Consider the following 106,211-nt stretch of genomic DNA (forward strand, 5'->3'; position numbering starts at 1 on the left):
CACTTTCTTGTCTCCCATTGATTCGCACGAAGTCGTCATCTTCCCATATCGAGACACACCACTAACACAGATGAAAAATGCTACCAAGATGGGGTTGCAATCGCTTGCCAATCTTTGCGGTATAGGTTAAGTAAGATTGCAAAGTATGAGCTGGCCATTGCCACTCCCTTCTATTCCATTTAATCCCACGAAATGGTCGTTCTCCAAATCTGTTGATACCAAGACTCGGGTCGATTGCTTGGCTTACCTTGCCTATCCACTCGTCTACTTGATCAACGTGCTGGATGAGTTGGGATTTCTTCTAGCCTTTTCCCATCAATGACAAAAGCTAGAACTCGTCTAAGAGAATTACTCATGCCATCTCATTGGGGCTCCTCCCCATTGGGTTGGAATGGTTCTCGAGAGTTTGAGATATTATGTGCCCTTTACTTTGGATTCATCTATGCCCTCTTGTTGCAAGAAATTGATCGATCCATCCTGCTACTACACCTACCGAATGTATTCGCAGTTGCAAGCTCAAGACCTTGGTCAAGATCTTGTGTGTTGTGTCTAGTAATGTGATCAAGCACCACTAGCAAATGTCAACACGGTCCCTTGAGAGAAGCTTTGAGTTCAAGATCTTTTGGATGGCCAAATGCAAGGGAGTGCCAATGTGCTCTCAAAAACATCGAAAAAATGGTGAGGACAAGCCATTCTCACCTATGCATTTCTACACCAAGAGAGCCTTGAGGGATTCCAAAAGCTCCTCATTGGCTATCATAAACGTGGGATGATTTAAAGAAAAAGTTTGAATAAGTGGGTGAAATCCTACTAATGTTTTAAAAAGTTAACAAAAGTTGGACATTTTTGTCAAAAAAAATTTGCATAATTGTCAAAAAAAGTAGAGCTTAGATAAGTCTAGCAAGCGTCCCTTTGATTGAAGACCATCCAACAAGAAAAACGGTAAGAACGAGCTTCAACCTAGGAAGTGTCCTCCCTGTATATTGTAGGCCCATGTTAGAGATCCTCTCCTGCTACTTTCCCCAATGAAATAGATGTAAAATTATGAGTGCAAAGTAGATTGGAGTATCAAGTTGATTGGGGGAAGAGTGAAGGAGAAGGGAAATTCTCTTTAGTTTAATGAGTTTATTTGAAATTAACATTCTAGGAATTGTTAAAGGGTAGATTCAATGGAAAAAGGAGAACCATAATCATGAGCAATTCCAAGCAATAAGATAAAGGAGAATAAGTTTAATGGAAGAAAAATTCAATTTTAGTCATAAGGGCATAGGGGAGGGTATATAAGTTCTAGAAAAATAGAGTTAATAGATAAAAGTTTAGAGAGGATGGGAAAAAATGAAGATTAGAGTTTATTGAAGAGCGCAATATAGAGGTATTGTGGGAAAAAATGATTAGGGTAAGGTAACTAATGAAACATAGATGTAAAAAGAATTATTTTAATATTATGACAAAAAATTAGGCTTTATAAATAAATAAAAGGCTTAGTGAGAGGAGGAGAGAGAAAAAGGGGGGGGTAGAGTAGTGAAAATGTGGTTAGAAAGGTGAGAAGTTTACTTAGTAAAGAAAGAAAAAATTGGGTTAGAGTGGAAAGGTTTTAAGTAAACAGAGGTAGGTAGAGAAAGGAATGTAAGGGGTAGAAAGTAAGAGAGAGGAGGTTGGAGTAGAGAATTTAATTATAGTTATAAGTAAATACTGGTGAGGAGAGGGGATTGTAAGGGAGGGGTGTAATGAGAATCAATAGAGGGTATCTAAGAGTTCATGTGGCCGTCTGGGGCATGGACGAAGGAGAGGTTACAGGAGCGATAATTATCCGACGAGCACGAGTAGGGGGTGGTAGAGGCGGCGATCTGGAGATGTAAGGGAAATCGAAGGAGATTACAAAGAAATCTATCAAGAGCACGCATTTGAATTATTGGCAAGTGCAACACAATGACCTTGTACAAGAAAGCAAATAAGATTGGGATCACGTTGTATTGAAGGAGGGTAGTATTGTTTCTTACGGTTCTTGCCATGGTGAAAAGAGTAGGTGAGCAGTGAAGCGGATTGAGAACACACAAGAGAAGAGAGAGAAATACACTCATGAAAATACTTCATCTATTACGGGGAGTCACTAATAGATTACACCTTTCATACTTTATCTCTTTCCATGTGTAAGAATCACCTAAAGCTTCTTCACACTCCTACTTTAAAGAAACACCTCATCATCTATATACTCCTCTCTACATCCATGCATGTAACATCTATACATCAACAATCTCCCCCTGAAGCTCAGCATGAGCTTGTACATCACATAAACCCAAAGCATCCCTAAAAAAGACAAAACTTATTGATACCCAAAGACTTGGTAAAGATATCTGCAATATGGGCACCTATCGTCACATATCTCAAGTCGATTTCACCACTTATCACTTTCTTCCTGATATAGTGATAGTGGACTTCTATATGTTTTGTCCTTGCATCAGCTCTAGCTTCAAGCACTGCCTCTCCAAGCCTCATCTTTTGGCTCCTTCACACCCACTGATGTCTACGGGCTAACTGTAGCTAGCATTCTGTATAAGCGTCCTTCCTTGACACCTTCTGCTACTAGCTCACATCTTTTGGATTTATCTCTGATAGTGCATTCATCATCGTCAAAGATGACTTTGTAATTGTGTTCCGTCATTTGACCTAGTGACAAAAGGTTCTTGTTGAGCTTCGGAACGTAGAGCACATCTTTCACTAATCCTTTCGTACCAGTGAAACTATTCATAAGGATAACACCTGTCCCTTAAACTGGATTCGGTGTATTGTCTACTGTGTAGATGACATTTTTCTGTCCTTCTAATGGCTTCATTTCTGTGAACCATTCCTGATGATTTGTCATGTGAGATGATGCATTGCTATCGATGTACCAAGGATCCTGTTCCACTTGGTCGACTTGATAGCTGAAATCCTCTTTGGGATTGAAATCAGTGTGTCTAGGTACACTGTATCAGTCTGATGCAATTTCTCGCTTGCAAGAAACATATTTCCATGTTCATTTGCAAAATGACTGTGACTAGAATGTCCACCACGATGATTTCCTCTGCCTCGGGAATTCCCTTGATTGGATTGACCGCTGTTATGGATAAATTTGTCCCATCAGCTTCTCTTCATGTCTTTAGCCTATCATTTTTTACTTCCCACCATTTTGTGCTCCCCACCCGCTTTCTTTCATTTTCTAAGCCTGCCTTTGCATTGAGTTGAGTACATAGTCCTTACTAGCACTAAACCCAAAATTTTGGAATTTGACACTACCTCCGAAGTTTGGTATGGAGAAAGCGCATGCCTAATCCATGGATCACCCCCTTTTGACATCAAACATCCCAATTACTCACCACCATGCATGTAAGAGAAAGCACGCACATTATTATGAGAAGATGGTGGGGTTGAGAGCACCAATGCTCATATTCGTACATCAAAATTCCCATATATCCAAATCTGCCAGCCACAGGCCAATCCTCCCTCCAGGAAGCATTATGGCCCCTTTGATAGCGGTGCACCTCCAAGTATCTATTCGTGATTGTTTTCATGGTTGGCAATTTTATTTTGGGAGCTTTTTAAATGCAATTCTGCTGATCGTAGTAGCATGCCTCTATTGGTGGCATTGTACTGCTCTTCACTTCGAACACCTATGTTGGAAAAAGGGGCCGTCACTAGATTTGTTTCCAGTTATCCGGCATCCAACAGTGGTCTTAGTTTGCATAACAGGGGTGCCGTGTTTGTATCTGTCCTTCTCTCCAATGGGATCCAATGTGAGTCTACAGCAGTTAGTTCAAATCCAATGCATTATGTGATGGCATTGACACCACCAATCACAGCTAAAGCAAGGGCACTATTCAAAGCTCTGCTTTGTGAGGCTCACAAGTTCACTTGGGCCAGACCACCACGGTGGACTTCACTCTACTTAAGCCTCCACTATTCCATTTCTTTCATCACCATTTCTGACTCCTTTCACTATTTCATCTTCATTGTTTCGTCTAATTACTCCATCATTTTCAACTCCCTTCACTGTTACCTCTCGGCCTTTCTCTCTTGCACTCTTCTTGCAACTTCTATCCCCTCTAACAATGGATCCCTTTCCAAATGTGTCATCTTGCTCCTCGATCTTTGCACAGGTCCGAGAGCATCTCATACAATTTGTCCTCCCCCTCTGCATAGTGTGAGAGCTTCTCACACAATCTTTCCTCCCCCAATCTTGAAATCATGACATGCAAGAGCTCCTCACACAATCGTTCCTCCCTTAATCTTGAAATCGTGACATACAAGAGATCCTTACATAGCCTTTGAAAGCCCGATTTGGTTTCTCTCTTTGACTTCACCAAGTTGATAGATGAAGGTAACATGAAGGATGGATACATTGTCTGTCAAAGTCATAAGAGTAACATAAGTGAAAGCATGATTGAAAAGGTGCTAGGCATTCGTGGAGGCAATTTGCAAGCACGATTCTTGGAGAAGTCGTGGAAGAGAAATGATACTTTAGTGTTTGTCCCAGTCGATGGAGAAGTGTGAGGTATCATCATTCTCAGGTGCCTTTCCTCTAGGAGCTGAATTGGCAAAGGAGTCTGGTTGGGAATCTTTTACATGAGAGGTAAGCGAGGGATTATTGGAAGGGGCTGAGGCGAAAGTTTTTTGGAGTTTGGGGGAATATTTCCAGGTGAGTTGTGTCTTCTTTTAGGAGGGGGGTTAGGTTTGGATGTAGAGGAGAGAGAGAGAGAGAATGTTGAGGGCTAAAGCGGGTCTAGGGAGCTTGAGAAAGGAAGAAGGAAAGGAGAAGTCAATAGATGGGGAGAGGGATTTGGCTATTTCAAGGAGCAGATTTTAAAGTGGTAAAAAATGACGAGGGAGAAAATGACCTCTTTGGACAATTGTGAGATCCATAATGGGAAAGAAGATGTAAAGGTGGTTGAGTATGTATCAAATGACGTGACTTATAGGACATATTTGTCTTTTTAATTAGGCAAGTACACTTGATATAGGGTTTAAAGACATTCCAATGGTTCTTAACATAATATTTGTCATTCTTGTTTGAGGTGGCAGGGTCGTATCGGTTGGCACCTTTTGATTGGAAGAAGATTTCTTTGGTGAGGTTGCATTTGGAGTGGTCGATAGAATTCATGAAGAAATGGATGTTGAAGGAGTAGTTAGAGTTTAGATGCTGGCAGCCATGATAGGCATCTTTCTTGCATTGTTTAACTTCTTTAGATGAGAGGTTGCAAATGAAAGCAAGAGATTGGATGGAGAAAGGTGCCAAAGAAGCTGAGGTTTGAGCATTCATTTCAATATGTCTGGGGGAGGGAAGAGGCACACAAGAGGCAAAGTGTTTGAGTTCTATCTAGGGGTTTGAGAGGTGGTGAGAGAGACTAGGAGAGGGTTTCAAAGGAGGCTTTAACTTCAAGGGACGGGAGATCAAGATTGATGAAGCAATGAAAGTTGATCTTGGACGGTGCTAGACCAACGGACCATTGAGGACAAGGATGTCATTAGCAAGGCCGGGGATAATAGAATGGCACTCATTCAGAGTATTAGTATCATTGAGATCTATGGCAACAAGATTGGACGTAACTCTCTAAAGTCTAGCAAGGGCATCATCACTTTCCTTATGAGAGAACTTTAGAAGTCTAATCTAGTCGTTAAGAGAGACCATTTTGATAATTAATGGAGTATTTTTAGAAAGAGCTTCAAAATCATGAAAACAAGTAAGTACCACTTGGGAGGCAAGAGAGGGAGTCAGGAGTGGGTTGTTGAGAAATCTGATTGTAGCGTGACTTCCCATGAATATTTCTAAAAAGAGGAGAAAAAGGTTTAGAAAAAAAGTAACAAATAAGTTAGAGAAAGGAGTCAAGAAGCCAAGAAGGCCTGAATGACTTAAGTGTATCATATGCAACGGTCCAAAGTTGCAGGGGAAAGGACGTGTGTGTGGAAGAGTTGACAACACCTCTTTTCATAGTAAAAAGACAACAAGTGAAGTTAAACAATGGAAAATATAGAAACTCATTGAAAATTTTGAATAAGTGGGTGAAACTCTACTAATGTTTAGAAGAGTTCACAAAAGTTGGGCGTTTTTGCCAAAAATTTAATTGTATAAATGCAAAAAATTTGGAGCTTGGATAAGTCATAGCAAGCGTCACTTTTATTAAAGAGGGGAGTCTGCATACCTGCTACTATTCAACAAGAACAACGGTAAGAACCATCTTTGACCTTAGTTGGAAAAACCAGTGTTATAAACACCTCTCCCTTGTTATCCGAGTCATAATAAAAATAAAAGCTTAACCACAAACTTATCAAGCTAGATGTAAAAATTATGAGTGCAAAGTAGATTGGAGTATTGGTAAATTTGGGGGAAGAATGTATGAGAAGGGGAATTCTCTTTAGTTTAATGAGTTTATTTGAAATTAATATGCTAGGGATTTTAAAGTGTAGGTACAATATTAAAAGGAGAACAATAATCATGAGCAATTCGAAGCTGACATAGTCATAAGGACATAGGGGAGGGTATATAAGTTCTAGAAAAATAGAATTAATAAATAAAAGGTTTGAGAGGATGGAAAAGTGCAATTTTGAGTGAATTTAACTTAATTATTAAATTTCATGAGATTGAAGCACTACTCATCTTGCAACAAACCCATGCATAAAAATTCCCTGTTGGTCAAACTAATCTTCACAATTCTACGTCAAAAGGACTTGCATATCTACTAAGAAGAAGACATGTAAATACTTTTCAAACATGAAGCCATCATCCAACCCCTTTTGTGCTCGAGATGAAGGCATGCAAGTAATTTTTACAAACATGAAGGAATCAACCAACCTTTTTTGTGCTTGAGATGAATTCAAAGAAAGCATGTGAGTCAAACTTGATTCTTTTCCCAAACCATGGGCTACTCTACAAAGCAACATCAACTAAAAACCATATATCACACCCTTTGGTTTCTACCCAAGTTTTTTAAGGTTTTCCTAGTTATGTGTATTATTTTATTGCCCAAGTGAGAAAATGAAGGTTACCTTGCTATCAATGTTGCCAAAGAACTCTACCTGAAAAGAGCAAGTCTCTTCAAACCACTCTACGCATACAATGTCATCTCGCAAAGCAATGATGATGAAAATTTGTTTATTTGCAACACTTTGAAAACAACATTGTATCGTGCCACTCGACACTTGTTCAATAGTGAAGCTAAAGCTTAGTCACCCATGCAACAACATTGTGACGGATACAAGCTCGATCTCATCAATATACAAAAGCTAGGATGTCCCTTCAAACACACTTACTCTCTATGTGATCCAAGTCTATATCTATATCTATATCTATATCTATCTATTCATCTATCTATTCATCTATCCATCTATCTATCTATATGTATATGTATATGTATATGTATCTGTCTATGTATATGCATATGCATATGCATGTGCATATGCATATGTATATGTATATGTATATCTATACATACATATATGTATGTATGTATGTAGGTATGTATGTAGGTGAGATCTCTTTGCTTCATGGTGATCTTTTACATGTGTGTGTGTGTGTGTGTGTGTGTTGTTGGAATTCCAATGAACAAAGTAGACAAAACCTCTCTTATATTATAAAGCAAGTCGCCACATAAAATGGTGATATTAGATGAGCGAAACACACAACTAAATCCAAGTATAGGTAGATGAGAAGACACTGGGACTTGTCATGCATCCTAACGAGGTCTGTTGTGACTTAAAGAGACACTATGACTAGCTCACGATGATCACATGAAATGATAGAGATTAAGAGCCAACACACAGCTCAGCTCAAGCTATTGCTACACAAGCTATTATCAAGATGAGCCACACAGGCTCTCCAATATGTATTCTGACACACACATTGGATGCTTTGGTGAACACACGAGCTCGCATGGGTTTTGTCAACCATAGAGAGGGAACCGACTTCAGAGCTAACCACAACATACCTCCAATAACGAGAGCCAATCATTGGCTCTCATCCAACATGCTAGGCTATTGCCAAAGGCCATGAGCTCTCAGACTCTCACGGAGCTCCAAAGATCACAAGGGGAGAGAGAGAGAGAGAGAGAGAGAGAACTAGAAACCACAAATATGCAAAACCTAAGTGTCCACGTCCAAAGATGTATGCTCAAGTGATAAGTGGCTCACTATTGCCACCCTTCCTATAACCTTAGAAGCTACCACACCCCTACAAAGCTCAATTCCACCTCTAATGCTGAGATTCCAAGGTCCTATCTCAATGATACATGGCCTTATAATCAAGGTCACTAACCTTACCCACACAGCCTTGGGCTTGGTTCCTAGGTCACCACATGGCAACCCTATCCCAAACTGCAACATCACTAAGGTTATCTACCATGTTAACAGAGCTCCTATCCCACCACATCATGATTGACCTCATATGCCATGTCAAAACACTTGGCCCCAATTGCATGTCATTAGCTGCATTATCAAGCCACATCATCAATTGCCATGTCACTGTGCTGGTTGAACTACCACATCAGCACACCATGCATCTGCCTTGTCACCCTACCACATGGCACCTCCCCCTCCACAGGCACACTTACCTCTCCACAAGCACTGCATGTGCACCCACTTGCAACCTCATCAGTGTTCCACACTCACACCCCTTGCCAGGCACATCATTCTCATGTGAACATAGCTACCACATCATCATTTTGACCTTTGTTGGCCCCTCCACTTAGATCAAGTCGTATCTCTTGATCCAGGAAGAATTTGAGGGTGCTCCAAAAAGGAAAAAAACTCAGTTTTTTGTGCTCTAAGTGCTCGTTACATCATGTGCACATTTTGGTGCTTGTATCACACTTTTTAGCCTCGACATCAAATTCCCTTCTTGCACACATTTGAGCCTCTACATCGACGCATTCGACCCAACACCTAAAAGAAACAAAAGGAAAAGAAATTATATGATGCTTTTCATCGTTCGATGTTTGGTCTAGCTCGAGATCAGAGTAGATTAGTTTATCCATAGAAGAGACAAATCCAACAACCAATTGAAGCCATGCCCAAAAATTCACGATGATTAAGTTCTACTTAGACTCAGTCCATATGCTCACATGCGATTCCACATCATCACATGTCCTAAAACTTGACCATCTGCACATCAACGAGCAGATTTCAAAGTGTATGTATTGGTCGAAAAAATTTCCCTACATGTGCAATCTTGAGTGAATTTAACTCAATTATTATATTTCATGACATTGAAGCACTACTCATCTTGCAACAAACCCATGCATAAAAATTCCCATTAACCATTTCCATTTGGTCAAACTAATTCTACATCAAAAGGACTTTCATATCTACTCAGAAGAAAACATGTAAATACTTTTTACAAACATGAAGCCATCAACCAACCCTTTTTGTGCTCGAGATGAAGGCATGTAAGTAATTTTCACAAACATGAAGCAATCAACCAACCCTTTTGTGCTTGAGATGAATTCAAAGAAAGCATGCAATTCAAACTTGATTCTTTCCCCAAACCGTGGGCTACTCTACAAAGCAACATCGATCAACAACCATATAACATACCCTTTGCTACCTACCCAAATTTTAAAGGTTTTCCTAGTTATGTGTATTATTTTCTTATCCAAATAATACAATTGGAAACGCATGACATAGCATACATACCTCATTTAATAGTAAAATATTCAAATTGTTAACAAACTAGGGGATAAACAAATTCATTTTAAATCCCTTTACAAAACAAGAGTCTTGATTCATTGTATCCTGTCTAAACAAGAGTTCCTTAAACTTATTAGCTTCACCTTGTATTACATCATGATATGTGTATTTGTGATAAGAAGCAACAATGCAAGATAATTCTCCCACCACAGTACAAATCCTTAAAGAACTACGGTCACCTTGAGATCACAAACATTTATTGTAGCACAACTCTCTCAGGTTTTTTTTTCATTGCCAAGATGCCACATAGCCAACTTGATTGCTTAAATGTTACAAGCTCGACAATGAAATTTATAAGCTTGTTTCTCACAAACTCTTTGTGCTTTTCCCATGGATTCAATTAAGCCCTCATAACCTGGAGCCTTCTTTCCCCCCCAAAGGCACAATTTTAAAAGCCAGTTTCAAAATTGCACAAGTATTTATGGGTCTCAGTGTGGATAGATACCCAAATGTATGGTTTTGTTGCTAAAGTACTCTACTTGAAAAGATCAAGTCCCTTCAAACCACTCTACGCCTACAATGTCGTCTTGCAAAGCAATGACGACGGAAATTTGTTTATTTGCAACACTTTGACAACAACATTGTATCGTCCCACTCGAAGCTTCTTCAATAGTGAAGCTAAAGCTTAGTCGCTCGTGCAACAGCATTGTGATGGATACAAGCTCAATCTCATGAGTATAGGGAAGCTAGGATGTCCCCCCAAACGTACTAGCTCTCGATGTGATCTCTACCTCTAAGTGGCCACTCAGCCACTAATGTGTTTTAAACTGGGGTTACATTAAATGACTTTGACTTTAATCGTTGACGGTCTACCTTACACTTTATCAGAACACTCGACCTTCCAGTGCAGCTGCTGTTTGCTCCAAAACGCTTTAGTCATCAAAAACACCCCATTTTGCTGCGAATTTCAGGTAAAGCCTCTCAAGCTCCTTGGTGTCTCCTCCTCTCCTTGCCCCAGCTTCCCCTTCATCCAATCTGCTCGCACATCTATTATCTCTGCCACTCGGCGCTCCAGTTTTGATATTGTCGCAGCTTGCATACACCACCACGTAGTTTCGAAGACATTGACGATGTTTCTGTGCAGCATGCCCTTCGTTTCCTCATCAATAGCGTGTTTGGCACTTGGATTCTTTATGATGGAGGCATGCACTGCACAAGACCTTCGCGTTGATATTAATGGTGGTAAAGCAAACGTTGCGGTGGTGGGGAATTTGACTACTTAAATCTGGTCCAGGTAGCGATCGACTTGTACTGTCAGGAGCCTCGATACCTTCCAAGAGAATATGCGATAGCGGAAAAGATGCAGGTATGGGTAGGATGATAGAGATGAAAAACGATGCCCAGATAGCATGTTAAACATGAACTGCATGACGAAGAGGAAAATGATGCTAGTCACACCCCAATTACTCGATACAGATCGGGGCCAGCCTAAAGAAGTGCAAACCGGGCTCAACTGTTGGGTAGGATGATAAAGATGAAAAATGATGCCCAGATAGCATGATAAACATTTGAACTGCTTGACAAAGAGGAAAAAGTAATGCAAGTCACAACCCAATTACTCGGTACAGATCGAGGCTAGCCTAAAGAAGTGCAAACCGGGCCTCTCAGTTGAGCATTTGGCACCTGACTTGCATAGAGGAAGTCTTTTGTACCTCCCCCGGACAGTTCTGGTCATATTGCCTCCGTCTTTGGAGTTTCACCGTAGCCTTTTGTGTTGCATTTTGTTCTATATCACTTTTTGGGCATCAGCCGTGTTGTGAACAGTTTGTAGGAAGGTTAGTAATCAATTGCAGCGTTACTTTTGTTTTGTAATGTAAAGTGTGTAAAAGTAGCTTGCTCTCATGAGTGTTGATTATATCGACTCTTTTCTCGTAACAAATTAATCCATTTATCAGCTCATTTCATTGCATTTTACTTTTATTCGTATACTGACATTTTGTGCGAATTAGTACTTATCATACTGGCCGGCTGCACATGATGACAGAGCTCGACGTGTTTATTGGCTTTTACCATCTTCTTTGTGGTGACTAGCGCTCACCATCTATGGTGCTTGACTACTTTTGACATCCTTATGCTTTGGTGTTCAAAGCAGTCAGCATCGTGGTGACAAGGTGTTGGAAGCAAGTACATGTGGTGGATCCCATGAGCGATGAGCTTGATTAGATGTTCCTAGTTCAATATCATTGGATCCATAGAGCAACATGTTGTACAAGACTGCGATAGCTCCACACACCTACAGGGACTTACATTTCCACTTGATAGTTCTATGATTTCAATGGCTAGGATGCCCATGTCAGGTCCAGTGACTTGACCTTTGGGACATGTTAATGTTGAGTGTTGCATGGTTTCTAGGGTTTACCCAGCCCCTTACTAGGCCTTTCACATGAGCAGGGTAGTGATAGATTCATGGTCCCAAGTGATATCTTGTTCTGGTGAACTCCAAAGTTTGGCTTTTAAGAAGGGATAATTAGATGTAGGGTCATAGGGAAGTTTCTAAGTTTAAGTCAACCTTGACCATGTGGAAAATTTTATATCATTCTATAACTTAAACCGAGTTAATCTGGGTGACACATGCCATTAACCTTGGTTGAATGACTATTGCTATTCTTGCATTTTCCTCCTTGCTTTGACTGGATTAAGGAATCCATTGTTGTATAGCCCTTCTCCCTAGTTACCGGCACCTACTTCTGGGATACCGTGGGCAGGTAGTTGGGGTCCTGAGAGGCAGGCTGCATAACAGCCAGCATTTTCTTTTGGTTAGTGCCTCTTTGATAGCCTATATTGATTTGTTCAGGTTTCTAAGAGACGGTTCTTTTCTACGTGTCTCGATTCCATGGGAAACAACCAGAAGAACTCTTCCACACCACGAAGAAAATGGATAGATCCTAAGAGACTTCAAAGGAAGGATTGTGCATTTAGTGTGAGGAGCTCAACATTCTTTGAGAGCCGACGGTGGTGTTATATGGGAATTAGATTGGCCAAGAAGGTGTTTGGAAAAGAGACAACAAAGGTTGGAATTGTTAATGATGAAGATAACAAGGGGATTCAGCAGCCCATGTGCTCCTGAAGTCGTGAGGACACGTGGGGACACAGCTGGCTTTGTTCTTTTATGATGAAGGAGCTGCCATCTCCATCGAAACATGGTGAGAACATAAGTGTAACGTTGCTTACTAATTTATTTTTATCGCATGTGAGGACCTTGATGCAAAAATTACCTTCTGGAGTGGTGAGCAAAAAAACTTTTGGGGGTTGCTGAAATTTTGTTCACAAACACAAACAGATCTATCTAATTAATCAGTCTAGAAAGCCTTGCGCCTTTCACGACATCGTAAATCTCCGTGCAGTACTCGCCTCTTTGCAAGAGCTTGTCATCACACATTCACAGCTTCCTCATTATCATCTCATATACCAGCAGGGGTTTTTTGGCTCCTGGTCTCCCCCTCACCTAGTAGCCCTTCCCTCTACTATCCCTGCCTTGAGCCACATCCAGCAGATCTTGCACTCCCTTTGGATGGTCTTATTGTGCTCAATGGTTGCTGAGTCCCGCCTCAGGGGAGCCACATCCAGCAGATCTTGCACTCCCTTTGGATGGTTTTATTGTGCTCTATGGTTGCTGAGTCCCGCCTCAGGGTAGCATTCTTCTTTTACAATTTGTTTTCTCATTCATTCCATGATCCAAACACAATATGCCCTAGAATGGCACTACGCCTCTTCTAGAAGCTGCTTTTGGTCATTGTACCCTGACTTTCTGTGGTGTCCGATAGATAATTACATGGCTCTAGCAGACATTAAAGTATGTTTTATTTCATGGTTGGCTTCTTGCACTGTCTATTACAGTCTGGTCTGAAATATCCACAAATATCTCACATCGAAGTTGAAATTCAGCTGGATCAATCATGCATTGTATAAGTCTACAGCATACTTGTGCCTCATTTCATACAATAAGACTTCATTGCAAATGCCATACTGATGAGTGAAATTTATTTTTCATGTCGAGACCTTCAACAGGCTTATCAAATGGATGAAAAAATGGAACGTGTGCTGCTTCTGGCAATAGCAGTGGGTATTGCAGCTGGGACAGCAGCGGCAATGACTTCTTTTGTCTTCCCTTATGCTGTCAATGCTGCGTTCACTGCTTTGCAAGCCAAGAGAAAGAAAGAACATAGAGAGCATCGGCATCGCTCAAAGATTGACAAATCCAAAAAGTCATCCACCAAACCAAAAGAACATCAGACTTACAGAGATGTACTGCAACAGTCCTTGATGGATTGGAAGGACATCAATGTTTCATTTGATGATTTTCCTTACTTTTTGTCGTAAGCATTTTCCTCTCCTTGTAAATAACAAATAAAAGTGTTTTTTCCTTTGGATGTTGTATTGATGCTTGTCTGTATAATAAAATCTCTGATTTCTATCACATCATTAGTTCTTGAAAATGTGGATCATGAATTTTTGCACACTATTGTTTACCAAGGCCAGAGATGTGTGCCTTACAATTCTTTTTTAGTTGGCTATTTTTTCCAAGGAGCTTAAGTTATCTGAGCCAAAGGGATGATAGTGTAGTGGTTCAAGGCCCTCACCATAACTGTGGAGTTGTAGGTTCAAGTCTTGCAGCTGCTGAGGTGGTAGCAATTGCCCACATTTTGAAGCATTTATTGTGGGATTATGAGCTGTTTGCGCTTCTTGAGGTGCAACATGGTCCCCACTGGAGAAATTCTGGAGGTACCCGCGCTTGCAGGGGAAGCGGGCTCCTTAATTCCTCTGCTAATTGGGGGAGTCTGTTTTGATTAAAAAATTCAAAATAATGAGGAGGAAAACATTCACACATTTAGAATGCCAGCTCAAGTGTGCTACATGGCAATGCAACTTAAAGTGATCACTGGCCATCATAATCCATTGCATGAAGTATGAATGACCAGTATACTAACAGCACCATGCCAGCTAGAATGATTCGTCATAGCAGCAAGTAAACCTATATTACCTATTTCAGCCTTACCTGATCTGCTCACTTTACATCTGGGTTGTTGAGATGTTTTGGTAAAACTAATGTGATGTATGTATATATGTGTTTTTGTTATCGCTTCAGTTTTTCTCATCAAGTTTTCACCTTATCTTGTGAAAAACAGTGAGAATACAAAAACAGCCCTCTTAGACTCTATGTATATCTATTTGAAGCGTCCTGAATACATCAAGTACACGGCAAATCTGGCATCTGTCAGCCCCCGCATACTTCTCACAGGACCTCCGGGTGTGTAAGAAATATGTTTTGTATATGTTTTGGGTGTAATCTACTTTTGTTGGAACTAATTGTCATTGTTCTGATGGCTGCATTAGTCCATTTTAATCAGTACTTGTTGCACATCTCTAAGAGTGAGTAGGTTGCAACTTGCAGGCTCTGAAATTTGTCAGGAACTCTTAGTGAAGGCTTTGGCTCGGCAGCTACAGGTCAACTTGTTAGTGCTGGATAGCACAAAAATGCTTCTTGATGTATGCCACTCCAGTCATCTTGTCTTAGTATAATACTTTCATTTCTTTCTAGATATGGAGGATCTCTAGTGCTGCTGAAATGCAAAATACAGTTCTTTTGAAGTGAATGGATATATGGATAATTCATGTGTATGAATTGGACTCTCTTGTTACGTCAGTTAAAACTATTTTTTCACTCGTAAATGAGAATAGGTTTATTCTTGGTCATGGGCAAGTCTGACAGTATGGCTTCGATACAGTGGTCTGAGATACAACATATCATAATTATATTTGTTGATATCTACATGCGAGAGTGCCAATTGTGAACACATAATCACCTGATGCATTTTCCAAAATGGCTGCTGCTTTGTGAGAACGCTCCCTGATGATGTGCTGGATTCTTCTACATTTTTCAGTAAGTTGTAGGTTACACTTTGCAAGGAAAAAAGTGTATGTTATATCATGTTCAAGAGGGCAGTCCCTGCTCAAAGGAGTTCTTTAGATGCCCCACAGATTGTAGCCATCCTCTATTTTTTCAATCCCATGCATTGTAATCCTTCATTGCTGTAATGAATGTACCAAGTCAATGGTTAGCACTAGGGCTTATCTTAGCAAGAGAGGGCTAAAAAGGAGGATATGGGCTCTTTTGTACCTATCATTGGATTTAACTGCTTATCCCTCTTAGTCCCGTCTCTCTCTCTCTCTCTCTCTCTCTCTCTCTCTCTCTCTCTCTTCCAATGAGGAACACGGGCCTCTCTCTCTCTCTCTCTTCCAATGAGGAACACGGGCCCCCCAACGTAATTCAAGGAGTGAATTACGCAGATGGAAGAGCACTATCCCAAGGATAATGAGGATATGATACTGGGATGTATGTTGCAGGACTATGCCCACACTTGGCTATGTGAGAGACTCATCATATAGACCAACCATGTGGGATCAGTTTAAAAGCTGATGGTGACCACATTTGTGTCCCTATGCATCCTGTGCACAAATAAGAGGTTGTCGATCGTCAATTTGTCAATTGAATGCATCACCTAAATTTCAGTTCTCCAAGCTATCGCACAATTACTAATTGCTGGCCTCTTATCTCTTTTGCTGGATCGTCACAGCCTGAGGAGGCTATGAGCCTCAGCTCTGATACCAATGCAACAAATCAGAGGTCGTCAGTCGTCAATTTGTCAATTCAATGCATCGCAAAGATTGTCAATTCTTGCTGGTTGTCAATCTCAGAAACTCTCTCTCTCTGCTCCCCAAATGAGGAGAGCGTGGGGGAGGGAGACACAGGGCTGGATATGGCTAGAGAAGAAAGAGAGAGGGGGCTGCCGCATGGGCAGCACCTCATACCTGGCGGTATGGAGCCACAATGGAGGACAGCAGCGTGGATCAAACCCGGGTGTCATTATACGGCCCAGTATGAAGATGCACACGTGGCTGGAAGGCCAGACAGGAGGCACCTTGAATGGACAGGGGCTGCAGCCGGTTGGGGCAGCAATGGTGGCCTTGGATGGCCAGCCATCTGACCATAGGAGTGCCCGAGGTTGGGGCCCAATGAGGGCTAACCTTAGGGCGTGGCAACAGCACCACAAGGGCAGGTAGTAAGCCCTTATATAGGGCAGGAGAGCCAGCCAACCAGGCCGACCAGCAGGTCAGCTGGTTAGGGCTGTTCAAGCCTGCAAAAGGGCCTGCAAGAAGCGCCTCAAAAGGAGAGCCCCCCAGTTGGTTTCGGGGGGCAGCAAAGCCGGCCATAGGGCCTTTCTGATCGGTCAGTTTTGAGGGGGTTTCCCCCCTATAAAAGGACCCCCTTGGGGGGCATAACAACATCCAGCAGATCAGCAAATAGTGCAGCAGAAGGAGCAGCAAGAGCCTCACCTTTGGGCCTACATCCAGGAGGCAAAGCAGAGTTGTTGCAGATTGAGCTCACTTGGGGCTGAAGCCTAGGCTGTCTACTAGGGCAGCAAGATGCTGAGCTTTGTGGACGGACAGTCTACATATGCTCGAGGTGGAGCACGCGGGCTCAGAGATCTAGAGGTACCAGCAAACCTTTTGGTAAGATCAAATGATCACATCCTGGTGGGACTTTTGGATTGTGTCCATAGCTTTGGAGGGAAATATATTCTTTTGGTGGATTTAATATCTGGCTTGGTTCACTGTCTATTTGCTAGTCTGCACAACACATCTATGTGAAGTACATTAAGGAAGGAAATTTGTGATTCCACCCACCCACCCAGCCACACACACACACACACACACACACACACACACAGAGTGAGCTCCTGGGTTATTCTATCAGTCTTCCGCGGTGCGTACCCTCTGTTGGTCGATTTCTAACATGATTTGCCCCTTCGTGTGCTCCTGGAATAACCACACACCTGTGGTATTGTCTTGCTCCATTCAGTCATTCTTGTGCATCCACAAGACGGTTGCTGGTCTACTCCTTGAAGTAGACTGGAATGCCCAAAGTTTGATCTCACTGAATGGAATGAATGTCCAAGTGAATGGGCCCTTTTATAGGCTGGAACCCCAACCTACTGCCCGACTTGGTCCATGAATTGGCTGACCAGTTCACAGATTGGACTGGCCTGCTCCAGCAGCCATTTGCTGCCCAACCTGGCTATGTGATAGCCTGCCAGTGGCCTGTTTCAGATCACACCTGTTCCAGGCCATTTCTAGACCCTTTACCTCGCCCAATCTGTCCTAGAATTTCCATGTGGCAGTCCAGCTTCTGCACACATGGTTCTGCTCTTTTCTGACTTCGACCAGGTCCATACAGCCTCTTCCGGAAGCTCCTGACTGATGCGCCACTTGCTAGCTCAATCGCCACTGTTAGATGTCGCTCTGATCTGCTCTTGATCCCAACAAGTGCATATAGCATTCCTACTACTTGATTTGCTCTAGACGCCTGATCTGATCACCAGACCTGCTCTGACTAGCTCCTGCTGTCTGCACACCAAGCATCAAATGGGTGTTTCCAAAGCCATAAGCATGACTTACAGAGTTACCTCTAGTCAATTAAAGAAGTCAAAGCCAAGAATTCTGATTGATAACAGGTGTTTATTGGTTTCTGACAGGATCAACAATGCATGCAAGATCCTCCTTAGTTGAGGGCAAATGATTAGAAGCTGAGGGGATGTCACGAGATGGTTTTTGTTGATTTATTTGTTCATGTGCCACCTAGAAATGCTCACAGAGGACCAGGATGGGTCAAGGGCACGAGTATGCATGCACTTGCTAACAATCAACGGGTAATTGTTTTGTTTGTGTTTTGTTTCAGGGAACTCGAGTTGTAAATTGCCCTTGTTTTAAGGGGAAAAGCCTTAAAAAGAATCAGCTTTTATAAGACTCCAGCTTTCCAAAAGCTAGCCAGATAAAGCTACGTGCCAGATTTTGGAGGGAAAAAGCATAGCTTTGCCCAAAAACCCCCAGCTTTGGGGGAAAAGCTCCAGTTTTAGGAAAAAGCCCCATTCTTAGGCCTTCTCTGTCTATTTAATGAAGGGCTTGCATGCTCTATGGCTCATTAGAGCTTGTATAGAGTCCTTTCTGCCAGTCAGAGCTCTCTTGTATCAAACCCTTGTTTGAAAGTAATAAAGCCTTTGGGGGGTCCAATCCTTATTTCTGGGCCCTAGTGTTGCACGTGGTGCTTCTCTCTCTCTCCGTCTTCCTCTTCCTATCGCAAATTCATGAGATGAATGGTGGACTTTTCAGTTGTCCGTTGCGATCGTTCTTGTGTTCATGCGAGGATTGCTTTGGTATATGCATATTTGCTGCGTGGAAGTATCTCTGGTTTCTTACATGGCTCATGATGAGTGGACATTTGTTGGTCAATTTTAGATTGCAAATTCTGAATTTGTACGATTGGATATATTCTAGTCTTACAAAGGTATCCATATTTAGAATGCAAGTCAGCCTGGTATTTTGACAATGGTGCTTCTAAGCACATTACCTCATGCAAATCTCTATTTCAGTCCTTGAATCATGCTCCACATAGGGGCATTGTCACTTGTGCAAATAATGCATATCTTGTTGCATATGACAAACAGGCTGTTTCAGAAGCACATGCAGTTGCTGAATCTGTCATTTTAGATACACATTTGTGGCGTAGGAGATCGGGACATCTCAATTATGGTAGTTTGGTGAAAATGCATTCCAAGGACATGGTAGTAGATCTCTCACCCATGCATGCACTTAAAAAAAAAGTCTGTGAGGGCTCTACTTATTGGGTAAAATGCATTGGTTTTCATTTCCCAAAGATGAGACTATTGTATCTCGTGCATAGTGATGTATGCAGGCTGATGTGCGGGCAATATCACTTGGAGGCTATTTATACATTGTCACCTTTGTGGATGATTTCACCAAACATACTTGGATTTTTCCTTTGAAGTTCAAGTCTGATGTTGTCTCTGGTTTCAAGCACTTTCTTGCCAGGGCTGAGAACGAGCGTGGAAACAAGTCTTGATCCTCTGCACTGAGAGGGAGGGCGAGTATATGTCCTGTGAATTATCAGATTTCTTCGCAGCCCGGGGCATAAGACATCAGTTATAGTGCCATACACTCTCCAACAAAATGGAGTCGTAGAGCAGAAGAATAGGACATTGATGGAAATGGCCAGTTGCATGTTTAAGGGGAAGCCTTTGCCCAACACTTTTTGGTTGGACGCAATTATGTGTACGAATTATGTGCTCAATAGAGCACCCACACGGGCATGGAAGAGAGCATTACTCCTTATAAAGCATGGGACGGGCCGGAAGCCAGTGATTTTACACATGTGAGTGTTTGGGTCCTTGGCATGTGCACATGTTTCCTCTCAGCTGAGCCATAAGCTGGAAGTTAAGGTCGTCAAATGCATCTCATTGTCTATAGCTTTTAGAGCAAAGGATACATGTTGTATCAGCCTAGCACACGTGGTTTTTGCTGAGAATGCCGCTTTCCCTTGGCTGGACTGGAAAAAACAGCTATCAGTAGCAAGCTCTGATGTGTTTGATTCCTTGCTGCCCCTCTTTCAGTCAACAGCAATTTACAAGCTCGTCACGATGCCAATGTTCAGCTTTATTTGCAGCCACTTGATGATCATGCTATTGAACAGGCAGTACCATGATGGTCTTGCCAATGTTCAGCCTTATTTGGAGCCACTTGCTGATCATGCTATTGAACAGGCAATTGCAGAGGAGAGGGCCTCATTAGACAACAGAAAACAGTCCCAAGGTGGCTCTTGGAGACTTGTAGGGACAAGAAGCAATCTGAGCCCTTGGCTGCCCGCAACAGAGGTTGTTAGAAACTGATGCATGGCAATTTGCTTGATGTTGCATTGATTGCCATTGCTTGCAATGAAGAACTCGTGTCATAAGGATGCATTTGATCGCAAGGAATGGATGGATGCCATAAAAGCTGAACTTGATTCCATTCATGCAAATGGCACATGGGAGTTATGTGACTTGCTAGCAGGCAAGCGTGCCCTAGGCACTAAATGGGTGTCATGTGCATGTTAGGGCAAAGCAGGCAGATACGGGCTCGAGTGCTATTCGTGGGAACAAGGGTCAGCAGGATTGTTTTTCGCTTTCTTGCTTTCAGCTTTTCTTGGTGCTGTGCGCGCTTTTCTTGGTAGGCACTCTTCCTTGAGGCTATATAGGGAGGGCTAGAGCCATAGTTGCACACACCAGGAGTAGAGCATGGATCTACCAGCGCAAGATTTCACCAGGCGGTATGGGACGGGGTGAGGTATGGCTTGCAGGGCTGGCAATTCCCATGAGGCCGTCTAGCTTGTGGCTTGGGGGGATGTTCGGATTCTATGGATTCAAGACCCGTGAGCATCTTGGTTGGGTGGCGAGTTGTCTGCAAAGGATTCTGGTGTGGTAGACTAGGGTTTCGATAGGGTTAGAACTTGCGGGGCCGTGTCATTTGGTATCAAAGTTGCCCTATCGTGGATGTTCTTGATTATGGTTGAAGGGTTGCGAGGTAAGCATGAGTGGAGAATTCTAGGTATGGAGACACTCTATCACAAATGCAAGATTCCCAAGTATGCTGCTAGCACTTGCTCTGCTCCTCTGCCAAGCCCTGAATGATGTGATGATCTGCTACAAGATGCTCAAACAAGGAGTGAAGGGGGGCCTATATATAGCTCCTCACCCTCCTCTAGTCGGCTGCAGCATGCAAGCCGACTCACTGCCCTATGAGGGCCGACTCAGGTCCCGGGGGACCAAGCCCCCTCTGCCCTCTATAGAGGGCTGCCCGAAGGGCCGACCACTGCTCGTAGCAAGCCTCCAAAAGATTCGACTGGCTTGCCTACTCTCCACGCCCTATTAGGGCTGCCCACAGAACCATAGGGGCTGACCTCCTGTTCCACCTGAGCCAACAGCAGCGCCTAGGGCCCACTTGCCTACACATAGGCTCATGGGGGTGCTGGACTACTGCATATATGCTGCCCCACAGATGGTCACACAAGCACACCACATAGGTGTCTCTATGAGAGCTCGAAGGAACCTCTACCCTACTCTACCCTCACAGGGGCGGGCACATCCACAACAAAGGCCCTCACTTAATCTACCCTAGCCTCACATTGGGCCGGTACACCCACAAGCAAGGTCCTCTCTCTCTATGGTGACATCAGGAGATGCTGACTTCCAACAAGATTATGGCTTCCCATGCCACCATAATACACCATGCACTCACGTGGTATGATTACAACACTAGTATGTGGATCTGTCGCGACTATAAATAGTAAATACAAATGGCCAACCAAAAAACCACAAAGTGGGAAAAAAAACTTTCGAAAAGTATAACTCAATTGGAAATTAGGGAATACACAACATTTGTGCACTTATAAACTTGCCTAACTAGCATCCTAGTCGAAGCATCTATCTATGCCCATCAAATCTTTGGACCCTTAACATTAGACCCTTTCAATCACATCCACAAGCAAGTAGGAGGTAATAAGAGTCCAAGAGCGATTGAGTACAAATAAAGGCCGAGATGCCTAGAGATCAAGTCCGAAATCTCTTATGCTTATAAACATGGTGTTGACGCAATGATTCTAAAACACAAGCACAACACTTGGTATAGTGGGATCCTTCAGCCACATACTTTTGTTTTTGAGGAGTCTTATAATATTGAAGAGATTTCCAAAGCTCGTCTCCCAAATTCTCCATCTCCTGAAGGACAGCTTTCGGTCGTCGTGGAATGAGTTTTGTCATTTCATCCTCCAAACCACAAGACAATAATCCAACGAAGGAGTCTTGTTATTTTGGTGGCTTTCCATGATACCTTTCCAACGAAGGAGACTTTTTCATTTGACAGGGATGTTACTTTTTGACCAGGACTTACTTCTCATCGGATGTTTCTGAGCAGCTGGATTTCTTTGTAGGATTTTCCTTGAATCTATTGGTTTCGACCAATAGTGAATCGTTTCTAGTAAGCTGACTACTTCTTCTAAGTTTTTATGAGCTCAGGAGTGAGCTCTTTGAGGAAGGGAAGTATGTCATGTGCACGCTAGGGATAGGCAGGCAGATACGGGCTAGAGTGCTATCCGTGGGAACAAGGGTGAGCATGATTGTTTTTCGCTTTCTTGCTTTTTTATTTTCTTGGCGTGTTTGGACACTCTTCCTCGAGGCTAAATAGGGAGGGCCAAGGCCATAGTTGCACACACCCATCCAGGGAGGAGCAGAGCGTGGATCTACCAGCGCAAGTTTTCACCAGGCGGTATGGGAGGCCAAGGGTGAGGTATGACTTGTAGGGTTGGTAGTTCCCATGAGGCTCTCTAGCCTGTGGCTCGGGGGGATGCTCGGATTCTATAGGTTCAAGACCCATGAGCATCATGATTGGGTGGCGAGTTGCCTGCATAGGATTTTGGTGTGGTGGACCAGGGTTTCGATAGGGTTAGATCTTGCAGGGTTGTGTCAATGGGTTTACAAGGTAAGGTGGAAGCAGTGTAGACCGCTACAAGCCCGTCTTGTTGCAAAGGGCTATGCACATCAACATGGCATTGACTTTGAGGAGACACTTCACATCATTTGATGTATCATTGCCATTCCATCACATAGGCACTGGGAGGTTCACCAACTTGACATCAAGAGAACTTTCATTCACGGTGATCTACTTGAAGAAGTCTATGTCAACCAACCTCTAGGCTTCGAGGTTGAAGGTTGTGCACATCAGGCTTGCTGGCTGAAAAAGCCCCTCTATGGTTTGAAGCAGGCACATCCCGGGCATGGTATGCCAAAATATGTTATGCCTTGGATTTGAGAACAGCTCACAGAGGCCACTCTTTATGTCCAGAAGAGTGAATTAGATTTTTTGATTTTAATACTTTATGTGGATAACATGCTTATTACTAGGCCAGATACATAGCAAACCTCAGCTTTGTTTGCGATGTCAAATATGGGCAGGTTGCATTACTATGTTTGCATCCAATTTGCCAGGTTTGGGGGGATATACTGATGAGCGAATCCAAGTACATTGGACAGCTCTTACAATGCTTCTAGTTTGAGGATTGTAAGCTGGTCTCCACACCATTGGGGTGAGGCTCCGTTTGTCCTCTAAGGATGGAAGTGACCCATTTGATGCTACCCTTTACCAGCAATCTGTGGGCTGCCGTATCTACTTATGTCACACCAGGCCTGATCTGCAGTATGCCGTTCTCAGTTAAGGAGATTCATGCACAAGCCTAATACACAACATTGGTAGCTTTCACGACTAGTGACTGGGTTGGTTGTAATGACACTCGTGTGTACTTGACTTCTTTTTATCACATCGGATTCATTAGATGCATGGAAACAACATGCATGGGACCTCGAGCAAGGACTTGAGTAAATGTGCAACATGTGCGACACGCACAAAGCCAAAGAAGAATGCGCAACTCAAAGTGCTAATAGAGATGAAGTCACAAAAAAGCATATGGACATAGATGATGATGAAAGCGGAAGTAGCAAGCCATCAAACACCACCGGTAGCGAGTGTGGAGAAGCAAAAGAGACATCAAAGAAAGAAGAAGTGTCATGTGAAGACTTCACTATGGCGACACCATGACACTACTCCTTGGCATGAGTCCAGTGACGAAGGCAACGTGGGAAAGACTGTCATGAAAGTTGATGTCGCTTGATGTAATGCATCTTCAATCTCTTGACATTGTAACTTCTCATGCTGATAGCATGCTCGCCACTCTTCCTCGGTAAGTGTCGTTGTGTTGGACTTCTTGATGGTTGATAGTGATAATTTCCCACGTCCTTGTCATGATGCGGATCTTTAGTATGACCTATTTTTGATAGAACACACTTTCAAGACAGTTAAATATTTGCACGGTGTAAGCAAGAAATCACTATGAAAGGAAATACACGGAGATACAAGACTTATCTCGATTCGGTTCCCATAAAGCGGCTATTTATGAGTAAGGAAATACACGGAGACACAAGACTTATCTCGATTCGGTTCCCATAAAGCGGCTATTTATGAGTATAGTATCTTTGTGGCCTCTTAGACTCACATGATTCCAACGAGTGCGTCCGCGTCGCAAAGTATTAAGCAAAGCTCGTGTCCGGAGTTTGTCTCTGGCTCTCATGAACACTTGCTTAAGCCTTTAATATTTTTGCTTCCAAAATTATTGCTTCCTTGCTTGCACTTTTCCCCTTGAAAGATATCTTTATCACGAAAAATTACAGAGTATAGAGCAACAAAGTGACTTGATCTACTGGATAGTCACAATTGTGAAGCGTGCTTGGGCTAGAACAGTCCCGGGATGGGTGAACTCCCTGGAAGTTTTGAAAGCATAGGCTTAGCCTAGTTCATCCCCGCATCACTGGAGTTTTGTCTACTATGGCGAATCATGCTCGCCAACTTTTGCCTGATCAATTATTTCTCTCTGAATTCACAAAAAAACAATAATAATGAAATATTTCAAGCACAGAATAACCTTGGAATAAAATCGCCACAATTAATCAACCTTTCGGTATTTCAGTGACACAAAATCAATAAATCACAGATGGATGGTGTACACATGCGACACATGCCATGAAATGGTGAACCTCATGCCACACTTGCATACAATCGCACAGATGGTGCACACATGCCACACATACCATCATCGTGTAAGTGGTGTGCGCAATGCCACACACTCATACAGCCGTAGCTGTATATCCGGCCAAGTAGGAGCACACATGCATCACCATGAACAGCGAGCACACATGCATCAGTTGCGCTGCAAAACACAACAAAATGCTGGATCTCACTCAACTGAGTGCTGAAGGATTAAAGTAATGGGATAATTCCAATTCTCGTAACAACAAGTGATCTCAAAGAGGAGGGTTGGATTTGAAAATAGAGAACACAATGGCGCAAGAGGGTGAATATATTTTATGTCAGCACAGGTGAAGAAATAGTTTGCAATGTGTGATATGTGAAGTTCATGTGCTGCTGGTTAGCTTGTGATTGGCAGAATACTCTAGAAGGCTTTGTGCAGCCTATACACATTTGAAGTGAACCTTAATGGGTTTAACAAGATAAGTACGCATGCTGTACATTTTCTGCTTGCACTGCAAGGCCAGGTAATCTGGCCATCTCTTCCAAAACTAACCTGTCCACTGCTCTGCATGAATTGTGACATTTAAGACTGATCCATTGTGGAGGCTGCCCCAAACATGTCAAAGGTGCTTGAGCAAAGAGAAAATAGGATTAGTTAAAAATCGAAAGAGCAGGTGGCCTTCTTGTTTGTTGGTGCTTGGCAAGGTACTATAATTTTTGTCCCGTTCACCCTTCAAAGATTCAAGTTTGATTGCTCTTTAAACATGTTGCACAGATCAAAGATTTACAATCTGGAGGTGCCGAAAAGGTTGCCGAGCTATCTAAACCTTCTGGCGAGCAGAATGCAGAGACCAAAAGTAAAGTTGTGTCAAGTGATGTGGTGAGGTCACGTGAATGCCTAAAATCTTTTGGTTGATTGTCAGTTGCTTTCTGTCCTTGCAACATTTTCATTATTTTCAAAGATTATTTGTGAAGTTTAAATATAGCTAATAAATGCGTGAAGTTTGGTTGTTCTTTTTGCGAATATGAGATGACAACTTAACAGAGCTTGCCATGTGTTATTTGTATTTGTAAGCTCTTGTAAGCAATGCCTTGAACAATTTTTTTCATTTTTTGAACTGCTGTAACTGCTTGTTTATCTATTAGGCTGGGTCTGAGGATCATCAATCTGGACAAAGGTTGGAAGAGAAAGATGCTGATTACCCGAATGCCGCTAGCAGCTCCTGTGAACAAAAGGCTATTAATAAAAAGGGCCTAGATTGTGGAGGTAGTTCGCAGCATTCCACAGATGCTCAACCCGAAAGCTTGAATGCAAGAACCTTGTCAAGTGGTGGCACAAGTGCGTCGGTATCTGGAACCATTGTAGAGTCCTCAAAGCGCCATTTTAAGAGAGGTATACAGTGGGTCCTCTGCAGTTGATTTGTGCCAATTCAGAGCAAAAGAGGCTTGCCCAGTCTTTTGTTGTTTTAAAGGTGACTGCTCCATTATGTAATTATTTGTGCTATACCGATAGATCAGAGAGGTATTCCACAAAAAATTCCACAGAGATGACATACACGTTTTTTTGGGCTTGAAGGAGATAGGGTCAAATATGTGGGTTCAAGCAGCTCTGCAAATCTTTCTGTTTCAGGTCACCGAGGCTCTTCAGGGTATGTTCTTGCTCTTCAAGACTTTTTTCAAAGAGTGCTCTTGGTAGGAATGCTGCTCCCCTGTTGCATGCGTGAGAAAATGACAAGACCAAAGGACATGAATATAGTTAGGTTCAGTGCATGGCACGTACTCAAACCATTTGTTTAGAGCAATATGTCTTCTTGTGGCCTTTATGCTAAGTCTGTGAAGCAGTTTTGGTGTAACATAAAACTGCAGCATAGGGATCTATTTTCCATTCTGTGCTCTTACGTGGAAAAGCGTTATCGCACTGCTATCCTCAGACCAGTCAGGAGCTACAATTTTTACAGTTCCATAGTGATAACGGCTTGAGCTTTCACATCTGGCTTAACTAAAGAATGAATGAAATATTGTTAGTTGTAAAAAAATAGTTTGTTGACAGGCAATAATGGTGGAGAAAGAGAAAGTGAAGGTAGGACAAGAGAGATGGAGCCATTGGCTTCATGGTTGACTGGTTGGCGATAGTTCTTGGCTTCTTTTGGATTTATCGCTTTTGTCATCGATACTTTGATGCCAAATTCATTACCTCATCAACGTTTTTTGCTTTCACGCTTCATACTTCTTTGATGGTCATCACTAACCTAGACGATAAACCCCTTCAAGACAGCCCTCCTAGTGAAGGCACCCTGTCTTATCAGTGTATTCTTGTATTGATGAGGGTCTCTTCCTCGTGGTGTCTTTCCACAGTTTCCATGCAATTTTAATTTCCATATTTTCCTTCAAATTTTTTGCCAATTGAATTTTCTGGCTGCCTCTGAAGGGCTGGTTGCATCCTTCTTAATCCCAACCAGTTGAAGTTTTAAGGGCCTTATTGCATCTTGTTTCCTTTTTGAAGGTCTCTTGCATTGCCTTTTGAGGTTTGTGCCTGCTGACCATCTCTGACCATGCTTTTCCCTCTTTTGAATGTGCTTCCAACTCGGCATCCACTGGCTTCCATCTGCTTGGAGCTGTCTATCCCTTTGGTCGAGAGTTTTTAGACTTTTTCTAAGGCTTGTTTTCAGGTCTGCATTTTCTTTCGTCAAGGCATCTACTGTGGTTGCATCTGGGGCTCCATCCTCTCCCTTCTTGAGCCCTTCCCTAGCTTTATTCCATCTCCAATTTGATGGCTTTGATGTCAGAGGCCTGCCCATCTTGCTTTTTCTTCGATGCCTCTTTTCCTCTTTTAGGACATCAACCACATCCAAACATGACAAGCATATTTCCAATGCATCCTTGAACATAGTGAAACCTTCCTTCAATGCTGCGATAAAAGGGGAGGTGTTATCTGTGTCCATGATCTTCTTTAAAGCGCTCAAGCACCCCTGGCATCCTGGACTTGGTAGGCATTTTGCATGTACCCAAGAAAAGGAAAGAAATGACCGAAAGAAGGGGTTAAAATAGCATACTGTTTTATTAAACACAATAAAAACATCCCACTAGTTCTTATACCATGTGGGAGATCTCAACACGTATAGCTCTGAAGTTCAGACGACTTGTAAGAACAACAATGACCTTGCATCAATCACCAACGTCGAACACAAGTCATCTAATTTGGAATTTTAAACTGCTAGGATACTAGACACCACCAGAAACATTTCAGATCCGGAAAGAAAATCCAACACACACAATAGTACAGTCAAAATCCCATGTATAGATGCATAGAATCAAGTACAAAACTGTCCCAATAGTCTTGCTGCAAACAGCAGCCAGGTCCGTATGCTGCACCTACGTCCGTAGAGCTTTCCCTACTGTCACGTGTGGCTTCGTAGGCTTTAGTAGCGGATCTCGTTACTGGTCAATATGCTTACTGTCTATGCATGTTTGCTTTCCAAACAGGGTGTTGGTATGCATGCTAAATCAGGTTAGATTGCTGCCTCACATATACATTCTTTGTTGCTCTGCAACATCTATGCCTTCCATTGGAGGGATCTTATAGGGTTGTATGCCCCCCAAAATAGTCGACCAGGCCTTGGGTTTTATTGACCTGGAACAGGCTGACTCGCCCTCAAACTGACTTGATTGGGCCCTTGCTGTGCAGGGTTCTGCCAAATCCCATCTGTAGGCCACCCAACATGCATCCAGGTCTGTCAACGTGCTACCCTGACCCTCCTATGTAAGGCACCTATGCAGATTCCTTTCGCTGGGCTGAGCCCTACCCCCTTTGCCAGCCCTATGTGCTGGCCTGTGCAGCTGACATGGGTGACATGGCAGCCCCTCAATCCCTCCCCCCTACTTGGAAGACTTCCCCCTTGTCCTCCTCATATGGGGGGCTCAACAGGTGGGGAGAGTTGACCTCTACTTTCGAGTATCCACTCCCAATGAGCCACCGTGGGACACTACCCATTCTCCTGAAGAGATGCTTTATCAGCTCCAGTCAGAATCTCGAGGAACAAGTCGAAGAGGTTTGTCAGCTTCAGGTCCAAGTTCCTGCACTTCTGTACCTTCAGGTCGTGCTCCGCATCATACACAAACAACCGGAAAGAAGCTGGAACGTCGGTTTATTCACAGCATCAACCGTTGTGGCATTGTCAATCCAGGTCACGGATATGCTAGAGCTCTGGGATCACTCCTAGCTGCCTCTGGAACCAAGCTCTCATGGAGCTCCACTCATATCTAAATCCTGAACCTGCTACAGGGGCTTGTAATCCCTTGTGTTCCACGATGGGTAGGGTGTAATCCAGATTCTACTCCTGCAAAACCACGATTCGTTTGAAAGACGATGTTGGGGAGCTGGCAAGCTCACCAACCAAATAATTACCCTCCAAGCCACAAGTTAGCTGAGCACAGTGCCGTGCCCATGGCCACAACCCTCGTTCCCGTACCACATGAGTCCACAAGGCCAGGTGTAAATCCAGCTTGGCATAGATCTGCTCTATTGTCACTTGTTTCCCATCCCAAAGATCCCCACTATATAGACTCACCTAGGGCATTCCTATTCCAAGCGCACACATATATCCTCTCCACTTGGTGCACCTTTTTACCCTCTCTTGGGGCACATTAAAAACCACTTGCCCCTTGGCATTATTGCACATTTAGGTGCACCTAGGCCTTAGCACTCAGAACTATCTAGTCAATGCCATTCCGCCCTCACCTAGGACCTTGGCAGTTACTTCTCTTGACCATTTCAATTACGCACATTAACTATTACAAAAGTTGGTCATCTAAGAGAAAATGCCCACCGATCTATCCGAGGTCATGCTATCCCGGCCAGAGCATAACATTCCTTCCCTCTTCAAGCATCAGTGTCCTCGATGATGAAATCTGGGAACGCTCTCCGTAACTGGTATACGGATTCCCAGGTAGCTTCCGATAGAGGCTGACCATGCCATGCAACCAACACCATGGGTATCTTCCGATTTCGTATTTGCATTGTTCCTTGGTCCAGGATTCTTGTTGGCTGGCGCCTTGCAATATCCTCTATCTCTTGAAACAAAACCACACCTTCGATTAGTGAGTCACCTGTATGCAAAAATTTCTTTAAGCGCGAAACATGAAAAACCGGGTGCACCTTACACCCGTGTGGCAATTCTAATTTATAGGCTACATTGCCTATTCTCTTTAGAATTAACCACGGCCCACAGTATCGAGGTGATAACTTAGCACATTCTCCTGAAGTCAACGACTTCGAGTGCGAAGGAACTCTGAGAAAAACTTTTTCTCCTTTCTTAAATACTCTTATAGACCGATTTTCATCCGCATATATCTTGGCTCTATCCATAGCCTGGCGGATATTAGCTCTCGCAAGTGCTAGCATCTCCCGCATCTGAACTACAAAGTTCGCGGCACTAGGCACTTTCTGAGGTACTCCAACTATAGTTGGATTGGCTGGTCTATAACCATAGTTCAGTTCAAACGGACTGAACCCGGTAGAGGAATGTTTCCTATCATTGTAGGCAAACTCCAACAATGGCAACCACTTGTCCCATGTATGTTGCCTCAATGACACATATGCCCTCAGCATATCCTCTAAAGTCTGGTTGACTCTCTCCGTCTGACCATCCGTCTCAGGATGATCCCTACTACTCATTCCCAACTCAGTCCTTAGTGTCTCAAATACCGCTGTCCAAAAATGACCGGTAAATCTGACATCTCTGTCTGACACTATGGATCTAGGCAATCCATGCAGACGAAATATATGTCTAATGAACAAATCCGCCACTTGCGGGGCACTAACAGACTCTTTAGTCGGAATGAAGTGAGCCATCTTGGTTAGACGATCAACCACCACAAGGATAGAATTATACCCTCCTTGTGTTGCAGGTAGCCCTACAATAAAGTCCATGGAAATGCTCTCCCACTTACTTAGTGGTATCTCCAAGGGCTGTAAAAGTCCGGGTGGCTTCACCCGCTCGGCCTTACTTACCTGACACGAGAAACACCGTGTCACATACTCATTAATATGCTTTTTCATCTTTGGCCAAAAGAAATCTCGCTTCACGAGATCATAGGTCTTCTCGACACCTGGATGTCCCGCACACGGGCTATCATGGCACTGTCGAATGACTCTCAGCCTGAGATTATTCTGATCAGGTACTACAACCTTGCCATTTCTAACTAGCATACCATCCCTTATGGTATATCTTGCATAAGTTTGGCCTTTTCTGGATGCCAGGTCATCCTTTTCACTTTCCCCGGGTTTTAACACATGAGCCTTAGGCCATAAGCTCTGGACAAACTCGTCCACCTTTTGAGTTTCTCTGATCTCGGTCATTAGAGCACTCTCTAATACCGTGAAACTCAGGTTGTGCATAATGCGAGACAACGCATCAGCCACCTTATTGTCTTTTCCTCTTCGGTACCGAATCGTCAAATTAAACTCCTGCATGAGCTCTGCCCACCTAGCTTGGCGGCCCCTCAAGTCAGGTTGTTTACAAAAATGTTTCAGAGTATCATGATCTAAATCCACATAAAACTCTGAACCATACAAATAATGTCTCCATGTTTTCAAAGCATGGATAACAACATACAACTCCAATTCATGAGTTGGCGAATTCCTTTGAGAGGGAGAAAGCTTCTTGCTTTCAAAGGCTACTGGCCTTCCCTCTTGAAGGAGGACTGCTCCTACCGCAATGCCACTTGCATCGGTTTCCAGGAACAACGGTTTCTGGGGATCAACTATTTTTAACACCGGTCCTGTGACCACAGCTTGTTTTATGGTGTTAAAACTTTCCTATTGATTCTGTCCCCAAATAAAAGGTACTTTATTTGAGGTCAGATCAGTCAATGGCGATACTATTCCGGAATATCCTTTGATATGCCTTTATTCCGGAATATCCTTTGATATGCCTTCTATAAAACTGGACAAATCCCAAGAATGATCGCAACGCGGTCAGACTCTGAGGGATTGGCCAAGTTAGTATCGCAGCCACTTTCTTCGGATCCATTTCTACCCCCTGTGGAGTAATTATGAACCCTAAGTATTCAAGCCTAACCATACACAGTATAGTTTTCTTTTTATTCACATAAAGACTGGCTTTCCTCAAAGTACTGAACACTACTCTTAAGTGTTCATGATGTTCAGTAATACTTTTACTGAATATCAGGATATCGTCAATGAAATGTACTACGAACTTTCCGATATACGGACGTAGTAAATCGTTCATAAGCATGACGAAGGTCGCTGGAGCATTAGTAAGTCCGAAGGGCATTACCAAAAACTCAATGACCAAACCTGCTTCTAAAAGCGGTTTTATGCACATCCTCGGCTCTAATCCGGATTTGATGGTAGCCACACTTAAGATCTATCTTACTGAAAATCACGGCTCCATGTAATGCATCTAGCAAATCATCAATCCGAGCCATCGGATACCTATGCTTAACAGTGATATTATTCAATGCTCTGTAATCTATACAGAGGCGAAACGTATCATCCTTTTTCTTCTTTAATATCACTGGCGAAGCAAAAGGTGAGAAACTTGGTTGAATCTGCCCCAACTTGAGGTATTCTTCCAATTGTCTACGCACCTCCACTTCTTCAGTAAAACTCATTCGATAGGGAGGTCTATTTACAGGTTCTGCCCCCGGGATCAGTTCAATCTTATGTTGAACTTTCCGCTCTGGAGGTAACCCATAAGGTAGTTCATCCCTAAAACATTCAGAGAACTCCTCTGTTATAAGATTAGCCAGCTTGGCCATCTCACCACTTTGCGTAACATCAGTGCTAGCCGAAGACTCATCCACCTGCTCTACCGATGCTGTGCAAAGGAATAAAAGCTCTACTTGAGCCTTTCTGATTTCCATCACGGAAACCAACGGTCCTTGAGGTATATCTTTTTCACCTCGCAATACATAAAGCACATCATTCATCTTGAACTGATATACGTGCTTTTTCCAATCAATGGCTGGATTCTTCTTAGAATGCCATGCCATACCCAGGGCTATATCTGCATGAGCAAGCTTGATCATTTGAAAATCAAGCTTCTCAGCATAGTCCTGAATCTGGGTAACCCTTTGGTCCCATACTTCAGTTGAACTTCCATCGGCCATCCTGACTGTATACGCATAGTCAGATGGACTTGTCTTTAACTTCAGCCTCTTCACGAGCTTGGAGTTAATCACATTGTGACTTGACGCCGAGTCAAACAACACAATGACATCATGACTGGCCACTTGCCCTTTCATTTTAATTAACTCCGTATCATTAAAGGCCGTATACCCCGTTGCTGCGGGCTGAGATAGAATGTTATCAGGTGCACTCGTCACTAACTTAGCAACAGATACACATAACAAACAAGGTACTAACCTTTGAGAAGGTCCTGCCAGTTGCATCTGCATATGTTCCGCATTGGGACTCTCCTGCATTTCTACGTCGCATTCATATATTATCATATTAGCCGTGCGACGGTCTTTATTTAGTGGACAATCCTTCCACTGATGTCGCTGAAGGCAGCCGAAGCACAATCCTTCTTTTCTAGCTTTCTCTTTTTGTTCAGGGGTCAACGAGGACTTTGACCAAGCCCGGGCTGCCATTGGAGTTATTTTCCTTTTCACCCCAACGGTGGTACTTGTTTTTACTGGTCCCTCAACCGGCTTCACCTGCTTGGTTTGGCCACTTGGCTGCGAGACACTTGTCTTTGAAATCCATTTCCTCTGAAATCCCCCTTTTCTCGGGTGCTCATACTGAGTCCTTGCCTGCACAAATCCACCAGATCTGCCTCTGGCATCCTCATAGTTCAGGGCTACTGCTATAGATTCATCTAGTGTAGTCACATATTTAGCCCGAACTTCCATTTTGATCTTGTCGTTCAGTCCATAGATATAGTCTTTTAACTGAACCGACATAGGGAGAGGGTCTGTTATTTTCATGACACATTCCCTGAATTTGTCAGTGTACTCTGCCACTGACAGACTCCTCCGACGAAGATTTCTATAAGCATCCCAAGCTCGGGATTCTTCATCAGGTGGAAGAAAGTGTTTCTTAAATTCAGCTTTAAACCCTTCCCAGGTGGTTGGAGCAACTTGATCCTTCTGTTGCTTTATCCACCATCTGTCCGCTGCCTCAATAAACAGGTGTGTGGCCTCGCGGATTTTCTTTAGATCGGATCTAATTTCACAAATGGCGAAGGCTTCTTCCCACTTGTGTAACCAAACCTCGATCACATCAGAGTTGCGCTCGGTCATCCGACCAGCGTACTTCTCCGGTCTATAATTAGCGATATTGGGCACTTTGACCCTTGCGCGCTCTAAGGAATGTATACTGGGCTCTGGCTCTGCTGGAGCTTTGCCCTTATCAATCCTAGACGGTCTAGCCGACAAGGCTTGCACCATCTCCCTGATTTGACCAGCATTCACTTGTAGCTGCTGGTTCATAATCTGCTGTAAAGCATCCTCTAATATCGAAATCCTACCAATCAAAGTAGGTGCTGCCTGATGTGACATCTGTTGTGTAGACTGCACTCTAGACTCACTAGGATTCACCCTTGAATTCTGCCCTTCTGCCTCCATAGTTTCACAATGGAAGATGGGATTTTTTTTTTTTTTCAGTCTTATCTAAAACCCAAATAACCAATATATACACCCTTCACTTCTATTCTGCTTTCCTGGGTTTTTTTTTTTTCTTTTCGACGGTGCAGAAATAACAGGACATATGAAAAACAGAAAAAACTACATGGAAAGAAAGGGCTCCCTGATTTCTCCTCTTCAAACGATTCGACGGATCACGTCACCTCTGCGCTGTCTTACGTGATACCAAGGTTAGGCCCAGCCTAAGCTTTTCTCTCTCCTATGCTCTCAGAAAAGTCACACAGGTGCTGGCATCACTTTGAATTATGCACGTCGCAATTCTGCTCAGTGGTTGATCTCTTCAATAGCGGTTACTGCAGCACAAAGCTCACGATGAAGTAATCAGACGTTGCGGAGCCAAGGCTGGCGTTGCCTCAGCAATAGACCTGCATCTCCAGAGTCGCCCTTTATTTGCGCACGCAGGGGTGCCGGCGGTTGCTCCGAGCCTGCTTTCTTTTACCCCTCTCTTGGACGGCTTATCCCCCTCGACCAGTCGCGATATCTTCGCCGCCTGCTGTCTGTCCACCTAGTCCCTTCACGCACAGGCTTCGTAGGCCACGGTGGCCATTTTCCCATTCAGCATGTCAGCTTTCCGTCGATCTCTACGTAGCCTCACCTAGCGCCGATCAGTTCCGTTTATCTTTGATGCCATGTCAAGTCTGGAATTTGCGACGGCTCTTTAGTTCTTCTGTGACCTCCCAATATCAGAGCCTGTTCTCAGAAAGGGCACGGCTTTCGTCGCCTGCAAACGCCTCATGACCACGCTTTGTGACCTTTACGGAGCTCGTCGTTGGTCGCAGGATTCTCCGTCTTGCCCGTCAACCTAGTGATCATCTTGCGTAGCACTTCCCGGACAATTGAAAACAACGCACACCTTCCAAGCACTAGGCTTTGTCCTGGATTGTCAGCCCCTTAAGAAAGGGCCTGATCCTGAGCTCTGATACCAATTGTCAAAAACTCTATCTCTAATTTACGAAGCTCTATTTCATACGTGGATACAACTCACGGACGATGGCATACGATTATTCCACCCAGCCAAATTCTCAAGGATAGTAAATCGTCAGATACGTATATTCCTTCGTTATTTTCCTTCATACTTATCCATGAGACCCTCAATTCCCTAGATAGTTCTCCTTGCCAAATGTCATCATTATAGCCTCTCCACTTGGTGCACCTTTTTACCCCTCTCTTGGGGCACATTAAAAACCACTTGCCCCTTGGCATTATTGCACATTTAGGTGCACCTAGGCCTTAGCACTCAGAACTATCTAGTCAATGCCATTCCGCCCTCACCTAGGACCTTGGCAGTTACTTCTCTTGACCATTTCAATTACGCACATTAACTATTACAAAAGTTGGTCATCTAAGAGAAAATGCCCACCGATCTATCCGAGGTCATGCTATCCCGGCTAGAGCATAACAATTCAGGGAATGTTTCCTATACCGTCGCCTCGGGGGCTCTCGTCCCCGAACGCCCACCAGGGGACTGCTGGCCCTAGGCCCCAGCAAGAATAAGGGGCTCCCACATAAACACCTTTCTACCATCAACGGTCTCATTGATAGACCTCATTTGACATGCAAGTCAAGATCCATCCAGTGTCTTGGGCTCACACATGGCTTCTCCTCATATGGGGGCCTTACAACTTGAGCACCTTGGACCACTGGTGGTTACCAAGAGGGTGGGGCATTGAGCATATCTAACACCCCCCTTAATGTCCACCCGTAGGTGAACTAATGCCGAGTCTCTGAAGATGACTCTGAAGTTGATCGTTCCCGAGTGCCTTGGTGAAGATATCTGCTTTATTTTGCTCTGTTGGACAGAAGACCAATTCCACTATCTCGTCCTCGATCAAATCACCTACATAGTGATACTGAATCTCTATATGTTTTATGCGCGCATGAAACACTGGATTTTTAGCAATGGCCATGCAACTTTGATTGTCGCACCTTAGCACAGTTGCCTCATCCTCTTGCACTCCCATGTGCCATAAGATCCTCCTCAGCCACACTGCTTCACATGCAGCAAAACATGCTGCTTTGTACTCAGCCTTGGTAGAAGGCAATGCCACTGTTAGTTGTTTCTTACTGATCCAAGAGAATATACCTGAACCTAAAGAGAAACAATATCTAGAAACCGATTTCGTGGAATCAACATCTCCAGCCCAATCTGAGTCACAATGACTAGCCAAGGAAGTGCCCGTACCATAGGTGATGCCATAATCAAGAGTGCCCTTCACATACCTGAGCACCTGCATCCCTGCATTCCAATGATTCTCCTGGGGCTTATTGGAGAACCTGCTCAAAACGTAACAGCAAAACTGATGTCTAGTCTGGTGTTGCATAGATAGATGAGATTGCCGACCAACTTCTTGTACCTCCCGATGTTTGCTGGTGGTGAGGCATGCTTCATAGACAACCTCGCATTTACCTCCATAGGTGTAGCTATCTCCTTGCACTCGGACATACCAAATGCCTTCAAGATCTCCCTTGCATATTTCTGTTGAGAGGTGAAGATCTTGCCTGGCTCTTGCTAGACTTCAATCCCCAAACAGCAGTGCATCAAGCCTAAGTCTAGACGCTTCTCAAACTCAGTGCTCAACGCTTCTCTTGTCTACTGAATCATGTCTTCATAGTCACCTGTAATAAGGAGATCATCCACATATAGAACAATAATAGCAGATTTTTCACCTTTCCTATACACATACAAGTTAGCATTTGAGGCACATCTTTTGAAGTTTAATTTATGAAAGAATTTGTCTATCCGTTGGTACCATGCTCTTGGGGCCTGTTTCAGCCCGTACAGAGCCTTCTTCAGCTTACATATCTTGTTCAGCTTACATATCTTGTTCTCAAAATGGGGGGTCTCAAACCCAGGTGGCTGAGCCACGTACACCTCCTCCTTGAGGTCACCATTCAAGAATGCTGATTTAACATCCATTTGATAAACTGGCCACTTTTTATGAGCAGCCACCGATAGTATTGTGCGAATAGTGGTCATTCTGGCAGTCGGAGCGAAAGAATCCTGAAAATCAAACCCTTCAACATGCAAAAATCCTTGTGCAACCAATCTGGCTTTGTACTTTTCCAAAGTCCCATCGGTACCTTCCAAACCCACTTGGTTCCAATAATCTTTCTGTTAGGTGGTCGATCTACCAGCTCCCAAGTTTCATTCTTCATGATGCTATCATATTCTTCTTGCATAGCGTTTTTCCAATCTCGGTCTGCAAGTGCTTCCTCCAAACTCGCAGGCTTCTTTACTTCTGCAATAATCTCAGCCATCAAGGCTATATTGACTATATGAGCAGCAGCCCTCCTTGGCTCCTCGATTCTCTGAGACCGTCTTGGTCCATCTACATGCTGCTCAACAGACATAGGCATCTGGTTATCATGGTCGTAGAGCTGCCTTACCCATTGCGGCAATGGCTTTTCCGGTGGTGTAACAACAGGTTGGTGACTTATACCTTCATCATCTGATATTTCCTCCTCCTTTATAGCTCTTGGGATAGGTCCATAGTGAATTACCTCTTCGCTTGATGATAAAGTGGAAGAGCTCTTCTCTGCCTCCACTGCATGTGGCTGCTCCCTGAAACCACATTGCGGCTCGCTATGATCTTCTTTGCCTCTTGGTCATACAACTTATAGGCTTTCTTCTCATCACAATAGCCTAAGAAGATACATTTGGTGCTTTTTGGTTGTAGCTTGTTTCTCTCTTTGTCTGGTACATGCGCATAGTACATGCGCATAGCATTCACACCCAAACGTTCTGAAGTGGGAGACAGATGGCTTCTTACCGCTGTAAGCCTCATGTGGTGTTTTACCTTTGAGTGCCTTTGTATAGCTGCGATTAAGGATATAAACCGCAGTATTGACAGCCTCAGCCCAAAAGTAGTTTAGCAGTCCAACACCTTTCAACATACAACTCCCCATCTCCACCGTGGTCCGCATTTGACGTTCAACAATTGAATTTTGCTGAGGCGTATGTGGTGTCGTCGTTTGTCGCTTGATCCCTTTGCTCTTGCAAAAATCTCCAAACTCTATAGAAACAAACTCACCACCACCATCCGATTTGATTTTCTGCACTTTTCTCCCTGTTTCATTTTCAACAAGCTGTAGCCATTCTTTAAATTTACCAAAAGCTTGAGCCTTTTTGCGAAGAAAGTACACCTACATTTTCCTACTATAGTCGTCGACAATCAATAAAAAATAGGAAGATCCTCCCAAGGCCTGTGTAGGCATCTTACCGCACAAGTCAACATGCACCAACTCTAGAGGAGCATTTGCTCTATTCTTGCTTTCTTGTGGGAATGCCTTTCTCTGTTGCTTGCCCATCATGCAAGCTTCACACAGTTCTTTGATTTTTGCGACTGCAGGTAAGTGAGCAACCATACCTTGCTTCTACATCTCCTTCAGCACTGTAAATCCGATGTGGCCTAATCTTTCATGCCAAAGTCTGCTTGTGCCCACTCCAGCGGTGGTTGTAAGAGCACTTAGCTCATACAGGTTGTTCCTCCTTACTCCTGTGCCAACAAGATTGCCTGCACTATCCAGAATTTTTGCTCCTGTCTTGTTGAACCTCACCTCATTGTCAAGGTCAGTTATGGAAGCCACTGATAGCAAATTTCTCTAGATTCGTGGAACATACAACACATTAGATAGTTTCTTAACATCTCCATTTACATAAACAAATGGAACATACAACACATTAGATAGTTTCTTAACATCTCCATTTACAGAAACAAATGAAACTGTATCTGTACCCTCAGCAAGGCATTTTGCGTTATTACCAACCGTCACGGTGATGGGTTTCCGTAGAGGCTGCATGGAATAATATAGACCCTTCTTGCAGGTCATGTGATGGGAGGCACCACTATCCAACACCCATCAATTAGTGGTTGAAGCTTCTTGAACTGAGGAACACTCTTTCTCAATGGCGAGAAATAGATCCAACTCTGCTTCCGCTGTGTTAGCTATCTCTTTCCCCTTATCTGTCTTCTTTAGGCTACCATTCTTTTCATCAGCTTTCTTGACCCGACAATCTGCAATCATATGGTCCTTCTTCTTGCAGTAGAAGCATTCTCTTTGAAACTCCTTCTTGCCGCCCTTCTTCTTTTTGTCACCACTAGTAGAGGACTCGCCTTTGGTGGTGGAACCACCTTTGCCTTTCGCAGTGGCAGAGAACGCAGCATTCCCATTGCTGTCTCCATCTTGAGCTTTAAGCCTCAATTCCTCCTCCATAAGTAAAGCACAGAACTCCTCAAATGACAATGGTTGGGGTCTCACGTGAGTGTTAAGCGCTGTTACCAGTCCATCAACCTTGGTGGACATATCCAGAGACACTGCCGAGCTAGCTCCTCGCTAGTCTTTTGTATCCTAACACCATCCATCTGGTCACACAGATTCTTGATTCAGGTTATGAACACCTCTGCTGTCTCTCCTTCATTAAACTTCTCAGCTGCGAGCTGATTCTTCAGGTTCTTGATCCTTGTCTGCTTCCGCGTCTCATACTGACTCTTCAATATGTTCCAGGCCACAGTTGCCTTAGATGTATGCTGAATCAAGGTCAAAACACTATTAGTAGTACTTGTAACTAGGGCACACAGAGCATTTGTGTTCTTGCATTTCCAAGCTCGTAGAAGGTCGGCATTAGGAGGTATCGTACTCCCCGGATTTGCTGGGTTGGGGGTTCCTTGTGGTTCTGGGTCAGTCCCTAGTATTGTCTCGAGAAGCTCATATGAATCCAGAATAGCAGTAATTTTAAACTTCCACAGAGTGTAGTTCGTACCATCTAGCTTGCCTTCAGTGAAGGCTGGTGGGTGAATCCTCAACGCCTGGATTGTTGGTGCAGCAGTAGCTATTGAACTCGAGCTGCTTCATGTTGCCATCACTCCGTACGCTGTTGAAGCCCTCGCCTCTCTTCTATTCTTCGGGGCTCTGATACCATGTTAAATTACACTGCGCAGCGGAACAAAAACTGAACTGAACAAAGAATAAAGAGTACATAGAAAACTGGAGAGGAATAAACTTTTCCTTCAATACTAATGTAGTACAGATGATGGCTCCGTCCACCCGTGCGCTCCCACAGTGGAGCTTAGATGGCGATCTAGACAGATACTAGGTGAAGAGCTACTAGCTGGAAGATCTGATCTGATGCAATGGATTGGGGAGGTCGCCTCTTTATTGCTATGAGGGCGGTAGTTGGATCAACGTAGTCAGTGGAGTTGACCAGTCGACCTAGTCGGTGGAGCCGACCAGTCGACCTAGTCAGTGGAACCGACTAGTCATCCATGGACTATTCAGGGAATATTTCCTATACCGTCGCCTCGGGCCCCCCTGAGACCCCCTAGTTGGGGGCCAGTTGGCCCCCAGGCTCCAGCAAGAATAAGGGGCTCCCACACAATCACCTTTCTACCATCAATTGTCTCATTGACAGACCTCATTTGACATGCAAGTCAGGATCCATCCCGTGTCCTGGGCTCACACACAGCTTCTCCTCATATGGGGGCCTTACAACTTGAGCACCTTGGACCACTGGTGGTTACCAAGAGGGTGGGGCATTGAGCATATCTAACATAAAGTACACAATTTGATCGAAGAGGGAGAGAGGGGGAGCATGGATTGGAAGGAATGTGATTCCGACTGCTCAAGAAGCAGTTGGAATCACACTCAGACTGACTCTTTGTATGTGTGTGTGCGCACATGCGCATTGCAAAGAAGGGGAAAGGAAGATGTGATCCTCTCTCTATTTGTGAGTAACTGTCAAAAGACAGGGTGGGCCTTTTGCAATGGGCAGATTGCTCCCTGTCTGGTCCCCATCCTCATTGTGGTCTGACCAGTGGTAAAGGTCACGACTCACCTCTGATGTTGGTCCAAGGAGGACCATGATAGCCATTGCGCAGGATGCCTCTCGAGTACTTTGTGACTCATTGGTCTTGCATCCTCACCCTTGGGCATTCCGTGTGTGGGGGTCAATGGGATCGAAAGCAACAAACCTCCCTAGCTGTGGAGGCTGGCATGAAGTCTATGATTCAAGAGCTTGGGGCATCTACTTGACAAGCAGACTGCTACAAGCAGATGATGAAAGTGATAGTTTATCAAGCATACCAAGATATCTACTACTCCTGGTCTGGGTGGTGGATGAAATAGATTAGGGACTTCTGACTATCTCAAAGGCAATATTAGTGCTTGTGCCCTGTTTGCATAAGATAATGTACACCTGAAGATGATGTGTGTCTCTAATCTGAGCTCAATCAGACAACATACCAATGCATATCTTGTCCCTTTGTGTGTCTGCTCCCCATGTCGTCTTATGTAACATCTCATCTCAATCCAGGGACCCTGAACTGCCCAAGGGCCATGCGTGGAAGATGTAATTGCATTGGCCAGAATTCAGATGAATATTCATCACATATGTTTTGCTAACTTTATGGTCTTTGTGGTATGAGAGACACTAGTACATCAAGTTCTCAACAAATATCCGTTAGTTTGGATCTGTGACAGGTGGTTTTAGTTTTTATTTTGTTAATGGGCATATGAGTGATGGTTGGGTTGAAAATTTTCAGACGTTGAGAATTGAAAATTTGAGCGTGGGATCTATACTATTCGGCTACCACATGGCTCACTTTGGCTCAGTCAGGGTATTTTTCATAGAGATCGAGAAATTGAAAATTTGAGCGTGGGGTCTATGCTGATTCGTCTACCACATGGCTTAGTTGGAGTATTTTTCAATGTAGCTAGGTCTGGAACTTCTGAGCAGGGAGCAAATTCAGCATCATTCACTTTGTTTAGTGCGAGACTATTCTGTTAAGTCAGCTTTGTCAGTGAAAATTGTCTAACTTTGTTAGATTTTTAAAACCTTGTTTATGTAGTGATGTACAAGCTTTTTCATGCACCTCTGATTTTACGGGTCATGGTCCAATTTTATATTATTTGCTTTCTAACATTTGTGACATATTTTTGTTTGATATCATATTGACACATTGTTTTGACATAAAGAAGCAAGGGACCTACAATTGGCTTGAAGGGCCGAGTGTTATTGGTGTTGGAAGAGAACATTAATAAAGTAGGTGTACGCTTTGACAAGCCAGTTTATGGGGGCAATAACCTTGTTGATCTCTGTGAAGACGGCCATGGATTTTTTTGTAACGGTAAGCATTTCTGCATTTAGCCAGGGCAATCATCCTTCTTTTTCTATTCACTTACTGTGTCATAGGAACTGTATGGTGTAGATAAGGCTATGTCCAGGAGTTGGCTCATTACTTGGGTTGGTGAGGGTGTAGTTTTGCTCAGGGTTATTCGTTGTGTGCTTGACAGCTGGCAACAAATCTCTCATGCAGTGTCAGAGCTTCGGTTGGAGCACTTTCATGGAGAAGATGCAGACAAGCTGATCTTGGAATCCCTAATTGATGTGAGTCAGCAGTTCTCTTATATGTGCTTAAAGAGTTTATGTTGTGGTGTAGATAGCCAGAGATACCATGTGTTCATGCAGCTGTGTTGTGTTCTGCAGCTTTTGAGTCTGGAGGCATCGAAGGAACCGCTTATACTGTTGGTCAAGGATGTTGAGAAGTCTATCATGGGTAATATTGAGCACTACAAGAAGCTAGAGCAACTTGATAAGACTGACGTCCGACTTGTGGTTATTGGATCTTACACATCTGATTTCCAGAAGGAAAAGGTTAGTTGAAAAATGTTTATCTTAATCTGACGGTAAGTAAGGCCCCTGAGTTGCAAGTTTTAAATGTGGATTGATTCTCTCCTTTGGAATTCCACATTCCTCAATGTAATTATTCATGTTTCCCATTAAGTGCTTGCCTGAGGATTGGGATATAACTCATGAGGTTCCCAGCAGAGACAAATTCTATGACTCTAGTGTGCAATGCTCCCCCCCCCCCCAAAGCCGGCCCGCACAAAAAGAAAACATACCGACGACCCACTATTACAATTGTGTCATATAGAGTATGTGTACAGATACTCATAAGTACATATTTATAATTATTATCATGTATGTATGTGTGTGGACGCACTTGCGCACCCCTTGCCCCCAAACTAATTCACATATACATATTGCCTAAGCACACATATGGATATCTATATATATGTACACACACACTTTTTTTTGGGGGAGGGGGGTAAAAGAAACATTTCATTAAGAAGAATGTACATTCAAAGCTGTCCCACAATGGAACAGCTACTAGTCAAAACTAAAAGCACTAAAAAAAAACTTCCAATTGGGCCAAAGGAAGGTCTCCAAGACAATGCGCACGGGCACACTTTTTTTGGGGGTGAAATCCATGTATATTATATTACAAGAAGCTGTCCCAAAGAGGGGACATGCAACTACAATATCAAAAGATTTCATTGTAAGACAAGTAAATAGAGTAATCTATCTGATGAACTCAGACAAATCATAGAAAGATTGCCCGAGTGACATTTGGAAGTAGTGAAACTTGGTAAAAATAGAATATTCGAAGACTCTATGATTTATGTCTTTCCATAGAGTCTAGAATCCCCAGTATCGAACCCAAGCAAAGAAAAGATCAAAGTCGGGCCTACGTGGGTAAAGCCCGAAAGCCAAAAGAACTTGCCAAAGCAAGCTATAAGAAACCGGGCTCAGAGACGCCATTGTAGAGAAAGTAGAAAATCACGAGTCATAGGGCAATGCCATAAAAGGGTGAGCAAGGATTCCCTTGGAGCCACAAACATTTGTGACAAGCAGCGGGAACAATATGTTTACGTGCTAGGAGTTGGCCAAATGGAATAAACCCAAGCATCACACACACACACTTATTTTTTTGTGTGGAGTCATATTATTACAAAAAAAGCTATCCCAAAAAGGGAGAGCTATAATACATCAAGAGAAAATCTCACTGTAGGACAAATATACATCATGATCAAAGACACGAGATTGCAAGCAATCAAAAAGCGATTGCTGCAAAGAGTGTCTGAAGAAAGAGAAATTGGAAAAAACAGGATCACCAAAGACCCTATGATTGTGATCCTTCTAGAGAGTCCAGAGTGCCCAGTACCGAACCCAAACAAAAAAGAAATCAAACTCCTGTTTGGGTGGATGTACATAAAAAAGCCAGAAGAACTTGCCAAAAGCAATCTAAGGAAACCGAGCTCTCAAAATCTGCCCAAGAAAGTCCAAGGAAGCACAAGAGGAAGGACAATGCCAAAAGAGATCAGGCACAGTCTCTCTCGGAGCCAGACATCTGCGACAAATAGAGGAAGCAATATGTCGTCGTGCCAAGAGTTGTCTATGAGGAAGAACACCCAACAAAACTCTCCACAAGAAAACTTGTCGACGGAGAGGAATCTTAGAATGCCAAATTTGTCTCAAACGTTTCTGCCACCATTTTATAGGACGATTAAGATGCCAAACCTAATTTGCCTTTTGCGAGATAAATGGTGGAGGAAGTAGAACTTTATAAAGAGAAGAGATAGTAATATGTGCAAATTGTAGAGGACGGCATGACAAGCCCACAGAAGAAAGTGTCCAGTCTTGAAGATGATCCTTTAGATGCAATGGAGGAACCGGTTGAAAAGGTCGGAGCATCAAAGTAATCTTATGCCAAAGTGGACGATAATGCATTCCAAGGCCAAATTTGGCAGCGGCGAAAGGAAAAGTAGGGGGAAATCCAGCATCATCATCAACATCCTGAACCAAATGAATCCCCTTGAGACTCAGAAAATACGAACGTCGAGGCTCCTGCAAAGCCAAAGGAAGGGCAAACACTCTAGACCAATGTATACTTTCAGCTCTGAAAGAGTTGCCCTGCAAGGAATCACTGCCATGCCAATCCAAGTGGGAAAGGATATGTTTCCAATCCATTAACAAATGGGAAACCCAAGGACAGTCAGGGATTTTTCCTATCACACAACCAACCACACACTTCTTTTTTGGTGAAATCTTGTATTTCTGTGTGGGAAACCCCAAAAAAGAGCTAAAAACCCACCAATAAGTACAAAGGAAAAATTTACAAGTAAAGCCTTAGAGCAAAAGTCATGAGGCAGCTAAGTAAAAAGTTACATATCAAGCTGGAGGAGGATGAAACACAACATCCTCTAGCTTCAGATTATTGCTTTGTAAAAACTGATGCAGTGTAGAAACCACACCATCAATAAAAACAAGCTGTTTTTTGCCCTTGTGATTCTTCTTAATATAGGCGGGCACCCGAAATTTCGGAATCACAAGGTCAAAAACCTGTTGTAACATGGGATGAAAAGAATCCAGTGAAAATGGCACATCTGCATCCCGAACAGAAGAAGACTCTAGCATAAGCAGGACTCAGCATGTCAGCTTCACTCCGAGAATCAACCTGAGAAGGAGCATGTGCAACATCCTGTATGATCCTCTTTGCAAGGGGCACATCCATATCCTAAGGAGGAGGAGGCTGATGATGCTCAACATGAGTCGGATCCTGAACTTCTTCAGCAAGAGAAAGATTGGCATGTGATTTTTCTTCCTTCCTTCAGTAATGCTTCGGAGCAGTAAAAGAAGGCTTATCCAGTAAAGCCTTAGCAGACACCGGAGGAGGAGGAGAAGGAGTAACCTTTACAGCTGAAGGAGGAGCAGGAGGAGTGTTCATGGAAGCAGAAGGGCAAGCACGTGCAAAATGACCAACCTGACGACACCGATAACAAGCTGTAGGAAAAGAAGCAAAATGCAGCCTGATGCGCATTGGATGAGCAAATCCCAGATCAAGATCTAGAGTAGATGGCACGGGCTGCATCATATCCCATAAAATACAGAGCCTAACATCACGGGTAGCTTGCAAACTACATTTTGTAGCTGTTGGCTCTTTCCTACTGCTATCGTACGAAGAGCTGGGTAATCTATGTTTGCAGGGTTCCGAGGCTTTTTGTCACCTACAGATATATTGGGATTGTCGGTTGTAGTATATGTGTAGCTTAGGACCTCGAGTCGTGTTCCGGTGAGAGACGTAGGCTTAAGTGTGGTAAGCAAACAAAGTGCATGCATGTGTAAAGGAAACGTAAATCATCTTTGTTGAGGTAATGAAGGCTTTCGCCTTCATTGGGGGTTGTAGGCTTTAGGAGGAGTTTAAGGGTTAGAAGGAGGTTCGAGGGTTCAGAAGGAGGTTCCAGGGTTTAGAAGGAGTCCAGGGTTAGAAGGAGGTTCCAGGGTTCAGAAGGAGGTTCCAGGGTTTAGAAGGAGTTCAGGGTTAGAAGGAGGATCCAAGGTTCAGAGTAGAGTACATGGTGGAGAACTCGCTACCTGTGATGTTAGGCTCTGTATTTTATGGGATATGATGCAGCCCGTGCCATCTACTCTGGATGTTGATCTGGGATTTGCTCATCCAATGCGCATCAGGCTGCATTTTGCTTCTTTTCCTACAGCTTGTTATCGGTGTCGTCAGGTTGGTCATTTTGCACGTGCTTGCCCTTCTGCTTCCATGAACACTCCTCCTGCTCCTCCTTCAGCTGTGAAGGTTCCTCCTCCTCCTCCTCCTCCTCCTCCTCCTCCTCCTCCGGTGTCTGCTAAGGCTTTACTGGATAAGCCTTCTTTTACTGCTCCGAAGCATTACTGAAGGAAGGAAGAAAAATCACATGCCAATCTTTCTCTTGCTGAAGAAGTTCAGGATCCGACTCATGTTGAGCATCATCAGCCTCCTCCTCCTTAGGATATGGATGTGCCCCTTGCAAAGGGGATCATACAGGATGTTGCACATGCTCCTTCTCAGGTTGATTCTCGGAGTGCACTTGGGTTCCCAAGGTTGTGTTGTCGAGGAATGATGGGTCAATTTCCAAGTCTTTCCTTTTTTTGTAGACTTTCTTGACAATAGCTTGCATTGAGTGCTTGGACTCTTGGAACATGTGCAAGAATGAATTGCAACGTCTCTTGCAGTTGCATGTGGCATAGTTCTCACCATACTTAACAAAGCACTCGTGCTTCTCATCCCATAGAATATAGGACGTCTTTGTTTTTTTCTTGCGAAGCAATGCCAGCTCTATGGGGCTAACCAGCTCGTCCACAAGTAAAGTATGCACAACCTCAACATTGTTGCTTAGGATGAAGAGTGCAGGAGTTCCAACCATGTCCTGACATTTGACTTGGAAGGAGCATTGCAATATTACACTTGCATGAAGAAGGCAATCATGGATCAATGCATGTGAGTTTGAGGTGTTCATAAGTATGTGGACCATGCGTTCTAGTCCTGTAGTGTTTGGATGCATTTCGAACATTTTCACAACTAATTCTCTGCAAGGTGGCAACCATGAGGAGAGGGGAGGTGCGAGGAGAGGGGGAGTGGAAGTATGATGCATCATATCCCCTCCCAACCTTCTTTATCTATGTATGTGTAGTCGTAACTCATGCATTTGCTTTTTCACCTCCTCTCGCTTCCATCCCTTCCTCTCTTTTGCAGCATAACCTCCTCTTGATTTCTTGGCATCTAGGAAGCACCATTGTGCCTAGCAACCATACAGTTGTCCCTTTGTGTGTGTGTGTTTGCACACACACACACACACACACACACACACACACACACACACACACACAAAGGGACAACTGTATGGTTGCTAGGCACAATGGTGCTTCCTAGCAACCATGCCAAGAAATCAAGAGGAGGCTATGCTGCAAAAGAGAGGAAGGGATGGAAGCGAGAGGAGGTGAAAAAACAAATGCATGAGTTACGACTACACATACATAGATAAAGAAGGTTGGGAGGGGATATGATGCATCATACTTCCACTCCCCCTCTCCTCGCACCTCCCCTCTCCTCATGGTTGCCACCTTGCAGAGAATTAGTTGTGAAAATGTTCGAAATGCATCCAAACACTACAGGACTAGAACGCATGGTCCACATACTTATGAACACCTCAAACTCACATGCATTGATCCATGATTGCCTTCTTCATGCAAGTGTAATATTGCAATGCTCCTTCCAAGTCAAATGTCAGGACATGGTTGGAACTCCTGCACTCTTCATCCTAAGCAACAATGTTGAGGTTGTGCATACTTTACTTGTGGACGAGCTGGTTAGCCCCATAGAGCTGGCATTGCTTCGCAAGAAAAAAACAAAGACGTCCTATATTCTATGGGATGAGAAGCACGAGTGCTTTGTTAAGTATGGTGAGAACTATGCCACATGCAACTGCAAGAGACATTGCAATTCATTCTTGCACATGTTCCAAGAGTCCAAGCACTCAATGCAAGCTATTGTCAAGAAAGTCTACAAAAAAAGGAAAGACTTGGAAATTGACCCATCATTCCTCGACAACACAACCTTGGGAACCCAAGTGCACTCCGAGAATCAACCTGAGAAGGAGCATGTGCAACATCCTGTATGATCCCCTTTGCAAGGGGCACATCCATATCCTAAGGAGGAGGAGGCTGATGATGCTCAACATGAGTCGGATCCTGAACTTCTTCAGCAAATGAAAGATTGGCATGTGATTTTTCTTCCTTCCTTTAGTAATGCTTCGGAGCAGTAAAAGAAGGCTTATCCAGTAAAGCCTTAGCAGACACCGGAGGAGGAGGAGGAGGAGTAATCTTCACAGCTGAAGGAGGAGCAGGAGGAGTGTTCATGGAAGCAGAAGGGCAAGCACGTGCAAAATGACCAACCTGACGACACCGATAACAAGCTGTAGGAAAAGAAGCAAAATGCAGCCTGATGCGCATTGGATGAGCAAATCCCAGATCCAGATCCAGAGTAGATGGCACGGGCTGCATCATATCCCATAAAATACAGAGCCTAACATCACGGGTAGCTTGCAAGAAATCCTGTCTCGGAACATGGAGAGGCCTACCCAAAAAAGTTGCAAGAGTAGGAAGATGCTGAAGAAGAGGCGTAGGCAGCGCTTTGAGGGTAATCCAAACCGGACAGTGGGTTAGAAGAGAGGTAGATGGATCAAATAAGGGATCCCAGGGCATCACATAAGCAAAAAAGCCAGCTCCAGGAACACCAGCACGACTAACAAGGCGCTCTACCACCTCAGTTGAAGAGCAGTGGGCATAGTAAAATCCTTTGCCTAGAAAGACAAAGGAAGAAATACAATCCAGACCCACTGCAACATCAGCCCAATGACGAAGCTGAGCTGAAGATAAAACCCTGCCCATAAAATAGAGGCAGACTCCAAATTGCTGAGCCTGTCGAAGACCGGAGACCAAAAGGGCAGAATCCAAGGAACAAACAAGCGGGGAACCCGATGAAGGAACTTTTGTGACAGAGGCAGAGCACAATTGGCGAAGAAGATCCAGATGGAGGGAAGAAGAAGGGCCATCGGAAACATCCAGCTTTGCCGATTTAATCGAAGGCGAGGTGAATAAACCACCATGCTTCTGCCGAAGAAAAACACGAGTAGGAGGAGCAGAGGCAGAAGGAGGCGCTGAGGCAGAGAAAACAAAAGAAGTAGGTGTCGGAGTAGAAGGAAAGGAGGAGGAAGATGAGACTGGAGCAAAAGCCACCGAGGGCTGCAACACAGATACGGAAGGAGGCTGCATAGATGACCGTACAGCCTGTACGGATGGCCGTACGGCAGGCATCGAAGGAAAAAGTGGCGGAGTAGACGGCTGCAGAGAAGGCTGTATGAAAGGATGTACGGGGATGTGCAGGGAGCATGGGAGCTGTACGGGGGGCTGTAAGGTGCATGGAACCTGTACGGAAGGCAAGGTAGGTAGCAGGGACGTCGAGGGTGACTGCACGGACGGAAACAGGGAGGAAGATGAGGCTGGTAGGGCAGAGGAGGAGGTCTCCATCACTACCTCCACCAACATCACACACACACACACACACACACACACACACACACACACGTGTGCATGCATGCACGTATGCACATGTGTGTGTGTGTGTGTGTGTGTGTAGATATAAGCTATGAATGTACATTTTTCTTAAAGAAAAGTTTCTTTTACAAAAAAGGTGTGTGTGTAGATATATCTATGTATGCATGCATACATACATATTCAAGGTGTAAATCCATGCCTAGTCTAAACATCATGTCGAATTTCTCTGGGCTCAGCCATGGCAAAGGGAAACATGATCATTGTAGTGCCGTAATTAAGCGACCTCTTTATTGACATCAATGAAAATGTCCTCAAGATAGACTGTAGAATGCCGATGATGGAATAAATTGGCTTGCATCTAGCCTTTCCACAGGGGCACATATTGTAACGGAGAGCCTTAACAATAGTTTAGTGCGTAGAGTTTTCCACAAGGTGAAACTCTTTATACATTATCCACTTTCACCTACAGGAGACCATGCTTCATTGGAAAAGGTTGTGTGCCCGCCTCGGCAGAAGGGGAACTCCAATTGTTTCCCCACTTCCCAATCGTATTATGTTGCTGTCAACAGTGTTATGATGGGCAGTGCTTTTTACAAGCTAAAATGGGGCCTTTTTGCTGGTGCATGTTTTGAATGTCGAAGTTTGGGCACATGGCTTCACAATGTCCATTAGTTGTGCATAAGATGCCCCTTGAGGCAATTTCTGCATTAGTGCAAAATAAGGATTCTCCAAGGACCATGAATAGATTCAACCAGCCAGCCTTTGATATTCAGGACAAAGGAAAGGCTAAAATAATTCCTACTGGAAATGCTATCCCTCAATGCGTACTGCTACTCAATCAAAAGCAAAGAAAGCAGTTTCCAATGCAGGCTGGCAATCCCCGAAAAAACCAGCCCCAATTAGGAAGACCTTTCCACCTTGTACTTGGACTGGTGCTTCCTCTGCGCAGGATCTAGATTATCCTTCCTTCTTGTCATATAATGATATTTTCAGATGCTTGTAACTGGCTGTCCCGTTCCATGGGACTGTCCTTCGTAATATAATGACAAATGGATTTCACAAATAGTGTGTATATATAGATAGATGGATGGAGAGAGAGAGAGATGATGATGATTGTATTAACGTCCTCGGGAGGCCAGTGAGACATGACCTATGGGACTTGGCAAGAGCATTACATAGCAGTCTCCTCTGAGGGACCAGAGGGTTTACTCATGCGTTTTTGTCATGAGTTTTGTTCTATGCTCAAATAAGAGGCATAAAAAGGTGCCTAGGATACGAGGATTACTATGGATGACCTCAAGGAGTTGGTATAGATTGGTACATTGGGTGATCAATGATGGAAAGTACATTCTAATGTTGGCATATCAGCATAGACTGGACATATGAATGTGAAGTGTTATTCGTCCTCAATTTCTTGACCTTTGAGACATAGCAGAGTGGAGGAGGAGCTAGCTGATATGCAGGCAGCTTGGATCACAGAGAGAGGGACGCAGAGACCACATGCGGCACGGAGAGTGACTAGAGCACACTTTATTGAGGTCCGGCCTATCACAGCTTTCCTCAGGGGGGACCGCCCGAGACGAGGGGTCGCTCTGAACATAGTCCAATGGGTTCAGAGAAGAGGAGACCACACCCTCCCCTGCCACCATAGCGTGAGACAGTCTGACAGACAGATCTGAGATATTTTCACCACTCGCAGACGAGCCACTACATTGTTGGGCTTCAGTTTCTAAGTCCCACGTCCCAACCTACTTCAATTAGTTTCAGTTAGTATCTTATTTATACTTGATTTGGCTCGAGCTATTGAGCTTCGTAAATCAGTTTAGCACTCAGCAAGGGGCCTAACGCACCCTTTTCCACAGCCCATTGAGGCTTGTATGAGTTTTTCCTTTTTGTGTACTTTGTACTTTATACTTTGGGACACACATTATATTGTTGCTTTGTGGACTTTAAAAAAGCCTTTGATACTTTTCCAAGGAAGGGTTTACGGGAGTGCATAGTACAACTTGGCATACCCAAGGAATATCAGATTGTGGTGGCACACCTCTGTGAACATATGCATTTCACCAACACTATTTGGCCTATGGATAGATCATTTAGAAGAGAGAATTATGCGGGTGGCAATGGATGAAAATCTTGCAGGACCAATTTTGGGGAAGCATCTTATCATGTTGTTATTATATGCCGATGATGTCGTGCTCTTTGCACAAGAGGTCATACCCTCCAACGCCTCCTACATGTTGTTGAAGACTTCTGTGAAACAAATGGTTTGTCAGTCAATGTGGCAAAAAAAAAGATCATGGTGGTCAAAACCAATCAACCTAAGGTCTACCAACGCTTCACATATAAGAGTGAAATCATTGAAATAGTGAGCTCATTCAAATATTTGGGTATTGATGTGCGAGCACATTATGGATGGGTACATGCATAGAACATCGACCAAAGGTTGGATGGACTAGCTACAACATGTTTGAATCTAAATGCAACTCAAGCAACTTACGACGATGGCAGACAAAGGCTAGACATTTCAATGCTCTAGAGGTCCAAGTTTTGCTTTATGGAGTGGAAGTTTGAGGGGGAAGCATATTTCAAGCTTGCTGGAATGACATTGAGGAAGTGCAAAAAATGCCCTTGAGACGGCACTTAGCGTCAAGGCAACTACCCCTTACTCAGTGATGCTTTTAGAAACTGGCATGCGACCGATTGACATGGAGTCCATCATGAGGGTGTACAAATATGTGACTAAGATTAAGGGAATGGAGATGCATCGTCTACCACATTGCACTTGGAATGTTAGTTGCAAGTACAAAAGACCAACAAAAGCAAGATTCTCCCTTCTAGTTGGGCAAAATGGTTCAAGAGATGGAATGTGGAGAAACTACTAGACCTACCAGCAAAGGAGATGCTAGTTGTGAACATTGAGTCATGTTTTCTGGATGCACTTAAGCTCAAATGGGAAGAGGATGCAAAGAATAGCAAACTAAAGTACTACTGCACTCATATCAATCCAACAATATGAGAAACTTATAGAGGAAGATCCGGGCGTACCAGCCACACATTGTCATTCCCATGCCATCCAAGGCAAGGTGTGATATCACACTTCTTCACACCTGAGCTCATAATTTTGCCATTGAAAGTGGGGCATGGAGTGGTCTAGAAAGAAAACATCGAGTGTCCACATTATGCCAAGGAAATGCATAAAAGTATGTGACGTGTCGCCGTGTCTTGTCAGCCTCTATTTCGTGTGTTCTAGTCGCCTCCTGTTGCTCTCTAATCTCTCCAAGTAGAGTCTTGCTGTGTTGGCGCATCTCAAGCAGATAGAGGCCGATGCAAACCTAGTCATGGAATTGGATCAGTCGTGAGAGTGGGCTGAAGCCGCTCCCCTCCTTGTAGAGGCAATGGTATTGTCCCTTGATCTCATAGTAAGCTGGGCAGGCACGCGTGCACACACACACACACACTCTCTTTTTAAAGTGAAAGCTTTGATTGCGCGTGCGCGCGCACACACACACATACTTTTTATATATATAGTGAAATCATATATTTCTGTGTGGGAAACCTCAAAAAGAGGGAAAAAACTCACCATGACGTACAAAAGTTAAAAGATTACAAGTATGCTTCCGAGAGAAACCTTATAAGTCTGCGAGAAAATATAAAAAACTGATTACAAGCCACTTGGAGGAGGATCGAGTAAAATATCCTCTAAAGTGAGATTATTAGCTTGCAGAAAACCATGTAACGGAGTGACATCACCATCAATAAAACAAAGTTGCTTTTTGCCCTTGTGGTTCTTCTTAATATAAGCTGGCAACCGGAACTTTTGAACCACATGATCAAAAACCTGTCTCAACCAAGGATGAAAAGACTCCAGAGAAAGGGAAACATTTGCAACTGGAGATGAAAGGCCCTATAAAGATGGCTGTACTGTAGCAGAGTTCTCAGTCAAAGGAGGTTGAAGCGCCAAGGAGAAGGGAACATCTGCATCTTGAACATTTGCATTCTGAGCTGAAAAACATTCCAAAGTTTCCTCTACTGCAGGAAGTTGCCGAAGAGAAGAGGATTCCATGACATCTTGCATAACAACAGAACTTTCCATCAGAGAGGAAGCATCCAACATTGCAACTTCGCTCTTGGAAATAGAAACAAAAGCAGGATCACAAGGAACATGAGAATCTGGCACTGTAGTAATAGGATCCAGAACTGCCAAAATAACAAAAGGATTGGAATCTTTAACCGCCGTGTCTGCTTGAACTCTTCTCCAAAGCTTAGAGGGTTTAGCAAAATGCCTGACTTCCTGTATGGTAGAAGAAGAGATAGGAGCAGGAGGAACTGGAACAGGAGGATCAGAAGGCTTCTGAGCTGAAGCTGAAGAGCATGGAGAAGGGCATACTCTAGCAAAATGGCCCAATTGTCGACATTTATAATAGGCATTAGGAAAGGAGGCAAAACGAAGTGGAATCCGGAGGGGGTGAGGCAGTCCAAAATCCACTTCCAAACATGAAGGAATCAGATGCTCCATATCCCAAAGAACACACACCTGTATATCTTTGCTTGTGACCAGAAAATCCTGCTTGGGAATGAAAAGAACACGGCCTAGCAAAGCTGCCAGAGAGGGCACATGCTGAATAAGAGGAACCGGCAAATCTTTGAGAGTAATCCAAACAGGACAAAAGCTAAGGAGTGATCGGGCTGGGTCAAATAAAGGATTCCAAGGCATAGCAACCGCAAAATGACCTGCCCCATGTACTCCACTTAAAGTAAGTAAGTGGAAAACAGTGGCCACAGAAGCACAATGCGCAAAATAAAATCTTTTTCCCACGAAAACATACGATGTAATCTTGCCAGCACCCATTGCAGCCGAAGACCAGGCTTGTAAATTGGACACTGTCATGACTCTCCCCATAAATAAACAAACACCAAGCTGTTGTTCCTGGCGAATGCTTTGAAGCAAAGGGGGGAGAGCTCGGCGTAAAGAAAGTCCAGCAGTGGAGGGCAAAAGCATTGAATCATCACACAGTTGACAAAGCAGATCTTTCTGAAGCGAGGAAGAGGGGAAGGCTGAAGAATCAAACTTGGTTGCCTTCACCCCTTCAGAAATCAACGAAGACAGAGAGCCTCTTTTCTTCTTGTGAACATAGTGAAGGGCAGGAGAAGGAGAACTCTCAGAAAGAGAAGGAACAGGGGAAGAAAAGAAAAGAGGGGCTGGAGAGGCTGTAGCAAAGGCAGACGAGGTAGATATAGAGGGGCTGGAGGTGGACACGGGCTGCAACGGGCTGTGTACAGACAACAGAGGGATGGGAAAAGAAGAGGACAAGGGCTGTACGGAAAACGGAATGGACGGAGGCGCGCGCGTGCACGCGCGCGCGCACACACACATAATATATATATATATACATATAGAGAGAGAGAGAGAGAGAGAGAGAGAGAGAGAGAGAGAGAGAGAGAGAGAGAGAGATTAATGTCCTTAGGAGGGCTCACGGGCCTATGGGACAAAATACACACGAAAAAGATAAACAGCACTAAACATCAGTTATAGACTGAGGGTCTCTTGGAAGTGCATACACCACTCCCAAAGTTATTATAGATTAACTACAATATACTACGTAAGATAATCGGCTTGTATTACATGAGTTTAAGACTGAGAGTCGTTGGGTTTGGATTTAAAGTCTTTGATAAGTTATTTTCCATCTCTGTAGACAGCCCATTTTCCCTCTTTGCGCGTGTCCTTCACTTTGTTCAATTCTGTGGCTTTGCTTCTTGCCCTCCTATCATGGAGAACCACTTTAGCTTGTGACGTAATATGAGCAACAATGGATATGTCCTTTAGGTGCCATTCAATCTGAGGAGTTGCTGCTATAACATTATCAATTTTCTCTGCCAGGCTCTCTTCATGCCAATCTACAGGTAGTCCTCCAATGCGTAGACTTTGGGCATTAGCAGCCCTTTTTTCCTGCTCTTGTACTTCTCTATATATGTTGCTTTTGTTGATTTGATTGTCCATTGTTGCTGAGATTTCCTCTGTCTCGTCGACTTGACCTGATTGGTAACCATGTCTTGGACTCTGAGAGAGAGAAAAGAAAGAAAGAAAGAAAGATGTATTAACGTCCACGGGAGGCTTCGTGGATCTATGGGACAAAGTACACAAAAGGAAAAATCATACAAGCCTCAATGGGCTGGAGCAAAGGACGCGCTAAGGCCCTTGCTGAGTACTAATCTATATTGGTCTAATGAGCTCAAGAGCTCAAGCAAAATCAAAGCAAAATTGAGAGCTGGGAACCATGTCATCTCTCCTCGATGATCCACGCTGTTTGCACGTCTACTATCTCCTCCTCCACCCCTTCGGGGCTCGGAGCAGACTCGAAGGTATAGAAATTCGTGACATGTCGTTGTGATTGGTTTGCCTCAGCCTCGTGTGGTGATGTTAGTGCCTGCTGCTGTCTGATTTATCATAGTGGCATCTCTCTGTGTCATCTTATCTTGATCAGTTAGAGCCCAATGCATGCCTTATCATGGAAGTGGATCAGGCGGGAGTGTGTGCCAAAGCCATGCCCTTGCTGAAAGAGGCAGTGATAGCATCCCCGGATCTCATAGTAGGCTGAGTAGACACACAAGAAGTGCTCCTCTGTCTCTTCCGTCTTAAGTGTACATAACCTGCAGATCTGCTACTCTCGAGGTATGCTTGCAGCTTCCCTGCCTCGATCCCCAGCTGATGTGTGACGAGACCCGCATTTGCCCAATGGCAATCCTCAATACATGTGAGACTCCTCTGTCCTCGAGGTACTGGGGTCTGATGGGGAGTCCATCGTCCAATACTCTTAGGAAATGATTACGATAAAACTGGACTTGGTGACGAGACCTGCATTTGCCCAATGGCAATCCTCAATGTATGTGATACTTCTTTGTCCTCGAGGTATTGGGGTCGGATGATGAATCCATCCTCTTATACTCTCAGCTATGATTACAATAAAACTGGATCTTGGTGGGGAACTCCTGGTCCCCCCCCAAGTCCATGCTAGAGGAGGTCTAGTTAATCTCATCTCGAGGAATCAACTCGGGCAGCGCGTCCATGTTGTACTGGAAGGGGGGGCAACTGGTCCATCTGGACACTGTGTCTGGCAAACCATGTGGATATGCGTGCATGCCATGTATTAGCTCCGCTCTCTGCTAGTCGTGTGGAGACTATAGTGCTAGCCTTAGTAGTCTGCAAAGAGGTAAGGCCCATACTCTGTGGAGGAAAGTTACTTTCTAGAAGATGGCATTGATTTGGAGAGGTGTCATGGCAAACTCTGCTTGTACTATGTGATGTGGGAATGAGGGCTTACTCCGGATCATCCTGGAACCCTCAATCACGTGTAGCCGCCCTAATCTCTTCCACTCTGTTGCTGAGAGGTTGCTCCCCCAGAAAGGTGCTGCATACATTGCGGTCGGCCTCACTAGGGTGTTGAAAAGACAACCCTTCGTCGGCGGGTCCTGAAAGTGCGCCTGACAACACCTCTCTAGTCAAGCCAAGGCTCCTTGTCCACGGGTGAGTTGTGGTATGGCTGTATCTACCATCGTGTAAACTAGTAATGTGAAGACTGCTCCCAAGCATGTGTAGGACTGCAACTATCTCTACTGGTTCACCCTGGTAAGTGAAGCTGTGTTGGTGTAGTACTGTGCGAGAGAGAGAGGTCTCTGTGTGCATGCAGACTCATCAGATGTGCCAGTTTTCTATATATTGGGCTGTAATTTATCGTGAGATGCTTTTTGTGTTGAAATGTTAGATAATCAAATTAATTTATTTTCTCGTGTTTGAGCTTTTCAGGGGAGCTCTGGTTCTTCTTCGTCTTCAAAATCTGGCAATAACCTTAGTGCACTGTTGGATCTTTCCTTTTTGGTACGTTGAAAATCTGTCCTAATTTCAAAGAGTGTAAGGTTGAAGCTTGGATTTCCAAGCTTAACCATAGTTGAGCTCTTGTTCATAATGGTCACAGGATAGCATATTATCTCGAATGGAGGACTATAAGGGGGAAGGTTCAAAAGCTTCTAGAATGCTAGTGAAACTTTTTCCAACAAGGATATACTTGCAGCAGCCGCAGGTGAAAATGAAGTTTTATGTTTTAGTGCGAATTTATTAACCTTTCAGGGGCGTCTGCTTCTTTTCACATTATTTTTTCATGATCATGTGCAGATTGTTATTTAAATAGGGCTCTGTTGTTATTGATAAGGAAATTTACAAACTTGTTTGTTGATAGGAAGAAAACATGTCACTGGATTGGAACCGGAAGTTGGAGCACGACATAGAAAAACTTAAAGCTGAGGCAAATCGGCAACAGCTGAGATTGGTTTGTGGCTTCAAGAGAAGTCCTTCTGATTGTCTCTTGTGGAATTCTCAAAATTTTCGAGATATAATGGAAGAATGTTTAGCTGTTCACTTTTTGGGATGCTCCATTGTAGGTAATGGGTGCTTCGAATGTGATTTGCAATGATCTTCCCAGAGTGGAGATAAAGACTCACGTCCTAAATCAAGACAGTTAGTTCTCAACCCTTGTTTGTATGTTTCTGGTTGAGTTCCATCTCTCTCTCTCCCTCTCTCTCACACACACACACTTTTTTTTTTTAGTAAAATCCAGTGTATTTATATTCTCATAAATTTACAAGATGGGAAGTCTCCAAAATAGAGAGTATCCCAAAGATCAGAAACATAAAAAGAAAAGCTCTATGCAAGAAGCATGGATGTCACCCTCATGGCAGGCATCATATATCTCACACACACACACACACACACACACAGAGGCACGCACGCACGCACGCATGCACAATCACACACACACATGTATTTGTAGGCATGCGTGCATGCATATGTGCGCGTGTGCATGCAGCCTTGTTTACTGAATCAAGAAAGTTATTGTGTAAAGGTCCTTGTTTTGAATTAGCTGGTTCAGTTCTATATTCTAACCGTGCGCACACATGCCCTCGTGCTCACATTTTGGCACTGCAGCTTATGCGAGTTGCATTTGATATTTGACACATAATGCATCATGGGGGCAAAAGAGATTGCAACAACTTTGGGCTTGCAAATTCCCTCTTCATCCATAGGTTTTCTTGTGCTGTGTTATGCTTTGTGTTCTTCCGTATGGATGGATCTTGGCATGTCGACATATTGTTCTCGAGAGAGTTCATGGCCCATCTCTTCTAGCATTGTCCTGTGACTCTCGGCTTCGTATTTTACTACAGCAGCTTCTTCGGGCACATTTTCCTAGTACTTCGTTCTGCAAGCTCTTCTGGTTATTTGGTGTCCACCTTGTTAGGCAGGGATATGATCTTTTTCTCACTTGGGTTCGCTATTCGGCACTTTGGACTAGAAAAAAAGAAACCATAAAGTCTTTGGTGATTTTGTCACGAATACTTTTAGGCTGGTCGCCTAGTCTATAATGAGGGAGGCCTTGTGCCCTCAAGAACACAGAGTGTATTGTACTCAGCCTCATGCTCTTTTATAAGCTACTTGTACGAACTTTATTCTATTGCAATAAAGACCTTCTAGGGGGTCCACCCTAGTGCGTGTGTTCTCTGTTCTTTCTTCTAGTCTCTCAGTTTGTTTTGTTTTTGAGAAGAAATCTGCTACTGCTCCCCGTCAGATGAAGCTAGATGCTGTTTTCCGCCCCTTTTATCTGGAAATTCGAAATCTATCTTGGTGATTATCTGCAGCGAATTGAGGAGCATGCTGCGTTTCTACTAGAAGTGATTCGTTTTTAGGGTTTTGGGGCCGACTACAGATTCGTTTTAGGGTTTTTGGTCTGATTACAGATTCCTTCTTAGCTAAGTTTTATTTCTTCCATGTGTCTCTGCGGCAATCGTTCTTTGATTGCTTCCGTACTTGAGATCTGAATTATCTTGCATACTTGTCCTATAATACCATCTTTTGATATTGTAGTTGCACGTTCCTTTCTGGGGACTGTTTTTTGAAATATAGACTTCACCCCAAAAAAAAGTGTGTGTAATAGAGAAAGAAAGAAAAAAAGATGTATTAATGTCCGCGGGAGGCCTCACGAGTCTATTGGACAAAGTGCGCAAAAAGAAAGTAGACACATACATGCCTCAGTGGGGCTGGAGCAAAGGGCACGCACTAGGGCCCTTTCTGAATACTAATCTATGCTAGCAAAACCAAAATCATAGTCAGTCAAACACCAGTCAAGTACAAGCTGAATCAAGTCGACCTCATAGTTGGGGCTCAGAAACCGAAGCCCGGCACAGTAACGGCTCTTTGGTGAGCTGTGAAAATATATCGTATTTGCATCTGTCGAGCCGTCTCGCGTTGTGGTGTTTGCACATTGCTGCCAGTTCAGCCTGGCTGTCTTTGAAAGGTATCACTAGGGGCTCATCTCTATGGCGGTCAGGCCCTACACGCCAAGGCCCCTCAATCCCATGCTTGTATACCTCCAAGATGGAGGCCACAAAATTGGTGATATCTGTGATGGTGGAGGGAGTGTGGGGGATCTTGCATACTCTGATGTTGAGAGCCATATTGGCTCTTTGTTGCTGCTCAAGCAGGGTGGCTAAAACCACTGCCTTTGCAGACAAACCTCCATTTCACTATGTCCACCCACTCGGAGCTTTTTTGGATGCTTAGCTACATCGTGGCAATGCAGTCCTTCAGTCCTACTGCTCCCCAAGGTCGCTACGTCCTTTTGAAGATCAGTAGCCTTAGTCTGATGGTCAAGACATCACGTCTGAGGATGTCAATTTGTTACTGTTGCTTGGTCTCTTGAGCTTGGAGACAGTGTATCTCCATGTGAAGTTGCCGTAAGAGGTCTGGGGAGATTAAGGGCTGCTATGGTGGGTATGCGTAAAGAGGAGGAGAGGATTGGGGGGCGAAGGGTGAGCTGGAGAAAGTCTGGCAGCAATGGGCAAAGAAGTCTGGTAGGGTATGGGGATGGGAGGGGGAAGAATGCATTGCATGAGAGGTAGGGGACACAAAGAGGGGGGCTAAGGCGAGCAGGGAGATATCATCAATGGAGTCCCGGTACAGGAGGGTCGCATCAATATCTCGGGTCATCTCAAGGGGGTCTGAGGAGTGCCATCCTTGTACAAGGCATCACCGTCAATCTGATTCTCGCTTCTAGTTTTGAATTTGCTCCTCGTTAATTCCAATGGGGATTCCCTTTCTCCTTCTCTCTCTTTCTTGTGCTTTGCCCTGGCATATATTGGTCTTTTTCTTTTCGTTCTCTTTCGCCATAACCTGGACCACGTATGGAGGTCTGGTGATTTATGCAAAGCAGTGGTGGTGGTGGGGGGGGGGGGTGAGATCTCTGAGACAAAGGGCAGTTGTTGGCTTGGAACAGAGTGGGCTTGGGCAGCCTTTTCTGTGACATCCTCTCTTTTATGTGAGGTCTTTGATTGTTATCTGGCCACCATTGATTATACTTATTACAATTCATTCTGAAGCATCTGTAAGGTGATTTGAATTATTGTATGCATCCCTTTATGTGATCTACCACAAGCTCACTTTGGATGTGAAAAATGGGCAGCTCAGCATGAATGTTCAGGTCGTTTCTATGTTGATTCCTTGCTCTTGTAGGAGGCCTTGATTATTATATTTCTTTTCTTGATGTGAGTCCATTCTGTAGTTGTGGTGCAGTAAAGTGAACTATTATATGCTTCCCTGGACGTGACTCACGACAAACTCATTCTCAATACACTTTAATCATTTGATGTAGAAATGATGGCAAAAGCTTGCTCCTTTAGACTCGTTGATCTTTCTTCTTAAGCAGATTGTAAACGCTGCATTTGCTGATACAGTGTCAGAGAAAGTTGTTGGCTGGGCCATAAGTCGAGAGTTGCAAAAGAATGCGGAATCGACATTTGTGAAGGGGAAGCTTGTGATCAGTGCAGATAGGTAGTAGATGCTTACTCCTTAATTGCCCTATTAAGACATGAGGAAGATTTATGATACATGGGGTCAGCTTATGGACAAAGAGATGGTGGAATAGATAATTAGTTTTGGTTTGTGCATTTTTATGCAGCCTGCAAGAGAGTCTGCAGGAGCTCATGTCAGTGCAGCGTACTTCTTCTGTTGGAAAAAAGACTTTGAAGGTAAGGCTGCAAAGATTCTTTGGTGAAATATTAAAGGTTCAAACCATGTTTGTTCATGTGTGTTTACTTCTCTATATTTCAGAATTCTCTGCCTTATACTGTTTAAGCTGTTTTTGATATCGTGGTGGATACTGTGCCATTTATATTTAGGAAGATTTCTTTCTACTTTTTGCATGGCAGGTTGTGGCTTTCCCCTTTGTTTGTATCTTTTCATCTCCTTTCTTCTGACTTTGCTGAAGACAGATGATGGGTCTTCATTCTTACCTCAGTAGCGGTTATTGATGTTGTTTTGTTTATTGATCAAGGTGTGACTGTTTTCAAGCTTTCAAGGCCAGTATAAGATTGAATTTCTGACATCTGAGGAAAGTTTTCCAATAGGGTTCTCTCTAGAATCTATCTGCTCAGGATCATGCCGGAAATGTAGATTGACTGGCCTAGACCTTGCTCTAAAATCCTTCTTATCTTTATACATGTGGAGACATGGGAGTATGAAGAGAGAGTATCTCCAGGTTTTAATGGATTCAGTATACTTAAAATAAAAGGAGAGTAAGAGGATAAGGCGATGGGGAAATTTCATCGCCCACAAGGCAAGGAACTTGAGAAACGTGTTACATGATAAGGAAAGACAACAACAGCCAGTTCAAGTGGCTGGAAACCATGCAGGGACATTAGACATGCCTTGTATATTTATTTTCCTCGTCCTAATTTCCTTGTACATGAAGAAATCCACCTCCCCACCTAGTCAACACCTTATGAAAAAAAAAGGAGGCAGTCTTTATAGCAGGGAACCTCAAGGCCTGTACGGCATCCACACAAGTATCACGAACAGTAGAAGGCAGAAATCCCTAATCGAAGGGAATATAGGACAGTCACTGCATATGGAAAAGCATTTGCTTAGCAGTTGTGGATGTCATGACCTCCGACTATGTAAAGCATGGTATGATGAAGAACACAAAAGAGCCAGACACAGATTACAAAAGATATAAAAAGACAAGGATAAGAAGGAGAAAAAGAGGTTCTTCCTGAGAAAATCTGCATGCAAGAAATTCCAGTTTGGCAAGGCGAAGTGGGAGGTCATGAGAACTTTCATAGGAGGGCTACAGAAGATAAAAGGGGAAAACTATCAATTTTCTCTGCTATAGGCATTGGTCACAAATAAAGAGCATCAAACATCGAGCAAGCTAAAGAGTGCATGGCATCCTTGGTCTAGTAGCTGAAATGATGAAATGAACAGTGAAGTGGGGCGCGGGACCTCATCAGAACTACTTAGTTAAGCGCACCTGGGGAGTGCTAAGACCCTTCTAATAGAAATATTGATCATGTTTGGAAGAAAACTGGTGAAATGTGAAGCCAAATTCTTTTGAAGGAATATGTAGTTGAAGGTGACATGTGAGAAGATATGTGATGAGAGATGACAAGTGTAATGCCACACATCAGGTGCAAGGAAAAGTGTGGCGAAGTATATGACAATCCTGCCATGTTTTATGGGAGAGTAGTGCCACTGTCATGTGGGGGGCTGCCATGTGTCATGCAGTGTGATATATGCTGAGTAGTGCCATGTGTCATGTGCTAACAAGTGTGACCTGCTCTATGCCACTTGTCATGCCTTGCCATATGTTATGTGCGCCATGTCATGCGATTATTATTGGCATGTGTCATACGCAAAGTCCAAGGTATCAACCCTCTCCTTTTAGAACACTAATACGTTTTGAACTATTTGTCTGATTCCAGTTGTGAGTGATTCTTAGTGAGTACAATGGCAATCCAACCCGTGTCCTCTCCTGGGCAAGAAACTGTTTTACCAGTCAACTATATCAGTGCGATATGCTTAGGGTCTATGGGGTGTCTAGGACAACTTTTTGTTCTTGAATCCTTAATCATCCCTATGTCTCTGAATTTGGATTGGTCTAAATTTAAGAATGCATCGGTTACTTTATGTCGAGTGTGTAGCATCGCTCAATTTCCAAATTGAATTCAAAATTTCATTTGAATTAAATTCACACTTACACTTAGCAATCTACAGAACCTTGCAAATTCAAATGAACAATTCATGTTATCAACACAAATCCAGTTAGATAGTTATCAAACATAAGATTTTAGATTGGAGAGAGACACCATAGCACTATCAACATCAGATTGGGTCTGATGATGCCACATTCCCCACTGTTATTTTGTGATCAAGCCTGACGTACTTCTGACTTTATTCCGAAGAATACAAGCGATACAATTATAGGGTTAAACCAAGATCTTTGCTTGCAGCCTAGCTCAATTCAGCATACAACTGATATATTCATAAAAGATTCTCAGCCTAAAATTCAGAATTTCATTAAAAAACACTCTGGAATAACTCTAGGATAGTCTCTGAAAGAGAATTGTTCAAAAAATCTCTGTTTGCATCTAAAATCTTAAAAAAAAAGACGTTTCAGTTTGGGAGACCTGAAGAAAGTGGAAAACGAACCATTTCTACCACAATCACACAATTCAGAACCAAATCAGTCCAGGTTAGAAAGCACAAAGTCACAATTTTGGAAGCATGTTTGTCTAGATCTGAAAAACCGTGTTGCTTCAAAAAGCATCTTCAAATGCCTACAAGAATCAATGATTAAATGGATCTGAAGCCTACCAGGCTTTACCAAAGAAAATCATCTTGTATAAGGCCAAACAAGTGCCCAAAATCATATGGTGCTTTCCAGACAGCACTCCCAGCTGTCTTGCTGAGAACTGAAAACTGACAACTGAAAACTGAAAGCAAAAGCTAAAATGCTAACATGCTCAGTTAGTGATTGAAATACTAGAGTAGCAAAGTAACAGAAGCATGCCAGGCGCTCAGGGCTAGCACTCCTAGTACATGCTCAGGTTCCATATATCCAGGTAACCTGGTAGCACTCTGATGAGATGTGAGAAAGCTCTCGTATCTGTGTCTGTCGAGCTGTCTGGCGATGTGGGCGAGGACATGGTCTCCTCGATCTTTGGATCCGGTGGGCTACGCCAAGGGTGATGCCTCGTCTCTGGCGGTCACCTCTAAGAAGGAATGAGATAGACCGGACCTCGATTGTGCGTACTCTGGGCTCTCTCTGTGTCGCATGTTGAGTGTGTGTCCCTCATCTGGGCGCATCGTGGTGGACACTCCTACTACTGATCCAAGATGCTCTCATCTCATCAAGCTCCTCTCCCTCAGCTACACTGGCAGCTGACTCAGATGCGTAGAAGTCTGTAACAAAAGTCTGTGACCTGTCGATGGTGACCTGTGGCATCAGTCCATGCTGCTCTCTGGCTTGTCACTTCAGTGTGTCTCTGTCGGCGCATCTCAAGCAGGTAGAGCCCAACATAGACCTGATCGTGAAAATGTATCAGCCGTGTGAGTGGGCCAAAGCCATGCCCCTCTTGAAAGAGGCAGTGATACTGTCCTCGGATCTCATAGTAGACTGGGCAAACACATAGAAAATGCTCCTTCGTCTCAATCTCCTCTCCCCCATCTGGCATAGTGTGCAGGTCCTTTGCTCTTTGGGTATGCCTGCAGCTCTCCCTTCCTCAATTCGTAGCTGATGTGATGAGACTCGTAACTGACCAATGGCGATCCTCAGTGCATGTGAAACTCTCCTGTCCTCAAGTTACAAAGGTCTGATGACAAGACTGTGCTTTGAGATCCTCAGAAGTGATCATGGTAGAACTGGATCTTGGTGGAGAGCTCCTTTCACCCCCAAGCCCTAGATGTATTGAGGTGGAGGAGGTCCAACCGTATGATACGGTTGATCTGATCTCGTGGGATCATCTCGGGTGGTGCATCCAGACTGTACTGAAAGGGGGGACGTCTGTCCATTTGAATGCCGTGACTACCAAACCATGTGGATATTTGTGCGTACCATGCCGTATCAACACCACTCTCTGCTAGTCGTGTGGAGGACTCTAATGCTAACCTCGGTAGTCTCCAGAGGGGTAAGGACCAAACTCCGTGGAGGAACGTCACTGTTTAAAAGATGGCATCAACTTGGAGAGGGGTCATGGCAAACTCTGCCTATATAATCTGATGAGGGATTGAGGGTTTATTGCGAATCATCTTGGATCCCATGGTCACCTGTAGTCTCTCAAATCTCTTCCACTCCGTCGCTGAAATATCTCTCCCCCAAAAAGGTGCTGCATACATGGTAGTCGGTCTCACGAGCATGTCAAAGAGCCTGCCCTTCGTCGGGGGGTCCTAGAAGTGTGCGTGGAAGCATCGCCTTTCTAGTCGGGCTAGAGCACCCCATCCTCCTGTGAATCGTGCCGTACTTGCATGGATCATCGTAAAACTTGGTCCAATGAACACTATCCCCAAATATGTGTAGGACTGCATTATCTCCACAGGCTCACCACGGTATGTGAAACTATGGTGATGGGACATTGCTTGCGAGGTGTTGAAGATCATAACCTTGGTCTTCCCAAGGTTAACCGTCAAGTCTCTCAACATCTCCAGAGCCTCTAGGTGTTTCTGCAGGCCCTCTGCTGAGGATGATATGAGGACTATGTCATCGGCATACATCAGTATTTGCACCATCAGGTCAGCTAGGAGCAAACCCTCTCCGCCTAGTCGATCGACAAAAGAAGTGATCTTGTCGATATAGAGCCAGAAGAGATTTGGTGATAGGGGGCAGCCTTGCTTTACTCCGATGATGCTCTCAATCCAATCTAATAAGCCTCCTGGGGCGCGTATCCTCCCTCTGACAGACTCATATAGACTCATGACCTCCCAAATCATGATATTTGGGAGCTCTAGCTACTCTAACCTCCTGAGAGCGTGGGACAGTGTCAAATGCCTTACGAAAATCTACGAAGCAAGTGTAGACTTTTTGATGCCTAGACTTCGCCTCCTCAATAATAGCCCTCAAGGTGAAAATGTGATCCAGGGTGGAGTGCTGTCTCCGAAATCTTGCCTGCTCAAGTGCCCGCTGTCCGTGACCTTGTGTGTGGCGGTTGATCTCCCTCTCAACCAAAGTGGCCAATCATAAGAGTACGGTAATTCCCAGTGTCCATGGGATCACCTGCCTTGTGTATCGGTACTATGGCGGTGCTCGAGGTAGGTGGGAAGCCATGGCATACGGCATGGTTGAACAGTTGTGCTAATATCAGGGTCAGGATCTCTTGCCCATGCGCAAAATGCTTGGTGCGTAATCCCTCATGATCTGGTGATCGTCGGTTATGAAGCCGAAGAAGGGCAGCTCGTACACTTTGCGAAGTAAACAAATGACATGTGGTGGGTTTGGGCATATAGAGGACATATCAGGTGGTGCCTGACCTAGGACATCATATAGAGAGCAAGCATATGTGTGCCAGACTGCGGGATCTGTGATGGGAATGGGTGACTTCCCTTTTTTATGAGAGTCCCCATCCCGTAGTAGAATCTGAATCAACATGCACTTCCAACTGCCACATTTGGAGATGTGAGCCAACTATGCCACATACTACCCTTGATTGCAAGGAGAAGCAGATATACAGAATGCGAAATTGTACTTGTTCGATCCTGATTCCTGAAGTAGGTGAATTTTTATTACAAGAATCTTGGCATGCAGATTCCATAGCTTCACATCCATTGCAGTAATGTCAAACTTTCTAGTAGTCATTTCCATTATGTAAGGGACAATTGTAAAAGCATAAGAAGTATCAGACCTTAGGCCGAAATAACATGGGGATACAAACACCAACCCAAAGATGAGAGATAAAAATAATATTCTACAATAGGTGAGAGAGCGAAAGGAACCGATCACCTCATCCATCCAGTGCATGAGGAAAGCCCGCTTCTTACATCGTGTCACTCGGCGTGAGATCCGTTGTGCCTCTGGTGAAGGCAAATGTCCCAGTGCTATCTCACGTGTAAGGTGGGCTCTCATCTCTCTGCACTCATCATCAAACCAGGGATTTTGCCTCCCATCTGGAACACGTGCAGATCGTGTTGTGGGAAAGGATCTGGCGGCAACATCCTGTATCATCGATATAAGAGTGTCTGATGCATGTGCGAGGTCCATCCTATTGCCAAGTAGTACTGGAAGCTCAAAAGCCAGGTGGCTGACGTACACCGGGTCAAGAGCACGTGCCACGATCAAAATGGAGAGAGAGAGAGAGATTACAAACATATAACTCTAGAGTAAACTAAAAGGGGGGGGGTCGGGTGTCATGTTATATATTATCAATTGCAAGGTTTGTTGATGGTCCCTTTTCAGCCTGATGGGGTCCTGCAAAGAGGACATGGCCATCAATTGGTTCTCTGAAGACAATATTTCATTTCTTCTAGCACATTGAAATCTGATTAGATTTATGATACTTCAGCAGGAACATCGATGCCAGATGAGCTACCACGATTTCTAGATTATCAAGCTATGTTTTGGTAGATTAAGAGGCCAGTATTGGTTGTGGCAGATCCTAAGAGATTGCTCTTCTTTCACAGACGTTACCAACGTCAAGGCATTGCAGTATTTACTTTATTACAAAGGATGCGGAGACGGCATTCAGTCTGTCATATGGTCTCACATTGACAAACTGCAATCAATTGGGGTTGTGCTCTTTGGCTTCACTCAGGGCAGTCTTTATTTTGAGATGCCAAGTTATATGATTGGACCTTCTCTTTACCTGCTCGTGAATGATTGATGCACAAAATATTCCTTCACAACCTGCCACACATTATACAGCATTGGAGTACAGTTATCACAGGATAGGTATATTTTTCATAGATTTGGCTGGGGATACTACAAACTCAGCGCTTGTGGATAATTGTTCCCCAATCAATAGGGACAAAGCAAAGAGACTTGTCAGGGTGTGGGATTTTTGCATTTTGCTCTGTTTCCTCAAGGATGGTAGGTGGAAGCATACTTGCTGTATCTGTAGCCCTTTAAATTTCTAAGCATAGAAATCAACCGTTTTCCAGGTTTGATAAACATGAACAAATATATAGCCACTCAAAAAATACATATACATGGGTTCTAAACTGCACACTTATGGCAGCTTTCTACACTGAAAAACATGGACAAAAATAGTATGATGGCCAATTCAGCCCAATTCAAAAGAATGTGTAGTCTGGACAGTGGCTCAGTCATCAAAGTAGAAGGTTGAAACTGATACGTACTTGAAACTTTACTTTTTACTTATTGAGCTCAGTCTGGCTCAGCATAACTTTTAAGATTGAGACGCAACATCCAAAACATAATCCTAAATGTTGAAAGCAACCAAGAGCATTTTCTGAAGACTGATATATCCAGTTCTACACAAAAATTATGAAAGCTTTTAAGGGTAGAAATCTTGAACTTAAAATGCATCATATGGGGGGAAAATCTCATTTTTAAGTACCAAACATTTGGAAAACGTTTCAATATTTTTCTGAATCACATTTCATTGCAACTATGGATTGGGGAACACACTTTATGTATGGAACGGATCTAAAGCACACACTATAGTATGCTCCTTCTTGAAGTTTTCCCAGATTGATGTATCAGCTGTTGTGTCATTTGTCTGCACTTTAGCATGTAGAGAGGTTTCTAGGTGTGCTTTGTCAGGTACGTGATTATTGAGAATGAAGGGTTTAGTTATTCACAGAGTAACCCAGCCGCCTAAGCGTTTTAGGAGAGATCAGAATGCACTTCTGGGGGATTTGCTTGTTGAGAAAGATGTAGGAAGCTACACCTTTTCTGAATTTTCTGAATCAATAACAAGGTGGTGGTGGGCCATTCTACATCAATGAATTCTGACGAAATTAAACTGGTGGACCCATTTCGGTATTTTAAATAATGGTAGTTTGCAAATGGTGGCTTCTGTTGTTCTCCTCACAAAATGGACCATCTCTATGCCCTTTTCTGCTTTTGTTTAAGGAATAATTGCGCATTGGTCTCACTTCCACTTCATCTTTAATTATGCCTGGAAACATTTCTTTCCCTGGGATTCTGTGTGGAGTATTTAATCTCAGCTATTATTTCTTTGGCACGAGTTTCTAGATTAAATGTGTGCGGTTTTTCTGCTGGTGACTACTGATGGGACTGTCTGCATCACTGATTCTTAAATTTAGTGCAGGTATTGTTGTATACCTAAAAATGAAGCATATTAGCATGTGAATGATCAAACTTCAAAGTAACGACTTTCAGCTAATACATATTATTAAGAAACTTGACCCTGTGCAAGTCATGATTCAGTCTGAACCTAAGCAATGAATCGGGTTCATCTACAAAACTGAATTGATTGTACCCATATGGCCACATGCATGGAGGGATAATCTTTCAGTTGTCTGTTTTGAAAATCTTACAGGATGTGGTTTGTGACAATGAGTTCGAAAAGATTTTACTATCAGAGGTGATCCCTCCCGATGAGCTTGGTGTGAGTTTTGATCATATCGGAGCTCTAGACAATGTGAAGGAAGCATTGCGTGAGCTGGTCATGTTACCATTGCAGCGACCAGAACTGTTTAGCAAGGGACAACTCAGGAAGGTGAGTTTATCAAACCTGCGATGCAAGGGCTCACCCGGGGAATTTCCTTTCAAGGACAGCTTGACAGGATTTGGGAGAGTAATGTTGTCTTTTTAGTTGCAGGATTGTGGATTGTATTTACAAGTTTTCCAGTTACAAAATCACATGTCTTGCTTTTTTCCATCTGGTCACATTATTTATTTCCAAATTATAGGTTTCAAGAAAGCAGGATGTATAGCTAAGTTTTGTCGGAATTCAGGATGTCGATACTCCAAACTTCAAAGCTCAAGCTTTAAAGTTAATCTTGAATCTTCAATGTAAAATGCAATCCGTACTATGTACCATGATATCAGATAGTACAGCACCATGTGAAATGTATACGAAACCTGTTTTTAATGTACTTTTTTAATATATTTTGTACTTTTCAAAAAAGTTACTAGAGTTTTGTTTTTAAGTGAGGGGGGGGGTCTTAAGAAACATGTGTCTTAAACAACCATGGCCTTGGATATGTCTCCGTTGTTGCTTCCAGTTTCAATTGTTTCGGTCTAGTTTCCTGGTTTCTGTTTGCCTGTTCGTCTTCAAAATCCAGTCCAAGTTTAAAGCAGCCCCACAGAAAACACCACCACCCCCCTTCCCCCTGGACCAACTGTCCTGCAGCAGAAGAATTATGCGGAGGATGCAAGACATATGAGTGGAACGTAATAGAGGCAAACTCAGATCTGGAAGATAACTTAGATGTATGGCCAAAACAGAATATATATCATGGTAGATATAAGTTCAAAAACTGCTAATAAAATCGCACCAACATCTTCAGCAAACAGTCGCCAAGGTAAGGTACCAAAGGTGGCTCTGTTTGCTGCACCCTTTCAGGTAAAGTCTCCCTGTTCTGCCACGTGCCTCCATGTAGGCTTCAGTAGCTATGCAGGGTTGAGCAATCCTGCAAAAGCTGCTCATAAGTTCTCTGCAGATAAAGCTCCCTCCGATGCACTACCTTATGCTCTCCTACATCATGTAGGTTTGCATCAAGGTGTGCTGTAGATGCCTGTGACTTCTGCCGTGCAAGAGCTGTTGGTATAGATCCTTTCATCTCCTGCTCCTCCTCATGCAGAATTGTGACATGCAGGTGGGAACTTCTGGAATACAAGGACCTCTGCAATGGGCCCTATTTACAGGGCTGATGGCCCTGGAATGGCCGACAGGCCGACCAGTCTGCCATCCACCCCAAGTAGTGGCAGCCTCAGTCTCTCCCTTTACTGATTCTATGAGCTCTCCTCATTTGGGGGCTTGCAGGTGGGGCATTGACCCTATTTCTCCAGGACTTTCTCCTCTTCCTCTCCCTTCCTCCCTTCTCTCTCTTTCAACTGTTAGTGCATAAAGACTACTCCCCTTATCTATGATCCAATCAGGTGGTCTGTTGTAAGTGCAGATTGCTTCCCATCCATTCAGCCATACACAGGCTTTAAAAGACATGTCCAAGATAAATCAATGCAGGCGTGCAATACACCATATATACATGTACAGTATTAGGAGCTGCTATCAACATTGCTCAGACTTTTTCTGGACTTGAGGAGCATTGCAAAGAAGTTCTTCCTTGGACGGTAGGGCTTGCACAGAGGTTGCCTCTTGGCAATCTGTGATGCAGGAAAAGGAGCCCAATCCGGCTAGCAGCAATCCCACCTGACGGGAATCCATCAGGCCAAAACACTCCCCTAGCCTCACATTGACTCTCCCTGCCTCCCCTACAGCATCACCTACGTCACTCCCTCTTAGTCCCCCCCCTAAGAAGCTTCAATGGAATGGACGGGGGGAAAAAATGGGATTCAACAAGGGGGTTTTATGAGGAAATCACAAGGGCTTTCTCGACATTCCATAACGATTCAATTGGGGGGACAACTCAATGGGACCAGTGGAGTTTTCCCGTGGAATGCTGATCTTTTTATGTTTAAAAAACAGCAAGGTATATTTGTCAGTGCATTGTCATTTTACATTTGGGAAGTACTCTTTTCTGGCCACAGGATGCATCAGATGAAAAACTCAATGCAGTTAGGGATATCAGTGCAAAGTTGGTGGAATGTCTCATAGTATGCATGGACAAAATGGACAGCCAGGGGGATATTCCTTTGATGCCATGAGGAAAGAGAATGATGCACTAAGGAAAATAATAGAAGAGCAAGCCTTTGCCATCAAGCTCTTGAACTTGAGGAGCTGGAACTTAAATGACAAACACAAACACAAACAATAAAACAAATACAAACACAAACACAAAACCGAATAATAAATACTTACATTTTACTCTTCTACGTTTTCAAAAGAGTCCACCATTGTTTCTAAGGATGGATAAATGCAAGTACAATTTAGTACTTAAAACTCAAGTTCAATTTACTAAAACTCTCTCTTCATGTATTACAAAATATATTGACTACAACTATCTTATATTATACATGTCATCCAGCTCAATAATAGAAAATAAAGATAAAAGTAGAAACTATTTGCACTAAACAAAACTCATATTGATAAACAAAATTGGTCTCCATAAAAGACATTATCATGTATCTAGATCTGTAAACAATTTGGTCTCCAAAAGAGACATTCTCATGTATATGTCAACAAAAAAAGTTTACTACTGCTATACACTCGTATCATTGCTCTCTCCAGTTTGTGGATTCTTACATTTTACTCTCTTTGCATTGTGTTTTGTGCCCTCACCCCATCATTTGGTATCAAAGCTGGTGTTCCCACACTTCGTGCTTTCTAGTCGTAGTTCGCTTTGGTCGCATTGCTCAGAACAGGCATTGCCAGACTATTCCTCACTTTGAATCAAGTCATTTCTTAGTTCGTGCTGAAGCCACCTTTACGAGTCTATTTAGACAGAATTTTTGTGAGCTTCAAATCCACATGAAGCTGTCCTAGCTGGTATGTCCGTCATCAGAAGCATGCTTCAGTTTGTCACTTCCATTTAGCTAGCCACTTTAAGTCAATCCGACGCTTCAGGTCAATTAGCTGGTTCAAGTCAAGTTCACTGCTCCAGTTATTAGCTTCAGAGCAGTGAGCGGCAAACAAGCTGCCTCAGATTACTAAGCAACCAACCAAACATAGTGCCATTGCCTCAGCTTGTGTCTGTTAAATAGTCACAAATCACGATACAACACCTGGCAAGACCTGTCGTACAACTTCTGCATCAGCACACATGTTCTATCGTATACCTGTACCTAATCAGCCAAACAGGTGTGACCTGCTTCTGTTCATAGTGCCATACCTGTTTCATCAGACCTGTCGTATTGTGTTGCATTATATCTGTTCTATATGCAGAACCTACTGCGAAACTGCAGCCATTGCAAATCTACACCTAGTACCGGTGTCGAAGAGCTTGTAAAAGTCTACACAGCTAGATTGAGAAGATTTGGATTGTGCCACTCGGTTTGGAGTGAGAAATTTGGGGCTTTAGCTTCAAATCTGTTTGCTCGCAGGATTTGACAGGTGCTGTCACTTTTCCACTCGGGTTCGAGTGAGGTATTCGGGGCTTTTGCCTCAAATTTAGTCATTTGGAGGTTTTGGCAGTTTGGACTGATTTTTGCAGGTAAGATTCAATGAAATTTGCTGAGTTCGGTAGGAATCTGTTGAGAGATGTATTTTGGGGTTTTGGCCAACGAGGATAAACTAGAGGACACCAATTATTCCCTTTGGAGTTTTATGGTGAAGAATCTCTTTAGTTGCTTACAGTCGTTGGGCTTTGTTAGAGGTGACGAGGTCCGCCTAGCAGATGCAAGCTATTGCTCTTGCTGCTCAGCAAGCATGTATGTGGCAGGTAGGAAGTTTCGGAACAGCAAGCTGCACCACTCACGATGAGAGGAGATTGGATGCCAGAGATGCCTTGTGTCTCTCATTGCCTTGTCTATAAAGAGGTTTGTTATACCACATATCTGTTCCTCCAGGACTTCCAAGCAAAGCTTGGGATACTTTGAAGAATATATGTCAGGCATGGAATGAGGTCTTTATTAGAAAAGGCAGCTTGTATCGTGTCAGGATGCAGAAAAGCGATTCAATGTCACATCACTTAACTAAGATCTAGGATCTTAGAGAATGGTTGCTGAATATTGATGAGGTGATATGTGGCAGCCAGCTTCATGTCCATTTCAGATTCTAATGCATCTGATGCAAATAAGGGTTTTGGTCAGCAGTTACGATGCCAAGTATGATGCCAATGATGAGATGACCTCATTGAGTGTGAGTGATGCTTCAGATGCGGCTTCTATGCACATCACTTCAAGGAAGAATTTATTTTGTGATGTATAGCCTTCTCGTGTTGGCAAGAGAGTGTCTTGTGCAAACGAGTTTTCATTCCCTATGAAGGGAGTTGGAAGGATTTTTCTGTCATCAGTTGATGGGACTGATTTATGCCCTTCAGATGTTCTTCATGTGCCAGGGATTAAGAAGAATTCACTCTCAGTTTCCTCTTTTGGCAAAAGAGGTTTTATTGTCATTCTTTAGAATGATAAGTGCATTATTAGGGATAAAAAAAGGACTGTCAGATACAAGCACTTTAAATCAGGGTTGTAAACATGACAGAAGCATGTTAAGTGCATGTGTGGCATCAGTTACTTTAGCAATGAAGAATGCAGAATTATGGCATGCAAGATGTGGCCATGTGAACTATGGCAGTTTACAGTTATTGCAGAAACATGAGATGGTACAGAATATGCCTTGTTTGGAGACTCCTCCTAGACATGTGTGCATTTGGAAAACATGCACAGGAATGCCTAAATTGCAGCTCATACATAGTGATGTGTGTGGTCCTATGAGGACACCATCTTTGGGACAACATCTCTATTTTGTTACCTGCATAGATGATTTTTCCAGATCTCATGGATATGTCCCTTAAAAGAAAAATCATATATCTTTCAGTGCTTCATGCAGTATGTGGCTATGGCTGAGAATTAGTCTGGGTACGAAGTGTAGACTTTGAGAACAGACGCGTGGGGGGAGGGGGGGGGGGGGTATATGAATATACTTTTACTTGGTGGAAAGTAGGGATGCCATTGTCCCCACCCTCTTTTAGTCTCTACATTAATCTCCTTTGTGGACACATGGGGTGGACAGTTTCATCGCTAGCAAAGGTGCTCATCCTCGTCTTGCTTCATGCTGATGATGTAGTCTTGATCTCAGACATAGTAATAATTCTGTAAAGTCTATCCGATAGCTCTACAATCATTTTGCCATACTAGAGAGATGAAGGTTAAGCTTGGTAAGACCAACCTTATAACCTTCAATAGTATTGATGCCTACCTCCAATACGTGTCATTCACTTTTACAAGAGCAACTGGTTGAGATTGTCAAATTACTTGGAATACACTTTTACTTGGCGGAAAGTAGGGTGCCATTGTCACCCTCTGTTGGTCTCTACATTAATCTCCTTTGTGGACACATGGGGTGGACAGTTTCATTACTAGCAAAGGTGCTCATCCCCGTCTTGCTTCATGCTGATGATGTAGTCTTGATCTCAGACATAGTAATAATTCTGTAAAGTCTATTCGATAGTTCTACAATCATTTTGCCATACTAGAGAGATGAAGGTTAAGCTTGGTAAGACCAACCTTATAACCTTCAAGAGTAGTGATGCCTACCTCCACTATGTGTCATTCTTTTTTACAAGAACACTGGTTGAGATTGTCAAATTACTTGGAATACACTTTTACTTGGCGGAAAGTAGGGTGCCATTGTCCCCACCCTCTGTTGGTCTCTACATTAATTTCCTTTGTGGACACATGGGGTGGACAGTTTCATCGCTAGCAAAGGTGCTCATCCTCGTCTTGCTTCATGCTGATGATGTAGTCTTGATCTCAGACATAGTAATAATTTTGTAAAGTCTATCCGATAGTTCTACAATCATTCTTCCATACTAGAGACATGAAGGTTAAGCTTGGTAAGACCAACCTTATAACCTTCAATAGTAGCGATGCCTACCTTCAATATGTGTCATTCACTTTTACAAGAACACTGGTTGAGATTGTCAAATTATATTTTTACTTGGAATACTTTTTTACAAGACCTTGGTTCAAAATGAAACCAAGTACTGAAGCTAGACTAACTAGAGGACATGCTTCATTGAGAGGTAGTGCTTTAATGCCCACTTTCAGCACATCCACATGAAATTCTTGCCCTTCAACTCTCTAGTGAGACCAGCAGCACAATAGATCATGAGATGCCTCCCACTAAGTGGAGGAGTTCTTTGATCTTCCACCAAAAGTGGGGCCTTAGGACAAAGGCCAGGTCTTAGCTGAGATAAGACTCAGGAAGAGAATTCAGAGTGGTAGTAATCATCTCTGAATCATGAATAATCTCATCTATGTTCAATAATTGCTCTCTGAGGCCTGTAGCTTTGTGAGGTGGACTGACATGGAGTCACCCTCTTCCATATGTGTATTACTTAACTCTCTCTTCAAGAAAGATACCCTTGCATCATTCCGGGCTGCATACATGCTTTCTAAGATATCCCATGCTGCCTTCGAGGTCTTACACGACCGGATATGCGGAATGATAAACCTTTTCACTGAAAGAGAGATGCATGACAAAGATAAGGCATCCCGTGAATCCCATCTCTTCTGCTCTGGAGTAGTGGCTAAAGCTGCACCAACAACTTGTTCTGCAACTGCACCCTGTGCACGACCTCTTTCACCTCCTTGCTGAGGAGGGGTATTAGGTGCCATACCTGCTGGTCGGATCTCACCCCCATCCACAGAATCCCATAAATTTCGAGAAATCAGAATATTGCATACCATAAAACTCCAGAGGGAGTAGTTGGTACCATCCAACTTGTCTTCCTGTGAAAGACCACCGAACTGAAAATCATTCTGATTTTGCTGGGCCATATTTGAGAAAGAGATTTTAGCAGATACAAGATTGAATTCCCTTACTGGGAATGAAATGCACAACTCCCAAAAAACACAGCCAAGCACTGGCTGTAAATGCAACTCAGATTTCTGCACTTGCACTGTCAGAAATCTGTCCAAGCATCAAAAACTCTCCAGAATCTGCCAAAAGTACTGCAAAACACTTCAAGAAAGGCAGTATGGACTGAAATCTCCAAAATTGCTCTCCCAACGGTTGTACGGACGACCTTGTACGGGCAACTGTACGGTAGCACGAGCTGTACGGGCAAGCAGATCTACGAAGCAGGTACTTACGACACAGGTACGTACGGGTACGTACAACGAACTGACTGTAGGTACGACTAGTACGGCGACGAATGGTACGGTCGCTGGTACAGACGGCGCATGTGCTACAGCTTCGACTAGCTGTAGGAATCTGACGCAAGATGGTACGGATGAAGAGATTGCAGGTACGAGCTGTACGGCACTGCAGTCATGTTGTACAAAATGCGTAGGTACGTACGGTACGGTAGGTACAAGCATGTACAGACGAACTGCCAACAGAAGATACGTGCAGGTACAAATTCCGTACAGTGGTACGGACTGTACAGACAGTCTTTGGATTGCTTCGAGCTATACGGACGGGATGTAGCAGCAGGAGCGGTAGCAAGAGCGTGGGCTGGAGGTAAGAGCTCAACGAGGCTATGATATCAAATGTGAGTGTTTGGGAAGAGAGAGAGAGAGCAAGAGAGAGTGAGCTTGAGAGCTGAAAGCTTGAGAGCTTAGTTGCAATAGAAGAGTGTAAGAGTACAACTGAAAGAGTGAGAGATAAGGTTTTGTCCTAGTGACAAAACCTTAGTAGTCACTAACCATAGTTAGTGAACTAACTGCGGTTAGGGAAAAAAACCTCTTAAAGAGGGAAAAGTGCCCCTAACTAGCTTATTAGTTTACATTGGTCACTGCTGAATTATATCTATAATTCTAACACAACCCCTCTTCCCGGGCTGCTCGACCATGAGCCTCTAACCAAGGACTATACCAAGGATTATGGGATATCACCATCTCCCTCCCTATTGAATTGGGGCCATTTGGCACTCATCACCTTAATCCTGATCGATGAATGTGGGGACTTGCCACATCATGTGGCTCCCTAAAAAACTCCAACTATTGTCCATGACATAACATCATGGATGTCCTACCTAGGACCTAAAGTCTACCTACCAATGTTTTTGACCTTTTAGTTGGTCCTAACCCAGCATTACTATTGAGGGTAATATAGTGAGCTAAGTCCATTGTTCATCACGTTTTCCAACACTCCCCTTTCGTGATGGATTAAGCTTCATGCTTCTATCGGACAATTGGTAAGTACAATATCCTCAATACCTTTTCACGTATAAAGTGACATTGCACCTCAATGTGCTTTCTTCAAGCATGAAATACATGATCTTTGGCCAATTTAATAGAGCTTTGAATATCAATAAATAACAAAGTTGGACCTTTTTTAATAAGCTCAATATCATTTAAGATCCTTCTCAATTAGATAGCCTCACAGGATGCTTTAGTTAATGCTCTATATTTGGCGTTGGTGTGGAGGGGTGCTTTGCTTCCTATGCTCCACGATTTCAAGCCAAATTCAATGTTGAAGCAAAATCCAGAAATAGACCTTCTGTCATCTGAGCAACTTGCCTAGTCACTCTGAGTAAATCTTGACAAGTTTTGGATATTGTTACTTTTGTACTCAGTCCCATGAGTCATGGCTCCCTTATATACATGAGAATTCTATTGGCTGCGTTCTAATGGCTTTCTTTCAGATCAGCCATGTATCAGGATACTACATTGGCTGAATAAGCTATGTCCGCGGTTTAGTGGTCAAATATATCAATCCACCTCAGAGTTGCCTATATAAGGTGCCATCTATTGCAGGCCTATGTTAATATTTGACAATTCTCACTCGGATTGATTGGCATATTGATCGGCTTACAATCTATGAACCGTTAAAGGATTTCATTCACATACTTGGTTTGGGATTTGGGCATGCAAAGCTATCATGATAGCCTTCTTTCTGAGTATAACCCTTTGCAACCAGCCTAGCTTTGTACTATTCCACACTTGTATCACTCTTTGTTTCGTAATGCCTTAAAGTCATGTGCTAGACGAGGATTTGTCTAGCCAGATTATAATATAATGAGGTGGTCCATCTTGATAAATTCAAAAAGACAGTGGTAGAAAATTAAAAAAAAAGATCCTCGATGTTATTCCTACATATTGATGTACTCTTGTCGGTGGATGGACTCTTAATAAATGTAATGTGCATTACCCTCAAGGGAACAATGTTTTTAGAGAATGTTGATACTTCTAAAAGGAAAAAATGAGGCTTTCATTTATTAAGTGTACCAAAGAGGTAGCGAAAATGTTACTGCATTGGTAAATAGATAATGCGTCAAATTGAGATGATCGTGCAAAAGTATCCCGGTCGACATGGGTGCCATGTGGTGCTCGTTGGCAGATATCTAACAATTGGCATCCGTGCTACAAGATGCTTGTTTTGTAAAGAGCCATCAATAGCTGCACGCTTTGTTTAGAGAACACTCAATTAAGCAACCATGATAATTTTGTCAAGTTTGATTTGTCACATATTTTCTTGTGCTCCTTGGATTACTGGAAGTGTGTCAGGCTTTAGTTGAGACTATTGCTGATAAACAATGGGAGAACTGGCTTGAGAAAAAGACGTTATATACAATACTTGGTAAGAGATGCCACATCTTGTATAGCTAGGTTCATTTTGGAGAAATATGGAAAGAATGAAAGAAGATGCAAAGCCTTTTATGCTTGTATGGTGGTAGGATAGCCCTTTAGGTGCTCCTTTTTCAACGGGGGTCTCTGAAAAAGAAAACTTTGTTTCAAGCTCGACTATATCTTTTATAGGGAGCATGACTCACGTTAAGCCTATCAGGTGTCCTTCAGACTCTTTTAGATCTTTAGAGTCCTTCCTCGCTTGTTGAGGGTGCATTAATACTTGATCTTCTTTGATGGTGTCATAGACGGAACTAGTATCATATGAAGGTTCTTTAGCAACAGGTGGTTGAGTCTCTCTTAAGCACTTGCTCAATGATAGGATAGATCCATGTTTTTTATTGTGAACTATAACAAGTTCCTCCTCCATCAAAGATTGCATCCCTACTAGTGATGATGTTTTGTGCTTCAGGATTTTAGATCTTGTAGGCCTTGTGATCATCACTATAGCCAATACATATCCAGTTTTCTTCTTCTATTGGCATCAAGGATACGAGCATAAGCTGTGCAACCAAATATCCTTAGGTGATCTGTTTCACACCTTACTTCTGTAAAGGCTTCTTTAGGAGTTTTGTCTAGTACGGCCTTTGTAGCAATATGTAGATGGATTTCCTCATCTAGAGTACGGTTCATGCACTCAATAACATGGTTTTGTTGGGGAGTATAATAAGTAGAGCTTGTCTTTCAATGCCCTTCTCTTCATAGAATTAATAAATTTTGTTGACTCATATTCTCCCCCTTCATCTTATCTGAGAGCCGCCAATCTATTTTTCAACCATGGCAGTGAATTCCTTAAAGTACTTAAGGGTCTCGGACTTTCCCTTAGGAAGTACACTCATGTCTATATCACCAGGCTTTGCATGTTTAAGTACCTAGACCTTTCATGCCATAGGAGTTGAGAGAGAAGATGGATGGTAAGGCAAAGAGATGCATTTGTGTTGGTTATAGCAAGTAGAATAAAGCCTAGAGAGTACACCATTCATCGTCAAATACAATCTAATTCGATACAATACAATGCAGCACACACATGCCATGAAACATCAAGGTACGCCCGGTGACGGACTAGGCAGTCTAGACAAGAAGCCCATGATAGATCGCTGTGTACTGTCTATTTGCTGAAGACCAATAAGGAGCTTGTACATCAAATCCCCAAAATGGGAGTACATGAAACGTTTCCACTGTTATTTTAAGGCATAACTATTTTCTAATGCTAACATAATGTGACTTTCACATCAGTTTCAGGCTGAAGACACTTGAGAATGACAAACTTCACAACTCGTGTGAGTAGCAAGAAAAGGAAATCAGCCATAATGCAATAGTAGCCAAAGAGAGCTCAAATGCAGCACTAATGCTACATGTGCAGATGTTAGACATTTATGCAGGCTCATGAGAATATGCATTGGAAAAATGTAAGAAATTGATACCAACTTGAAAAGCACACTTGGGATCAACTTGACATTTCATCTAGGAACAATGTGGCTGGATAAAAGTGGTTTAACAAAAAAACAATTAAGTAGATTGGTAGTACAAGGCTGGTTGCCAAGGGATACTCCTAGAGAGGGGGTGGATTTCATTGAGGCTTTTGTACAAGGTGCAAAGTATGCCACTGTTAGGATAGTGCTTTGCATGGCAGCATGCTTTTCATGGTCCCTGTTGCAAATGGATGTGAACTAGCATTTTTGAATGCAGACTCCTAAGAATCTCTATGATCTCAAGGAGGCACCCAGCTCATGATATACAAAGATTGATGTCTTTCTTCAAGACATTCAACCTGCGAAAGGCCACCATCTTTGTGTATTGCAAAAATGGTATTGTCATACTATATGTGGATAAGCTTATCATTATAGGCAATGATGAAGCTCTCATTGAGCAGCTCAAGTCCGCACTCTGCAAGCTAGTCTTAGATTATAGATTCTGGGCACAGACACGCCTTGGACATAGGAGAATTGCAAGAAGAGGACATTTTCCTGAACCAAGCAAAGTATGAAGGTAGTATTGATGGGATATCTCAAGGTGTATGCCCCAGGCACACCTTTGTGTGTGCTAGAGGCACAGTTAGGTGCCCATAAGCACTGTTAGGTGGTGGTAGATGCCACATAGGATGATTGAGAGATTCTAGGAGATGATTGAGGAGATGATTGTGGAGCTTAGTGGCTCATGTAGAGGTGCCTACATATGGACCTCACCTTTCTTCATTCTAATAAAAAATTCTCTCATTTCATGTTCAGCTTCATGCTTTCCTTTCACTTCTTCAACATGGTATCAGAGCACTATGATCCTCCTTGAGCCCATTTATGCCATGTCATCTTCTTCTTCTTCACCTTCCTCTCCATTTTGCCCCTTTCTGCCAACCACTTGGAGGACTGAGTTCTCTACCTACAAGCAACCATTTCCAGAGTCCTTCTGGCTGGAGAGACCCTTCATATGGGCGACCTTCCACGTTAGAGCAATTAGAATGGTGCCCACAGACCCGCGCAATAGCCGCCTTCTTCTTGACGCTATTTCGTGCAATACGACTTGTTGGAGCAGCCATTCTGAAATTCCTCTGAGCCATGCTTGCACAACAGCATGAGCTAGCCCCTGGCTAGATTTGAAGTGAAATGGTCCACCAGGGAGGGAGAAACAGACGAAAAACTAGTCGACATTCAAGCTCCTGGCTATGGCGACGTGACGCGGCATTTCGCCTCTCTTCTTCAGTGGCTCTTCTCTGGTATACCAGCTTTATTTCTACCTAGAAAGCCCTCTTTTCTTTGCTTTGAAGAGTGAGATACAAGCCCTCCAAGATCAGGCCTCTGTTTTGGACAGTTTTGACAATGTTGTGAGTTTGGTGCTACATTAGATGCTACTTTGGCATTTCTAATGTTTTAAAGTGTTGAATAGCATCAGTACAATTGTGGCTACAACTTTCCTTTAAGTTGCTATACCTGGATTTGCTTGGAATACTTTCATTTAGCCACCTCTATGAAGCATGCAAGTTGAAGTATCATTTTCATTATAATTTTTAGTATGGAATTTGGTTACAAGTCTTTGCTACACTAATGCTTGTACTTTGAAGCTTTTCAACTCTTTCTAGCCTTGTAAGAGAGTAGACACTGCCCATTTTGGGTTAGACCCTCTCATGGCTACCTTCTTGAATATTTATAAGTTCAATGGTAAAGGCTTTCACACATGGCAGATGAAAGTTAAGTTTGCATTGATGAGGGAAAACCTCTGGGGACTTGTCAAACCTACTTCAACTTCTTCAACAGCCTCGAATGCTGGAGAATCCTCAGCTCCTATACGCCCGACACGAGATCCTGCTAGAGAGGAGAAAGCCTATGGCATTATTGCTCTTGGCTTGGGAGATGACTATATTCATCACATTTCTGATTTGGAGTCTCCTTCTGAAGCTTGGCAGAAGCTTGATATTATTTTTGGTGCTACCTCTCACATCTTAAAATTGTCACTTAAGATTGCTTTCTTTGAATTGAAGATGGCTAGTGGCACTCCCTTGGCTGCTCATGTCAATCACATGCGGAGCCTCATGACTCAACTTACTTCTATCAACTCTCCAATCACTACAAATGATGCAATGGCAGTATTGCTCAAAAGTATGCCTGAAGATTATGATCATGTTGTTACCACATTGAAAAATCTTCCTAATCCTACTCTTGAAGGTCTTATTACTGCTCTTCAAGAAGAAGAAAGGCACAAGGAACTCCGGAGAGGCAATGACACAACCTATGCCATAAAAACTCAAATGGGCAAGTTTCAACCTTGTAAACATTGTGGGAAGACTAATCACCTCTCAAAAGATTGCTTCAAGATCAATCCTTGCAAATATTGTGGCAAAAACAATCACCATGAAAAGTTTTGTAAGGCCACAAAGGAAGCAACTACAAAACCAGAAACTGCCAATTTACTTTCAGTTGATGTGCCTCCACAAGATGAGGCCTCCTATGATGATTATGCTTTTTGAACCATCTCCATATATGCTCCAAATCTCTCTTTTATGTTGAGTCAAGGTACTCTGCCTGGATAGTTCTCCAAAATGAATGGAATAAACTATTGTGTTCTTTGTAAACACCTCTGGTCACCATATGATGTAGGCCATGTGTATGTGTTTTGCTCCATGGTACCTCCTGCAGACATTGTGTGCATGTACATGCAGGGGAGATAACCATTGGAAGGTCTTATGTATCCCTTTGTTGACTTCACACCCTTGGGAACCCTTGCTAGCATGAGATCCTAGCCATAGATTTATCCTTGACCACCATGAGATGGCATGAGAAACTATGAGACTAGATGTATCCTTGGCATAGCCTGAGGCGTTCCCCTGAGGGGGGGTTTGATGGGATATCTCAAGGTGTATGCCCCAGGCACACCTTAGGTTCTATGTGTGTGTGCGAGAGGCACAGTTAGGTGCCCATAAGCACTGTTAGGTGGTGGTAGATGCCAGATAGGATGATTGAGAGATTCTAGGAGCTGATTGAGGAGATGATTGTGGAGCTTGGTGGCTCATGTAGAGGTGCCTACATATGGACCTCACCCTTCTTCACTCTAATAAAAAATTCTCTCATTTCGTGTTCAGCTTCATGCTTTCCTTTCACTTCTTCAACAAGTATGCATATTGGTTTGAGTCATTTCATTATATTTATGTGTTGGGTAACTAGAGTTCAGGTTCAAGATCTACATTTGGCATTTGATTGAGATTTAACCATTCAGGATTTTGTACAAAAGCCTCAATCTAGTATTTAATCTTAATGAGGGTTTAGAATTCAGGTTTCTTTGTGAATTTTAAGTGTGCAATTCATTTCAGCTTTGCTCTTTGACTGTGTGCATGCTCCTCTCTGTATCTCTTTAGCAAATATCACAGAGATGGATGCATTAGTGGACCTCTACTTTAGGCCATACAATATCATATCAGTGGTTGATATTAAACCACAAAATTTTATAGGACTCCTCCTAGCCCTAAAATTGCAAAACATCTAGTTGCCAAACTGAAAGAGCTGCATGTACTCACAAACTTATCTAAAGTACATGAGGTAAGAAACCAATGGCAATGCTTGCAGAGCTACAACCACATTGTATTGGCCTTACAAGAAGAATCTTATGGATAAGGTCCAAGTTTTTACCCCAAACTGTTCACATCGGTAAACTGTTCAGTTTTGAATGACAAGTCATAAAGTATGCCATTTGATATTAAACCAGGGCCTTCATTCCAAAGAGAGGAGGGCTATTTCCCAGAAAGTTTAGTTGGAGAACATTACAACTAAAAAGATTTATTGCAGGTCATGTTCTAATTTGCAGCAGGTGTATTTGTACAAGAACACCCTCATGTTTTTGGAAATGAACTGCTTCCTATTTACTGTTGATGTCCCATGCATGTGCTAGAGTACTGTTTCAGACATTATTGAAGCATTTTTAACAATAAAATTGATGTACTGAGATCATAGGTGAAACTTTGCTTGCAAGTTTTATTTGTATCCTTGGGGTTAAATGATGGTTGTAACGTAGAACTAATTTGTTTCAGCTTTTGTAACGCAGCCTTGTAGAGGTCTTCTTCTTTTTGGACCCCCGGGTACTGGCAAGACTATGCTTGCAAAAGCTGTAGCCACTGAAGCAGGTGCCAATTTCATCAATATATCACTTGCAACTATTGCTTCAAAGGTGACATGTCTTTTGCTTTTGTCTGTAGGGATGTGTTTCTCTTTGGTTTTTGAAATTTTCAGATATTTTCTTTTTGAAATATATCTAAGGATTCCATTATTTTCTTTGTAGTGGTTCGGAGAGGCAGAGAAGTATGTGAAAGCAGTTTTCACATTGGCAAGCAAAATCTCTCCCAGTGTTATCTTCATAGATGAGGTTTGCCTTGTTTTGCAGCATAGCCTTCTTCATTCTTTTCCCCTGTCCCTAGGTTGTACATTCACGTAAAATTGGACCTTGGACAGGTGGACAGTATGCTTGGAAGAAGGGGGAAGGACACAGAACACTCAGCAATGCGGAAACTGAAGAATGAGTTTATGTCAAGCTGGGATGGCCTGCGGACAAGAGAAAAAGAGAGAGTCCTAGTCTTAGCTGCAACAAATAGACCCTTTGATTTAGATGAAGCTGTGATACGAAGGTTTCCACGAAGGTCTTTCTCAAACTTGCTGTCGGAGTTCTAGATTAGTATGGAACGGGTGTCTTTTTCTGGTCCTTGAGGTGCATAGGAATATGAGAGGGGCATGTGATCTTTAGAGAAGTACTATGCCAGATTTTTTAATAAGAGGCAGCATAACTTCAAGTTAATATGAAAACTTTGGTCTGTGAGATTAGATGTAAATTACCTTTTTGTTTCATGCTGTGCTTGTGCAGATTGATGGTGGATCTTCCCAATGCCTCAAACCGGGCAAAGATCCTTAAGATTATTCTTGCTGATGAAGATTTAGCTTCCGATTTTGACATCGATGAGTTAGCATCATCAACAGATGGTTATTCGGGAAGTGACTTGAAGGTGAGTTCAACATTTTGTCTCAAGTGATTCTTTATGGATATTCAAATCATGTTTGTATTGTGTATATTGAATGCCTCCATCTCTCATCGTTACTATCTTCTGCTTTTTTCCCCCTTGGAAAAACAATATCATGTGTTACTTTTTGGAAGTATACACGCAATAGGGGATATGGCAAACAGGCCAACATAGCTATTGTGAGATTTAATTATAACCAGACGTGAGGCTTGCAAAGCCAATATACCGTCCTAAGGCACTCATGTTAGTGAAGTACACCAGGGGGTCGAACAGAATCAAGGAAAATACTTAACTTGGTGGGCATAGACACATCACCTGGCCATTTTGATGCTGGATTAGGGAAGTTTAACAAGGGTTACACTGCATACAATGATAACATGCGACAAATCTTTACATCTGGAGGGTGAGGGTCAAAAGGTTACATCTCCTCATCATGATCCTGTAGGGCACACATAAGTAGTCAATTTAGAGGGAGAGCAAGAGGGCTAGATAGATCATAATAGGGCCTAGCCTGCAAGGCAAGAGGTCAATATTGAAATGAACTCCAATAAAAAGTTACAACATAGGAAATACCAGTGTAACCAGAAAACGCATTTTGGGCAGTAGAAACATGAAGAAATGTTTCTGCCCAAAACGTTTCTAAGAAACTTGCGAAACGTGAAAGTTTTTTTGAAAATTTTAAATTAAAAATACACTATTTTTATTATTTATATGAAATACACTAATTTTACACGTTTGTAGACGAAACGTCTGTCAAAATCTCGAAACGTTTCTCGAAACACGTTTCTAGAAACGTTTCTTGTGACACTGGGAAATACTGAAGTTAACAAAACTATGATAGATCGGCAATCATAGGTATCATGACTGAAGTCTGATACATATTACAAAATAAAACAAACATCAAAATGATATCTGGTTATTAAGATATGCTCACTTGCAAGTCACAATTGACAAATGAAATTTAAAATCTAGATAGCAAGGGGAGCGTAAGTGGAGCTGAAAGTATTGCTGAAACCGGAACTGGAGCTGACGCTGAAGCTGAAGCTAAGGCTGGCGCTGAGGATGAGGATGAGGATGTAGCTGAGACTGAGGCTGAGACTGAAGCTCAAACTGAAGCTGAAGCTGCGGCTGAAGCTGAGGCCGAGGTGGGTCCCGCCTTTGCTTTGCTGCCCACTCCAAGTCCACTGCGGTTGTAGCGTGTGTTCACATCTCAGAGAGAGAGAGAGAGAGAGAGAGAGAGAGAGAGATGTTCTGCTAAAGTTCTCAAAAGAGCCGATAGGATCTAGGGGACAAACTAAATGATGCTAAGCATAGAAGTACCTGAGAAGGGCAAATATGGGGTAAATGGAAGTTTCTAAAATGAAGCTCTTTGCTACTTTGACCCTACAAAATGGCAACTAATATACTCTACCATTGCTACACCAATCATTTGAAAGACAAAACCAGAGACACAATAATAGGCCCACGAGCATTTCGAAATTACAGGAGTAGATCTTTCAGGCTTTAGTAGCGGTTAAAGAACTCAAGCTTCGACTTGCAGCAATGGAAATAGAAGACATTGACTAGCAAGAAACCATAGAAGAGGTGATGCCAAAAATAATGCATCCCCTCCTACACCACAGCTTGTTTCTCTTGTTGGGGAAATGATCAACACTTGGATGAAGTCGATGAAAGAAGAGAAGACATCAAAAGTGGAGAACAAAGTCAACCTTCATGAGGAGATGATAAAATATAAAGCAAGATCCCACAATGCTTTGGTTCTACAAATTGGGGGACTTTCAGATGGATGGTATAATGATTTGGATTTAAAGATAACTTGAACAGCCTCATAAAAAACTACCAATCTTGAACGGGAGTATGAAGACATATGCAGGATCTATTCAAAGGGTTCACATGCTGTAATTGATTGCAGCAACAGGGCAGCAAAGATAAAAATTCGGATATCAGAAGAGCTCACTCTGAGCCAGCTTAAACAAAGAGCCATGGAACTCATTAAAGTAAAAGAAGCCACAAGGGTGACACTATCACTGATCGTGACTTTGTATCTAGCAGTGGCAGTGATGTAACGATTCAGATTAGGATGAGAAAGAAAGGAAGAAAGAAAGAAAGAGAGAAAGAGAGAAAGAAAGATAGGAGAGAGAAAATATCTTAATAACCAGATATCATTTTATGTTTGTTTTATTTCTAATATGTATCAGACTTCAGTCATGATACCTATGATTGCAGATCTATCATAGTTTTGTAAACTTCAATATTTCCTATGTTGTAAATTTTTATTGGAGTTCGTTTCAATATTGACCTCTTGCCTTGCAGGCTAGGCCCTACTATGATTTATCTAGCATAGCCTCTACAGTTACAACTACTGGCTCTGATATACCCCTACCCATGACATTGATTGCTCCACCCTCCCCTAGGATAGAGGGCTTGCCACTGACACCATCTCCTCCATCTCTCCCTTCCTCTCCCGCTACAGTTCTCTCCGATTATGACACCTACTTTGGAGGGGTCATACATTGGTCCGCACTACTCGACCTTCTTCTCCCCTTTGCCTCTCAGTCAGCCCATGCTCCCATTCCCTGTTGGGATTGCTTCCTCCAGACCACTTTCATCTCCATACCACACCCATCTCACCCAGTCATCACCCAACCTCTAGTCTCATCCTCACACTTCCAAGACATAGTCCTTTCAGTTTCCGTCGGAGCACAGACGAGTTGACCCATCAGAGGCTTGGGAGTACTTGTTGAGGTCTTCTCGCCGATTATGACACCTACTTTGGAGGGGTCATACACTGGTCCGCACGACTCGACCTTCTTCTCCCCTCTGCCTCTCAGTCAGCCCATGCTCCCATTCCCTGCTGGGATTGCTTCCTCCAGACCACTATCATCTCCATACCACATACCACACCCATCTCACCCAGTCATCACCCAACCTCTAGTCTCATCCTCACACTTCCAAGACACAGTCCTTTCAATTTCCATTGGAGCACGGACGAGTTGACCCATCAGAGGCTTGGGAGTACTTGTTGAGGTCTAGAGTATTTGAGAGTGCGAGAGGGAGTTGTCACGCTTCCCACAGGAGCAGACATGCTTGACCCAAGAGCAGGCACGTCTCATACAGGAGCAGTCTCAGGCTATCCGAGACCAGGTTGACCTTATTCAGGGGCTTAAACAAGAGATCTCACAGCTTCGACAGGAGGTCACTGCTAGTCACTGCTATACGTACAGTCCGAGGGAGCACCCTAGTTGTGGAGGCACAGATTGTGAACATGCAATCTGCCATCAAGGAGATGTCCAGATGGGTCGACGTATGCAAACGGGAATCTGCAAGGGTAATCCTTTCGGCTACCCTCTTAGAGCAGCGACAGATCCAGCAAGGCTCTCAACATCAAAGTACGTGGGATTCCCCGCACCAAGGCTACACCGATGGTAGATGCACATGCCTTCGTGACCACTACCCTAAGGGCGACTGAGCACAGGATTGAGAGAGCATGGCAGGTTGGCAGGGATCCCAACCGAGAGTAGCCCCTTATCATACGGTTCCATGATGCTCAGACACGACTTTCGGCTTTACGTTGTAGGTCAGTCTTACGAGATCAGCCAACGATCTCCATGGATGAGGACCTCACTCCACTACAGGTTGAGGAGAGGCATTTTCTGTTGCAGTAGCTGGATCAGGCCCGCAAGGAGGGGAAGTGGACAGGAGTACGAGATGGACGACTCCTTACAGGCCCCCGTCGGGCACCCACCTCTCCTCCCGCATAGGGAGGCGGGGTCTATAAGATCCAGACATCCGAGACCCTATCCTGTACCATCTAGAACTGTAATGGTACCTTATGGTCAGAACCAGGAAACTTCTCAGAATCCTATACAAGTCATGACATAGTCTTTTACACAGAGACACATCAGAGCCCAGAGCACCCACTACCAATGTCAGTGAGTATACATGGGAGTCTGCCTACAGAGATGAGATGAGGGATACAGGAGGGATTCGAGGGTCAAAAGAAGTTGAATGCTTTACAGATCCACACTTTTAGGGGCCATTCACCATGGAGTAGAGAGATCCACACTCCAGGATTCTCTAGATCCGGATTCGACACATGGATAGCCAGGATCTGTTTATTGCAATTTGCTACTTCCTCCCCGAGACCTCCCGCTTTGCCAGATATATTCGAGGGGAGAATGAGACATCACCATTTGCTGCTCTTTATCAGTTTATTGTTGACTTCTCTAGCCGCGGGAAAGTCCTCCTAGTTGGGGACTTCAACGCAAGGACAGGGGCTCGTCAGGCACCACTCCTCGACTTCAGAGATGATTCCACTCTATTGCCAGACACTGACCTTGAGGAGGCAGGTATGCTACGAGTTTCAATCGACAGACGAGGACCGCTCACATCTTATGGGCAGGTCCTATTAGACCTTGGCGGGATGCATGATCTCATTATCTATAATGGTCTTGATAGATGGCCCGCTTCAAGTGGCTTCACTTGCTTTCCACATGGAGGTGGCTCCAGTGTTGTGGACTACATCATGGGATCCCCTAGGGGCCTTCACATCTTGCATCACTGACTTTACCGTAGCACCTCTCCCTCCAGGGGTTGATCATACATATCTTTTCTTTAGCATTTCTACCCCTCGCCACACAACACTTTTTACCCCGTTGAGTTCTTACTCCACCTACCATGATATACGCTTTGATCGTGATCACTCACCTACTTACTCTGGCCGTCTGGACATACTTCTCGCCTGCATTGACTTTATACCTCCTTTTAGAGGATCGTGCTGCCCTAGTCACTTCGCTCACTTCACGAGGCCGCTCTTCACGCCTTCCTCCACACCACCCGCTCCACCCGTCCACCACCACTTGGGACTGTACCTTGTAATAGTTGGTACGATGATGAGTGTAAGGCTTTACGCCGTCAGTTCAGATTCGAAACAAAAAATAGCCTTCCGAGCGAACCAGAGACGCTATGCGAGTACCGTCGTCTGGTACGCAGGAAGAAACTTGACTTCGTGCGTCGGAACGAGGAGGAGCTACTGAACATTCTGTTCAGTAACAACTCTAAGGACTTATGGCGGAGATTTCTAGAGGGACGGTCCCCCCCACCACTCACTGACACTCAGGTATGGTCTGATTATGCACACAAGCTCTATGATATCAGCCAGCCCCTAACCTATCACATATGCCATGTCTCACATCTTGCACCCTCTTCACTAGGGAGGGGGTAAAGGATGCCGTAATGAAACTTCATAATGGCCAAGCGAAGGATCATGAGGGACTATGCACTGAGTTCATTGCATATGGGATTAACCTCCTAGCCTCGATCTTAGCCAAGCTATTTAATGAAGCTGTTTGCTTGGGGTTTCCACGCACCTGGACCATCAACACAATCTCACCCATCCACAAGGCAGGGGATCCCATGAACCCAGAGAACTGCAGGACCATTATGATTGGACATGTCATGTCCAAGATTTATGCATCAGCAGATTTGCAGAGTGTCGAGGACTCAGAGCGTTTCAGACGGGATCATGGGACCATGGACCATATTCTCGCACTCAGATGCATCATCAAGGAGGCGAGGGCATGGAACCATAGAATTTACTATTGCTTTGAATTTCCTCAAGGCATTTGACACTATTCCGAGAGCCCACCTCATACGTCGCCTATAGGATTTGGGTTATGACCAGGAGCTCATTTGGGTTGTCATGGCACTTTATGAGCGAGTTTTAGGCAGAGTCCGAACAGGATCTGGATGGACAGACGAGATCATGAGCACTATCGGGGTCAAACAAGGGTGCCTATTATCACCTACCTTGTTTGGCCTCTACATCGACGAGCTCGAGATAATGATGCAAGCACAGGATGGGGTAGGTTGATCCGGATATTGCTTTACGCAGATGACGTGGCTCTCGTCTTCCTCAGCAGAGCGGCTCCAGAGACACCTTGATGCACTACAATCCTTTTGTGAGTCTCATGATTTGAAGGTCAACTTGGGTAAAACCAAGGTTATGATCTTCAATATATCTCGAGTCGTCATGCACGATGAGCATTTTACATTTGATGGGTCCCCTGTTGAGGTAGTTTCATCATACACCTATCTTGGGGTCATCTTTTTCGGACCCATCTTCACTATGAGACCAGCACCCCTGAGCAGAGGATATGCTTCATTGGCTAGACTAGAGAGGCAGTGCTTCCGCTCTCACTTTCAGGATCCACGGACCAAAGCGTTGCTTTTTGACTCCTTGGTCCTCCCAGCAGGGATGTATGGCAGTCCATGCTGGGGGCCAGACTTGTTGGATACAGAGTAGGCAAGGGTGGAGCGGCTACAGGTTCTCATGTTATCACGGATGATCCGTGGTAAGCCATCCATCCCTCACCAGATCATCCAGATGGAGTTTGGGTCACCCCCATCACAGCTAGATGTTGCATTTCAGGTCATTACGTATCTGTACTGAGTCAGGGAGTTTGGGTATTACACATCCGGGCGTAGCAAGATATACCATGGCTAGCACTATCCTCTTTTATGGCACTTGCAGCAGGGGGAGACCAGAGGTGTTGGTATGCATGCACAGAGAGATGGTTTGTAGGACTAGGGCTCCACATGGACAGACTACCTCCTTTCGAGTACAGCATGGATGCTTCTCTCTCTCCCCTCCTATCACACGAGTTCAACCAGGTTACCCGTGAGGATCTACTACCGCCGCTACACACATTCTAGACTTGGTTGGGTCCGAGTGATCTTCCAGTGAAGCTGGGCTTCTACAGAAATCACTTCTTACATATCACAGCGGAGGGTTTCATTGATCCACCAAGATACACACAGATTCACCTACCCCACTCGGTGAGGATCTCTCTTGGGCAGTTTCGGATCTCTTCTCACAGACTTCATATCGAGAGCGGCAAAGTAGAGCGGAGCGGTTACCCATGGAGAGGCGCATATGCACACTGTGTGACATGCAGGAGGTTGAGACAGAGGCATTTCATATTTAGATGTCCTGTTTACTATGAGATCAGTGGGCGTTTCTACTGCCTCTTCAGAGATAGTTATGGGGATTTGGCCCGTTTCGTCTCCTACCCAGACCGACGATGCTTGGCCGGTTTCATTCATGAGGTGCCCAGACACCGAGATAGGATACTCCGAGCACGGAGACAGGAGGAGACTTCTCTTCCAACTCATACCTCTTAGAGCTCTATCACGGAGTTCTTTCAGCTAGATCACATAGACCCCCATGAGGCGAGACCTCGACGTGACCGTGACCTGAGCTTGTGACCCAACAGCTCAGACAGAAGGTTGACTCATAGATCATACTTGGGGACATCCCCTCCTTGTTTAGGGTCGGAGCCCGCCAACCGATAGGGGTCACAATGGCCCTGGTTAGATGCAGAGCTACGACCAAGAGACGTACCAGGACTGCACCCTTGGGGGGGCGACAACGCTCTATTGCTGACCTCATGCCTCCACCTCCACAGCCTTATCCATCCTGATGTCCTGCTGCTGATGCTGATGATGATGATGGTTATGATGATGTCGACGATGATGCTGAGATTGATTGATATATACAATCAAGATATGACTATGTTGTACTTAGGATTTAGTACTACCATTTTGCATTTTGCATTTGGTGTGGATGCTCGTTTAGTAGCTCCACTACCACAGCTCATTGTATCAGGTTTTTCAGTCTCATAGACCCATCGGTCTTCCGAAGACTTTAATAAACTTTCTTTCTTTCTTTCTTTCTTTCTTTCTTTCTCTGTCTGACTTTTGGAAAATTGGTATACCTGTGAGCTTCTCTAGTAGAACCAAAGCATTATGTGATATTGCTTTATATTTCGTTATTTCCTCATGAAGGTCGACTATGTTGTCCACTTTTTACTGCCATCTCTTCTTCATTGACTTCATCCAAGTGTTGATCATTTCCCAAACAAGAGAAACAAGCTGTGATATAGGAGAGGATGTATTATTTTTCGTATCACCTCTTGTATGGCTTGTTCCTTGCCAATGTCTTCCATTTCATTGCTGCAAGTCAAAGTTTGAGTTTTGTAACCGCCTATTGTAGCTGAAGCCTGAAAGATCTGCTCCTATAGTCCTAAAATTCTCTTGCTGTGACGTCTAGTCCTGCTTTTTCCCTTCCCTTGCATGTGGTCAAATAGAAAGGATGTACTGCCATTCTGAAATGTAACCTGAAGCCCTTTAAAATATAGAAAAGAGATACTGGAGCTATCCCTCACTGACTTACAAGCATGTTTAGAAACAGAGCATTTTTTTCTCCATGTACAAGCTGGTCGGTATGAGTAGTGGTTATTTCAAAGATGACAATTAAGAATCAGAACTATGCTGCTGTAGTGCAGGATAAAGAAACACCTATAAAAGGGTTATACCATCATTATGAAATGTAACCTGGATCCCTTTAAAATATAGAAGAGAGAGGATGGACCTATTCCTCGCTCTCTTGAGTTTCTGTTCATTCATATGGCATGATGACGTATTGCAGAAAGCTGGATTTTCAGATACTTGACAATTACAATTTCGTAGCAGGAAGGAAACTTGTAAAACCTTTTACAATTTTAAATTGTATGTATTTTGTCACCAATTAGTAAGATTGCTTTGCTATGATCACAATGCTAGCTGATATAGGCTCTAATGGATGAGAAGCATTCTAGATACTTGGTGAGCATGGTGGTAGAATGGCACATATTTTTAAACTATAGAAGTGTTACTACTTCTGAAGAACACACTTTGAATGTAAGATTTTCTGCATCTTTCACCTCAGAGCATGTTTTACCCAAATGATTGTCAATATGTTGAAGGCACTTAATCTCTTTTTCATCTTGTTCTTTGAGAAAAGTAAGTGTTTCTGGATGTATTCAAGGCAAAAATTAAGTCTTTTTCCTGAAGGAAGTAGGTTCATATTGAACATTGGTTATTCAACATTTGTGATTCAGCATGAACACTTCAAAAGGAGATTTTAACAGAAGTTAAACCAATTCGGGAATCTGCATTTTTCACATTCATCTTGTTCTGGGATTCCAGCCCCGTCAGATAACTAAATTTTGCAAAGCTCATGCAAAGTGTGTTTTGCAGAACTTATGCACAACGGCAGCTTATCAGCGTATAAGAGAGATTTTGGAACAAGAAAAGAAGGTACTTTAATTTATGCGGTATCTCCTTCACTACACTACTATCCTGAATTCTAAGATTTTCTTTGATGTGGTTCACCAGGAAAAGGAAAAGGCAATTGCAGATGGACGGGAACCTCCTGTAATTGGAACACCATACATAAGAGCTCTTAATATGGCTGACATGAAGCTAGCCATGGAAAAGGTGGGTTTCTTATTTTTTGCTCGCGTGCCTAAAGTAAGACTTGTTCCTAGTCATGACCATTGAGGGAGTGCCTCTGGATTTCATGTTGCAACATCCTTGAGTACACACTGTTAATTATTGTTAAAGACATAGACCACACTGTTGGTGGGAGGGACTCTAGATATGCACATGGGAGGCAGTTATGTTCATTCTATTTCTATTTTCATATCTAATGTGGCATAGTTTGCATGTAGCTATCTTTTAAAACCTTTTGAATGTTGGGTGACAGTCCCTATGAGTGAGTAGGAGTAATGATATCATCCTGTGGCTTATTGATTTCTTTTATAGTTTTAATTTGTAAATGTTTTCCGCTTGAAAATATCTTTTGTATTAACAGGTTCGATCAAGTGTGGCATCTGATGCCACATGCATGCTGGAGCTTCAACAATGGAACAGCCAGTATGGAGAAGGAGGGATTCAGAAGACACCCATGCTCTCTTATTTCCTTTGAGATATGTTTTACGCAAGAAGCACCAATGGCGTGTGTATCAACATTTTGCAGAGTATATAAAACTCATAACCTTTCTTCAATTCACACAATATTGTCACTTCACAAGAGATGGAGAGCAATATTTAGTGGTCTTCTCGTTTGAATCCTGTGTCAGGTTAGTTGGAAAATGGGCTCTTACAAAGGGGTAAATGCCCTTATTTTTGTACCAGTAAGTATTTGCTCCATTACTGCTCAGGTTCATCTTTCAGAAGGCCATATCAATTCTTGAGGTGGTAAACTTTCAACGTTGTATATATATTTATTGTACTTTTCCTGCAAAGCCATTCTGTAATTTAAGTTGGCCAACACACCTTGCCTTTTTTTTCGTCAAGCCAAAAGGCATAATGAACATACTAGAATGTTGACCATCATATGGCTCATTTCAGTACCTCAGTGTAAATATGTACATTGGTGATAGTGAACAACATGTTACATTTTACTCTTGTTTTGAATATGTATTTTGATAAGAATGAAAAGTGCCACCAACAATGAGCGTTTTTTAACTGTTGCTTCCTAGATACTGTAGATACTTTTATCTGCATTTCAAAACTTTTCACCCTAGTTTCTGAAACATTGGGAACTTTTTCCTCCTTAATTTCACGCCGAGTGGATCCTTTGCACATCTAATTGTTCTAAAAGAAAAGCCTAAGCATAGCAAGAAAATATTTGAAGGCTGTGGATTGTGAGATTATTGTATGATTTTCCCCCCCTCTAGGTAACTTCAGCTTACTGTCAAATTCAAACAATTGTCGATACAATTATGCAAATTTTATTTTTTGTCAATGATATCTTTGGCTGGCCTTGCGGATTGTTTCTGGGAAGAAAAGAAATTGAAGGATGTATTCACTTGAATATGAAAGCCATATTGGAGCTTTTGAGTACTTTGCTTTGGCTTTTTAGAATTATTTTTCCCTACTTAGGGAGTCTTGAATTGCATCAGTGAAGCAAATAAAGCAAATATATGGATGAATTAGTAAAGTATACTTGAAAATTGCGTGGTTTTAGGGGGCAATGAAATCATACTTTAGTTTCTTTTAGTTCTTTGCTTTAGCTCTTTAGTTTTCGTTTTGGCTTGGTTTCAGTTTTGTTTCTTAAGGCTTATAACATTGTTGTATGCACACATTTGTGTGCGTGTGATTTCACCCCATAAAGCGTGCACACGTGTGTGTGTGTGTGTGTTATGTAGGTGTGGTGTTTGTGTTATGTAGGTGTGTGTGCCTCATTTGTTTTGGCATTATCTATGCACTCCTGAGTTTTTTAATCTGCTTCGACAGTGCCTGTAAGCAAGATTCCCATCTGTTCTATTTGGGAAGTTCTTTTGGCTATTTGTGTTTCAATCATTCAGACCGGAGTTTTATCTTTTTTTCGTTTGGTTTCGCTACTGGGTACTATGGACTTTATGGACATATAGGAATTATAAAGTCTTTGGTAATCCTACTCTCTCTCTATTTGGCTTTTTCAGGCATTCTTTGCATCAATCTTTCTTTGATTGCTTGCATACGCATTGCATAGATCATGAGGTCTTTTTGACATATACTAAAATTTTCAGTTGATGTAATTGTAGCACCTTGTTTTGAGGTTGCTACTTATGTAATATAATCAATCATAGATTTCACTAAAAATAAAAGTGTGGTGTGTTAAGGGGTGTGTGTGGTGGGGGGAGAGCTATGGAGTTTACTTACTGTTGCAGTCATGTCTAGGATTTTTGTGTCCTCGATAAAGGCTCGTCTAGGATTTTGTGTCAATCTCTGTGAGCTCATGAGGGTCTTGTGCCTTCGCAACACCTGTAGCATCCCGTACCTATTGTACAGTTGTTCGTATAGGTTTGCGTCTACTTTTTCTTTTTCGTACATGTCTCCTTGGTGTGTGTGCACTACTCGCTACTCGTCGCCAGTCCTTCTCCGCTCTCTTCCTCCTTCATTGCTTTGTTTTGTTTCTCGTCGCCAGTCTTGTGTGTGGTTTTGCTTTTCACTTATCCTTGATGTCTTCCCTTGCTCTATGCATAAGCTCTGTGTCTACTGTCCTTTTTCCTCAGTCTGGGTCCTTTCCCTTGTTAATTATCCTATTTGTTGTTTTTTCCTCCACCACCTTGTGGGTTTTCTTTTTTGTTGTCATTTATCCTCATCTTGCTATTCTACATGGGTTCAATGAAGACTTATACGTACAAGAACAAAAGCAAATTTGGGTCAGGATGACCCTGTGTCTGTCTCGCTTGAGACTGAATTAGATTATGATGTTATGCATGCGGGACCTAAAGATACATGCATGGAGTGGAAGGATTCCGTCCCCACTGTTGGGATCATGGTGGAGGTCGATGACAGTGTGGATCCAATGCATGAATATGCAAAGCATGTTGTAATGATTTTTTCCCCAGCCCCAGGTTGTATGTCAATTGCAGTTGATGTGGGTAATTGGTTAACCAGAACATTAGGTGGTTGTTTTGTTTGAAAGGTGCATTATGTAGCTCGGGGTTTTTTTGAAGTTATAATGGTTGATGAACAGCATAAGCAGACGCTCCTTGAACATTCTCTGCTTTTTTATGAACAACAAATGGTCCATGTTGTGCCATGGTTACCCACAAGGAATTATTAGGCTCCATTAAGGTGTTTAAGGTGTTTGAAATTAAATCCACTGCATTATTCACATTTTACGCAAGATAAGATTGGAGAGAGAGAGAGAGTATCATGATATACAAAGTTACAATAGAATCACATGCTGAAAATAACATAACCACCATAATCATCACATATGGCGCAACACGCATGTCATCTACAATCATCAATCATCATCATCAATGTACATACAGCATCATCAAAGTAGATAACTCATAGTACATGCATGGTCATCAAAGTATGCCATGTACATCAAAGTACACATACATGATCGCCAAAGTATGTGCCACCTACATCAGCTACTATCATTGGAGGAATTTGACAACTCCACAAAGGTGCCTCTAATCACCCTCTAGCGACGCTCTTGCATGACACGCTGCCTAATCGTCCGCTGTGTAGGAGGTCCGGCCTTGTCTCTCGTTGTTTGATGTGGGTGGAGGTGGTTGATTTTCCTTAATGTTTGGTCTCGGAGGTAGTGTCAAATTCCAAAATTTTTGGTTTAGTGCTAGTAAGGACTATGTACTCAACTCAATGCAAAGGCAGGCTTAGAAAATGAAAGAAAGCGGGTGGGGAGCACAAAATGGTGGGAAGTAAAAAATGATAGGCTAAAGACATGAAGAGAAGCTGATGGGGAGTACGAAATGGAAGGGAGTACCAAATGGAAGAGGGAGGGAACTCCCAATGGGAGCATACTAAGGGAACTCGAAATGGCAGGGAGACAATAGCAAACATAGAATGGGAGGTTGGTGGGGAGGGAGCTGGGAGGGTGTAGATAAGAATGGGAGGCCAACAAGGAGGGTATGGGAGGGGATTGGGAGGCTGGGGAGGGAGTTGGGAGGGTGTAGAGAGAATGGGAGGGAACTGGAAGGCTAGGAAGGGAGTTGGGAGGGTGTGGACAAGAATGGGAATGAGGTGGGAGGGTGAGAGGGAGATGGGAGGGTATGGAGGAGAATGGCAGGGTTGGTAGGGAAAAGGGAGGAAAATGAGAGTTATATAGTAGTACTTGGAGTTTAGGGTCCACACTTACATAGTAGTTAGTACTTCAGGTTTAGGGTTAGCCATCCAAAACTTGGGATTTAGGGTCTGCCCTTGAAATTCAAGGGCTTAAGGTTAGCGCTCGCCAAATTATAAGGTCTTAGGGTTAGTTCTTGAACGTACTTGGAAGTCCATCGAAAAAGCACAGTTGAAATGGGAGTGCCACTCCACATGGTGTCTTGTTGTGGAGGAGCATGAGAGCATGCTATTGACTATTGGCATGAGAGTGGGTATTGATGAGAATAACATTGTATTGAGGGTGCTTATCATTTTATCGCTTGTATTCAGGGTGCTTTCATTTTTTGTGGCATTACTTTATCGTTGTATTTTTATATTTGTGTTATTTAGTATGCATATTGCACATGAGATAGTATCTCCATGATTATTTTACTGAGGATGATTTGACAAAATATGAAGAGGGGAGAGGAGAAGAGTGGAGATGAGGAGAGAGGGCACAGCTAGAGAACACACCACAAATGACTAACTGTACACTAGATTTAGTTGAAAATATAGAATATATACAAACCCATTTAGGGTTAGGGTTAGGGGATCTAACCCTTTCCTTTATAGCATTGTATAAGGGTTGTGCTATGCACATATGATCACGTGATGGTGCTATGCACACATGATCACATGATGTTGAGTGTGAACTCTCAACACCTTCCCTCAAGATCAACATCATGAAGTAGGCCTTCCCTCAAGATGATGATTCTGGGGAATCGAAGAAGGACTGAGCATTACATTCCATCACACCCCTTTAATGGGAATGTCCTTCCTCTGCATCAAACCAAGAGCTAGTCGGTGTTTCTCGAATAGCTCTTTATCAAGTGGTTTAGTAAAGATGTTTGCAACATTCTCTTTGCTATCACAATGCTGCAGTGTGATGTCACTAAGTAACACTCTTTCTCTGATGAAGTGCTCTCGAACATCAATGTGCTTTGTCCTGGAGTGGTATACTGGATTCTTGGCTAATTCTTGAGCCGATTGATTATCACAGTATATTGTTGTTGGCTTTGACTCATCAAAGTAATATGTTTCTGACAATAGTCTTTTGAGCCATATAGCCTCAGATGCGCCTGTAGTGAGTGCCCTATATTCTGCTTCAGTCGAAGACAAAGAAATAGTTGGCTGTTTGTTTGACAACCATGATATAGCACCTTGACCAAGGAAAAATGCATATCCCTATGTCGATCTCCTGGTCTCATGATCTCTGGCATAGTCACTATCATAGTATCCATGCAACCGTGGATGACTTCCTCTATATTCTATCCCAAACTATCTTGTACCTCTGATGTATCTCAAGACTCTTTTGGCTGCATTCCAGTGAAACTGTTTTGGATTTGCCATAAACTGTGCTAGTGAGCTTACTGTATAACAAATATATGGCCATGTGATAGTCGTATATATAAGAGATCCAATGAGCTGCCTGTAGTATTTGTCATTGACTATAGGCTTTTCTGAATCTTTAGTAACTTTCAAACTCTGTTCCATGGGAGTAGCTGCAATCTTACAATCTGCCATATAAAACTTCTTCAGGAGACTACCAACATACTTGAGCTGACTCATGAATGTGCTATCTGAATCTCTCCAGAACTCAATTCCAAGACAATAGTGCATAAGTCCAAGATCTTTCATGTCGAACTCTACAGATAAGTCTTGTTTCAATTTTTTGATGAAGCTATCCTTACTTCCTTTCACAATCAGATCATCTACATACAAAAGTGCAATAGTAATGTCTCCCCTTTGAACTTTGTACTGCATTGGATTTCATGTATCCCAGATTAGTAAAATACTTGTCAATTCTATTGTACCAATTTCTGGGCGCTTGCTTTAAGCCATAGAGACTTTTCTTGAGATGGCAAACCTTATTCTCCTTTTCTGGTTCAACATAACCTATTGGTTGTTACATGTAGACTTCCTCGCCTAGATAACCATTGAGAAATGCATTCTTGACATCGAGCTGATACACATTCCATTTGCTGAGTGTCGCTAGTGATATCAAGAACCCTATGGAATCCATATTTGCTATTGGAGCATAAGTCTCATCATAGTCTTGACCATATTGCTGTGCAAATCCTTTTGCAACTAGTCTGGCTTTGTATCTCTGAATACTGCCATCTAGATTGTGGATTGTACTTCAGTTTATATACCCATTTGTTTGCTATGGCCTTCTTTCCTAGTGGAAGGTCGCATAATTCCCAAGTATTATTCTCATACAAAGCATCCATTTCTTCATTCATAGCAGTTTGCCATTCTAGCTTGTCTACTACGTCTTTGTCTTTTGTAGCCATGATGGTAGTCATAAGAGTATAGTTGCTGGTTTTCACCTGAATTGCTTTGCCTTTCTAAGCATATATCAATCTAGCTGGAGGTCTGCTTTCCCTAGTAGATCATGTGAGCTGATGTGGCTTTGCTTGGGGTGTTGTTGGCAATTCTTGCTCTTCGTCATCAACCTGTTCTGTGGATGACTGTGAAGTTGATGCTTCTATCTCCTGTGTAGGTGAGGTTTTCCATTTTGATTCCTCATCAAAGATTACATCTCTGGAGATGATGACTTTGCGGTTGATGGGATCATACAATTTGTATGCTTTGCTTTCTTCACTGTAGCCAACCATGATGCATTTGCATGACTTTGCATCCAATTTCCTATGATGATCATCATGTATGTGGGCATATGCTATGCAACCAAATATGCGGAGATGCCCAATGTGTGGCTTGTGTCCAGTGAATGCTTCATAAGCAGTCATACCTTGAATCGGTTCGATAGGAAGCCGATTAAGCAAATAGTTTGCAGTGGCTATTGCTTCTACCCAATATTGATTCAGAAGATACTTTTCACTAAGCATTGCTCTAGCACTGTCTGCTAAAGTCCCATTCTTCCTTTCTGCTCTTGCATTCTGCTGAGTATCTGCATGTGAATTGTCTTTGAATGCCGTGATTTTTGAAAAGTTCATGAATGCTGAAGACATGTATTCACCTCCTCTATCTGATCTCATGACCTTGATCTTTCTGCCTATCTAGTTTTCTACCATGGCTTTGAATTCTTGAAATCTAGAAAACACTTCAGATTTCTCTTTCAGAAAGTAGACCCAACAATATTTGTTGTAGTCATCGATGAAAGTTAAGTAATAAAGTGAACCATTGATGCTGCAGGTTTGGGCATAACCCCATACATCTGTATGTATCAAATCAAGAATACCTCATGCACGAGAGGTACTTCTCCCAAAGTTGGTTCGCTTTTGTTTGCCGAAGCAGCATGCTTCGCAAACTTTTCCAAGAAACTATGGCTTTGGAATCACAATTGCCATATTTTGATTCCTAAGATCTAACAAGTACTTGAAGTTGACATGAACATATCTCTTGTGCCATTTTTCAGATAGTGGCATCTATTGCAGTTGAGCTGACATGGCATGCTTATATGGTACTGTAGCTAGCATTCCATATAAGCGTCCTTCCTTGACACCTTTTGCTACTAATTGACATCTTTTGGATTTATCTCTGATAGTGCATTCATCACCATCGAAGATGACTTTGTAATTGTGTTCCATCATTTGACCTACTGATAAGAGGTTCTTGCTAAGCTTCGGAACATAGAGCACATCTTTCACCAATCCTTTCGTACCAGTGAAATTATTCATAGGGATAATGCTTGTCCCTTGAACTGGATTCGGTGTATTGTCTACTATGTACATGACATTCTTCTGTCCTTCCAATGGCTTCATTTCTGTGAACCATTCCTGATGCTTTGTCATATGAGATGATACACCGCTGTCGATGTACCAAGGATCTTGTTCCACTTGGTCGACTTGATAGCTAAAATCCTCTTTGGGATTGAAATCAGAATCTAGGTACACTGTACCAGTCTAATGCATTTCCTCACTTGCAAGAAACATATTTCCATGTTCATTTGCAAAATGACTGTGACTAGAATGTCCACCACAATGATTTCCTCTGCCTTGAAAATTCTCTCGATTACTGCTAGATTGACCGCCTTGGTCATATTGCTTTTTGTGGCAATCCCTTTCATAGTGTCCAAACTTGTGACAGTAGTTGCACCGAATGTTTGACACATTGGTGGATGCATTCCTCATCCTTGAAATCTTCCTCGGTTGGAATATTTTCCTCTTTGCTAATTCTAATGTTGCTGAGGATGATGCTGATGTTGATGTTGACTTTGCTGATGATGACCTTGTTGTTGCTGATGATTACCACTTCTCTGATATGATCTACCTCTGCCTCTACCTTTGCCTCTGCTTGTGTCTGAAGCTGTAAATGCCTGATCATTAGAATGACCTTTATGTGCTTGAATTTCCTGAGTCCTGAGTTCTTCACCAAGTAGGACTGACTGAAGTTCTTCCAATGTCAAAATTTGCCATTGGATGGCAATACTCTAGACTAGATTCTCATATCCCTCTCTCAGAATGACTTGAACCATTCTACGGGGTTCATAGTCTCTCCTGTTGTTGCAATTTGATTGTTGTAGTCTTTTATGCAGAGTACATAAGCATGACCAGTTTCACTGCTGTTGCGGAAACTCTAGTTGATTTGGTTTCTCAGGGTGAGAATCCTAGATGTGTTCTTGGACTCATAGAGAGCTGCGAACATATGCCATGCTTCTTTCGATGTCTTGATTGTGTTGAGCTATCGTAGCATGACATCTTGCACATTCTGCTTGATCAGATGATAGGCGTACTTGTCTTTCTTATCCCATTCTACCTAAGCTCGGGCAATGTCAGGATCTGCTACTGGTGCGGAAACTGTTTGTGTAGTTGTAGATCCCGTTGCTGGTGCTATGACAACAGGTGGAGTAGAGCTATTGATGGCTGGATCATCCAATGGTCTAGGTGTAGATCCATCAACATACTCCCATTTGTCCTGAAGTACAAGAATGGTTTCCATTCGGTATTTCCATGTATCGTAATTAGAGTTCTCTAACTTAATAGATGCCTCTAGATTGAGGTTGCTAGTAGTAGACATGGTGCAAGAAATGTACTCAAAAGTGTCATGAAAATCTCTATATGAATCAACTGTAAATACACTGACTATACCAAGTGAAATCTCTGAACCATCAGTGAAGATAGAACTGCAATATATAAAATCTGATCAATATTACAAGGCTTGTGGCAATGATGCCGAGAATAGCCAAGAGGCTTTACAAGGCTAAAATGATGTGCACGATGCCATGAGATAGCCGAATAGGCTTTACTATGGTGGCATGTGTGTGTGAAATCAAGTGCTATCTGTCCACTGAAACAATCTGCAATGCCTCTGAACTCTGAAGTCTGCTCACTGAACTGATGAACGTAAGGTTTCAGGTAATGTAGTGATGTGAAACCGTATGTGAGCATATGGACTGACTCCGAGTAGGTACTAGTCGAGAATTTTAGGCATGGCTTAAATTGGCAACTTGGGGAAATTCAAACCGTCCCCTCTATGACGATCTATTCTACTCTAATCTAGATCTATACCAACCGTCGATCGATGAAAGAACAACAATTAATTC

The 106,211-nt window shown here is 43.2% G+C and overlaps 1 protein-coding gene across 1 annotated transcript; it reads left to right on the plus strand.

Annotated features, from left to right (window-relative positions):
* The first annotated feature begins 10,496 nt into the window (after positions 1 to 10,496).
* LOC147888282 (uncharacterized) lies at positions 10,497 to 97,538 on the plus strand. Its single transcript, XM_087393311.1, has 25 exons — positions 10,497 to 10,625; positions 10,949 to 11,020; positions 13,723 to 14,030; positions 14,841 to 14,962; positions 15,107 to 15,201; positions 25,958 to 26,062; positions 26,329 to 26,575; positions 26,759 to 26,831; positions 42,823 to 42,974; positions 43,164 to 43,234; positions 43,334 to 43,501; positions 58,377 to 58,448; positions 58,546 to 58,650; positions 58,807 to 58,896; positions 59,009 to 59,084; positions 62,351 to 62,447; positions 62,575 to 62,644; positions 70,907 to 71,086; positions 86,251 to 86,373; positions 86,485 to 86,568; positions 86,655 to 86,839; positions 87,061 to 87,199; positions 96,293 to 96,352; positions 96,431 to 96,532; positions 96,909 to 97,538. The coding sequence occupies exons 1-25, from the start codon at positions 10,497 to 10,499 to the stop codon at positions 97,020 to 97,022; spliced, it is 3,039 nt and encodes a 1,012-aa protein (XP_087249437.1). The 3' UTR covers positions 97,023 to 97,538.
* Positions 97,539 to 106,211: the final 8,673 nt, after the last annotated feature.

The sequence above is a fragment of the Dipteris shenzhenensis genome, chromosome 22, assembly GCF_047967505.1.
Source record: "Dipteris shenzhenensis isolate YYH24624 ecotype China chromosome 22, Dip_SZ_1.0, whole genome shotgun sequence".
Lineage (NCBI taxonomy): Eukaryota > Viridiplantae > Streptophyta > Polypodiopsida > Gleicheniales > Dipteridaceae > Dipteris > Dipteris shenzhenensis.

Excerpts from the sequence above, each read along its gene's own strand:
- LOC147888282 (XM_087393311.1), top strand. The coding sequence starts at position 10,497 with ATGACTTTGACTTTAATCGTTGACGGTCTACCTTACACTTTATCAGAA. Across the intron at positions 10,626-10,948 it reads CATTTTGCTGCGAATTTCAG|GTAGCGATCGACTTGTACTG; the intron begins GTAAAGCCTCTC and ends AATCTGGTCCAG. Across the intron at positions 58,651-58,806 it reads TATACTTGCAGCAGCCGCAG|GAAGAAAACATGTCACTGGA; the intron begins GTGAAAATGAAG and ends GTTTGTTGATAG.